Source organism: Dromiciops gliroides, chromosome 1 (genome assembly GCF_019393635.1).
Source record: "Dromiciops gliroides isolate mDroGli1 chromosome 1, mDroGli1.pri, whole genome shotgun sequence".
NCBI lineage: Eukaryota > Metazoa > Chordata > Mammalia > Microbiotheria > Microbiotheriidae > Dromiciops > Dromiciops gliroides.
Genome location: NC_057861.1, coordinates 176,189,776 through 176,333,954, shown reverse-complemented (window position 1 = coordinate 176,333,954; position 144,179 = coordinate 176,189,776). Strand labels below are relative to the sequence as shown.

The following is a 144,179-nucleotide window of genomic DNA, read 5'->3' as shown; positions in this document are numbered from 1 at the left end:
TCACTTAGTCAGAACATATGTTTATATATGTATATGTATGTGTATATATGCTTGTGTGTATATACATATATACATGTGCATGTACATGTGTGTGTATATGCATAGACATATACATACACAAATGAAAGATACTTCATATGTATAATGAGTTGAGCCCAGAAATAAATAGAGGGAAGAGATCTAGGACTGGACTATAATGGGCAAATTGCAGCCTTCCTGGCCTCAATTTCCTTATCTATTAAATTAGGAGGGATAGATGAGTGCTAAAGTTCTTTCTACATCTCTGGTCATCTATCTAGCACTCTTTCTACTACATCAGAAATAGATGATCAATAACATGAATTAAACTATTAATCCTTCGCCTAAAGCAAGGCATCCCAATGATTCCAGCATCCAAAGCCATAGTCAATAAACACCTTTTTTTTCTTGCAATCTATTTTAAATCAGTCTTTTGATGATGATTACTTAGCATATAATTTAAAGTTAGCATAATGGAAAGAGAAAACTATATTTTGAGTAAAAATGCATGAGTTCAAGTCCCACCTTGGTATTTACTAGCCATATATGGTCATATGCCATGGGCAAATCAATTATCCCTTTTGAGACATCAGTTCCTTATCTGCAAGACAACAGTAATCATATTTATACTCATGGAGTGAGTTGTGAGAAAAGCACTTTGTAAATCTTTCAAGTACTATATAAAAGAGAGATATCATTTGGTGGGGCAAGAGATCTCAACCTGTGATATCACTGGAGAGGGAAATTCCTGATGGGGCAGCTCCCTGTACTTGACTAGATCAGCCCCTCATCTATAATTTGTAGTCTTTTTTTTAATTCCCCCAATTTTTAAACATTTTTATTTAAAGTTTTGAGTTCCAAATTCTATCCCTCCTCTTCTCCCTTCCCCACTTCCTGAGGTGGTAAGCAATCAAATAAGTTATACATGTGAAATTATGTAAAACATTTCCATACTGGTCATTTTGTACAGGAAGACTTGAATAAGAGGAAAAAATATAAAAGAAGAATAGTGAAAATAGCATGCTTTGGTCTGTATTCAATCAATATCAGTTCTTTCTCTGGAGGTGGATGGTATGCTTCCTCATCAACCCTTTGAAACTGTCTTGGATCATTGTATTGCTGAAAATAGCTAAGTCATTTATAATTCTTCATCAAACAATAGTGCTGTCACTGTACACATTCTCTTGGTTCTGTTCACTTCACTCTGTATCAGTTCATGTAAGTCTTCCCATGTTTCTCCTGAAATCATCCTGTTTATCACTTCTTACAGCATAATAATATTCCGTCACAATCATATACCACAGTTTGTTTAGCCATTCCCCAATTGATGTGGATCCCTTTGATATCCAATTCTTAGCCACCACAGATAGAGCTTTGATAAATATTTGTGAATAAATAGATCCTTTTCCCTTTTTGGGATGTCTTTGGGATCTAGAACTAACAGTGGTATTGCTGGATCAAAGGAGATGCAGTTTTAAAGCCTTTTAGGCATATTTCCAAATTGCTCTCCAGAATGGTTATATCAGTTCTCGACTCCATCAACAATACATTAGGGTCCCAGTTTTCCCACATTCCCTCCAACATCCAACATATAATTTATAGTCTTAAGACACTAAGGGGTAGGGGCAGCTAGGTGTCACAGTGGATAAAGCACCGACCCTGGATTCAGGAAGACCTGAGTTCAAATCTGGCCTCAGACACATGACACTTACTAGCTGTGTGACCCTGGGCAAGTCATTTAACCCTCATTGCCCTGCAGAGAGAGAGAGAGAGAGAGAGAGAGAGAGAGAGAGCGAGAGAGAGAGAGAGAGAGAGAGAGAGAGAGAGAAGAGAAAGAAAGAAAGAAAGAAAGAAAGAAAGAAAGAAAGAAAGAAAGAAAGAAAGAAAGAAAGAAAGAAAGAAAGAAAGAAAGAAAGAAAGAAGAAAGAGAAGGAAGAAAGAAAAGACACTAAGGGGTTAAGTGACTTGCCCATGGTCATGTAGCCAGTATGTGTCAGAGGCAAGATTTGAACCCATCTTCCTGACTCCAAAGCTGGCTCTCTATCCACCATACTTCAATGCTTCTGCATGTGATTTATAATTACAACCATCGGAATAAACAATAAGTGCTTCAGGAATGGGAGCAATTTGTACTTAATTACTTGAAAAAATAGGTCCTAATTGATTGTGACAAGTACAAATCCCATTTTCATATTCATTCATTCAACAAGCATTTTATTAAACACCTGTTATATTCCTGGCACTGTTCAAGTCCTCAAGATAAAAAAATGAAAGACTTAGGATCCATAAAAATCTGCCTTAATACAGGCCCCAAAATTAGCCACTCCTTCCATGACCTCCCAGACCCATCAAGCAGAGTTCACTGTTCACCAGAAGGCATCACAACATCTGAACATTTCATCTCTTCTCCATGGCCACAGTGACCATTCTGTGAAAAGGATGACAACCCAGCTGGCCCTCAGTCTCAGAGGCTGCCGACCCATTAGAATGAAGGTGAGATCAGGGAGAAAGAAAGCCACAACTGCCGTTTGCAAACCCATTATCCAAAGTACAACAAGCCTTCTGTCAACTATCAGACTGCTGAATCCTTGGCAATTTTCCTTAACTGGTGTCATTATCTCGATGCATCAAACAGCACCATCAAAAAGAAAAAGAAAAATGGAGGGTACTTTTGGGGGTTGTATAATGGTCAATATAGAATCCAATCTTTGGAGGTCAAGGGAGGCCAAACTCATGACATGAGTGCTTCTGTGGCTTTCTATTGCCTGAAAACTCTGCCGTGGCCTCATTTTGTGTATTTATTGTATAGTAGAAAGTTCTTCCACTACACTCTAAATCCAATGAGTCATCCAGCTTAGAGGCACTTCAGAATTTTCTAAGGATTTGTAAACAAGGGACCTGTTTTCAAATCCTAGCTTTAATTGTATAACTGTGTAACCTTGAGGGAGTCGTTTAACTTCTCTGAAAAGTTTCTAACTTAACTTTATATCATCATTTTTTAAAAAACAACTGATTTTCCCCTTTGTTTACAGTTTCCTATATTCAAGACTTAGATATATAGGAATGCACAAGGATCTTTCTTTTCTGCAGGTTCTATAATTCAAAAAGCCTTTGCTAAGAGCTTATTATAAAATATGATAATAACTCACATTTATGTAGCAGTTTAAGGTTTGCAATGTGCTTTAAATATATATTACCTCATGTGATCTGCAAACCAGCCCTGTAAGGCTGGTACTATTATTATCCCTTTCTTACATATGAGGTAACTGAGGCTGAGTGAAGTTAAGTGATATACCCAAGGTTACTCAGCTAGCATTCCAATTAGCATACTGCAAAGTGCTATGGCAAAATAAAAAAATAAAAAGTTGAAAATAAGGTCTGCCCTCTTAGTTAGGAACCCGGAAACAACTAGAAAAATGTGCCATAATAGTATATTATTATATAATGTGTTGTTAGTATTAATATATAATATTATCACGTATGCAATGTGTAATATATAATATATGCAATATATAATCATGTATATTATATATAATATTAAAGGATCAGATTGCTTGCTGTCATAAGAAGGGAAGAAGGAAAAAAATCTGGAACTCTAAATCTCATTTAAAAATCTTACAATCTTATATTATAAAATATTATAAAAACTCAAAATCCAAAATTGAAAATTGTCTTTACATGTAATTGGGAAAAATAAAATACTATTTACCAAAAAAAATTAATAATGTAAGGAACAACAAGTGAATGCAAAATAAAGTCAAGATATCATGTGCTTTGTCACAGGAAATTCCTTGGAGATGAGTATATAACAGAACCTTGAAAGAACCGTAGCTAGGTGGTACAGTGGATAAAGCACTGGCCCTGGATTCAGGAGCACCTGAGTTCAAATCCGGCCTCAGACCCTTGACACTTACTAGCTGTGTGACCCTGGCAAGTCACTTAACCCCCATTGCCCCGCAAAGAAAGAAAGAAAGAAAAAGAAAGAAAGAAAGAAAGAAAGAAAGAAAGAAAGAAAGAAAGAAAGAAAGAAAGAAAGAAAGAAGGAAAGAAAGAAACGTAGGAATTGCCTCAGCAGAAAGGCATTGCAAACTGTGAGAATGGCTTGACCAAGAGAGAGTAGGCTAAAGTGAGCAGTACGCATCTATGCAGGGATTGTTAAGGAATCCAGCCAAAATGAAGTACATTGAAGGCTGTGCTGGCCAAATAGTGAAATGAGGAGATTGGTTGGGTCCAATGGGGTCAATCAGTTGGACTTTGAGTGTGTATTGGCCAAGGCTATCTGGTCATTTTATAGCACAATTGGCTTTTTGAGATGAGGTCTAATTGTGAAAAGAGAGTATGTTGTTATAAGGATATTGCAGAGAAAAGCTCTGGAGCTTTTAGGAAATAATATTTAAGTTTAAAGTAAAACCAGAGAATGTTGCTGTTAAAAGGGGTTATGGGGGGCAGCTAGGTGGCACAGTGGATAAAGCACCAGTCCTGGATTCAGGAGGACCTAAGTTCAAATTCAGCTTCAGACACTTGACACTTACTAGCTGTGTGACCCTGGGCAAGTCACTTAACCCTCATTGCCCTGCAAAAATAGATAGATAGATAGATAGATAGATAGATAGATAGATAGATGATAGATAGAGAGATAGAGAGAGATGATAGATAGAGAGATAGATAGATAGATAGATAGATAGATAGATAGATAGATAGATAGATAGATAGATAGATAGATAGATAGATGATAGATAGATTAAAGGGGTTATGGGGGTGGGGAGAGAAATGCTGAATTTGGAGTCAGAGGACATGGGTTGAAATTCTAGCTCAACTTCCCCCTGCTAACCTGTATGACCTTGGGTAAGTCCCTTCATTTCCCTAGACTCTGGGTTCCTCATTTACAAAATGAGAGGGTTGGACTATATGACCTTTGTGGTCTCTTCCAGTTTTAAATCTATGATATTAGCATAATGCCAACATACTCTAACCAAGGAGTAAAGGACCAGTAAGGGAAGGCTGGAACCCCAAATATGCCCAGACTTCCCCTTTGCCATAGGCTAGTCAGGTTGATCTTCATATGTGCCTGAACAAATACAACTGATATACTAGAAAGAATATCAAACCATGGGATCAAGAGAACCTCTGTCTCACTGGGCTATCCCAGGTAAGTCATTTCACTTCTCAGTTTCCCCATCCCTAAAATGAAAGAATTGGTCTAAGTTACCATCTAAGATCCTTTCCAGGCCTAACTGATTCCATGAAAAAGTAGCTGTCCATCCAGGTCCTTCTTATCACTTGTGGCTGTAGGCAGGTACAAGAGCAGGAAGAGTGGTTTGGGTCACATTTCGTGTACCGAACAATAAATATTATTCAAATTCCTACTGTGTGCACTCCAATCCACCCCCAACTCAGCTGCCAAAGAACTTTTTTTTTTTGGTGGGGCAATGGGGGGTTAAGTGGCTCACCCAGGGTCATACAGCTAGTAAGTGTCAAGTGTCTGAGATTGAATTTGAACTCAGGTCCTCCTGAATCCAGGGCCAGTGCTTTATCCACTGCACCACCTAGCTGCCCCCAAAAGTACTTTTTCTAAAGCATGAGTCTGACTGTCACCACCTTTACTCAATAAACTGTAGTGGCTCCCTTTTCCCTTCAGGATCAAATATGAAATGCTGTTTGACATTCAAAACCCTTCATAACCCAACCACATCCTACCTTTCTAGTGTTCTTACACCTTACTACCCAGCACATCCTCTTCTATCCAGTGATACTGACCTCCTGGCTATTCCTCCAACAAGATTCTCCATTTCCCAGCTCCAGAAATTCTCACTGGCTGGAATGTTCTCCCCTCTGTCCTCTACCTCCTGGCTTCCCTTTCTTCCTTTAAGTCCCAGCTTAAATACCACCTTTTACTGGAAATCCAGTGCCTTCCTTCTGTTAATTATTTCCCATTTATCTTGTATATAGAGCTTGCTTTGTACATATTTGTATGTGTTATCTCCCCCATTAGATTATAAGTCCCTTAAGGCAGGGACTGTCTTCTGCCTTTCTTTGTATCCCCAGTAACTTAGTACAATGCCCAGCACATAGTAGGTGCTTAATAAGTGCTTGCTGACTGACTGTTGTGTTGTCAGGTGAGGAAATTGTTTAAAAGTATGAGACAGAATCTTTACATGCATGAAGCTGACAATTGACTTAGAGAAGCAGGATAGTTTGTGTGTATGTATGTATATATGTATCCAGCTCTATGATTTCATCAGTATAGAAAACTCTAGCTGCCTCCTCCCACCCACCATCATCAATTTCTACCTCATCTCATTTTCAACTTAAAGGGTTGCTTAGGGCACTAAGAAGTAGCTAGTATCAGCATCATGTGAATCTGCTGTGTGTGCATGTTCATGCACACCTATCAATGCTTGTGAAAGAGAAAGAGATGAAAAGACAAAGACAGAAACAGAAACAGAGAAAAAGGGACATAAAGACAGAGATGGAAAGACAGACACAAACAGTGGCAGACAGAGAGAGACAGACAGGGACAAAAAGACAGCGACAATGACAAAGACAGAAACATAGACAGAGGCAGACAGAGAGAGACAGAGGGACAGAGACAAAAAAACAGATGGAAAGACAGAGAGTGACAGAGACAGAGACAAAGAGGAATACAGAGAAGGACAGAGAGACAGAGAAACAGGGACAAAAAGACAGAGATGGAAAGACAAGGACAGTGACAAAGAGACAGAGAGACAGAGATAAACGGACACAGAGAGTCAGACAGAGACAGACAGAGAAAGAGAGAAATTTGAATTGATCTACAGGGACTGTTCCACAGAGCATGCTCCCAGTCCCATCAATGCTGGAGTAAGAATAACTAAGGACCAAGGGTTCAAGTTCCCAAATGTCAGTGACCCTTAATAAGCTACTGACCCAGAGGACATCAGTGGATGTGCAAGAGATCCACCGCCACTAAGCTTCTTTGAGATTTCAAATCATGCAAGATTGATGTTCTCAGGTTGATTTGGAAGAGTTGGGTGGCTGGAGCCCTTCTAGGTCAATTCATCCTCATTACATATGTAATATGTAACAGGGCTGATTCATTAGCAGAGTGTATCAATATGATCCACTCATACTAATTCCCCACAAGCAAGAACTGAAGAGTCTACTTCTGGGATAATGGAAGTACCTTGGGCACACATAGACATTCTGTAATAAGTTCTGGTTGGCTAGCTACATGATTAGAAGAAGGCTTTTTTAATTGACTGCCTAGCCAGAATTAGGGGCATCTACAAAGAGGCTTGAGTCAGCATTGGTCTTGTCTCTTTTGGCTACATGCTTGATGGATATATTTTACTTCTCCAATGATGGTATCAGGAAAGAAAAATGCCATTAAGGGGAGAGGCCTTAGGTCTTTTCTACTAAGGGAGGTGGCTCTTAAATACAGTCCTGATTTTTATGTCTGCTTTGGTGTTTGTTCTTTAATTTTAGGTGAAAGGAAAATAGAGTCCTGGCTTCTCTGCATCTGGGTTTCTGCAGTCAGTGCAGCAATGATTTTCTGAGGAACAGGGAGCAAACCTTGGTTTGCTTCAGGACTCATCCAGCTGTAATGCCACATCTGGACATAGATTTGGTAGGACCAATGCTACATAGGAATATAAGTTTAAGTGTATACTGTCCTCAGAGACCAAGATGGTATAGGGAAGATTGTGCCTTTGAGGTATTGCAGGGAAATATTTGTACTTTGTTACTGCTATATCTTTGAATTAAATATTCCTTTGTAAAAGCTAATTGATGTTAAGCCAAATAGAAGTGGGGTGATAATCGTTGGTACCTAACAGTGGAAAGCAACATAACTGGTGGAGCTCTAGCCAATGGCATTGGAGACAAGCCCCCAACCCCTCGGGGTACCCTAGAACATTGAGGGGGATAATGGAACTTGCCTGGCTCTGGGAGAGAGAGCCAGAACATTATACACACACACACACACACACACACACACACACACACATACACACATATATACACAAATATATATTTGTGTGTGTGTGTGTAAGATTGACCGGGGTGGGGGATATTAGTCTGATGCATTTGATGAGTTCCCCAATCAGCCTCATAATCTTCTAGGGTAGGGATCTTTTTTGAAGAGCACATTCCATAGAGATGGATATGCAGCCCTAGGTCCTTCCAGAGAGCAATTAAAGATCTTTTCTAATAGGTCACTAGTAAGGGTGGTTATATACAAATTGATTTATAAGCATCAATTAGAGAGGAACTATCCTTTATGAACAGGCAGTTTTCAGATGAAGAAATCAAAGCTATCTATTGCCATATGAATACATGCTCTAAATTACTATTGATTGGAGAAATGCAAATTAAAACAACTCTGAGGTACCATCTTGCACCTATCAGATTGTCTAATATGACAAAAAATTGAAAATAATAAATGTTGGAGAAGCTGGAAAAAATTGTAACACATGCATTGTTGGTGGAGCTATGAATTGATCCAACCATTCTGGAAAGCAATTTGGAACTATGCCCAAAGGGCTATAAAACTGTGCATACCCTTTGACCCAGCAATACCACTATTAGGTCTTTATCCCCAAAAGATAATTAAAAAGGGAAAAGGATCCACATGTACAAAAATATTTATAGCTGCTCTTTTGTGGTGGGAAAGAATTAGAAATTGAAGGGATGCCCATCACTTGGGGAATAGCTAAACAAGTTGTGGCATATGAATGTAATGGAATACTATTGTGCTGTAAGAAACTATGAGCAAGGAGCAGCTAGGTGGTACAGTGGATAGAGCACCGGCCCTGGAGTCAGGAGGACCTGAGTTCAAATCCAGCCTCAGACACTTAACATTTACTAGCTGTGTGACCCTGGGCAAGTCACTTAACCCTAATTGCCCCACAAAAAAAAGAAAGAAAGAAACTATGAGCAGGTGGATTTCAGAAAAACCTGGAAAGACTTACATGAACTGATGCTGCATGAGATGAGCAGAACCAGGAGAACATTGTACACAGTATCAACAACACTGTGTGATGATCAATTGTGATAGACTTAACCCTTCTCAGCAATACAATGATCCAAAATAATATCAAAGGATTCATAATGGAAAATGGTCTCCACATCCAGAAAAAAGAACTGTGGAATCTAGATGCAGATTGAATCATACTGTTTCTACTTTTTTATTATTTTTTTTTCTTTTTTGAATTTGTTTCCTTTTGCTCTGATTCTTCTTTCACAGCATGACTAATGCAGAAATATGTTTAATGTGATTTTACATATATAACCTATATCAGATTGCTTGCTGTCTTAGGGAAGAAGGAGGGGAGGGAGGGAGAAAAATTTGGAACTAGAAATCTTATAAAAACAAATATTGAAAACCATCTACACATAACTAGAAAATAATGTAATACTTTTATGATAATAAAAAAGAACTATCCTTTCCTGTGATCTGTAAAAGGTTTTGGTCCTTATTTTCTTTTCCTAGATTTCTCTCTCTTTGACTTCTAAACAGCAAGGGGCCCAGGGAGAAGATTTCTCCCTTCCCTCTACATCCAAGAAACTGGCAAGAGAAGCTAATGGGGAGATACCCTTGCTTGCCCAGATGGCTCGGTCTTTCCTGGACCTCTGCTTTCTGGACACGTTCTTCTTCCTTTGTTTCTCTTTTCTAAGCACAAGTACTCAGCATGGGCTGGACTGGAGGGACATTATAGTGAGAGAGAAAAATAGTCAAAACATGAATTGACAGAATCTGGACAGGACCTATGGCAACCTAAGATGATAGCAAAGATGGGAATGAAATGGAAAAAGATAGAGATGCGAGTAGAAATGAAAAGGAAAATTGGTGGGAAATTATGATTGACATTGTTTTGTGGTTGGTTTTTTCCATTTTTTTCTTTCTTTTTTTTTTCAAACCAAAGATCTAAAATTTGGTGGTAGCCAGACAAGCTCTTTCCTGGTATTGGTATGTACTGTCTTAAAGACCTAGGAAGGGGAGGATGAGAGTCATTAGGTAGATATCCCCATTGTTAACAAACATTTATTAAGTACTTACTAGGCTGAGTGCATTGTGCATTTAAGTGACTATTTATTATTTTCCTTGCATTTTCTCTATTAACCTGAGATTTCAAGACAATCATAGCTGACAGAAACCTCAGGGGTCATATAATCCAACCGTTTGATTTTACAGATGGCAAAATTGAGGCCAAGGGCATTTAAGATCTCACATTAGGATGATGAGTGAGATGTGTTGATCTACTGTAATGGACTCTATTCTTCTCACCAATGCAATGGTACAGACGAGTTCCAGGGAACTCATGATGGAAGAGGATCTCCAAATCCAGGGGAAAAAAAAGAACTGTGGAGTATAGATGCTGAATGAACCATACTATTTCTTTTGTTTTTGGTGCTGTTGTTGTTTTTCTATTTTGAGGTTTTTCCTCATTGCTCTGATCTTTCTCTTATAACATGACTAATGCAGAAATATGTTTAATGTTATTATATATATGTATATATATATATAACCTATATCAGATTACCTGCTGTCTAAGGGAGGGGGGAAGGAGGGAGAAAAATCTGAAATTGGAAAGCTTGTATGAACAAAAGTTGAGAACTATCTTTACATGTAACGGGAAAAAAATAAATAGAATACTTTATTAAAAAAAATCTCACATTAGAATGTAAACCGCTTGAGAACAAGGATGGAGTTTTGTTTAGGTTTTGTTTTGTTTTGGGGTTTTTGCCTTTATCCCCCTAGCACAGCACAGTGCCCAACACATAGTAAGTTTTAATGATTGCTAGTTAATTGACTTGACTGAGGTCATAAAAGTAGGAAATGGCAGTGGTAGTATTTGAACCCAAGTGCTTTGATTCTACCAAGGATTCTTAACCACTTTTTGTCTCATGGACTTCTTTGGCAGTCTGGGGAAACCTACAGACCCCTTCTCAGAATAATGTTTTCAAATGGATAAGATAATAATAATAGCTAACATTTATATAGCACTTACCATGCCCCAGGCTTTACAACTCATCTCATTTGATCTTGACAACAACCCTGAAAGGTAGGTGCTATTATTATTCACATTTTACAAATGGGGAAACTGAGGCAGGCAGAGGTTAAATGATAAGGGTTACATAACTAGTAAGTGTCAGGGGCTGGATTTGAACTCAGGTCTTCCCAACTCCAATCTTCATTATATTATTTGGGGGGGGGGACGAGGCAATGAGGGTTAAGTGACTTGCCCAGGGTCACACAGCTAGTAAGTATCAAGTGTCTGAGGCTGGATTTGAACTCATGTCCTCCTGAATCCAGGGCTGGTGCTTTATCCACTTTGCCACCTAGCTGCTCCTGCCACCTAGCTGCCCCAGGTCTTCCCAACTCCAGATCCACCTCTTTATTCACTGCACCACCCAGCTAGCAAATGCCAAATATGTAGTATTACAAAGGGAACAAAGGCTAGTGAAACTAATGATGTAATTTTCCTTCTATCCAAGTTTATGGACCCCCTAAAATCTATGCAGAGATCCTTGAGGTTCATGGACCTCAGATTAAGAACTCCTGATTGCCAGCCATGCCCTTTCCATTGAGGCATATCAGGGGACGGATGCTCTCAGTGACTGCATTCTTCATGCATCCTTCTTAAGTAGTGCTGAATTCCATTCAGATAATTGGATTGCTATTCATCTGAATTTTCAGTTAGCACCTACTCTGTGCCAAGCATTGCCACACTGGACACTTCTCAGCTGAACCACAGCAGTCATCTTCAAAAAGGAAACATCTAGCTGGCCAGCGTACTGGCAAAGTGAGCTGCAATGCCAGTCATTCTCTACTTCTTAAGAAACTAAATGATCTAGGATTAAAATGTCCAGAATTTTCTTCAATCTCACTCCTCTACTAATCATTGCAAATCTTGATGTAACAAAAACAGGTTTTTTGAAAAACCTAAAAACTTAACTCAAAATTTCATTGCAGGGGGCAGCTAGGTGGCTCAGTGGATAAAGTACTGGCCCTGGATTCAGAAGGACCTGAGTTCAAATCCAGCCTCAGACACTTGGCACTTACTAGCTGTGTGACCCTGGGCAAGTCACTTAACCCTCATTGGCCCACGAAAAAAAATTCATTTCAAAGTAGGAAAAAAAAACCTAAAATAAAGCCAAATAAAAGTTGAGCATATTTTAAATAAATATAGGACATAAGCTTCTGCTCGTGACAAAGACACTTAAGATTGGTCCTCTTCTTTACACTCAAGAAAGGACAACTTACCCTTCTGGGATATGGGAGTAAGGAGGAAGAGGAGAGAAGTTACCCTTCACCTCTACCTGAGTCCATAATATGGCTAGACATATGGCAGACCTCCAAAAACCTGCACCTCCTCCATACATACAGCAGCTAATGGAAGAGGGACTGAGTACTGTAGCAGAACCTGGGAAGAAAACCCCATCCCTTCCTCCCTCTCAAGCTGTACATGAGGTTTCTCAGTGAGGGTTGGGGAGAGCTTTTCATCCTGGAAAATTGTAATTCATAAACCCCAAGTAACCTGAAACATACAGGCAGTCTGTTTGTTACCAGACAGAATTGCCTGTCTTACATTTTGTCACGGTTTCAATGTGCATTGTCTGGGATTTTGCAATACAGTCCTCTGCACTAATTGGTTAATGGAGTCATGTCAAATACCTGTGCAGCCAGCAGACTCCTTCTGTCTCAATTTTACCTGCATAATTGGAAATAAATGAAGCCTGATAGATGTTCAATTATTTCTGAATTTTATATAAGAACCATATTCAGTATGTGATTACAAAAGGGGTTTTGATAAATAACTTGGCCACAATGAACCCTTTAAAAGAAAAATACTGGCTCTAATATTCTGAGATCTGCAGATTATGGGATCATTAATCATTCCTGTGTGTTAGTGTCTCATCTCGACTGGAAGGAGTTTCTCTCTCACAATCATGGCATCTCCCTTAAGCTTTAATCTGAAAAAAAGATATTAAATTGTATATTACAATTTACATTTTTATATGATTTCTAAAATACCAGGAAATATTTTACATTTTCAAAACCTGTTTTTGTTAAAAACAACACAAATATTCATTGTCTCATCCATTTTTCCTCTTAAACAACATAGTACAGGTCTCAATTTTTCTGTTCTGCTTTTGTTGCTTTATTCTATGAAGAGATTTCCTGATTTCTTTGAATTCCTCATACTTGTTGGTCTTAACTACATTATGGTATTCTATTACATTAATTACAGTGTTATTATTGAGTTGTTTTTCAGTCAAGTCCAACTTTTTCTTACCCCATTTGAGGTTTTCTTGGCAAAGATAAAGGAGTGGTTTGTCATTTCCTTCTCCAGCTCATTTTACAGATGATGAAACTGAGGCAAACAAGGTCACACAACCAGTAAGTACATGAGGCCAGATTTGAACTCATGAAGATAAGGCTTGCTGATTCCAAATCCAGTGCTCTATCTGCTGTGCCAGTACCATGTTTATTTAACCATTCCCTTACTCATGGGCAGTTTAATTTCTTTTGATCTTTTGCAATCATGTCATAATGATGCTATGAAAATCTCTGAACAGGTAGCAGCTCTTTTTTGTTTGTTTTATAATATTTCCAGGGTATATTCCAGGGACTATTTTCCAATTGTGCCCTAAAATGGGAATTTTTATAGTAAATATCCTGGGAGGTGAAAAACCAACCTGACTTCTCTACATTTTTCATTCCCTAATGTGGTGAGTTGGCACTAATGATATATAGGCTAACTAACTCTTCAGTGAGAAAACAGCAGTCATTGCTGATCTCTGGGAGTATTTCAACCATAGATGTGCCAACTGGCAACACATCAATCATGGGCATAGGAACTAAGATGTTACCTCTTCTTGGAAGCCTCCTCTGACCCCCAGCTCTTACTTGCTCCTCAAATATCTCATAACATTTTGCCAAACCCTCCCCCTGCAATTATCACTATCTCCCTGTGTCATTTATGCTGCAAAGTGTAGTGGTTTTGAATAGGCCAGTAGAAGCCATCCTGGACAACATGCTTGGAGTTACCATTTCTGGTTCCAATCCAAGGTCTCCATAGGTCAGTTCAATGTAGGGGCAGCTAAGTAGTAAAATGGATAGAGTACTGGGTCAAGAAGGCGTGAGTTCAAATCCAGCCTCACAAACTTACCAGATCTGAGGCATTGAGCAAGTCACTTGCCCTCTATTTGCCTCAGTCTCCTTAACTGTAAATTGGGGATAATAATAGCATCTTCCTTTCTCAGGGTTGTAGTATTTTTAAGCACTTAGCACATAGTAGACTCTATATAAATGCTAGCTTTTATCATTATTATTAACCTCATTATACATGTAGTTAGTTCCCTGTAGCTCACAATGGACCATGTCTTCACTTATGCAGAGGTAAAGATAACACAAAATTCTATGATAGATGTGATCTCAGGGCTGAATGAATTTGCCAATATCAAATGAGGCATAAGTCAGGAAGATGTGTACATATAAAGGTGTCCCATAGGCAGGGAAAATGTCTATCTCAAAGATCAAATAGAAGGGAAACACTCTCCATAGAGAGATTGTTCACATGCTCCTATCTGGGGATTGCATTGCACTGGTTGCATCAAACACTAGATATTATAAAGATCTGTGACTATTCAAAAATCCCAGAAATCCTCTAAAGATATGCCAAATGGACAAAGAATACCTATTTCCCAGTCTGTGATATGCAGTCCATTGAGCCAGTTCATAAGTGCACCAGCTCAAGACAGGCACTAAAGATGGACAATGAGTTGGGGTCCTGAAGTCAAACAGAGAAAGACAACAGGCTGAACCTTATTCAGAAAATTTTGTAGAGCTTTCACCAATTCCAGCATGGGGAAGATAAATGGGTTGCTCTACTCAGTAAAAACACAATTCAGTGCTGAATTCTGGTCACCAAAATATGCTAATGCACCTAAATTCTATGTGAAATCCCAAAGTTCTCCTGAGTCCACATCCAGCAAACGTTCTATTATGTCTTATTTGTTGTTTTCTGGTGAGGCTCTTGACCTTGGGAATTTGCCTAGGGGCCAATTTTGTAAATCAGTGTCACCCTACAAAGCACTATTTTTGTTTTATTTTTTAATCTCATTTTACTTTCAATTACTACACTGTCTTTTATTTCTTAAATGCTGTGGGGTTTTTGTGGCAGCAAAAAAATCTCTTTCCAAAATGAATGTTCTCCCAATAAATGATTTACAGTTATAAATCTTTGAATATCACAGACAACAAAGAATTAAAATCGGAGGTGACCCAAAGGTTTAAAGTGGATATAAGTCAGCTACAACATATTAATAGCAGGGACCTGCCCACAATGCACAAGAGATAGTAATATCTAGGAAATATAGCCAGAAAAGAAAGTAGATGGCCTTGTCATGAGATGAAGACATAATAAATGTACTATCTGAATGCTAATACTGGTACACAGGGAATGTTAAAAACAAGAGAATGGACTCCAGTGCATTACATAGATACACTTTCCAGGATCTTTTTTGCTTTTTAAAAAAATTTAAAAACAATTTTATTGATATCTTTGTTTTTATATCATCTACATTCCCCAACATACCTTTCCTTCCTCCCCCAGAAATCCATTCCATAGAATAAATGATTAAAAAGTAGGGGGAAAATAGTTCAGCAAAACTAACCAGGGGGCAGCTAGGTGGCACAGTGGATAAAGTACCAGCCCTGGATTCAGGAGGACCTGAGTTCAAATTTGTCTTCAGACACTTGACACTTACTAGCTGTGTGACCCTGGGCAAGTCACTTAACCCTCACTGCCCTGAAAAAAAAAAAAAACTAACCAAGACATTAATCAAGTTCAGTCTTGTAGGAAATGCTCTGTACCTATAGTCCCCCCACCTCTACAAAAGAAGAAGGGCATGACAGTCTCATATCTTCTTTGGGGTCAAGTTTGCATAACTTTTCATTTATTCACTCATTTTCAATTCATCATAACATAAATGATTCTGTTGTTCTTTCTCCTACACATAATTTGAAATACTTCCTTGTAAGATTTAGGTTTGGGGTTTCCTTCTTTTTAAAGTTCACTTACTTGTGTCTTATGTTTGAAAATCAAATTTTCTATTCAGCTCTGGTCTTTTCATCAGGAATACTTGAAAATCCTCTTTTTCATTAAATGCCCATTTCCCCCCTGAAGGATTATACTCAGTTTTGCTATGTAGGTTGTTCTTGGTTATAATCCTAACTCCTTTGCCTTCTAAAATATCATATTCCAAGCCCTCCACCCTTTTAACATGGAAGTGCTAAATATTTTATGAGCCTAGCTGTGACTCCACAAAATTTGAATTGTTTCTTTCTGGCTGCTTGAAGGTTTTTTCTCATTGACCCAGGACCTCTGGAATTTGGCTGTAATATTCCTGAGAATTTTCATTTGGGATCTCTTTCATGAGGTGATCACTAGAGTCTTTCAAGTACTATTTTACCCTCTCAATGTAAGATATCAGAGCAGTTTTTCTTGATCATTTCTTGAAATGTGATGTCTAGGCTTTTTCTTCAATCATGGCTTTTAGGTAGTCCAATAATCTTAAATTATCTCCTTGATTTATTTTCCAGGTCAGTTGTTTTTCCAATAAGATAGTTCACATTTTCTTTTATTTTTTTCCTTCTTTGTTTTATTGTTTCTTAATGTCTTATGAAGTCATCAGCTTCTACTTTCCCAATTCTAATTTAAGGAATTTTCCTTCAGTGATATTTTGTGTCTATTTTTCTATTTGGCCAATTCTATTTTTAAAGAGTTATTTTTTCAGTGTTTTTTTGGCCAGGCAATGAGGGTTAAGTGTCTTGCCCAAGGCCACCCAGCTAGTAAATGTCAAGTGTCTGAGACCGGATTTGAACTCAGGTCCTCCTGAATCCAGGGCCAGTGCTTTAACCACTGTGCCACCTAGCTGCCCCTTTTTAGTATTTTATGCCTGTTTTCCAAGTTGTTAATTCTCTTTTCATTCTTTTCTTGCATCACTTTTATTTCTTTTCCCAATTTTTCCTCTACCACTCTTTATCTCTTTCTTTAACTCTTCCAGTAATTCTTATTGTGCTTGGGTACAATTAGCATTTTTCTTTGAGGCTTTGGTAGTAACTGCTTTCATATTGTTGTCTTCTTCTGAGTTTATTTATATCTTGGTCTTCCCTGCCACCACAGTAGCTTCTTATGATCAAGTTCTTTTTGTTCTTGTTATTTGCCCATTTTTTCCAGCATATTCCTTGATTTTGAACTTTATGTTAAAGTTGGGCTCAGGTTACCTGAGGTTGAGAAAACACTGTCCCAAGCCTCAGACTTTTTTCATGCTGCTATTTTCAGAGCTAGTTCTGGGGGTCTGCAAGTTTTTGGTGTTTCCAAAGTGGTATGATCCTCAGAGATTCATGGTCACCTGCTCTCTGATTTGGTCTTTATCTAGGAAGCTCCCATGGTCCTCATAGCCACAAGTACTAGCATTGTCTTTGCCCTGGAACTGCAACCTAAAACTGTATATGGGCAATAGAGTTACCATTCGGTGCCAGACAGACTTAGTGCCAGAAAAGGATCCCCTATAATCACTTTTTGACCAATTTTCCAACCCCCTTGCCCTGTGTGGGCTGGGAGCTCCTGAAGTTGCTGCTGCTACTATGGATGCTATTGCTGCCATCATGTTTGGGCTCCAGACAGGCTTGTACCATGGTATCCCAGACCTCTTCTGTAGAAATCCTAAATTTTATTAGGTCAAGAAAATGTCCTACCATGACCTTTTGTTGGTTCTACCACTCCAAAATATGATTTGAGGCATTATTTTAAAGTTGTTTGGAGGGGAATTTAGAGAGTTCCACTTGGTTGCCTCTAAATCTGCCATCTTGTCCTGTTCTTTCACCTTCCAGGATCTTTAAGAAATCATGCCCAAGAGTTGAACAGGAGGAGAAGTCACATATAGTTTGCAATTTTTATCACTGGGAAGCACCCGCATGAATGGGATACTGGAATTGGAGTCAGGAAGACCCTGGTTCAAATCCTGCCTTAGCTGCTTGCTAATTGTGTGGCCCTTGGCAAGTCACTTGGCATTTATATTCCACAATTACCTTATCTGTAAAATGAGGGAGTTGGATTTGATACTTTCTGTGGGCCTTTTTAACATTAAAGCTATAATCTCATGATCCTAGACATTTAAACTATACTCAGTTATATACACCTTAGAAAATAAGGCCAATATATTGGATATCTGTATCATCTGTGCCCAGCACAGTGACTTCCATAAAATAGGCATTTAATAAGTATTTGGGGAATTGAATTAAGGTGTCTTGCATCTTTAAATTATCATATGTATCACTTCCCTTTATTTTAAAATTTACCCAACTTTTCAAGAAAACTTAATGTGCATCAACTTGTCATCTAACAGTAACTTAGAGGAGATCCTTTGTTATTTTTTAAAAGAAAACATTTTTAGGGTTTAGAGAAAATTGTTTTGATCTGTACTACACAAGAAATTTTCCTCATGAGCTTAGCCATGTCACAATGATTATAAATCTGATGATACTCAGAGAAATGTCTAAAGGATAGATTTGGGGCAGCTAGGTGGTACAGTGGATAAAGCACCAGCCCTGGATTCAGGAGGACCTGAGTTCAAATCCAGCCTCAGATACTTGACCCTGGGCAAGTACTTAACCCTCATTACCAAGAAAAAAGAAAGAAAGAATTAGGTCCAATGCCATAAATTATGGTTTTAATATTTGTGTTTTGAAAAATCATTTTTCCAGAGCCCTACAGACCTACAGAAAAGTTTATAGGGATGAATCCTCTGAATCCATTATCTTCATCCTTTTTTGCCACGCAATAACATCCCATTATGTTAATAAACCACAATTTGTTCATCCATTCCCCAACTAGTGAGCATTCACTTTGCTTCCAATTTTTTGCTACCATCCTAAAGTGGTGATAAAAGCCAATTCAGTCATTAAAGCAACGTGAGACTGAAAAAAACCCACAAATATCAACAACGGAACACACATTATGGGGAATTCTGCAAAGACACTGATTCACAAATTACAATATGTGCAGCTTCCTTGTGTTAAGAGCATCAGCTTCACGAAAAAATGAGAACATGGGATAGTGAGAAGAATTCTGAACATGGAGTCAGGAGAGTCCTAAGTCCCCAAATAACTTAAATAGATTAGAATATTTTGATATAGTTGGTGACCATATATGCCTGCTCTGTTCTTGCTGCCCAGACAAACCCACTCACCCTCCTCATAATCATGGCAGCATATTAGAGAGGTGCCAGACTCAGCTTTGCTCAGCACTCCCAGATCTGTGCAAAAGCAGTCTGAGATGCATGAAGACTAAATTCAAAGTGAATCTTGGCAATACTTCCAGCAACAAAGTAAAAACAGTGAAATCTTAAAAAGAAAGTTACATAACCTACACTAATGAAATCATAGGCTTAGATGTAAAATAAAAGTAAATGATAACCTCATAATGTTCCATCTTCAAAGTGAAGATTTTTGGATCCAGGCAATAGCAAATTAAAACTGGCCTCTATACAGTTTTTTTTAACAGAGCAGAGTTTATGGAAAACCATCACCTGCTCTACTTGGGCACTTCAGAGGATATATGACTTCATTTGGGTGGGTGCTCTTCCCCTAAGCCAAACTGCAGCCTTTCCCTCTAAGGCTGTGGAGGCCAGCTTCAGGAGCCAATTCTGTGGTTATTCTCTGTCGTTTTCTGAGATGTATATGCTGCCATTGCCCCTGCTGCCACCACCTCCTCTTCTTCTTCCTCCTCCTCCTCATTTACTGCCTCTTTCCCAGGAGAAAAAGAATGCATTTGGGTGATGGTGGAAGTCTCCCTTGGTGAAGCTGTGCTCTTCATTTCCTTTTCCAGAGCCTCTTCCTGGGCAGCAGAAGAATTCATATCAAGTTCCTGCTGCTCCATCGCAGGATCCACCTCACCAGCTTCTTCTGTCACTCCACTAACCACCACCAGTGTCTGCCTTAACAGCCACAAAGGGGGATAAAACATCTCCAGAATGGGGAGACACAATCATGTTCTTTGGGGAAGGATTCTCAACTAGGAGTCCATCAGTGTCTTTTTTGCACAGCTCCATTATCTGAAGGAAAGCATCTCTTATTACTTGCAGATTAAAAATGGGCTCCATGGGGGCAGCTAGATGGCACAGTGGATAGAGCACCGGCCCTGGAGTCAGAAGTACCTGAGTTCAAATCCAGTCTCAGACACTTAACACTTACTAGCTGTGTGACCCTGGGCAAGTCACTTAACCCCAATTGCCTCACTTAAAAAAAAAAGTTAAAAAAATGGACTCCATTTGTTTTGCTGTGGTTTAGAAGTGTTTATCTTGAGGGCAGCTAGGTGGTTAAGCACCAGTCCTGGATTCTGGAGGACCGGAGTTCAAATCCAGCCTCAGACACTTGACACTTAACTAGCCGTGTGATCCTGGGCAAGTCACTTAACTCTCATTACCCCACAAAAAACAAAAATAAATCCAAAGCACTTTATCTTCACATCCCTTTGTAAGGGGCTAAAATTCTAGCTATTCTGTCTAAAATATCTAATGAGTGGTCACCAATAAATTATAAGCTTTAGCAAGAGTTAGACTTTTAAGCATTTATTAAAGAGAATAAGAATTTGGTGAAGAGAGAAAAATACCTAGATTCATTTATCTATCAAAGGGAGAGCACATTTTAGCTCTGCTCTCCATAAGAGTCCTCACAAAAGAGCACGAACCACACCTTCCTCAATCCCACAATCCTCCTGTGAAAACTGGAAATATCCTGTCCCCACACACACAGCTCCAAGCTAATTGGCTGATAGCTTTAATCGACAGTACTCACGAGCAAATGTCACTTCCTGACACCAAGGACCTGACTGCATGGCTTGCCCTCAGACACCTTCTCCTCATGGCAGAGCTTTCCTACAGTAGCTCTCCAGCAGGTGGCATCATTCCAATTGTTACACCTTCAAGGTAGGTTGTGCAAGTATCATCTTCATTTTATATGCCAGGATGAATATGGGGTGTTCAAGGAAGACTAGCACCTCTGGTGTGAGGGCTTGCTGAGCCCTTTTCAGGACTGCTCATTAATCTTTGGTATCCACCTTCACCCAGCTCTCACCTGTGGTTCTAAGAAGCACATGCAACAGCCATACCCCAGTATAACTGTCTCCACAAATCAGTTAACCAACAGGCATCAAACCCATCAGTGAGTTAGGGAATGTCTACCCCAAGCATGTGAAGACTTCCCCCAGTGAAATGAGTGAATGAGAACAATTTGTTCCAGCAGCCACAAAGGCAACTGAATCAAGTGATATGGAGTGTTTAGAGCTTGGTCAAAAATCGAAGATGCCAAGGTCATTCATTGCATCCCAGACCATCACCAGTGTGGGGACCAATTTTTAATTCGGGAGTGCTAACTAAGCAGCTCGCCACAATATTGGGGCAAGGAAGGAGACCGACAGCCTCCCTCAAAACAGAACAAGATTTATTTTAACAAGAACGAACTTAAAAACAAAACACAAACAGGATCAATAGGATCAAGGGAAAGGAAATAAAATGGGGAAAGGGAAATTATAATACCTGAAAAAAATACCACCGCCCAGGAATCAGCTGAAAATATGCAGCAGAATGCCTGTCACTTTCCAGCTTCCACCTAGAATGCCCAATTCTCCTCCCCCAAACCTAGAAACTCCCCATACAGCCCCAGCCAATGGGATGGCCACTCTGACAGTCACATGACTGCCCTCACTAGGCTTCCAATCATTATAATTTTGCCAGGCCCATGTAGGAGTTGGCGAATGGTGATGACGTGAGGTGCCAGAGCCCTGGCAATGGCTACAACCAGTGGGTGGAGCACCTTGCGGTCTGCAGAGCCCCAGGCCAGTGCACACTGAGGCATAAAAACCTCAAATAACAATTAATTCTTTACACCAGTCATCTTGACTTTTGTCTTGCCACTGGATTTTGATTGACTCCAGAGAGAGACTACAGCTGAGGACTTCACACAACTGCCTCATTTAAATCCAACTTGTGTTCAAGTCAAAACATCATCCATGATGTCACTGGTCCTTTTCAAAAATGAAGGACGAACAACAATACTCCAGGAAACCACAACTGAGTGTGGTAAAATGAGTTAGCCATGGTCATACAGTAAGTTTCAAAGCCCGAGTTTAAAACCAGATGTCCTACTGGCAAGTCCAGCTCTTCCTTGTACCTGAAGTTAATCTAGATGCAAACTTCCATTTGTTCACGACCCTGAAATGTGCTTCATTAAAGTTGGTGAGCCCATTTTTATGACTTGGATCAATGGCTTCTCTCCTGTTTGTATTCTATGAAATTTCTATATCAAACTCTTAGTTGTCTATGGCTTGGCAAGGCAGTCAATGTATGAATTGTGTATTTTGCATCCTTCTGCTTATATATTGGACATTTCACCCCTTATTTCTTGCACACAATGAGTGGCTGTTTGGAGAGCTGAGACTCAAGTCAGCCCATTTCCATTGCTTAAAGTGTCACAGAGATGAATTAGGGCAAGGCTATAGGGTTTTGCCCCACGGTACCTAATACCTGGGAAACTCTCTTAGACTCCTCAGGCCTCCAAAGGTCCTCTTCCATGACCCTTCACATCCTCAACACAACCGACTTACTTCTTCACCTACCTCCAGGCTATTACCAGTTTCTCAATGGTACTATATACTTATGTTCCTCTCACAGGGCCACTAGCTGGCCTACTATGCTTGTTCACTGTAAAGATATACTCATAGCATCCCATAGTTGAGCAGTTGACCACTGCCCCTGCTTCCCCCATCATCATAGACCTCACCAATAACTATTAGCATCTTCTCCCCCCCAAAAAAAAACACTTCCTCCTAGAACTTTTGGGGAATGGGGGAGGCTGCCCAGTCTCTAAGGACAGGCCTTCTCCCCACCCTCACCCAGTTTTATTATACCCCACACCCTGATCACAATGAAGGAGAAAATCCATTCTGAGGGCTAGCTAAGGTAGGAGCCTGGGGCCTTTCCATACCATAAGTGAACTTCTTCCTAGCTGACCCTACCCTGCCCCCTGTAGCTGGCTGAAAAATGACTGCTCAGAGATTAGCATTGACTTCAGGGTATCCTAGGAGTTCTGCTGACACCCCGTATACTTAAGGGCATATTCCAGGGTCTTTCCCTCCCAAGGTCTTCTGTCCTAAGGAGTTCTCTCCCCTAATCTTTATATCCTTGCCCCAGAAACCAGAAACTCTAGTGATGGTTTAATAAAGACAGTGGTTCAAACTACTGTCTAAAATTATATTTTTGTATCATCATTGAAATATTCATTATCTATGATAAATTTTTTAATTTATGGAATAAAACAAGAATTTCTATAACAGGTATATTTTTAAAAGATGGTTGCACACAGAATTTCAAATCTATTATGTACAACTTGCTATTCCTTTCAAATATACAAGAAAATTATCTTGTAAATTTCTTTTTTCCCCTTTTTCTTCCCTTCCTCTTTCCTCCACCCTAGGGATGGCTACCATTAGACACCAATAGGTAAATGTATGTAAAATTATTCTATATAGGCAATCCTCACCCACTACAAATTCATTTCACCAAACTACCACTCTACTCATTCCATACTGTCTAATTAAAACTCATCTCTCATTTCTCATCATCTTCATGCTATGAAAGACAAAGCCAACAATGGATATACATACAGTAAGATTCAGTCTAAAGCCAGTTTTAATAACTCAGCTCACTAAGAATTTATGCTAGGTACTGAGGACAAAGAGACAAAAATGAACATAGTAGCTGCCCTCAAGGACCTTACACATTCTAGTGCTGGAATAGGAGAGATCAACATTCACAGGGGTAAGTTAAAAATATATGCAAAGTAACTTTGGCCAAAAGAGATGGAAAAAGCCCCCATAGGAGGCTGTACTTGATCTGAGCCTTAACTACATCTTGGGATTCTTTGAGGCAAAGGTAAGGAGAAGGAACATTCCAGGCATGAGGAACAACCTTTGCAAAGACACAGAGGTGAGAATAGAATGATGCGGCTAGAGGAATCATTTGTTAGTGTTTTTAATTGTCTTTTTTAAAAGTCCATACTAATGAGGTAGTAGGGCACCGAGATGATGCAGTGGATAGAGTGCTGGGCCTGGGGTGGGGAAGACTCATCTTCCTGAGTTCAAATCTGACCTTGGACACTTACTAGCTGTGTGACCCTGAGTAAGTCACTTAACCCTGTTTTCCTCATCTGTAAAATGAGCTGGAGAAGGAAATAGCAAAGCACCCCAGTACCTTTGCCAAGAAAACTCCAAATGGGGGTCACAGAAAATCAGCCACAATTGAATAACAACAACAATTACTGGTAAGTGTTGTTTTGTTAAGCAGCTGAAAACACCTAGTAACATACAATGGGTCCTCCACAGGACAGTGCATTCTATTTCTGGGTGACTCTAATTATTAGGAATCTTACTTTTACATCCGTGTAAAACCTACTTCTCTGCAACTTCCAAACTCTGATCCTAGTTCTGCCCTCTGGGTGCAAGCCACCTAATCCCTCTTGTACTTCTTTTCAGATACATGAAAACAGGTTGCAAGGATAACCTCTAAAATCCCTTTCATCTCTGAACCCATATATGGTCCTAAGTCTATACTAAGTCTCTTTTTCAGAGCATACATCTTCCCGGATCCTTCCATCAAACCTCATAGCCTCCCATCCCTCCATTGTAGTCACCCTCTTCTGTACACTCTCCAGCCTAATACTCTACCTAAAATGTCCCCTCAGAGCAAAACACAACACTCCAGCATCTAACCAGAACAGAGAACAGAAGGAATCTCACCATCTGTTTCCTGGACCTTACTCTTCTCCTCATGCATCCTCAAATAACATTAGCTTCTTTAACTCTAAATATTGCATATCAAGCTTGAAGTTCATGAAAAACATCTATATCTTTTTCACGTGAACTTTTGTTTATACATGCTTCCCTGATTCTATAATTGTGAAGCTGGGTTTTTTTCCTAACCCAAGTGTAGGGCTTTACATTTATTCCTGATAACTTTCATCTTGTTAGATTCAATTGATAATGCCAATGTATCAAAATTTGGATCCTATCATCCAATATGTTAATTGTCTCTGCCATCTTTGTGTCATCTGAAAATTCATTAATAAAAAATGTTTAACACAGGGCCAAAGGAGAGATCCCTAAGGTACTCCAGTAGAGTTGTCCCTCCAAGCTGATATAGATATAGTATAACATTTATTGAATATATAGTACAATGAGTAAAACTCTCAGATCAATGGAATACCTTTTAATATTTCATCTTGTGAAGAAATATACCTGAGAGTAAAAGAAGGCATCTGTTCAAATACCTCTGAATAGTTATTTCAAACCTGGGCTAGCAATTATAAACCAGAAAGCAAAATCATTGCCAATGAAGTTTACTCCTAGCTTACTAGCTCTTCAGGTCAAATCTGTGATATGATAGATTTGTATTTTGAGTGTTAAACAACTTTAAAATATATCAGACTCCACCAAATAATCAATGTGTTAACTAAATTTATTTTTGTCATTTTATAAGACATAAAGCATCACTGTACTATTTTCCATTATTATTCACACATTTGTATGATTTATTTGACACCAAGTCCTTAATAAGTAATGCTACCTCCTATTATAACAATATTCCTAAGAAAAAATATGATAGACCTGATAGCAATCTCCTTTACAACATAATTTTCAAGAAAGCACTGTAGGGGGAAAGCAGAGCTGTCTAGATTCCTGCTTTCCATTACCACAAATGATTGAGTTGCTTGTATATGACTCATTACCAAGGTTTGGAAATTGCAGTGGTCAGGTCCCTACCAACACTATTCTTTGGGGTCAGCAATTACAGTGGAAGAATAGGGTGAGCACGGTGAAAGTATATTCTACCTCCTAGCATTCCAAGGACAGAGAAGAGTCCAGACAAAGGCAACAGTAGCCCCAGTTCAGGCGTTCATTTAAAAATGTTTTAAGTGTCTACTATGTACAGCACATTGTGCTATGTACTGCTGAGATGAAAAATTCTTACCTTGGAGTCTCTAGGGGAAGAGGAAATAAGTTCACAAATGACTATGATATTTTTTTTAAAACTGATGGTCAGATTTGCCATGGACTTCTGATTTATCAATAATTGTGTTAGGTGGATGGTAATTGTAATAGTGGAAAAATTTCTGAATTATCAGAATGGATCAGGAAAATTAGAATTGATCTGATTTTGTTGTCGAATGGAGCAAATAATGTAGAATCTTAATGAAATTTGTGTAAATGCATTTATATCCATGTTTTGCATCATTTGTACTTGTCATTCTGTGGGAAATTGTTAAAATGACCCAAGAAAAAACCCTTATTGAAGAGATAACAATCCATCATCAAAAATAGCCCATCCAGGTCAAGGCATCATTCTGTCCTGGGGCAGATAATCAAGAGGAGACTGGTGGAGTTAAGCCAAATAGTGGCACCAAGCTAAGAAGAAAGAGGTTTTAAAATAACACAAGCATACCGCATTGTATTGCACTTCACAGATACTGTTTTTGTTTTAATGAATCGAAGGTTTGTGGCAACCTACATCAAGCAAATCTATTGGTACTGTTTTTCCAACAGCATGCACTTGCATCATGTCTATGTCACATTTTGGTAATTCTCTCAATATCTCAAACTTTTTCATTATTATATATACTATGGTGATCTGTAATGTTAACTATTGTAATTGTTTTGGGGTGCTGCAAAACACCCAGAGAAGATGGCAAATTTAATAAATCTTTTTCGTTCTGACTGCTTCACTGACCAGCCATTCTGTCTTGCTGCCTCTCCATGGGCCTCCTTATTCCCTGATACACAATAATATTGAAATTAGGCCAATTAATAACCCTAAGCATTCAACTGAAAGGAAGAGTCAATCAATAAAGCAAACTTCATTGCTGTCTTATTTTAAGAAATTGCCATAGGCGCCACAACCTTCAGCAACCAACCTCCCTGATGGAGGCAAGAGCCTCCACCAGCAAAAAGATTATGACTCACTGAAGATGGTCAGCATTTTTTAGTAATAAAGTATCTTCAATTAAGATATGTACATTGTTTTCTTAGACATAATGTTATTGTGCACTTTATAGACTACAGTATAGTGTAAACATAATTTTTATACAGATGTGGAAACCAAAAATTTCATGGGACTTGCCTTACTATGATATTCACTTAATTCCATTGGTCTGGAACTGAACTCACAATATCTCCAAGGCATAGCTGCTCAAAGGGACTATGCAAATCACCTTTGAATTTCTGTAAAGAAGCAAAGAGATGAGGCATTGCACAAAAACTGCAATAACTCCTCTGCTTTGTGATGCCATTAGAAACTTGCCTTCCTGTACACGTCTTAGCTAACTATAGATAAATATGGATTGTGTGGGAATGTACAGAAACATGTAGAGGGGGAGAAAAGGAGGAGTGAACTGGAGACTAAGAGACAGTGTATGTGTGAGTTTTAGGAGAGATCAAATTTTATGATCAATAAATCTTTGAACAGCAGAACTCTATATTTGTTGTTTTGTCCTAAGTCTGCTCTCCACTGTTCTCACACTTCATACTTGGCAGCATTACATGAAAGCCTGTCTATCTTTCAAGACAGACAGAATTTAAATGGGGAAATGGTCACACCCCAATTCTATTCCCACATACTAAGAGCAGAGCCATTTCATGGATTCATAGGACATCATCTGGTCCCTTTAAAGTGGGTGACTAAGGTTGATTCCAGAAAATAACTTTAAAGTTTGTTGTTGCTTTTTTTTTACTCTTGCCTATACAAGCAAAAAAAAATCTATACTGACAAATCAATTTGACTGTAGAAGATCATAAAAAGCTGAAATAAATTTAAAATCATGCTAAATGAAAGTGATGCCAGAACATCAGATTATTAGACAGTTGATTTCTTTTTTAGGACATCATCTATAATTGCTTAGTGATGTGGTTTACTGTAAAAGTTAATATATTCCTGATGAAATTAGTGGCTGAAGCACTTATTTTATGAGAAGCCCGAAAGCTACCAAAAAAAGAAGAAGAACAAAAAGTATAACATTTTTCAGATGGTACTCTAACCAGAAATTACCAACTGACTGAGTAATGAAGGGGTTCTCTTACAAATATGTCTTTCATAAGAATGTGATGTTGGCTTTTGAGGGGAAAATTTTAGTAAACAGCATCAGAAAATTCAGAGAGAATGGAAAGAGAGGAATATTGTGTTATTTTGGCTAAGTCTTTAACAAAGCCAGCTGCTCAGCTATTGACTAATGATGTTGCTTGGCATTAACATGACATTTTCATTGACAAACAAGTTATTTTAATTCCTTTAATACCTCCTGAGAAGAAGATAAGATTTATTATCTCCAGTTTATGAGGCAGCGGACTAAACTAGGGAAACAGAAAGGTTAATTGACTTAGGCCAAATTGCTACAGTAGAATTTGTGAATAACAAACCAGATGCCAGAAATATCTACCCTGAGTCAAATGTTCAGGCCACTTTCTTTCATTCATTCATTCATTCATCCATCCATCAAACAAATATTAGGTGCCTTCTCAGTGCAGTTCACCATGTTGGAGGAAGGGAGTAAAATGTAAGGTTTAACTGAAACAAATTTCCTGCCTTATAGTAGGCAGGTAAAACATAAACATAAGATATCTATAAAATATACAATGTTATATGATAAACAATTTACAAAGAGACAAAATATTATGACATGTAAGGTACAAAGAAGGTCCTTATTGACGGAAGGTGGGGGTGGAGGCAGAGACTATATTTTAGTTAAGCTTTCCAGAAGTAAACATTCAAGAGGTAAAGAAAGATCTTTTCAATCACTGAGAAGAGCATGAGCCACAGTAGAGAGAGAGCTACAATGTTAGGATTATTTGGAGCACAGAGAGCAGTTGAATTTTGCTGAGCATAGAGTGCCTAGAAAGAATATGAGATAAGGCTACATGGGTCTGGTTGGCATCAGATCCTTAAGAACCTTGGATGCCAATAATGGAATTTGAACTTTACTCAATAGGAGAGAGAGAAAGCTGCTGAAGATTTCTTGATATAAAGACAGAACCAGAACCATTTTGGCACTGTTGCAAAGTATGAACTGAAAAGTGAAGAGATGTGAACACTTGTTATGAGGCAACTGCAGGCAATAATGAGAATGGTGGAAGTGGGAATAGGAAGAGGGGCCAGTGTTAAAATTCTACCTTCTACAGGAAGTCTTCCCCAACCTCTCTTAATTGCAGTGCTTTTCCTCTGTTAATTATTTCCTATTTAGCTTGTATTTAGCTTGCTTTGTATCTATTGGTTTGCATGTTGTCTCTCCCATTAGACTATAAGCTCATTGAGGGCAAGGACTTACTTTTGCCTCTTCTTGTACAGCACCTGGCATATAGTAGGCACTTTTAAAATGTTGGTAGATAGGGGCAGCTAAGTAGCACAGTGGATAAAGCACCGGTCCTAGATTCAGGAGGACCTAATTTCAAATCTGACCTCAGACACTTGACACTTACTAGCTGTGTGACCCTGGGCAAGTCACTTAACCCTCATTGCCCTGCAAAAAAAATTTTTTTTAATTTTGGTAGATTGATATGACAAATAAGGGGATAGAGAAGAGTCAAAAAGATCTTGAGTGTTGTAAACTGAGAGGGGACCCTCATGGGAAAAGTGAAGTCAGAAGAAGGACTAGATTTAGGGGTAAACATGATAACCTTTTCTTTAGAGACACTGAATTTTATGTGTTAGTGAGAGATCTAAGTAGGTTCCTAAAGGCAGCTTGGAAGCTTAAAAGAGAAGTCAGGAAGAGATAGAGAATTTGGTGTCATCTATGTCACTGACACTATGAGCATAACCAAGATTTCCAGATGAAAATGTAGAGAGCAGAGAAGACAAACATTGTGGTTGACAAACAACTACACTAACTGATTGACAAAAGAAGGAGGCAGAGAAGGGTTGATTAAAGAAGAGGAAAAAGAACCATGAGTATGATGTCTCTGAAGCCAAGAGGTTAGAGGGTATTGAGTAGGGGAAACACAGCACCCTACCCCAGACAGCCCTGCCTCCAGCCCCAACCCAGCAACCGTCATCTAGGGAAGCAAATCATACCTAGATGGGACCTGGCAACTGCCTCTTCAGCTCCTGTGAAGATATGGAAAACCCTTCTCACCACCAAAGTCCTTCAGATTATCAAATAGTTAAAACACCATAAAGAGATGTGGTTTTATTAATAAAATGACAAGATAAGCAAGAACCAGAAGAACATTATACACTGTATCATCAACATTATGTGTCAATCAACTGTGATAGACTAGATTCTTCTCACCAATCCAATGGTACAAGAAAGTTCCAAAGGACTCATGATGGAAAAGGCTCTCCAAATCCAGGAAAGAAAAGGAACTGTGGAATATGGATGCTGATTGGACCATACTATTTCTTTTGGTTTTGGTGCTGTTGTTTTTCTGTTTTAAGGTTTTTCCTTTTTTCTGATTCTTCTCTTATAACATGACTAATGCAGCAATATGTTTAATGTTATTATGTATATATAACCTATATCATTTTACCTGCTGTCTAGGGGAGGGGGGGAGGGAGGGGAAGGAGGAAGAAAAATTTGAAACTGGAAATCTTATATAAACAAATGTTGAAAACTATATCTACATGTAACTGGAAAAAAATAAAATACTTTTATTTTAAAAAATAAATAAAATGACAATAAAGAAGATGCACTACCACCCATCTGCCTCAGCCCTGTACCCTAAGGGCCCCAGGGCATTGCCATCTGACTAATGGCTGAAACCTCCTATACGTGTTGTCTCCCCATAACAATGTGAGCTCCTTCAGAACAGAAACTTCCCTTTCTATTTGCATTCACCAGCATACATAGTATATAATTTTTTAAAAATTTATTCATGTCATTGCAAGGAGAGAAGACAGTGAATAGTGAAGAAGTCAGGGCATCAAGTAAAGAAAGTTTTCAAGAAATCTAACCATGATGGAAATGAAAGAGATGGACCAGACAGTAGCAGAGTCAAGGAATGGAGGGAGGTGCTCAAAGAGGTAGAGAGTGAATTTCTGCAAAAGAGGAGATGTCTGCTGGAGCAAGGTAAGTCACCAGGTTCTGCATTCCCTGGGACAGTACATCCTCATCTTCACCCCACACTCTCCCCTTCTATCTCTTGCTGTGTAATGAAGTCAATACCATCATTGCCTCTGGATGGGACAGATCAACAAAATGCCATACAATTCTTTGCCATTTTCAGTGATTTCCCCAGACTATAACTCCACTCTCTGGCCACTACTCCCCTATAGGTAGGGTCTCCCCCATTGAAATGTAAGCTCTCTGAGGATAGGGGCCATCATGCTTTTCTAATTTGTATCCCCAGAACTTAGCACACTGCTTGGCACATGGTGCTTATTTTCATTCACTCATTCATTCACATAAAGAAATGGGACCAACAATACAGGAAGAGGAATTCGTTTTAGTGTGGGGCAGGAACATCTCTCCTGTGACCAGAGGGAAGGAAATAGTAGGCTTGATGCTTCTCTGAGTTTTATCTGCAAATATGATAAACATGTCATCCACAACCTAGTCTAAATCACTGATGATAATGTTGACCTGAGCAGAAACAGTACTAGTCAAGGTAGGTTGCCTCCTGGAATGAAATATTATGAGGGTATAGCAGGAATCCTTTTAACATTATGTTTTATAAACACATTTTAATCTAGAAACCTTTGTAGAAAATAAGTCATTGTTTTATAAATCCCATGGATTATGGAGAAAGTATTTGACCTTTCTCAGCCAGGTGGCAGAATGGTTAGTGTTGCATCTGGCACCAGGAAGAACTGAGTTCAAATCCAGCCTTAGATATTTACTAGCTGTGTGAGCCTAGGCAAGTGACTTAAGGTCTTTCTGTCCCACTTTCCTCATCTGCAAAATGGGGGATAGTAGCCGCTGCTTCATAGAGTTGTTGAGGATGAAATGAAGTATTTATAAAGCTCTTTGTGAGTCTCAAAATGCCAAAAATATGCTAGCTATTATTAGTAGTATTATCAAAAGGAGAAACAGAAGAAGCCCAATTCTCAAATCTAGTCTTAGGGTGCCTTACATAGCTCTGGATAGGATAGGACTTTCCTAGAGAATTCCCTCCATTTTGTCTGCAAGAGTATCATAAGAAACAGTGAGAAACATATGAGGCAAACCTACACTGTCCTGGAATGCTTAGTCATTCTTTTTCTAATGCTTATAAACCATTCCAGAATTCTGCATGTAGGGAGATTCGATTGTCTATAGTTTTTTAACGCCTCTGTTTGCCATGATTCCTCAAAGATTATCAATCATGCTTCACTGATCACATCTTCAGATTCCTTCAGCACCTCAGTTTAATTCATTTGGGCCTGAAGATGAAGCACTTAGAGCTATTTAATTCAACAGTATTTTCTAAGCACAGCTGTGTACTAGGCATTTTGCTAAGCACCAAGGACAAGAACTTAGCCTCCAGTAACCTTTATTTGAGTATTCTATAGGGGTTAGGAGGCAGCTAGGTGGCTCAGTTTGATAGAACACTGGGCTTGGATTGAGAAAGAACTGGCCTCAGTCACACTGGCTGCATGACTCTGGGCAAGTTTGCCTCAGGTCCTCATCTGTAAAAATGAGCTGGGGAAGGATATGGCAAACTACTCCAGTATCTCTGCCAAGAAAACCCCAAATGGGGTCACAAAGAGTTGGACAGAACTGAAAAACAAATCAGCAACATTAGGGTTAGGAATTTTCTTGAAATCTCCTTGACTCTCTTGAGGATCCATTGATTCTTAATCATGTTTTTTCTATTCTTATCAGACTGAAAATCACTTATTGAGAAAAACCTGAAGCAAAATGAGAGTCGAATGGTTTTATTGCCTCTGTTTTCATCTCTTGGCATTTCACTATCTTCTCCAAGCAATGAACCTTGTAATCCCTCCTTGGTGGTCTTTTATCTCTGAAAATTTGTGAGGGAGGAGGAGAAAAGAAGAGGGAGGGAGCAGGACGGGACAGGGGGAGAGGGGGGATGGGGGAGAGAGAGAGAGAGAGAGAGAGAGAGAGAGAGAGAGAGAGAGAGAGAGAGAGAGAGAGAGAGAGAGAGAGAGAGAGAGAGAGAAAGAGAGAGAGAGAGAGAGAGAGAGGGATTTTGTTGTTCTTAGCATTCTTCTCTAACCTTACTGAAAGGTAGCTGAAATTCAGACCTTTTCTCTCCCACAAGTTAACCCTGCTTCTTAGTCTTAAAATGGTGGTTTACTTGAGTAAGGGTTTCCATTAACGATTAAGGGTTTACTGTAATTTATCACCCCAGCACTTTAAAAACAATTAAAAGTAAAGCAATTAACTGATTCTTTGCTCCTTTTATGCCAAGAAATATGATATTACTGTCAACATTTGTAATCATTAGCTATTGATTAGCATATGTTCCTAGCCTAATTTACATAAAGGGTACACTAATTATATACTCCCTAGTTGTCTATTTTCTCTCTGTGTGCTCCTATTTTGCTGAATGAGAATTTTAGCTACTGACCTGCAGCCCCAACTGAGATGGATTCTGTGTTGTTCCACACCTCAGCAAAGTTAGGTAAATTAACTAAGCAACAAAAGAACCATTTCTTCTTCACCCTCTTCCTTTATTTCCTTCCACAAAAGAGAACCAGAACCTTCTAACAAATTATATACAACAAATTCTAATTTATAGGGGGACTTTATGTTCTGAAAATGCACATGCTTGAATCAATCCAACACTTTATACAGTTTCAAAATAAACACAGGATTTCAACCCTGAATCACAGAAGACAAACATCCAGTTTGGGAATAATAACGATTTAATGACAAAACAAAACTGTAGCACAGTGATCATAATATTGAAGTATTGTCCTTTCTGTTTCATTTAACAACATGGAAAAGTTATTATTGTTATCCATTTAATAAGTTTTGAAGGTATTGGTACGATTTACTTCTGAACCAAAGTTAATTCATTGGTAACTTTAAAAAAAACACCATTTTGCATAAAAATACATAAATTGAGCACTGCAGACACATTATTTACACAAAGAAGCTAAACAGAGTTCAAATTTCCCCAACTTCCTAGTATCTCATCAATGTATTACTCCACCTAACTACTGGATGTTACACTTCAGACCAAATAAACAGTTTTTTAAAACCCTTATAACTATGCGAACCCCAACGTAACATTTTCTACAACATGACATTTACTTCAGGAACAAATAGTTTTCTGGGTGTTGCACTCACATTGAACGCTATCTAAACTAGATTTTATGGATTCATAAATTTATTTAGCTATATATATGCATATATATTTCATGATAAATTCACTAGGCCAGATTCCACATGTTCTTTCTGGCCAAATTGACCTTGGCATAAATATTCTGAAAGTTAACAATTATATAATTAAATGATACAGCTATTCTGGAAAGAACCATTCATTTTAGTTGACTAAAGAAATTGGAATATGGCTCACAGTAGCTACCACCTCACAACAAATATTTCATCACAAACTAGAATAAGTAGTATGTTAGTAATACTCCTTCAAAAAAAATGCAAACATGGTAATGCTAATCATCATCGGGGTGGGGGAGGTGGGGGTTTCAAAAGGTTCCCTTTTTCCACTGGGTACACCAGTTCCAAATGACATAGTGTACTTTAAAACCTAAAATCTGCTAAACAATTCTTCTCAGAAGTATATAGTCAACTTCCTCTACCTCAAGGAAAATGGTCCCTTCACTTGGGTCACATTAACCTTTGTCTTTCTTTGAACTAATTTTTATAAGAACTTGATCCCACTTTATAAATTAGACTGTCCTGAATTTAGAACATCAGGGATAGCAACCAATGCAGTCACAGATGCCAGTTATGACCATTGCTTGAAACCCTTTGGGTAGCATCCCAAGCAAAGCCTTCAGCTCTGCATATTGCTTGCTCCTTCCCCCATGCCTACCCACAGATGAAACACAGCAGTTGATTATGTGAACCTAAAACCTTCATACCTTATTGCTATTCAGTACAGCAAAACAGAACATGCATGTTCTCAACTCTTCACAAACCATGAGTTGGAGCATTTCACTCTCCATCTCCAAAAGCCAAAAATTAAATAAGTCAAGTGTCTTTTGAAATGAGAGTGTCAGGACATGGAGGGGAGGAAGGCAAGTGGATCCAAACTGTGTTAGATAAATCACCCTTTCTCTTCACTTTATAAGAATTAATGGAAAAGAAGACCTATTTTCTCTTGATAGGGAGTGGAGGCTGAAGGAGTAATGGGGTCAAAGATCAAGTATACTGAGGCAAAAGAAAACAAAAGGTCTCCAGTACTTCTCACAGAAAGGTGTAGGTTAGAAAAATCTGGGTACAAACAGTATCTTCAGGACAAATGGCCAAATTCTCCTGTGGTTCAAATTTCTCATTTTTTTCAAAGAGAACTCTGCAGTGGAAGAGAGCATAAGTCTGGGGGCTTCAGGATGGGGAAGAGTGTGCAGAGGAGGCATATGTCTTGAATTACAGAGTAAATAGCAGAGAGTGATATTAAGACAAAAGAAATACAAGGGGATGAATGGAGGGTAGGTAGCAACAGCAATGTCCAGGGTGAATGCACACTTCAAAAGTGTTTGACTTGTAGTAACTTGTGCCCTCCTTCCATAAACATAAGAGTGATGACTACACAAAGAAGAGCCAGTTCATCATTAACTTATGGCAAAAATCTCTGCTGCAACACTACATGGGCATACTATATTCCCATTAGGGTATCTGTTTAACAACATTGCCAGAAATGCTCTGTTCTTTCTCTGGGTAGACACTGTTCCCTTTGAGCTCCAAGAAGGTTTAACTTGGGCACATCTGCTTCTTTCCTAAAACCTAACCTCCAAGCTGAAGTATCAAATTTTACTATCAGTGTTAAGAAAAAAATAATAAATAAACCAAAGGCTACAGATTGATGTGGAAAACAGACCATTAAATGTAATTAACGTGTCTGTTAAATGTTAGACACAAATCATAAGAACACCAAAAAAAAAATTTTTAAGGAACTAAGTTACAAACATGGCAAAGTTTTTTCAATTTCTCATTTTTGTAGCATCTTTTATGAAGGTGATGACATACAGTCTAAAAATTCATGGCATACACACTGGCAAAAACCATACACCATAAGAATAACAAGGCTCGAAGGGACAAGGCTGACAAAGACAACCCCGAGGGTGACTTTCTTAGAGACCAGTAAGTAGATCCCTAGGGGCAAAGAACTGAAATATAGCAACCCTAGCAACCAAACTAACACCCGGATTGATGTCTGAAAGAGCAGAGAGGTACAGTTCCACACTGTCCAGTTGTGGGACACGGTAGCGACAGAGTCAAAGCTGGTGGGCCTGTAAAACTCCACCACGGGTGTTGAGTTCAGAGACTGAGGGCTCTCTCTCTGGACCTCCATGATGGTGATGACCAGGCAATTGGAGGACGTGTGAGAAGGACTGACCAGAGAGGCCAGTCTTTTGGGCGTCAGCAGCAGCTCCGCGGGGTTGTCTGGCAGGCATTTCTTCCCCTTCCCTCCACAAGTCAAGTTCACGAGGATGTTGTGATCATCTGGGAGGCTGTTCACCTCATCGTCAGGCAGGCAGGTCTCAAACCTACAGAAAGGACACACGATGACGCCCTGAGGGGAGTCCCCAAAGTCGATGATCTTGTAAAGGCATTTGGCACAAACGCGGTGACAACACTCCAGTACTTTGGGTTTCCTCTGCCTCAGGTTGTAACGGTTGTAGCAGATCTTACACTCAAGCTCGTCAGAGATGGGGGACTCGGCAGTGTCCTCTGGAGTCTGGCTGGTCATCTCCGGGCTATCTTCTGTGGCCTCTTCTACCAGTGGGGTTTTTCTAAGGGACGTCTAGGCGATCCCCAAGAACATCATACCATTCAAATCAAGCAGGACTCACACGTTCATTCTCAGTTTCTGCACATGACTTTGCTGCCCAGACTCATGTGGAAAAAGGCAACGTGAAGATTCTGTGAAGGAAAGAAATAGTCTGACAGTGAACAAAATATTAACAAAGAAGTTTAGTTTTTTTCAAGTCTACACACAAAATAGGTGCATTAATTTATTAAATTTATTTACTTAAAGGGCACTTAAATGGCATAGTGGATAGAGTGCTGGGCCTGGAGTTAGTTAGAAAGACATCTTCCTGCGTTCAAATCTGGCCTCAGACACTAACTAGCTGCGTGACCCTGGGGAAGTCACTTCACCCTGTTTGCCTCAATTTCCTCCTCTGGCAAACCACTCCAGTATCTCTGCCCAAAAAACTCCAAAGGAGGTCATGAAGAGTTGAACATGACTGAAAAATGACTAAACAACAAGGTGCTTAAAAGGATACTTTCTAGACTTTAATATACAGGATCAATTTTCTTCAAATACCAAACCTTTTCTGTGTGCAACACATCCTTGGCTCCAGGACAGCAAAGATACCATATTTGAAAAGCTGTTCTAAGAGAGGTCAAATAACCTTCCAATCTGTAATGACATGCTAGTGGACAAAAAAAGAAGAGAGGTACAAAATAGGAAACTGTCCCAGAAAGTTAAAAAAACAAACAACCTTCTGGCTTCTTTAAAAAATGTCAAGGGTTTGAGACTTAATTTACTTAGTATGATGTCAATAACTCAAGAGCCAGAGGTACACATACTAGGATCTTAAATTAAATGTTTAGTTACTTATGGATTGATTGATTGACTGTAGTCCAAACAGTCTCTTACAAGGCTTCGTAACCCACAAAAGAAAAAGGCTCCTTCATGTAAATGCTTAGGCAAAGGGTGCTAGAATGGAAAGGAGGGGCAATTAGGTAATGTGGTGGATAGAGCACTGGGACTAGAGTCAGGAAGACCTGAGTTCAAATACAACCTTAGACACTTACTAGCTGTGTGACCCTGGGTAATTCACTTAATCCTGTTTGCCTCAGTTTCCTCATCTGTAAAATGAATTGGAGAGGGAAATGGCAAACCATTCTACCAAGAAAAGCCCAAATGGGGTCACAAAGAATTGGACACAACTAAAAATGACTTAACAACAACAACAAGAGGATGGAATACTATTCAGGGCCAGAAAATTGTACAGAGCAGACTGTTCTTTCTATATCAATACAAAGTAATCAGGTGTTCAGTTTAGGATCTTTTTTCTTTTTGCTCTGACACTTGATAGAACAGTCTTAAGTACCTAACTAGCTATATATGTAGGGAATAATAAATAAACATTTATTTGTAATAAATATTTATTTCTAGTAATGAAAAATAGGAAAATCAAATTTCCCCATCCCAATGAAATCAAAGGTCTATTCTCATCCTCTCCTAAGTAGTCCTAGCTTAGCCAGGCACAGATGATAGGCAGCATGTCATAAGGGAAAGAACACTGCTATTTACTAGCTGTGGGACACTAGTAAAATTATTGAGCCTTTCTGGTCCTTAGTTTCATATTCTGTTAAGAAGAGGGGGCTGAACTAGATAACACCTAATGGTTCTTTCCAGTTTTAAAACCTGAAATCTTCTCCTCATTAGGTAGCCTTGTATTATATATATTTTTTTAAAGTGAATAAAATTGGACCTCCATTATCTTTTCTGACCTTGGATCTATGGTGATGTGCACAAGTTCAAATAAAGAGTCAACTCCCAATTATCTTTAATAATAGAAGAGTAGAAATATGTAAGCGAGGCGGGGGGCGGGGGGGGGGCAGAATCCAAGCAATTTGCATCTGGCCTTGGAATATTTGATTTATTTTGGCAGCAGATATAGCCTTTTAACTATGTGCTGCTTAGGCAAATATAACAGTTCGCTTGTATTTCTGAGCATACACCAAGTGATAATGGTGAAGGGCTGCCAGAATCCTGCTGGGTAGCAGTGGGCACTCAGTATGGAAGTAAATGCTTTCCATAGATCTTGGCGGAGTCAGAGAAGTACAATGGGAAGAGGCTCTGGAGTACGAAGGGCTCTGGAGTCAGTGGTCCTGGCTTCAAACCCTTCCTCCAACACCTATGTGACCCTGAACAAGTCATTCAACCCCTCTGGGCTTTAGTTTCCTTGTCTGTAAAATGAGGGGATTGGACAAGCTGGCCCTTTGAGCTCTAAGCCAACAATCCCCATGATGTGCATTAATGGAAAGGAGTAAATCCAAAACAACCACATAATCTAAAAGTCACACACATTTGGTTCAGTCATACATGGCATGACTTTTACAGAACCTTCTTGTTTGCTTTTGTCTTGGGCTGATATTAAAACAGAGATCGTATTCGCTAAGCATCTAACAGAGGGCTGGCAGAGGATGTGCTTAGAAGAAAAAACACTCTGAAATTTTTCAATATTCTGCTCATTAACTGTAAACAAAGAAAACTGAGATAGTGTGTGCATGTATGTATGTGTGTATGTATGTATGTGTGTATGTATGTTTAAATGTGTATATGATTTACTACCATGCAGATAATAACCATCTGTGGATTAGATTAACCACCAAACCTCCCTTCAGCCACCAAAGTGATTTTTCTAAAGTGCGGGTCTGGTGGGCAGCTAGGTGGCACAATGGATAAAGCACCAGCCCTGGATTCAGGAGGACCTGAATTCAAATCCGGACACTCGACACTTACTAGCTGTGTGACCTTGGTCAAGTCACTTAACCCTCATTGCCCCACCAAAAAAAAAAAAAAAACCTTAAATTAAATAAATAAATAAAATAAAACAAAGTGCGGGTCTGAACAGGTCACTCCCTCTTTCAATAAACCACAGTGGCTCTCTACAGCCTTCAGGATCAAATACAAAATCCTCCATTTCATGTTCAAAGCCCTCTATATCACAGTCCCCTCTAGCTACCTTTCCAGTCTTCTTATATCCTATTCCTTGTCATATGCCCATTAATCCAATGTCACTGGTCCCCTAGTTTTTCCACAACAAGATACTCCATCTCTGTCAGATTCCAGCACTTTCTCTGGCTATCCAACAAGCCTGGAATGCACTCTCTCATCTCCGCTCCCTGGCTTCCCCAGCTTCCTTTAAGTCCCAAAAGAAATCTCAGTTCCTACAAGAAAACTTTCCCAACCCCTGTTAATTCTGGCGCCTTCTCTCTGTTAATGATTTCCTATTTATCCTGTACATAGCCTGTTTGTACATATATAACTGTTCACTTGTTGTCTCCCTTATTAGATTGTGAGCTCACTGGAGACAGGAACTGTCTTTTGCCTTTTTGTATCCCCAATGCTTAGCACAGTACCTGACACATAGTAGCTGCTTAATAAATGGTTACTAACTGACTGACTGGTGATTACACTTCTCCAAAGAGCTTCACTGATCCTCATCCACCACAAGATCTTACCACTTCTGACCCAAATTCTCCTCTCCAAAAGTTTAAATCCCCTCCCAAATCAGACCCCAGGTAGCAGAAAAGACTGAGTGAGTCAGAAGAAAGGTAGGACTTTGTGGGAGAAAGAATGACAAAATGTGTGGACATGTGGGTATAAAAAGGCACAAGAGAGAATGTGCCTCAATGGGTATTCAATAGATTGCATGTGTGTGTGTGCGAGGGGGGGGGGGGGGAAGAGAGAGGGGGAGAGAAAGAGAGAGAGAGAGAAAGAGAGAGAGAGCAGTATGTATGACAGAGACATCACAGAGGCAAAGGCAGAGTTAGAATATACAAGTATATACATGTCAGGTGTACCTAAAAGTCTTAGTGCAATTACAAGATGTAATAATGAATACCTTTAAGACTTTGGAGGACACTCTGTACATGTATGCATACATGCATACATACATATATATGCGTACATACATCCTACATATTTGTATGTGACATATGTGGGTCCTAGCATAGTCACAATTGTCTTAATGTTATACAGGTAACTATTCTATAGTGCTCTGAGGTTTGCTAAGTGCTTTACAGTATTATATCATTGTCTCCTCAAAATAACCCTGAGAAGTCGGTGCTATTTTTCTGCCCATTTTACAGGTGAAGAAACTGAGACAGAAAAAAAGTTAAATAACTTGTCCAGGGTCACACGACTAGTAAGTGTCTGATGCTGGATTTGAACTGAGCTTTTCCTTACCTCTAGATACAAAGCTCTACCCACTCTGTCACCACCTAGATCCTGCTAGTGACATTGCTACTTTTTTGTTCAACTCCCTACCATCAAAAAGGTTTGAGTTTAGCTTACTGGCACTGGTAATAGATTAGATTATCTGTGTCTTCTTTTTTTTTTTTTTTTTTTTTGGTGAGGCAATTGGGGTTAAGTGACTTGCCCAGGGTCACACAGCTAGTAAGTGTTAAGTGTCTGAGGCCGGATTTGAACTCAGGTACTCCTGACTCCAGGGCCGGTACTCTATCCACTGTGCCACTTAGCTGCCCCTGTGTCTTCTTACCTAAAGAGCTGTTACCATTAGTGACTAGCTTTATTTTGAGTAAGCCTATCAATTTTTATTTTACCTAAATATTCTTTTTTTTTTTTTTGGTGAGGCAATTGGGGTTAAGTGACTTGCCCAGGGTCACACAGCTAGTAAGTGTTAAGTGTCTGAGGCCGGATTTGAACTCAGGTACCCCTGAATCCAGGGCCGGTGCTTTATCCACTGCCCCATCTAGCTGCCCCTTACCTAAATATTCTTAACTACCAAATTGTTATGCTATAGGCGGGGCTGTATTTGTTATGATTTTATGTATCCAAAACATTCCAGAGAGGGGACTTTTAATAAGATGGGAAGATGTGTAATAATATTCAGATATATAGCATGATATTATCTCCTTTAGTTAACAGATCAGTATCCAGCATACTCACTTTGTTATTTTGAAACACTCCATGGAGAAGGGTCTCTGAGAGTGCTACTCCCAGCAGTGAATGACCAAGGGCCTTGTTTGGCCAGGGCTCCAATGACATACCCGAAAATTTAGCCTTTTACAAACAACACCTCCTGGAACAAGAGAAAAAAACCTAGAATCAGAAAATCTCTGAGTTGGAAGAAACCTAAGAGAACAACGAGGCTAACACATGACGAATTTAGAATCCCCTTTCCTTGACATCCTTTAGTGAGGGGGAGGCAAGGCATTACTCCTGTACCACTTTTAAAAAGCTTTACTTGTTATAAGATTCTTCCTTCAATCAAGCAAAACCTGCCTTTTTACAACTGCTAAGAGCTGAGAGACAACAAGGAAGGTATGGGGTGATATCCTTCCTCTGAGACTTTCTGTGTGGCCATTGACGAGTCACTTAACTTATCTGTGCCTCAGTTTCTTCATTTATAAGATGAGGATAGTAGCACCTACCACCCAGGGTTGTTGTGAGGCCCACAGGAGATAATAATTACAGAGAGTTCTATAAATGTCAGTTAGTCCAACTATTACAACTGCTCTGAATTTTGCCTTCTGAGTGTAACGATTGGAATGACGCCACCTGCTGGAGACTTACTGTAGCAAAACTCCGCCATGAGGAGAAGGCGTCTGAAGGCAAGACATGGAACTCTTTGGCGTCAGGAAATAACGTTTGCTTGTGGGAGGAAGAGAGAGGCGGACTCTCTCGCTCTCTTTCGGGTGGACTCTGGAGGAGAGCGGAGCTAAAAACGGGCTCTCCCTTTGATAGATGAATCTAGGCCTTTCTCTCTCTCTACCAAATTCTTATTCTCCTTAATAAATGCTTAAAAGTCTAACTCTTGCTAAAGTCTATAATTTATTGGCGACCATTCATTAGATATTTTAGACAGACTAGCTAGAATTTTAGCCCCTTACATGAGGTTAAATGGAACCTCCTTGCACATAAAAGCCCTCCAAATACTGGACAGCTATCATTTCCCTAAGTCTCCACTCCTCCAATCTAAACATCCCCAGTTTATTCAACTGATTCTCATTCGATGATCTCAATATTCTTCACAAACCTGATTGTCTTCCTCCTTAACATTTGGCAACCACAACAGAACAAAATATACCAGATGTGGTCTAACCAACCACACAGGGAAATGAGATATTTCCTTCATGAAGGTTAGCCAAACAGATGGATTCCTTCAAAAATAGATTGTTCCAAAGAATTAGAAAGGGGGTGCCCAAAATTGAGAAATGGTTGAAGGAATTATAATATGTAAATATAATAGACTACTGTTGTGCTGTAAGAAATGACGAAAGCTAGAAAGACTTGTAAAAACTGATAGAGTTAAGTGAGCAAAAGCAAAATTAATACAATAACATCAGCACTGTAAAGACAAACAGCTCTGAAAGATTTAAGAACTCTCATCCATTAAATGACCTACTACAATTCTAGAAGAATGAATATTAAGCATGATACCTCCTGACGGAGAAGTAATGGACTCAAGATTCAAAGTGTTTTGTTTTACTTAATTAACTATGCATATCTGTCAAAGTGGTTTTTGTGAGAGTTAAAAAGAGAGTTACATGATAACTTTATTATATGTTTAAAAGGAATAGCAAGTTGTACATAATAGATTTGCAGTTTCACCTACAATAATCTTTTTTCTATTCTACTGTTATGTAGATGTTTGTTTTATTAAGTTCGGAATAAAATAATTACCATTTTAAAAAAGAAAAAAGTGGTTTGTGGGTTTCCCCCTTTTCTTAATTGAGAAGAGAAAGAAAAAGTAAAATTTTGTTACTTTAAAAATAATAAAATTAATTTTTCATGTCCCCACAATTATTTCACTGGTGACAGGTATAGACAGAATGTTCATTTATGCCTATAATATATTAATTTTAGACTTCCAGGGGTAGAACCAAACTGATGGAGTAGAAGAGGTGGCTGAGGTCTCCCAACATTTCCCTCCAAACAATCTTTTTTCACACAGCTATTAGTGTTAAGTGTCTGAGGCCAGATTTGAACTCAGGTCTTCCTGAATCCAGGGCCAGTGCTTTATCCACTGTACCACCTAGCTGCTCCCTCCAAACAATTTAAAAATAACTCTTCAAATTGAATTCTGTTGTGGCAGAGCCAACAAAAGGCCAAGATGAGACATTCTTCTAGACTAAGACAGCTTAGGAGGTTGGAAAGAGAAATATGTAACACAAGGAGTGGAGGCTGGCCCAGTGCCCACATGGATGAAGCACCAGTGGTGGGTGGTAGCAACAGCTTCAGGAGCCCTCAAGCCATAGATAGTAAGGGGACCTGAAAACTGATCAGAATGAGATTACAAGGGACCCTTCTGCTAACAGTGGACCCAGGTCCAGATGCTGTTTGACAAATCCATTCCCTATACTCACATCTGGAAAACTTGACCATAAAAAGCTACTGTGGTGACAAGGGATACCAAGACACACATTCAGAAGAAGATAGTAAAGTCAAAACAGTTAGGCCTCAAAGAAAAATATACATTAGACATAAACTGAAAAAAAAAAACTCCTTGAAAAACTAAAAAAAAAAAGCCTTATTTTCAAAATCAAAGTGGTAGAAAAATTACATAAAGAAGTGAAAGCAAAGAAATAAAATTAATGAAAAAAAAATTAACTGCTTGGTAAGAGAGGCACAAAAAATACTGACAATATAATACCCTAAAAACCAGAATTGGCAAAATAGAAAAAGAGGGGAAACTAGGTGGCACAGTGAATAAAGCACCGGCCCTGGATTCAGGAGGACCTGAGTTCAAATCCAGCCTCAGACACTTGACACTTACTAGCTCTGTGACCCTGGGCAAGTCACTTAACCCTCACTGCCCTGGGGAAAAAAAAAAGAGGTACAAAAGCTCACTGAAGAAAATAATTCCTTAAAAATTAGAACTGCTTATTCCTGGAGCAGCAGAACCTACAAAAGGACAGGGTGAAATACTTTTCCAAAGACAACTTAGAAGGCCAGCAGGAAAGGTTTGTTGCAGCAGACCAGCACAGGCTGCGCCAGTGCCAACCCAGCCCCAGCAAACCAGGAGTAGGCCTTGGGAGCCTCTGAATCAGCAGCAGAAGCAACTGCTTCTGGAAGTCTTAATCCATAGACAGTAAGGGGATTGAACAGTTGGCCAGAAGGAGACTACAGGGGTCTCTGCTAGCACAGAGGCAGGATTCTGTTGTTTCGTACATAATCCTATTCAGGCCATAGTCTTGGGTGGTGGTCCCAGGCAGGAGAGGAGCACAAGCACACCAGAGCTTGCAGCCATAGTGGAGCGGGACTTTGTTCATAGTTCCAGGGCAGAAAAGTAGCAGGCCTCTGAATGCTTGCAGACCAAAGCACAGGCCAGGAAAGTAGTACACATACCTCTCCTTAAATCATACTACCTTGGAAGAACTAAAAATTAAAATTGCTCAAATGGAAACTACTGATCCCATAAGGCATCAAGAAACAATGAAACAAACTTAAAAGAATGAAAAAATAGAAGAAAAATGTGAAATATCCCATTGGAAAAACTGACTTAAAAATACATCAAGGGAAAGATAATTTAAGAATTATTGGGCTATGATCAAAGTCATGATCAAAGAAAGAGTCTAGATATCATATTTTAAGACGTTATGAAAGCAAACTACCCCTATGTCCTTGAACCAGAGAATAAAATAGAAATTGAAAAAAAATCCACCAATCACCTCCTGAAATAGATCACAAAATGAAAACTTCCAGGAATATTATAACCAAATTCCAGAGCTTCCAGGTAAAAGAGAAAATACTTCAAGTAGCCAGAAAGAAACAACTTAAATATTGTAAATCACAGTCAGGATAGATTTAGCAGCTTCCACCTTGAAGTAGTGAAGGACTTGGAATATGATATTCCAGAAGGCAAATGAGCTAGGATAACAACCAAGAATAACCCACCCATCACAACTAAATGTAATCCTTCAAGGGAAAATGCATATTTAATGAAATAGAGGACTTCCATGCATTCTTGACAAAAACACCAGAGCTGAATAGAAAATCTGACTTTCAAATACATAACTTAAGAAAAGCATGAAAAAGATAAACAGGAAAGATCAATCATAAGGGTCCCCAATAAGTTTAAACTGTTTACATTTCTATATAGAAAGATGATACATTATCTCTAAGAACTTTATCACTATTAGGGCAGTTAGAAGAAATTCTACATAGACAGGGTGTGGGAGTGAGTTGATTATGTTGGGATAATGTAAAACAAATGAACTGGTGAGAAAGAGGAAAGGAAGAGGAAGAATGAGGGAAATTATCTCACATAAAGGAGTAAGAGCTTTTATAATAGAGGAGAAAATAGGGAGCGATGTTTGAATCTCACTCATCAAAATTGGTTCAAAGAGATAATATATATAATATATAAATATATTATATATATATATTCAACTGAGCATAGAAATCTATCTTACTCAGCAGGGAATAAGAAAGGCAGAAAGGCAAGGGAATAAGAAAAGGAAGGATAAAAGAGAAAGAGTGTAAAGGAAGGCAATGGTCAGAAGCAAAATAACTTTTAGAGGTGGGAGAAGATAAAAAGAGAGAAAGAGAAACAGAACTAAATAGGATGGAGGGAAATGTATAGTAATCATAACTGTGAATGTGAATAGCATGAACTCACCCATAAAAAAGAAATGGATAGAAGAATGGATTAGAAACTAGATTCCAACAATAAGTTGTTTACAAGAAACATACATGAAACAGAAAGACACATGCACAATTAAAATAAGGGTCTGTAACAGAATCCATTATGCTTCAACTGAAATTTTTTAAAAGGCAGGAGTAGCGATCATGATCTCAAACAAAGCAAAAACATAAAAAAATAGACCTAACCAAAAGATCTAAGCAGGGAAATTACATCTTGCTAAAAATCACCATAGACAATGAAGTAATATCCATATTAAACATAAATGCACCAAATAGCATGGCATCCAAATTCTTACAGGAAAAGTTAAGGAGGAAATAGACAGTAAAACTATACTAGTAGGGGAGTACCTGAACTGTCCTTCTCAGAGCTAGATAAATCTAACCATAAAATAAATAAGACAAATCAAAGAAATGAATAGAATCTTACAAAAGTTAAATATGATAGACCTCTGGAAAAAATGAATGGAAATAAAAAGGAATATACCTTTTTTTCTCAGCTATACATGGCACCTTCTCAAAAACCGACCATGTATTAGGACATAAAAACCTCGCAATCAAATGCAGAAAAACAGAAATATTAAATGTACCCTTTTCAGATAATAATAGAATAAAAATTAAATTCAATAAAGAGCCATGGAAGCATAAATTAAATATTCATTGGAAACTAGAAAATCTAATTCTAAATGGGTCAAAGAACAAATCATAGAAACAATAACTTCATTAAAGAGAATGACAACAATAAGACAATATGCTAAAATTTGTGGGATACTGCCAAAGTAGTAGTTAGGGAGGAGAATTATATCTCCAAACACATATATTAATAAAACAGAGAAAGAGCAGGTCAATGAATTGGGCATAAAACTGGAAAAATAAACAGAAAAATGTCAAATTAAACACAAAAATGGAAATCCTGAAAATCAAAGAAAAAGTTAATAAAACTGAAAGTAAAAAACCCATTGAACTAAAAATAAAACTAGGAGCTGGCTTTATGGGGGGGAAACACAATAAAATAGATAAATTATTGGTTAATTTGATTTTTAAATATAGAAGAAAGCCAAATTGCCAGGATCAAAAATGAAAAGGTAAATGGACCATCAATGAAGATCAAATTAAAGCAATTGTTAGGAATTATTTTGCTGAATTATGTCAGTAAAACTTGATAATCTAAGAGAAACAGATGAACATTTACAAAAATATAAATGACACATATTAACAGATTAGGAAATAGAATGATTAAATAACCCTACATTAGAAAAAGACATTGAACAAACCATCAATGAGCTCCCTGGGAAAAAATACCCAGAACCAGATGGATTTATAATATAAATGAATTCTACCAAGAATTTAAGGAACAATTAAGCCCAATAGTATATAAACTATTTGAAGAAATAGGTAAAGGATCCCTACAAGATTTGATACCAAAACCAAGGAGAGCAAAAACAGATAAAGACAACTATAGACCAATTTCTTTAATGAACATTGATGCAAAAAATTTTTAATAAAATACTAGCAAGGAGATAACAGCAATATATCACAAAAATCATAAACTAAAATCAGGTAGGATTTATACCTATAATGCAGAGATGGCTCCACATTTGGAAAATTATAAGCATAGTTGATCATATTAATAACAAAATCAACAATCATTGGTTACATCAATAAGTGTAGGAAAGGTTTTTGACAAAATACAGTACCCATTCTTATTAAAAATCACTGGAAAGCATAAAAATCAGTAGAGCCTTTCTTACAATCAGTAGTGTCTATCTGAAACCCAAGAACTAGCATTATCTGTAATGGGAATCAACTTGACACCTGCCCAATAAGATCTAGGGTGAAGCAAGGCTGTCCATTATCACCGCTATTATTCAATATTGTATCAGAAATGTTAGCTCCATAGAAGAACATTGTACATAGTAACAACAATATCATACAGTGATCGACTATGAATAGCTTAGCAATCCTCAGTAATACAAAGAGCCAAGACAATTCTGAAGGACATATAATGAAAAATGCTTTCTTGTGAAAGAAATATGGAGTCTGAATGCAGATCAAAGCATACAATTTTACTAGGGTTCTTTTCATGGTTTTTTAGGGTCTGTGTTTTCTTTCACAACATGACTAACATGGAAACATATTTTGCATGACTATACATATATAACTTACATCCAACTGCTTGTCATTTCAGGGAAGAGGGAAGGAAAAGGAAGGAGGGAATTTGGAACTCAAGGGTTTTTTTAATGTTAAAAATGTTTTACATTAAATTGGAAAGAATTTTTTAAAAATTAAAAAGAAAGAAATGCTAGCTATAACTGTTGGTAGATTTGTGAACTAGTCCAACCAATCTGAAGAACAATTTGGAACTATGCCCAAAGGATTATAAAATCATGCATACCCTTTGACCCAGCAATACCATTTCCAGGTCTGTATCCCAAACAGATAAAAAAAGGGGGGAGAGGAGAGGGAGGACCCATATGTACACAAATATTTATAGTGGCTCTTTTTGTGGTAGCAAAAAAATTGGAAATTTCAGGGATAGCCATTAATTAGGGAATGACTGAACAAGTTGTGGTATATGATTATGATGGAATACTATTGTGCTATAATAAATGATGCTTCAGAAAAACCTAGGAAGATATTTGAACTGATGCAAAATGAAGTGAGCAGAACCAGAGGTACACTGTATACAACAACAGCAACATTGTAATGATCAACTGTAAAAGACTTAGCTACTGTGATCAAGGCAAAGATCCAAGACAATCCCAAAGGACCTATACTGAATAATGCTTTCTCCAGAGGGTGATCTGATGAACTCTGAATGCAGATTGAAGTTTATTTTTCTTGTTTTGTGCGTGTGTATATTTCTTCTACAACATGGTTAAATATTGAAATGTTTTACTAGACTTCACATGCATAATTAATATCATATTGTTTGCCTTCTCAATGGGTGAAGTGGGATAGGAAGGAGGGAAAGAATTTGGAAGGCAATTTTTTAAAATAAATGTGGAAAAAAACTTACATGTAATTAGGAAATATTTAACAAAATAAAAATACATATTTATACAGCTATATACACATGTATGTGTATGTATTTCCTTCTCCCTGTCTGGACAAATACTATAATCAAATATCTCTACTATTTCCCTAAACCTCCCCCAGATCATCAGTAAACATTCTGAAGAAATTTCATAATTTTATTTTCTCTCTAACCTAATTAATTTGTTTTTCAAGATTCAAATATAGCTCCTTTGTCCACTACTCTTTAACCTTCAATATTGCTCATCAATAATCCTGGTATTACTACAAATCAATATTTAAGTTGGATGGAATACCTGCAAATCTCTTATCAGATAACTTGGTTGATGAATACAAGGAATACTAAAAATGTTCCAATGCCTAGAATAACATAGGAATAATTCACTATTTTTAAAAACACCAAGCAAGATTAAAGTTATCCCACAATTACACACAAAAAGTTGACCATCTTAAAATATTTCACTTTCAAAGCATAGAGAAGCATCTAAGTTACTACTAATCACTTGCCAAAAGTTATTCTCCCGGACAATTGCGAAACTTGTCTTTACCTTTTCTCTGAATTGTTTTGATATTCATTTTTTTTATCGCAAATTTAGCAGCTAATTTACTTTTTAAATTTTAATAAACATTTTTATTTAAAGTTTTCTGCTCCAAATTCTATCCCTCTTCTCCTCCTTCCCCTCCATCCCCTCCCTGAGGCAGTAAGCAATCAGGTATAGGTTACACATGTGCAATTATTTAAAACATTACCATACAGGCATTTTTTACAAGAAAAATTGAATAAAAGAAAAAATGAAAGAAAGTGAAAATAGCATGCTTCAGTCTGTGTTCTATCAGTATCAGTTCTTTCTTTGGAGGTGGATAGTATGATTCATCATTAGTCTTTGGGGTTCTCTTGGATCATACTGCTGAGAATAGTTAAGTAATTCACAGTTCTTCATCAAACAATATTGCTGTCACTGTGAACAACATTTTCCTGGTTCTGCTCACTTCACTCTACATCAGTTCATATAAGTCTTTCCAGCTTTTTCTTAAATCATCCTGCTTGTCATTTCTTATAGCACAATCACATACCACAGGGGGCAGCTAGGTGGTGCAGTGGATAAAGCACTGACCCTGGGTTCAGGACAACCTGAGCTCAAATCTGGCCTCAGACACTTGACACTTAACTAGCTGTGTGACCCTGGGCAAGTCACTTAACCCTCATTGCCCCGCAAAAATAAATGAATGAAGAAATAAATAAATACATACATTCATAAATATATAAATGAATGAATGAATGAACAAATAAATAAATGAATAATAATAATAATAATAATAATAATAAACAATCATATATCACAGCTTGTTTAGCCATTCCCCAATTAATGGGCATTCCTTTGATTTCCAATTCTTAGCTACCACAAAAAGAGCTAGCAGCTCATTTTAAAATGTCATTTTAAATATTTTAACTAGTTTAACTCAAATCTACTTTAACTACTGTCTTCCATTAGTTAATACCTTTGTTCTACGCCCCACACATAATTCCCATATGATCAAAATTACTGTGTTGCATTTATTAACAACCATGGTTCTTTATTTCTATGGTGACATCATATCCAATTATAAAAGTGTAAACAGTAATTCTCTAAGTTTCTTAAAGTTTATTCAGAAGAAAATGGTAAAAATTTGTAATAACTTTAAAATGTGGAAGGTGGTGGAGTGGGGGCAATTAATGGTACCAATTATGTTCAGTTGCTATTTATGTAAACAAATCATACATCAATTGGATACACAGCTAAATTCACTGTGTTTCTTAAAAAAATTCAGCCCAGTTGACTTTTTTCCTTTTTCTTCTATTTGCTTCTGCAGCAAAAAAAAAAAAAAAATGTGAGGATAAAATAAGATAATAATTGTTAAACACTAAGCACAGTGCTTGACACATAACAGGTGTTTAATAAATATTTATACCCTTCCCCCTCAAGCTGGAAATCAATATATACATTTCAAATACAAGGACACACTCTTTTTCACTGTTTTTTCTCCCCAAATAGTTAAAAATCTTCCTATTCTTCAACTGGAAGAATAACTTCCAGATCAACAATCAGCCAGTCAATATATATCAGTTATTTGGACTATGTCATCAGGTAAGAATTATCCAATAACTTCCTTGATGAGTAACAAAGAGTGCTTTAAGAAGAACTACGAGACCTAGGCTAACAAAAGAATGCACCATGTAAACATTCTTTACCCATTCCTTTATCTTTATCTCAAAGAATCAATCTATGGAATAATTTTTATCATCGTTCAGTGGATTGGGGTAGGGGACAGAGGGTGCTCCTGTTCTCAATCATTTCTGTTTCTAAAAGGAACATTATGAGAGCAGTGTGCAACTGCATCCTTCTTTATGAATATCAAGGTAGAATAATCTTGCTCATAATATTCTGGATAAAGCCAGTCTCTACCCAAAGACTCTTTCCCTTATTTTTCACAGGCAAATCATTCCTATTCAGGAAGCTTTCATAGATATTTCCAAGTTTTCTGTACATGTGGTTCTTGAGAGACATGTAATAATATACCTATTCAATATGGAGCTGACAGTAACATTCAACTTAACCTCCAGCTTCTAAAATGTGAATGTTTTGTTTTCCGTATAAATTTCACCACTTTCTGTATTACTGTCCTGCTGCTTAGAGTCTCTCAATATAACTCAAAGTACCTTCGAGGGCATTCATAATTTCCACCAGTGTGAGGTGAAGGCAATCATGTTCCTCCAGTTCACCGATGAAAAAAACTGACAAGGAAAAATAAAGTGACCCACTGGCGATTATACAGGGAGCCGGTGAGAGATGGGTCAAGGACACTGGCAGCCTTGTAAACCTCCCATTGTCACCAAGGCCCCTGGATAGCTAGTCTAGTGCTCCATTCTCCAGATTAGATCACTCGTTCCTTTATGACGTCAGACTGAAATGTCTTTTGAGGATTTTACTTTCCTGAGGAACTCTTCAAAGCAGCTAATGTGCAGACTTCAATGAGTCCACGTCACAGTTATATAGTCCATCTGCTGTTTTAATTTTATTAATATGAGAGGTGATATTTCTTACTCATGTATCCCAATGGGACTGTCAAGCTCAAACTTATCCTTTTATTTCAAAGATTCCTCATCCGATTTCACTCTGAAAAATGTCCATTTTGTCGCTGTCCCCTAGTACATTTGTCGATGGTACCTGTTTTCAGCTAATTCTCTCTCTCTCTCTCTCTCTCTCTCTCTCTCTCTCTCTCTCTCTCTCTCTCTCTCTCTCTCTCTCTCTCTCACTATTTTTTGTGCAAACTCAGAGCTCCAACCTTCAAACATTTTCATTTCTTGATCATCAGTTCTTGTGACATTCTAAATTCCTTGACTAATAAGTCTGTCTCCAAAAGGAAATTTATGAGAGTAGTTGCCATTTGTAACCCCATCCTTCTTGGTGAACATCAAGACAGAACAATTTCTCCTATCCAACCATCCACCCTTGCGACCCATAAATTAACAACCACTTGCCATCTCTCAGATACCCTACCAGTTCCTTCATGGACTTTGTGCTGCTCATGTGCTTGCATTTTTAAAAATGATTTATTGAACTCGGGTCTTAAACAAAAGTACAATGAAAGATGTGGCATTTTCCTCCAGGGGAGGTCCTATTTTCCCAATAAGAGATTCATAAATGGGAGGTAAAAGTATAAAGGGAGCTTGCTAGACCACGAATCATCAATAATATGCTGATCATCATGCAGATCACATAATCAGATGCAAAACTGTTGGGAATCATTAGCAATAATTGAACTTCAGCATATTATGATATGCTGTCCCAGGACCTAGATTTCTGCTGTGACTCCTCATTAAAGCAGATGCTTAGTGTTAGAGCAGCAGGTCCCAGCTTAGTAACCAAGATGAGAATAAGCTCAATAGGATGCCAAACATTTGTCCTTAAGAGATCAACAGCAGACTCTAAAGGAATTCATCCTGCATTGCCAATCAAATCGACTGGTTGCCTGGCAGCAGAAGAACCAATTCCAAGACAGCTTCCCTCAGAGAGAGAGATACTCTTATAAATACCCCTTCACTTGGCCAATCAATCCAATTTGGTGGAAAATCATCTATTCATTAGGCTATAGCCAAGGAAATGCCCTAGAGGTTTATTTTGTTAGATTCTAGATTGAAAGCCAGGAATGATTATTGTTGGATTGTTTGTTTGCTGAAAGACTTGCACTGATTAGCTTAATTTTTGGAGCTACAACTCAAGAGTAGAGAAATACTAAGGTGGTCAGCTAGATCTGGTACTAGAATTGGTTGCTGGGATTATACAACCTACATATCAATACCCTTTACATACTCTTCTTTCAGACACAGAACATGTCATAGTTTAGGATCAGGGCAGCCATAGATGTTAAGAATATCTTAACATCCTAAGCCACTGATGTATAAGTAACTACAGATACAAGGAAATTTTGAGCTACATTTGACTAGACTGAAGCATATAGTAAGTTGTGGTCTTTTATCAAGTAAGACAGAATCTAAAAATGCTGCTTTATTCTTGTTACTAAGAACTAATTTCTGAAATGTTGAAGGGGAAATTGTAGCTTTTCTCTAATTCAACAGTTAGTAACCTTTGTCCTGGACCCCTTTGGGAGTCTGGGAAACCTATGAAGAATGGGACTATGGGAAGCCTATCTCAGAAGACTGTTTCTAAATGCATAAAATAAAATACATAAAACTAAAAAGAAAATCAATGAAATTGAAACACAGTTACAAAGTCTTTTTTAGACAAAAAAAATTTGCACACCCCAGGTTAGGCATCCTAATTTTAACTCATCCCATTTAGATAATAATGGAAAAAAATCCTATGGGGCAGCTAGATGGTGCAGTGGTAAAGCACCGGCCCTGGATTCAGGAGTACCTGAGTTCAAATCCTGCCTCAGACACTTGATACTTACTAGCTGTGTGACCCTGGGCAAGTCACTTAACCCTCATTGCCCTGCAAAAAAAAAAAATAATAATAATAATAATAATAATAATGCACATCATGCAAGAGGTTCTTGGGTTGTTTGTTCAATAACTTTCTTTGTTTCTACCATGAAAACAATGTCCAAAATGTGATGTGATTTGTGAAAGGGTAATAAATTTGGACATAAGTGGAAAATAGACAGTGATGTCTTCATTTCTTAATCTTTTTTTTTCAGGGCAATGAGGGTTAATGAGGCAATGAGGATCACACAGCCAGTAAGTGTCAAGTGTCTGAGGCTGTATTTGATTGAACTCAGGTCCTCCTGAACTCAAGGCCAGTGCTTTATCCACTGCACCACCTAGCTGCCCCAATGTCTTCATTTCTTAAAACTGATCCATTTGTTTTGACTCATCATACAAAACTCCAGCATACAATTGCATCAGAAATCTGGGGTTATTAAAAGCATTATCAAAATATTAAGATAATTTACAATTTCTAGGTGGAACAGTGGACAGAGTCCTGGGTCTGGAGTCAGGAGGACCTGAGTTCAAATGCAGCCTAAGACACTTACTACTTACTGTTAGCCTAGGCAAATTACTTAGCCTTGTTTGCCTCCGTTTCTCATCTTAAAATGAGCTGGAGAAGGAAATGGCAAACCACTCCAGTCAGTTGGACACGGCTGAAACAACAGAACAGCAACAACTACAATTTTCCCTGTCAAAATGACAGTCTGATCCACTTTCCTCTTCCTGTTCAATTCTAAGCCCAGATCATTGTCCATATGCATTTTCTGCCTAAGATACAACTATGTCTATAGATAGAAATGTCTAAGTGTATATATTTATTTGCACAATACATGTATGCATGCACATATACACATATATATACATATAGATAGACCAGTTCTAAGCGCTTTTTTGCCAGCTGACTATCATAGGTCAGATAAGATGTATTCTTTGTACAGTTGGTTTTCCCACTTTGGGCAATTAAGTCAAATGATTATGGACCTTAGTTAAGAAGCTCTGCAATGTTCCAGGGTTTGCTGCAAGAGATCTCATGAGTTGCTCTGAAAGTAGAAACCCATCATGAATGTGAACTATCTGCTCAACAATCCTTCAAAATTGCCTTTACCTGCCAGGAGAGGATAACAGATGCTATAAGTTATTTTTAATGTATCATGCATTCATTAATGCATACTTATGAGTCTTTGTGTTTTGCATTTCTTTTGTGGGAAAAGAAATAAATAGCTGTTCTATACCTGATATTTACTTTGTACATTGAGTGCCTTTTCCCAAAATTAGACCCTATTAATCACTTTTAGAAGAAACCCTAAACATGAAACACACCAAAGCTTTATTTTATTGTTTTACATGTTCTGCCCTAAACTCTGGGATATGATCAATGAGCTAAAGTGTGAAAAAAGTCCCTTTTTAGGATTAAATTCCCCCAAGATTGAGTACACTTGTTCCCAGAGCTGGAGCCCCTAGTAGAAAGAAGGCCCCCTCACCCATGGGTAACCCATGTGCATATTTATTTTTTTACATACTTAAACATGGATTTTCTCCCTTGCAGAAATCAAGTTTCTTGAGGGCCAAAATTACTTCATTTTTGTCCTAGTATCCCCAACACCTACCACTAATATTTAATAAATGCTTATGGGTTGATGAAATCAATACAATGTCATCTACAAATAGAATCATCTAAAAGGAACTCCTCTTCCATTTGGACTCAGTCCCAGTCATGGTGCATGGTTCATGATAGTGACAAACATCTCCCTATTTTATGCCTTGTTTGATGTTAATAATCAGAAGGTGATTAAACAAAGTTACCTCTGCCTTAGTATATCTTTCATGGAATCCCAGATGTTTCTGATATGGATAAGAGATACACTGTTGAAGAAGAGAGCCTATAGGGCAATTTTTTGATCTACTAAATCAAATACTTGTATAGTCAATAAACGGTTAAGTACAACAGGATCTTGTATTCTTTACCTCATTAAATTTTCTGTTACTAAGATGTAATAGAAAATGTCTGCTATAGAATATAATTTGAGAACACCTATCTGTTCCTTTTTCACATTTTCATTAAAGAAATCCTCAATGGTTTATAGACAAATCTCAAAATAATTCTGTAGGACTGGAAAAGTATGAGTGGAAAGCCATGCCTGATCAAGACAATTTCCTAGTGAGTTTAGGTCCCAAAACGGAATGAAATAAGATACTTACAGGTCATTCAACAATTAACAAAAGAAAATTTACTTCAGTAAAGCATAGAAAAAATATTAACAAGGATACACAACTCAGGCAGATGTGGTCCCCCTCAGCTTCCTGTAGAAATGTGTGTGCTAACCAGGATAGAGTACAGTGACTCAGAAGGCCCCAGAACATCCACCAAGTCTAAAGGGCCCCAATTCTAAGTGGGAGCGGCTTTTATGTCCTAAGATGAACAGGAAGCCAAATCAAACTAGTCTGGGAGATAAATTAAGGGAAAGGTTAAAGAGGGGAGATTAATGCTCTAGTATCCAATTGTAAATCTCACAGGCTGTATGTACCAGGATAGCATGGTGCCTTGAGTCTTAGCTTCCCTGGCTTTTAGAAAAAGAATTATCTTAACCTACATGGAAGGGGCAGGGGATCCTAGCCTACCATAGTAGCTGAAGAGGTTGATAGTTTTTGATGTTTTCTTGGCAACCTTTTTTTTTTACAATAAGATCTATATTTTATTACTAATGTATGTAGTTGTAACAATTGTGTATAATGTGTGTTGTAATTCTTTTTTCACACTGCATTGCCTCATGCAAATCTTCTGATATTTAAAACAATTCTTCCTAGCCACCATTCATTATGGCATATCTTCATACACCACAATTTGTTCAGCCTTTCATCTAGCGATAGGGACATAGTTCTATTCCAACTTTTCTTCTATTAAAAAGAACTATGGGGGCAGGTAGGTGGTACAGTGGATAGAGCACCAGCCCTGGAGTCAGGAGGACCTGAGTTCAAATCCGGCCTCAGACCCTTGACACTTACTAGCTGTGTGACCCTGGGCAAGTCACTTAACCCCAATTGCCTCACCAAAAAAAAAAAAAAAGAGCTATGAATATTTATATAAATAGTTTTTCTTTTCTTTTTGTCAACAGGGTTTACTGGATCAAAAGGCATGAACAATTTTGTAACTTTTCTCACATAATTCCAAACTGTTTTCCAAAATGGTTGGACTGCTTCACATCTCTACTGGCAGAGGTTCAGTGTGTCTGTTTTCTTGTATCTCTAACATTGAATTTCTTTCTTTTTTCCTTGACAATTTTATAGGATTCGAAAATTTTTTAAATTTATATTTCTTTGATTATGAGCAATTTTGAGAACTTTTATGATGGTTGTTCATTTCATTTTTCTAAAAAAAAAAGTTTTTCATACCCTTTAATCATTCCTTATAGGAGGATAGTTCTTAATATTATAGACTTATGTCCCTTCCTTGTATATATTTTATGTCAGTCTTTTTATCAGAGGCATTTCATGTCAATTGTTTTCTTGGTCTGTATCTTTTTCTTCTTATTCTTGCTACATTTAGTTTATTTGGGAAAAACCTTTATTTTTATAATACTGAAATATGACATTCTATATTTTATGATTGGTTAAAAATTAATACCTTATACACAGTTATGAGAGACATTAATTTTTCTATAACTTTTATAGCAAAACCTTTTCTATTTAGTTCATTTACTGAGGCATATGATATAAACACTAATCTAAACCTATTTCCCATTAAATTGATATTTAAATCCTTAGTGTTATTTTTGTACTCTGAATTACATAAAAATTTTAATGACTTAAAATTATTTAACTTTCTTCTCTTCAGATGTTAATAGCAGCTCATTTTTAGCTCTTATTTTATCTACTATACCTTTAGGGATGAAACGATCCCTTATCATCACCTTGTATTTCCCTCCTATAAAAGAGGATTGTGCAAACTGGAGTGCAATATATCATTGAGAAAAAGCAGAATGGATTCCTTACTTATAATCTCTAAAAGTCAATTCTATTTTATTTAATGCTATAGTACAGTTGCATAATTAAAACATTCATAAAATTAAATCATACTTGTGTTCATTCACAGTTTACCTGATTTAAAAATCAATACCGTTTTCATTATAATATTCTTTGAGACAATTGCATTCCAGATTTTTTCAGTGTTTCTTGACATCTTGTGTTTTTGGGAAAACAGAAAAATATTACTCACTGAACTATACTTGGTGTCAAACTTACCATAATAATAAAATCAAGTAGCAATAAACTGCAACCCTATGTTATCCAATTCATTTCATTGACTCCTAGAAGCAGTTTGTATCATACTGACTGAATAGGTAAGTTAGTCTTCATGCTATAATTTCAGAATTTTTGATAATTTTTCAGAGCTACCAGAGAAATCTCAGGTCAATACCACTGTAATACATCAACCTGGATGCCATTATTTTCTTTTTTGTTGTGTTCCATTCATGACAAAATCATGGGTTGGGATCCTGACTATTAAGGATACTATTGTTGTTATTGCTACTGCTGTTACTACTAGAGGATCAGTGGTCTAAGTGACATAATGTACAGTTTATCACTACATTTTCCAAATTATTTTATAAAAGTACAGTCTCTGCAGACTGCATGTCTTCTAGAGATTTCCCTGAAGTCTTCAATCAGGCCTGTGCTCTCTATATTATTCAATTAAAGAAAAAAAAAACACCCACTCCCTGATAAAGCAAACTAAAGAAAAAATGAAATTATTTTTCTCATAAAGCTGTTTTGGTTACATTTTTAAAAGGTATTACATTTATTTAAGTTATCCTCATCATCATAATCAATATCAGTTTATAGTTAATTACTTACCAGAATGTTTCATGTCCCTTTATGACGTAAAATATAGTTTGTGCCATCAATCCCTTTGACACATTGGACAAGCCTATGAGCCCCTTTTCAAATTGTTTTTACATTCATAAGATATATAGGCTTACAAATGATACCAATTTTATTAGAATAAAGATGTATATTTTCTCATCCAAGTCCACATCTGCCCTGAAAGACACCTTAGGGTTTTGTGGACCCTCCTTTGAGAAGTTTTGCTTAGACTGAATATTATTCTCTTTATTGGATTTTATTTAAAAAACATATTTTAACATAGGAAATATTTTTTAATTGTGTAAATGATGATGAAAGTAAAAATCAGTAGACAATATTTACAATTTAAAAAAAAATTCCTTCAATGATGGGCAGTCACAAAAATCCATGTTCTTTTCCTTACATGGTATTCTGATATAGATGAATAAGGAAAAATAAAGAGATCCACAATTCTTCAATTACTGTTGTACCAAGAACAAACTGGCTCTACATAACTTGTTATATAGAAAAGAGAAGATTTCTGGACTGTGTGAGAATCACAGTAGATGCTGAGTATATTTGGACCAACTTCAGAGGACTTTTACTGATATAGTATTTTTCCCAAAGTATTACAAACATGTTTTCATTTTTCTTTTGAAGATTTTTCCATATATATTATGGAAAAGACAACTTTTTATGATAGAGATTTTTTAGAAAGTGATGACTATGAGAAATTATCTAAATCAGGTACATATTTAAACTTATTTCCCCCTCTTTTCATATTGCAGAAAATAAAAGTAGATTATTATTTCACTTTGTTATTCCTATTTTTAAATAAAACTCTATTTAAAGATGAGAAACCTCTGATAGATGAGAAAAAGAATCCAGTTTATCATCCCAAGACTGTTTATTGTCTAATTATTAGGAGCAGAATCATTTATTTTTTTTTTATAGCCCATGGTGGAACTATAGTAGAATAAGGCACAGAATGAGGCAGCTATGAATTTTAGCTAATACAACCTCTGTGCAGAAGCACAAGCAGCTGGAGGTAAGAAAAGCAGCACTGAAGGCCTGGAAGAGATGATGATTGATCTCATTGGAGAGAGAGATGAGATCAGACTGACAGTTTCTGTCACAAATTGAATTTCCTACTGCTCAGGCAACTTAATTTCATTTATGTTCACTTATGCCGGAAAAATATATCCTCTACTTATAGTAGTCTACAGTTTTCTTCTTCTACTTTATCCCTACCTGATTTCTGAATCAGGATCATACCTGTCTCGAAGAAAGAGCTCCAAAGTTGAAGTTGTTGCAGTCTTGTTCTTTTTTTTCCTAGAGATTTCTTCTTGCTTTTTTTCTTAATCATATGGTGTTAATTTATCAAATTTGAGCCTCCCTTTTGCTTATTCATTTCTTCAGAAGTTTTTGCTGAACAGAGTTTTTTGTCTGGTGCTTTGTGTTTGAGTTTACTGAAGAACAGACTGTCGTGCATATTTCATTCGACATCTATTCTACTACACTGATGAACTTTTTATAAATCTGGTCTCCATTTGGGTTTTTTTTGGGGGGGGTTGTTTATTTGTTTTTCAGGCAACTGGGATTAAGTGACTTGCCCAAGGTCACACAGCTATTTAAGTGTCAAGTGTCTGAGATCAGATTTGAACTCAGGTCCTCCTGAATCCAGGGCCAGTGCTCTATCCACTGTGCCACCTAGCTGCCCCCTCCATTTGTTTTGATAATTACTGCTTTACAAGTCAATAAGCATTTATGAAGCACTTAACTATATGTCAGGTACTGTGTTAAGCACTGAGAACACAAATATAAGCAGAAAGGACAGTCCCTGCTCTCAAGGAACTTACATTCTAAGAGTAGAAAACAACACATAATAGTTCAGAACTATGGAGAGGCAGAAGCTAAAGAGGAAAATATAATATAACTTGGCAAAGCCATGTACTTCATTCCTATTTTTTTTCTCATTTTTCCCTTAGGTATATTTTACCTTTTCGTTCCTCCATATGAATTTTAATAGGGAAAGGAGGAGAGCACTGGTATAATTCTTTAAACTACATCTTTGGCAATTGTCTAGAATAGCACCAAATCTATGAATTCATTTAGGTAAGATTATCCTTTTCACTATATTGACATGGCCGATCCATAAACAATACACACCTCTCTACTTATTTATGTCCTTTAAAGTTATGAAAATTGTTTTGTTATTGTATTTATAATTTAATTTATAATAAATTTATTCATCATTTAAGTCCTGTGTGGAACTTGGCAGGTCAACTCCTAGATATTTAGTGTTCTTTTAAATGATCTTTCTCTGTCTCTTCTTCCTGAGTTTTGCTATTAAAACATATAGGCATGCTGATGATTACCATTACGTTTATTTTATAGTTTGCTATCTTGCTGAAGTAATTAATAGACTCATTTTTTTCTCACTCAAGTGTTCTGTGTAAGCCATTTCCATTAAAACTCAATTGGATCTGTCACCTCATCAATGAAGGTACTTTTCCCAGTGATGTCAATTATATCCTATCCATGTATGCCTTTCCATCTTATATAGCACTTGGTTATGTCCAACTATAAATTCACCCTAAGGACTATCTTTCTCACCTTCTTTTGAAATAGTTAGCATACTAATAGAACACATGGACTACATAAAGGATTATACTTATCTCTTAGCACATGCCTAAGCTACCTTCTTTTTTATTCATGCTTTTAAAAAGTGTCCTTTACACCTATTCTATGTAATTCTTTTTTTTTTTTTTTGGTGAGGCAATTGGGGTTAAGTGATTTGCCCAGGGTCACACAGCTAGTAAGAGTCACATGTCTGAGGCTGGATTTGAACTCAGGTCCTCCTGAATCCAGGGTCAGTGCTCTACCCACTGTACCATCTAGCTGCCCCTGTAATTCTTTATTTACAACATTAGAACCTACTCACACCCACAATTCACCTCTCCACTGCCCTTTGAATGACTCAATTTGAATTCTTCTGAGACTGTAGTATTCCATATTTCACAGTCATACAACACTGGAAGAATACAGATATTAAAAAGATGGACTTTTCTTTCATAGAAAAGTTTGAGGTCACTTTAAAAATATCAATTCACAATTCACTTCCTCCTGTTTAATTATGGATCCAACTCACTGTCCATTTGAGGTGCCTTTCTAAGACATATATACTGCTAGACAAGCTCTGGAGGTCATCTATCCAACTGTAAATGCAAAGTATATCTTTTCAGCTTTATTATACACTATATTCCTTTACATATTCTACAATCCAGGCAGTCAACCAGTCAATAAGTATTTATTAAGAACCTACTATGTGCCAGGCATTGTGGTATACTCTGGGGATACAAAGAAAAACAAAAGAACTTTACTGCTCTCAATGATCTCAGACTATTGAGGGAGGCAATATAAAAATAACTATATATAGACAAGATATATAAAGGATAAATTGGAGATAATCAACAGAGAGAAGGAATTAACATTAAAAAAGATTAGGAGGGGGGCAGCTAGGTGGCGCAGTGGATAAAGCACTGGTCTTGAATTCAGGAGGACCTGAGTTCAAATCCAGCCTCAGACACTTGACACTTACTAGCTGTGTGACCCTGGGCAAGTCACTTAAATTTCATTGACCTGCCAAAACAAACAAACAATCAACAAAGATTAGGAAAGATTTCTCCTCATAGAAGGTAGGATTTTATTTGGAAACTGAAGGAAGCCAGGAGGTAGAGGTGAACAGGGAAAGCATTCCAGGTATGTGAGGCAGCCAGGGAAAGTGCTCACAGTTGGTAGATAGAATGTCTTGTCCTAGAAACATTAAGGAAGCTAGTATCACTGGTTTACAGAGTACAAGGTGTGGGGGTGGGGAGAGATAAGGTACAATAAGACCAGAAAGGGGGCCAGGTTGTGAATGACTTTAAATGTTCAGATAATTTTATATTTGATCCTGGAGGTAATAGGAATAATAAATAATGGAGTAATAACACTGGAATTTATAGGGAAATTACATGGCCAGATGAGCACTTTAGGAAGATTAATTTGACAGTTGAGTGAAGGATGGACTGAAGTTAGAAGAGATTTGAGACAAGGATACCAATCAGCAGACAACTACAATAGTCCAGGCTTGAAGTAATAGAAGAACCGGCACCAGGGCAATGGCAGTTGTCAGAGGAAAGGAGACAAATGTAAGAGATATTAAGAGTATAAAACAAACAGGGCTTGGCAACAGATTGTATATGGGGCATGAGAAAGAGTAAGGAGTCAAGAATCACGCTTAGGTAGTGACTAAGAAGATGGCAGTGCCCTTGACAGTAAAAGAAAAGTCTGGAAGGGAAGAGGGTTTGGGGAAGAGAATGAGTTCAGTTTTGGACATGATTATTGTCTTCGGACACCCAGTTTCAGATAGCCAAAGGCATTTGAAGATACAAGTCTAGATGCTAGAATAGATGTTTGAGCTAGATCTGTAGATCTGAGAATCAACAGCATAGAGATGGTAATTAAATTCATGGGTGCTGGTAAGATCATCAAGTAGTGTAGACAGAAAAGAGAAGAGAAGCCAGGACATAAGTGTGGGAACACCCACAGTAAGTGTGCATGACCCAGATAAAGATCTAGGAAAGAAGACAGAGAAGGTACAGTCAGATAGGGAGGAGGAGAACCAGGAAAAAGTGATGTCCTAGAGAAGAGAGTATTGAGGAGAATGGGGTGATGAACAGTGTCAAAGGCTGCTGAAAGGTCAAGAAGAATGAGAGGATAGAGCACCAGCCCTGGAGTCAAATCCTGAGTTCAAATCCGGCCTCAGACACTTAACACTTACTAGCTGTGTGACCCTGGGCAAGTCACTTAACCCCAATTGCCTCACTTAAAAAACAAAACAAAACCAAAAAAAAGCAAGAAGAATGAGGATAGAGAAGAAGCCATTGGATTTCCATTCTCAGTGTTCCTTTCACAGGTTGTCTCACATAGCCTGGAATACAATCTCCTCTATCTCTGCCTCCTGGAGGCCCTAGTTTCCGTCAGGGCTCAGTTCAGACACCATTTTTTTGATGCACACTTCCTCCTCTAAGATGTTAATACTGTTTCCTAAAAATTACCTTATATTTATTTTGAATATTTTGTATATGCTCATCTATGTGCATATTTTCTATCTGATAAGATTTTTGCCTTTGTATCTTTAACACCTACATAGTACCTGACCTGCAGTTTGGTGGTGTAGTGAACAGAGCACCAGGCCTGAAGTCAGGAAAACCCAAGTTCAAATCCTGCCTCAGTCACTAACTGTGTGACCCTGAGCAAGTCTAACTCAGTTTCTGTCTAACTCAGTTTTGTCATCTATAAAACTGGGATAATAATAATAATAATAATAATAATAATAATAATAATAATAATAATAATACCACCTACTAAGGTGGTTGTGAGAATCAGGTCAGATAATAATTACAAAGTGTTCAGTATAGTGCCTGCCATATAGAAGCACTATATAAATGTTAACCCATCATCATCATTATTATACAAGAGGTGTTGGAGAAATGCTTATTGATTAAGTTATCTTGCCTCATTTTGATATATGTACTAGAGACACCTTACTGGAAGAAAGCCTTTTAAGTAACATTTTTCTACTGAATCAGATGCTTTAACAAACAATCACCATAGTGGGACCTTGTATTCTCTATGTCTTTCAGGCAACTGTGTGATAGTAATGTCTATTGTGAACCACCATATTCTCAAATAATTATCATTTTATCTTGCTTTGTCAATGTTTATTCATTTATTTTTCTTGTCTTATTGCTATAGCTACTATTTTTTGTATTGTGCCAAATGGTAATGGTAACAATGAGCATCTTTATTTCATTCCTAATCTTATTATGAAAACTTTCAGCATTTCTTAATTATGAATAACTCTAGGTCATGGTTTTATATAAAGTCATTTGATCACACTAATGGTCCTTCCATTACAACATCCTTTAATGATTTTAAGATAAGTAAGTAATGCATTTTAGCAAAAGCTTTTTTCTATCTATTGACATAACTCTGTGGCCTTTCATGTTTTTCTTTTATGCATAATCAATTATCCTAATTGTTTCTTAATGTTGAACCACTTTCTGATACAAATCCAACTTTGTCAAAATGAATAATTTTACAATATACTGCTATAATCCCTTTGCCAGTATTTTATGTTATTGTTAATATTATTATTATTAATGTTCATTAAGTGATAGTAGTCTACAGTTTTCTTCTTCTACTTTATCCCTACCTGATTTCTGAATCAGGATCATACCTGTCTCGAAGAAAGAGCTCCAAAGTTGAAGTTGTTGCAGTCTTGTTCTTTTTTTTCCTAGAGATTTCTTCTTGCTTTTTTTCTTAATCATATGGTGTTAATTTATCAAATTTGAGCCTCCCTTTTGCTTATTCATTTCTTCAGTCTTTCTAATAATTTTCTTGCAAGGCATTACTATGACAGTTTCTTTCCTTTGCCCTTTGTTTTTATTTTTCTTTAGCTTATTTGACACTGTTCTGAGGTGTGTAGTCACAATCCCTCATTCAATTATCTGACCAAAACTTCAGTAATTTCACTAGTGAAAATGACTATCTCACATTAACTTAATTTTTTTCTATAACAACTATATTTCTTTCTATATTGTTCTCTTGGATTTCTGTTTAACAAAATTCTCTAACTATATAAAGAAAGTTTCCAAGGAAACTAACAATACAATCTCTGAGAATGATTTCTAAATATTAGATGTAAGCATGAAGATGATTAACTCACTTACACCTATTACAATGAATAAGAAACAGTGTTTTCCTCAAAACAATATGAGACTCTACTTTGGCAGATAGAGGCTACCTTCTGGTCACAAATGAACACTGTTACATTCCAAAACCCATGACTAGAAGTAACACACTACCTTCTATCACAATTTTAGTGACTGATATACCACCATGTACAACCCAAATAATTTAAAATTATAACAACAGTCGTTTTGCTTCTTATGGTAATAATAAGTCAGTTTTTATTTATCACTTTTACCAGGAAGAATTCAGGAAGAGGTTGGACAACTACCTTTCTAGGATTTTGTAGAAGGGGTTTTCATACAGCACTGTATATTAGGAGCACACAATAATATAAGGAAATGCCAAGGATTAGATAAAGGAAATATGGTAAAGGTCATATGAGTGAGGATCAGTGTGCGAAGCACTGGAGAATACATATACAAGGAGCTGATGTTGTAATGGTGGAAGGCAGCCCATAAAAGCTAAAAAGGGGGATGAGTATAAGTCTGCTGAGGCAGAATAATCTTCTAGAGTAAGAAGGCTAAAGGATCATGATGGAGAATGAAATTCAGGATCAGGGGTGGATCCCAGAGAGGAATAAAGTGAATATGACTGTCCTGGACACTCTCCTCAAAATGGAGTTTCTAGGAAGAACTGACCAATCTGAAGAAGAACTTCACTGGAAGAGTGCTGGATCAGAGTGGAGAAAAAAGTCTAGAGAGTTAGAATGTGAGCTCAGAGAATAATGAAGGAGTATAATCATATAAGAGGAATTTATGGGACCCTTGGAGGAAAAGAGCCCCTCCATCTTAGACTCTGTAACAGAGAAGAAAAGGAAAGTAGGGCATAGTCTAATATGCCCTCTAGATTTTGGAAGAGCATATTTCAGGGGGTGAAAAAAGGAATTGGTATGGTCTTAAATTCTATAGGGGGTTTCTACCCAAAAAGAATAGAGATCTCTTAAGAATGAAATTCTGAAGATACAAATATTTCCAATAAGGAAGAAGAGGGAGAATGGTTCAGAGACCATTGCAGATGCATAGAAAATTCATCAACTAACTTAAATTTTTAAGCCACAAACAGGAAATAGAAGCAAATAAAGGTGTCTGAGGATGAACACAACAGAGAGGCATAGATCCATATGAATGGTATTTATTAGTAGCATTAACATTCAGAACAAACTGAAGCTGGTAATGAATGCTAAAAGTCACAAAAAGGGCTTTTAAAGCTACATTAGGAAGAAGAGGAAGAAGAAGATCATAGAAGCAACTAAACTATTGCTCAGGATAGATGGGTTGGTAATAATCAATGATGGTGAGAAAAGAAAACAAATGAATTCTTATTTTGCTTGCTTTCTCTACCAAGAAGAATGGTCTTTCAACAAGGACACATAGAATTAAAAAGCATTAATGTAAAGTGTTACAAACCAAGATAAGTGAGTAGAAGGCAAGAAAGCACCTAGCTATCCTTCAAGAGTCCAGGTTATTAAACACAGCCAAACAACATCCCAGGAAACTGACAGAACTACTGGGTGTAAGCAATAAACCATCATGAGTAACCTTCGAAAAGTAGTGGAGAGGTGAAGAGTTTCAGTAGAATTGGGCAAATGTGCTTATTTTCAAATAAGAAAAGAAAAGTGGAGTCTGCAAACAAGCAGGTGGGGTAGTGGAGCAAGGCTTGGAATTGGGAGTCAAGAATAACTGGATCCAACACTTTCCTCTGATACCTGTGAGCCATGTGACCCTAGACAAGTTATTTAATCTCTCAGGCTCAGTTTCTTCATCTATAAATGAAAATATTATACTAGACAGCCTCTAAGAGCCCTTTCAGCTATAAATTTATGCTCCAATCCTCAATAATCCTATGAATGTGACCTGGACTCTTGGCAAAAGTACAGAATAGTTCTGAGGTCACTTCTAATTTTGTGATTCCTGAAATAAAATTAAAGGGATTTGTGAGCACTTAAAAAGGAAATAGGTGATTATTAAAAGCAAGCATGGATTCATCAAGAGCAAGTAATAGAAGAGAAAATGAGGAAAAATCTGTCAAATAAGAAAATATTTACCAAAAAAAATCAACAATAAAAGCCTGAGATCCGAGATATATACAAAATCAACACAAATATATAACACTAAGAGCGCATTTCCCAGTAAGTCATAAAAGAATATCAAGTTTTCAAAAGAATTGCAAGTTATAAATGACCATTTGAAAATGGGCTTCAAATCACATATAATAAGAAAATGAAAATTAAAGCAATGCTGAAGTTTCACCTCAGACAGCAAATTAGCAAAGATGACAACAAACAGGAACAGTTGATGAAGGTGGGGTTGTGCAAAGAAAGGCACTAAGATATACTCTTGGAAGAGCCATGAACTAGTCCAACCATTCTAGACATTACTTCGGAATTATACAAAAAAACTGACTAAACTTTCCACATCCACTGTCACAGTGCAATGAACCCTTCACAGTCTGGCTTTCAACCTCATCACTCAGTTGGAACTGGTAGACATATACCCTTAGGAAGTCAGAAAGAAATAAAGGCCCAATATATACCAAAACAGCCATAACTGTACTCTTTGTGCTAATAAGGACCCAGAAATGTTACCTCTTCCTCCTTAAATCCAATGACCTAGTCCTTCATTCCTGTTCACTGTGATGCTCACACAATGGATCTCACCCTTGTCCACAAGTGTTCCACTTCCCTAATTAGAAACTGGCATTCTCCTATCTAATTATAACCTCTCCCTATGCTTCACCCCTTCTACACCTGTTCCTTACCCTCTCATTTGACCTCCATTCCTTCTACCCCACAATACTTTCTCAATCTTTGGCCCCTGCTCAGACTTCCTTTTCCTCCCCTTCCAACCTCAGCCCAATAATGAGCCATTTCAACTGGTGAAATAGTGGGCAGAATGCTGAGTCTGGAGTCAGGAACACCTAAGTTCAAATCTAGCTTCAAATACTTGGCAGCTGTGTGACTCTGGACAAGTCACTTGACCTCTGCCTCAGATTCTTCAATGATAAAATAGGGATCATAATTGCACCCACCTCAGAGGTTGCTGTGGGGATGAGATGATTGATGATGATGATGATAATCGGTAAAAGTGCTTAGCACAGTGTTTGATACCTAGTAGGTGATATGTAAATGCTAACTCCCTTCCCCTTCCTTTTCCACCCCTTCCATTTTCCCTTCAATTCTACACTGTCCTCTACTCTTGAATCACTTGGTTCCCTATCATATTTGCCACTATTTTCTTGCCAAAGATTAGCCACCATTCATATCCTCTACTCTGATTCATGAGTCTGGAAGAAATCCCACAACTTTGCTGACTAGGTATATTACAAATTCATGTTATACAATCTCAACTGAGTTCTCATTGCAGCAAGGTGGTCCTTTGATTTGTCAATAATTGATACCCATTTCATTCCCCAGATGAGGTATTCCAAACTTTGTCTCCCATCCTCAAGCCCCCCACATCTCCTCTCCCCTATTCTCAGCTGATGATTGTGCCTCTCACATTACAAAGCATATTGAGGCCCTTTGACATGAGCTTCCTCTCCTTCCATTTTCTTAATCTTTTTTTGCAGGCCAAAGAGGGTTAAGTGACTTGCCCAGGGTCACACAGCTAGTAAGTATCAAGTGTCTGAGGCTGGATTTGAACTCTGGTCCTCCTGAATCCAGGACTAGTGCTTTATCCACTGCACCACCCAACTGCCCAATTTTCTTCATCTTAAAACCCCCTTGACATCATCTCTCATGCTCTCCTCCTTAACCTCCAACTCTGACAAAGAGGTGGCCTTTCTTTTTGTCAAAGCTGACACCTCCACATGTGTCCTTGATCTCATGCCCTCTCATCTTCTCTAGCAGACTGTATCTTCAATCATCCCCTCCTTCTCTCTCAAATTTTCAATGTTTCCTTATTGGTTCCTTCCTATCTTCAAATTTGGCCATCTCCCTTACCCCTGTCTCATTCTTTGTATCCTCAGCACCTATCACAGTGCTTGGCATATATTAGGCATTTAATAAATACCTGTTGATTGACTGATTGAATAAAGTGGGTAAAATGAATAAAGCCTATTAGAAAATGGCTAAGAAAGCTGTAGTATATGAATGTGTAATGGGAGCTGTTGAGCAGACATCAGCATTCTAGGCTAATGTAAGCCCCCATGTGGAGAGACATGGTGATGTAGAATGGAAGTGTCTTGCTCCCTGAGTTGGATTAGACATTCTGTAACTGATTCTGGTCTGCTAACCAATGAAGAAGACATGGACAGCTGAATGGTTCTTGGACAGAACTGGAGAGCATTCCACAAGTGTTCATCAGCTAGGGCCAGTCACTTGGTCTGATGCCTTCCTACCTAGCTGCATTATGGTGAAAGGCAATACCATAAGAGGAGAAATCTTGGGCCTCAGTTCTTTACCTCTTTTTTTGTGTTTTAGGTGAAGGAGAATAGAGATAGCTGTGGCCTGATAAGCTTTGAAAGATCAAGACAGAAAGCCATCAAGAGATGAAGTAGCAGAGAGGCTGCTGGGTTTAGAGGCCAGCCAGTCCTGCACCAAGACCCTAAGAAAAGACCATCAGGATGCAGCAGTAGTTAATACACAGATTTATTCTGCTACTATGAAGCATTTGAACATGAGCTTGGTAGGACAGATGTTATGTAGACACTGCACTAAGCCTGAGCCCTCTCTCCCCAGAAACCCAAGGTAATATCTGTAAGAGTGTGCCCAAAGGCAATGAAAGGAAATGTTTGTACATCTGTTCTTTCAAAGTGGTAAATACCCTTTTGTAAAAACTAATTGATACAAATTACCTAACTGGAACTGGGAAATTTAAAAAGCAGCAGTTAACAGAGAATGTGGGGGACATACCAGAATGGGTGTTCAAGCCAATAAACTCTGAGACACACTCAAATCCTCAAGGGTGTCCATGAAACTCTGAGGTAGAGATCTAGTCAACCTTTGTCATTGAGAGTGAGTCCAAAACCATTCTCTGTAAATGAAATGAGGTATTTTTTCCCAATAAGCAATGAAGAATTCAGAGAAACACTGAAAGGTTTGTATGAACTGATGCAGAATGAAATAAGAGTAAACAAAAGCATTTTATATACAATGACTACAATAATATAAATGAAAAGATCATTTTTAAAAATTGAAAACCAATTATGATAAAAGAAACTAGAACAAAATTTCTTAAACTGTGGCAGCCCCACATAGGATCATGAAAAATTTGGCAACAGTAAAAGGTTATGTATACCTATTTTAGGGTCACAAATGGAAAAAAAGTTTAAGAAACCCTGAACTAGACAGTGAAACACATTTACCCTCTCACAGCTGAGAGAGATGGGACTAATGGATTAGAATGTAATATAATATGTTGTCATATATGGTTACTCTAGGAGGTGTTTTTTTAATTCATTGCTTTTCTCTGTTATAAGGAAGAGTTCAGTTTGAAGGTGGGTAAAGGGGAGGAACGAGGGTTTCTTTTTCCTCATTGAAATGATTAATATATTGATAAAAACATAAATAAAACATTTTTTTAAAATAACAGGTCATATAAAACTAACTTTATTTCCTTTTCTGGCAGGATTACCAGACTATCAGATAAGGAGAAAGTTGCAGGCATAGTTTACTTAGGTTTCAGAACAACTAAATTTAAAATAGTCTCTTATGATATTCCTGTGGACAAGCTGGAGAGATGTGGGCTACATTATAATATACTTAGGTAGATTTAGAACTGAATTTGGAGTCTAACTCAAGGAGTAATAACTGATATAACAGTAATCTTACGTTGGCCCAATTATGCTTAACATATTTGGCAATGAATTAAATGAAGGCATAAATGACAGACTTATTAAAACTGTGAATGTCACAAAATTAGGGAGGTTTCCTAATCAACCCAATGGGCATGGACCCAATCCATATCCAAAAAAATGCTGTAAAGCTAGAACAATGGACTGAATTAACAAAAGTGAAACTTAATAACAACAAAGTCCTTCATTTTGGTTTAAAAAGCCTAAGACTAGAATGGGGACCAATGGTTGGACAAGAATTCATATAGAAAATATATTAACTATATGACTAGAAGCCAAAAGACCTAACATGTTCTTAAGTTAAATTAAGAAAGAAGATACCTATAATGACAGAGTTCCTTCATACTCTCCCCTAGTCATATCCTATCTGGAGCATTTTGTTCAACACTGGGTAGCACATTTTAAAAGAGCATTGACAAAGTAGAACACAATCATTGCAGGGTGAACAGGCCAGTGAGAAGACTGAAAAACATACTGGATAAGCCCTGGTTAAAGAACTAGGGAATGGATAGTCCGCATAAAAGTATCCTTAGCCCTAGATATGATAGTTGTCTCTTCAAGTTTCTGAAGAGCAGTTATAAAGAAAAGGAATTCATTTTTTCTGCTCCACCCCATAAAGCAGAACAAGAAACATCTGGTATAAACTGCAATGAAGAAGACTGTAGGGGAAAATTTGCCTCAGTTTCCTCATCTGTAAAATTTCTATCAAAAAATGCCTGAAATATCATCATTGGACATCTTCGAATGGGGACTGGATGGCTACTTGTTATGGATGTTGAAGAGAATATTCCCTGTTGAGCTGTGGTTACTATGGAGTCACTGAAGTGCCCTCCAACTTAAGAGATTCTGTGAAGACTAGATTAAGTGATCTATAAAAACACTTCCAACTCGAAGACTCAGATCCCATTTTTTTCTCTGTGCACTCCATAGTCTTTCACATGTAATGAAAACCATGTCTTGATTTTCTTGAATGTCAGTTTCATAAATCTGTATTTTAAAATCACAATCCATACCATCTAACACAATGATGTATGCAGGTGCACTTTGCAAGATTCTGTAGTAAAGAAAAGACACATCAATAAAGCCACAAATTACATTCATTGTCCTTACCATTTAGTGTTCCTAACTCTAATGCATACTTGTCTACAATGAGTAACAGATGCTTACTTAATTCTTAATACTTAATTCTGCCTAAAACACAGAATTCTCAGAAAAAATCACTTATAATTCAGTCTCTCTTTTAAAATTTTTACATTTTAATCTGAAATGGCATACTTTGTCCTTAGAACTTTTACAATTTCTCTAGTATCCCTTAAGTATTATGTAAAGTGGCTATCAACATAGTCTCTCAGAGCTTCCACTAACTCTTTGAAAAAAATGACAAACAACTCTTTTTAGAGAAGAGAGAAAAACAAATCATTCATCAAGGTAGTTGCACTGAAACAAAGGCAAAAACAAATCAAATATTCTTATTTCAAACACTTAGTAAAATGTTTTATTAAATTCTCACTTTCTTAAAATAATATACATATAACTATATGTATATGTATGTATATATATGTGTGTGTGTGTGTGTGTCTGTACACATGCATACATCTATACATAAAATCATTGGTATTCATCAAAGTTACTCCCAAACCATGGTAGATTTATACTCACCAAAATCCAACTATGCTCTGATTTGTCAAGTAATGAGCAATCCTGCTAGTGAATTGTTCCAACTAATAATATATAGATCTGGGGAAGGAGGGAAAACAGAATAAGATATAAATTTGTTGTGCTAAATCTTTCAAATGTATATACAAATGTCCAAACTTCAGGGAAAAGAGATACTTCTCTACTGTATTTATTGGCTCTGGGAAGCTTTTCTTAATGGGCATACTGATGTCAATTTTTAATCCGTTTTTCACTTTGTAACAAAACTACATGATGTGATATATTGACTGGCATATATTCAACTGTGTGGGCTAGAACTGAAGTAAAAACTCTCAGTATATTCTTAAAGTGATAAAAATGATACTTGTTAGGAAGGAGGTCTGTTAAATCTAGGGAGGAGAAATGCAAGTTATTCTTCAAGGCTTTCTGTGGTTATCTAACAAGCACTGCATACAAAAGAAACTTAACGATTATATACTGCTTCTAATATGTAAGGGCTACTTTTTCCTTTTTAATTCTAAGGTAAAATCTATATACACATACACACATGCACATATATATGTATATATGTGTCTGTGTGGAGAGAGAGAGAGAGAGAGAGAGAGAGAGAGAGAGAGAGAGAGAGAGAGAGAAACATTTTTAAAAATCACTGATTAAGAGTCAGCTGGGGGCAACTAGGTGTCGCAGTGGATAAATCACTGGCCTTGGATTCAGGAGGACATGAGTTCAAATCCTGCCTCAGACACTTGACACTTCACTAGCTGTGTGACCCTGGGCAAGTCACTTAACCCTCATTGCCCTGCAAAAAAACAAAACAAAACAAAAAAAGAGTCGGACCACCTAGGTTCCAGGTCTATAAAGTAAAAAGTTCTTACTGCCTAAAGCACTAGAAGCATAGTAAGAAACGAGAGCAGATAAATACTTGGGAATCAGTTGGTAGGAGGGTGGTAAGGTTCACTTCACTCTGTTTTCAACAAGTTTTGTTTGAGTATACAATAGTATCTCCAGGAAAAAGTTTTCTTAGAGGTCTTGAGAAATAAGGGACTGAAGACGTCAGAGATGTGGCTCTAGAAGTCTTCTGCACACAGTCAATAATTAAAGCCATAAAAATTAAACTAAGAAAGTCTGAGCTTCTCAAGACAAGAACATAGAGAAATACCAGGTGCCTAGAACTAAAACTTAGGGGTGGGACACAGAGAATAAAAGAAATATCCGCCTGAGAAGCAATTTAAGGGATGCAAAGGAGGAAGGGAATAAAAGAAGTCAGCAAGAGAAGAGTAATCTGAGAAATAAGAAGAGAATAAGGAGAATAAATTGAATATCTTTGAAACTAAGATCTGAAAAAATATCAAAGGAAAAGGAGATGGTTAACAATTTCCGAAGCAGCAGTCAACTCAAAAAGGATACAAATGATGAAGAGTTTCTAGATTTGGCCCAAAGGAACTCCTCTGGTAAACATAATAGAAGCTATCACAAGGATATAAATCAGATTGTAAAACATCAAGTTGGGAACCAGCGGAAAAGAAATGGTGGCAATGAATACAAAGAGGTCGATGGTTTGAGTTTAGAAGGAAGAAAAAAGAAACACTATGAGGAGCTAGAATGGTCAGTGAGGTCAAGGGACCAGGATGATAAATACGGAGGGAGCTTTCAGATCTGAATGCTCACTTTTAATTTCAGGCTCTATAGATTGTACTGATTGTTTCTTTTAAGCAAACGGGACTGGGACTGAACCTGTGATTTCGTTTAGTATTGGGAACTCCAAGAAGAGAGAATGCCTTCTACCAGTGCAGGTCAGCAGCACCTTCTCTGCAGGTTTAGAGAACTGCCTATGAAGCACATCATAAAGCTACTCTGTGTAATCAAGATCTTCAATATATTTTCCTGTCTCTGAAGCTAGCTCCCCATCTACTCTGTCTCCCATTTTAGTAACGACACCCTCCCCCAATTAAATAGTATGAGAATGTGGTAATTCAATCTGTCAATTTTGCCTAACAGAATCAATCTGTACCAAAGACACTAAGCTAAAAGAAATGTTTGTTTAAGCAATAAAAATCCATAAAGACTTGCAAGAGAGAGAAAAAAATTCCAGGTTTGGTGATTCAGATTTTTCTTTTCAGAAATATAACACAACTAGAACTTGTTGAAACCATATAATCAGACATTCTTTTGGACAATGAAACAAAACTGTTATATGACTAATGGGTTCATGGTAGAGGAAACAAACCACAGAACTTCTCTAGTATATATTTTTTTAATTTTATTTTTTTTATCTAGTATATTTTTTAATAAATAAACAAACATTGACTGTGGATACCCTCCCCGTCTATCAACAGATCTTGAGTCAGTGCCAAGAGATCCCCTTTCGTCTTCTCCCCACCATGAATGTGGGGGAAGAGAAGCACCAAACTGCCATGTAATTCTTGTTGAAACTGCTAAAACAATATTGAAAAGTGGGCAACAGAGGTCATCCTTAGATGACCCCTACAAAATAAGAGCACTAGACTGAAAGTTAGAAAACGATTTTTAGTTCATCTTTGCCTTGCTACAAACAAGCTCTGTGATCTTCAGCAAGTTGTTTTCTTTGATTCAAATTCTTACTACCTAGCTACTATATGTAAGATCAATCAGTAAATTAGTCATTGTTCTTAACTAGCTTATAGTCTAGGTGGTGAAGTGGATAGAATCTGAAGCCAGGTATCAGGAGGAGCCAAGTTCAAATGTGGCCTCAGACACTTAGCAGCTGTGTGACCCTGGACAAATCACTTAACCCTGTTTGCCTCAGTTTCCTCATCTGTAAAATGAACTGGAGAAAGAAACAACAAACCACTCCAATATCTTTGCCAAGAAAACCCCAAATGAGGTCACAAAGAGTCAGACATGACTGAAACAACTGAAGAATAACAAAAACCTGTATAGTCTAAGAGGAGAGATGATTCATGTACAGGAATGCCTAAAGAAAAGGCTGAATGTGACAAATAACAGGATCAATAATGGAATCAAAGAATCTAGAAGTGGAAAGGACATTAGAGGCCATCTGAACAAGAATCTTCCTTACAACAAACAAGTCTGACAAGTGGTCAGATCATCCAGTCTTTGCTTACAGGGTGAGAATCCACCACATACCACTCTTCTTTTGTATTGTTCTCTTTGCTACACAGTTTTCCCTTAAAGCAAATCTAGATTTGCAACTCTTTGCAGTTTCTACCCATTGCTCCTCTGTAGTAAACTGAACGTCTTATCTCTTTTCCACATGAGACTTCTTCAGTCAGCTATCATATCCCTTTTATAAGTCTTCTGTAGGGTAAATGTCTGTCTGATCCTTATATAGCAAAGACTCAGGGTCCAGCACCAATCTGGACTGCCCTCCTCTGGACACTCAAGATTATCAGTGTTTTTCCTAAAATGTGGTGGCCAGGATTATTTTTAGCCCAAGTGTATGACATTTGTTTATCCCTTTTGAAGTTCATCTTATTAGATTAGGCTCAATACTGTACCCTGTTGAGCTTTTTGTTTTGGTCAATACATATATATATACATTTATTTATATATATAAAAGTAATGAACATTTTTATTTATAGTTTTGAATTCCAATTTTTATCCCTCCTTCCCTCCCTCCCCTCCTCCCTCCCTGAGGCAGTAAGCAATCAAATATGGGTTACACATGTGCAATTATGTAAAACATTACATATTAGGCATTTTGAGCAAGACTTAAATAAAAGAAAAAATGAAAGAAAATGAGAAAATAGCATGCTTCAGTCTGTGATCCATCAATATCAGATCTTTCTTTGGAGGCAGATAGTATGTTTCATCAATAGTCCTTTAGGATTGTCTTGGATCATTATATTGTTGAGAATAGTTGTTATTAACAATTTGGGGGGGCAGGGCAATGAGGGTTAAGTGACTTGCCCAGAATCACACAGCTAGTAAGTATCGAATGTCTGAGTCCGGATTTGAACTCAGGTGCTCCTGAATCCAGGGCCAGTGCTTTATCCACTGTGCCACCTAGCTGCCCCCGTCATTCACAATTTAATCTTGATTCTGGCATACAGTGGTTTAACTGTTCTCTCCCAATTTTGTGTCAATTTCAGATTTGATAAGGATGCTACCTCTGCCTTTATATAAGTTATCCATAAAAAATATTAAGCTGCACAGAACCAAGCACAGAGCTCTGGGGCACTCCTCTGGAGACTTCTTCCAAACAGAAATAAACCATTAGGGAATACCTTTTCAGTATAGTCATTCAATCAGACTTGAATCCACCTAATCGTGGTATTTGGGAACAATATCTCTCCATCTTATCCAGAAAATAGCATGAGACTTTGGCAAATACTTTGCTAAAATCTAGGTAAGTTATACCTAGAACATTTTCCTTATCTACCCTGTCTAAAAGGAAAAAAAAGATTAATCCAGTATGAACAGTTCTTGATGAAGCCGTGTCCATTCTTTGTCATCAGAATTTCCTCTTTAATAATATGCTCTATAATATTTTTTGCTATATTGCTCTAGAAATAGCCCAGTCAACTGGTTGTGAGGGTTTGAGCTAGAGTAATGTCTATGGGGTAGACAGAAGGGCAGAGATGCAAGAGAGGTGGCGGCTACTGAATAACAGCGACAAAGAGGAGAATTTAAAAGTTGCTGGAGAGCAAGAAGAAAGCAAACTCTGCTTCCTGGCCCTATGGGACCAGTCTGGGGGTACAAGAGAAGGCACGGTCAGCCTTGGAATCAGAGAGTATGGACACAGAACTGGTAACACTTGATAGTTGACTGTGTACAAGAGATTAGTGAGAACTGAAAGATGACTCCAATTGACTTGTGAATCTAAGTGACTAGGACGACAAGGCTACCCTTGACAGAAACAGTGAAGTATGAAAGTTGTATTTGTGGGGAAAGATGTTGGGTTCTGCTTTTTAGATGTATTGAGTCTGAAATGCCTAATACTAAATGTTTAATTTGAAATGTCCAGTAGGCAGCTGATGAAGGACCGGAGCTCAGAAGAGAGACTAGGGCTGCATATATAGATGAGGAATTATCTGCCTAGAAATAATCAAACCTGATGAGATCAATGTTTAGATAAGAGGGAAAATACTGCAGAGAGGTCAAGAAGTTTGTGGAATAAGTAAAAGCCATGAGTCAACAATTAAGAAACATGCTAAATCTGGAGAGAATTGTCATCAGTTATCACTGTCCCGTCCACTCTGAATAGCAGTCCTATCCCTTTTTTATCCTCCCCCTTTCCCCAATATAGCTGAAACAAAACAAAACAAAAATGAACAAACTGGTTTTTTTCCCCCTGGCCAGCCTCAGCTGATTCTGATACTTAGCACTTCTGATACTATTCTTATGGGACTATCTGTCACATTTTTTATTCATTCTGCATTGTTAGCCAGCCTTTAGCACAAGCCTTTGATGTACAAACACACACACACACACACACACACACACACACACAATGTTTACATAAAAGGCTATCAAATATTTGGTGAATAAAATCTTGAGAGGGAGAAGCAAAATCAAAGAATAATTAATGAAGAGTTAATATTTGAGCTAGATCTTAATGGAAAGACAACTGGATAGAGTGCGGGGCTCACAGAGAGGAAGACCTGAGTTCAAATCTCACCTCGGGTACTTAGCAGCTGTGTGACCCTGGGCAAGTCACTAAACCCTGTTTGCCTCAGTTTCCTCTATAAAATGAGCTGGAGAAGGAAATGTCAAACCACTCTTGTATCTCTGCTAAGAAAACACCAAATAGGGTCATGAAGAGTCAGAGTTGGAGAGAAAAGGTGCATTCCAGATAGAAGGAATAACATTCTCATTTAGCATAGACATAAAAGGGGAACACATTTGAGAAATAATAAGTCATTTCTTGTCTGAAATATAGTATACACATTGAGAGACTACAGGAGATAAGTTCCTTATCTTGATACTCAAGTTCCTCCAAGTTCTGGCCCCAACCTACCATTCCATCCAGTATTACTTCAGTAGGCAATGCGTGAAGATTCATATTTGTTATAAGAATTTTATTTTTCTTATTTTTTTAATGGGAGCAGGCATGTGGGAGAGATCATTAAAATAAACAATTTTAAATTTTAAATTTATAAATTAATAAAAATAAATCAGAAGTCAATGGAGAGCCATTGAAGGTTTTATCACAAAGTACATCTGAAACCATAAACAGAGTCATGATTTAGAAAATTAGTCTGATAGTATTCTGTAGGAGAGACTAGAGAAAAAAAGAGACTAGGAGCACAAATGGGGGTAAGAGGCTATTACAATAGCTCTGAGAAGAGGTGATAGCATTCTAACTAGTCTTTTGTTATTGTTGTTTTTATTCTAGAAGCACAAGGTATAGGAAAGTGTGAGCTGCGTGTGAATGAAATAGGCCTCGCCCTTAAAGAATTTGTGTTCTACCAGGAGCATATGACATGTACACCTTGGGAACACTCTATGCATGCCTATGCCTGGAGTATTTTGTACTCTTTTCCAAGCATTAGAAGCATAGTAGTTACTATACCTCTTTTAAAATCCAGTAGACAAAAATTCCAATACATAAAACATTAAATCAGGGAACATTATTTTATTTTATAACTGAATTTAAATAGCAGGCTTTTCTACTGTGTTTAAAATATGACTTAGCTAGCAATTTGCTTATTCACAACCTTTTTAAGAGATGCTCTTGAGACTGGCACAGAGAGAGACACACTTGTGTTCTGATCAAGTAAAAGATATGGTTTTGTCTCCTGCCTTTTCATCTTACTCATTTTCTCACAAGAGATTTTATGTGACTGTAGTGCAGAATCAGTGTTTGGTCTTAGCTACATCAGAAGCGAAGGAAAGACCAGAAGAGAAGAGGGCATAAAAAATGCAGATATCATAAACTAAAGAAAACTAAGGAACACAAGAACATCTGTTGAAATAAGGAGATTGGGTTATGTGAAGGTTTACATCCCCCAAGTAAGAAAACATGTTCCATTATTTATTGATCATTACATAGCAAAGGAGATACTGACTACAAGAAAGAACCAAGAAAAGCAGATAACATCAGCCACAGCAGAATTCTGGTGTGAAGTCAATGACTACATCTGTCTGTGGTTCAATGATTGGATTGTTCTCACATCAAAATAGCAAGCTAGCAACTTCATTACTTATCAGCTTAATTCACATCAAGTACAATGCCAATAGGTTTGCAAAGAGGGAACCACATATCAAAAAAATTTACAGCTAGACAGAACCTTAGCAGAGAGTCTTAATGGGGATTACCAGGACCCAGTACAATTGAGTTGACTTACATGAGAAAAATTCTAAGGTATGACCAATCCAGGGAGTAGCTAAGGAAAAATGGAGATAATAGTCATAGGAATTGGGGAGGTGGGGAAAATTGGAGACCATGGTGTTCAAAAGAGACAAGAGAGGAAGCTTGTGAGCCAGGTAGTGAAGTTACTGGCAAAAATGGAAAGTAACCTGTTGGACCACAAATGACAATAAGATCTGAACAGAATGGAGAAATTTAAAAGAGGAGAGGTGTTTACTGAGTGACAGTGGCAGAAGGAGGGTTTGAGAATGGCTACAGGGACCCAACCAAATGCTTCTCCTGAACCCTTTCTGTTAAGGGCTAGAATAGAAGGAGCAGTCAGCTCTGAAGAGGATGTCAAGAAATATGGCGTCTTTAGAATGAAGCCAGGATAAAGTCAGCACCATAAGATAAAAGGAAAAGATTAAGGAAGAAGGAAATTTAATCACTGTGGAAAGGGAAAGTAGAGTAGTACTGGGGAACTCTAGGCCTGAGTTTACTACAAGGGGTAGGGTATGGCAGCTGGAGGGAACAATATTGGCCAGTGTGCGATGCCATCATTATTGATATTTCCTAGGGATCCAGCATGGTTGGCATCTCCAGGCTAGATGGCACTATTGGGCACTCTCCTGGTGGGTAGGCATAACCCAAGTGAGGGATGCGAAACCCTGGGTGATTACAACCTGGAAGGTATAGGTGAGTGACCATGTTGACTAGGTCATCAGCATTTATCCAGAGGAAAAGAAACACCCCTACGATATCATCTCCTGGGACAGAAGTGTGGCCATTTTATTCTAGTTCCACTCTGCCTTGACAGTTCACCTAATCTAATACTTTCACTTCAGAAATGAGGAAATGACCCAGAGAGGTTATTGCCTGCCCATGACCACACAGTTAATAATGCCAACACTCCAACTGAAAGATCATGACTCCTAGTACAGTGTTCCCTGGTTCTTTGTTAAGGAAGGTCTCCTCCGTTAGCAGTCAGTTATATGTAGTGAAAGCTGTCCTCCACATATACCATGGGGGTGTCATTGTGTGGCTCAAAGAGAGGCATAAAAGACATCTTTTCCTCCCACCCTTCTCCAAGGGACACTTCATTTCCTGCCAAGAAGAGAAGGAGGAGGTTGGAGCCAGAAGTTTAACAATTCTATTTTCCTCAGAAAAAGAGGAGAGACTGGACTAGAATTTTATCTATTTGCTCCCTTAAATATTATTATTCTAGGGGATGTGGTTTTTATGTTTGAGCTAATCTTCTGATTTCTGGCCAGTAATGGGAAAAGCTCTTTATCCAAGGTTTGATTCCCATTCTACCAAATACCAGTTCCACAATGAACACACATAGAAAGTATTGAAGAAATCCATTTATCGAAGTCAACAGCAAAACAGAAATCAGAAGAAGTACACACAGGAGAAAATATATCAGAAAATACAGGATGACAAAGCTCTCTCATTGGGAACAAGGCAATTCGATCAACTGAAAGAGAAGGTACCAGATCTCACCTAAGGGAAAATTCCCTGAAAGGGGGAGGAGAAGAAAAAAGGGAATGGGTAAGGAAAGAGAAGGGAAGAATGTGGCAAGGTGAAGATAGGGACATGATGGAGGCTGCTAGCTCTTCTCATGTCAGCTTCTTTCCAGAGTCTTATTCTCCCTTCAACAACCTGAAATGGAGTTGGCATTCATTCACTCATTCATTCATTTTCTCTCTGTTTTTCTCTGTCTGTCTCTGTCTCTGTCTCTGTCTCTCTGTCTCTCTGTCTCTCTCTGTCTCTCTCTGTCTCTCTCTGTCTCTCTCTCTCTGTCTCTCTCTCTCTCTCTCTCTCTGTCTCAAATCTGGAAGCCAGAAGTTCCTGAAGAAACTGGAGAATACAAAAGGACTCAAGAGCCTATAGAGATGGAAGAGGCCAAAGCTCTCCTCTCTCTTACTCTCGCCAACTCTACCCTGCCCCTCATCAAGGCACAGGACATTGATCACCACTAGTGGGGATTGAGTCCCATATGAACGGGATCCAAGACTCCAGGTTATTTGCAAGAGTGAGCAATCATAGCAAAAAAAAAAAATTGGTACACAGTTGGGTACATAATGACTAGGCATTTTGTTAAATGCTTTATTAGATTGAATCATCTGCTCTGCAAGGGAATTAAATACACATTTGTGTGTGTGTGTGTGTGTGTGTGTGTGTGTGTGTGTGTGTGTGTGTGTGCACAGAGCATGCCACTGGGAAAACTTTTGTTATCTCAAATCAAAACTTTACACTTTTAATTTGTCATTTTTGGCTGGAAATTACATAGTGCTAACAAGCTTCATTTCCATTGATGTTACTTTAATGTAGTTTTCAGACACAATAAAACAGAATATCTGGATCCCAGAAATATATCTGGCAACTATAAACTGCCTGTCTCTTGACTTAACTCAAAATAATTCCTTGCTTTAGTAAGATTCCCAAGCTCTTGAGAAGAAAAGAACCCTACACAGAAAAGAACTATCCAAATATAGAGAAGTAAAAGACCTGGACTTTGTTTTCTTCTGTTAGTGTTAGTCATTCAAAAAGTATGGGTCTGATGGAAAAGTGATTGATGAAAATAAGATTATTATCTCCATTTCACAGTTGAGGAAATTGAAGCAAATAGAGGTTAAGAGACTTGCCCAGGATCAGGCAGCTAATAAATGTCTGAGACAGGATTTGAACTCGGGTCTTCTTGACTCCATGCCCAGTAGAGTCAAGAATATGAGATAATTTGGGATAAGGACACTAGCAGTTGAGGAGATCAGGAAAGTCTTCAAATAAAAGATGGTACTTGAGCTGCAACTTTCAGTAAATTAGCAGTGTTATAGGACTTTCTCCAGCCATGTTCAGCACCTAATGAGTAGAAACAGAGGAATTGAGTGGTGGAAATAATCCAGGATTAGGTATAGTAAGAGATGAGTTGTAATGCAACATTGGGGCAATAGAGTCAAGAGCAGAGGAAAACAGAGTTGCAGCAGCTAATTATTGTATTAATGTTTGAGAGAGAAGAAAGTGAAGTCAGAGAAGAAGTAATCACTTGTAGCTAGTACTAAGGGTGTGGAGGGATTAGAAATATTGATGAGGGCACAAATTAGGTTTAGGAAGGGTTATAGGCAGCTAGGTGAAAGTCAGTTTCTAATCAAGGAACATTCAAGGAAAATGGTGAGATCCAATGGGTAACCATCCCTATGTGTAGATGAGGTAGAATGAAGGAGCAGGTCATGGATGAGAAATTGGGAGATTAGGGAGTTTCAGGGAATATCTATGTTAATATTAAAGCCCCCTAAAATAAGGACAGGAGTTAGGGAGAAAAGGAAGATAGCGAACCAAATGTTGAACTTTTTGAAAAAGAAGGAAAAATGGCTTGGGGGTGACTATAGTCAACATTTTTTGGATTGAATGGAAAATCATAATTGGGTGTACTTCAAAGGAGGAGAGGATGCTGAGTAATAAAGAGAAAGTCTGGAAGTAACAGTAGATAGCAAGAACCACTGTGGCAGGATTATGAGAGAAGGTAAATACCTCCCATTGACTGCATCCCTTTTACCTGCCAACTTTATACCTCAGTAGTCCCCTCAGCTCTAACATAGCTGTTATTTTTTTTTACAGTTCCCATCATTCCAGCCTCCATGCTTATGATAAGAGGCACTGTATTACAGTTGAAAGGGCACAGAGCCAAAAGACATGAATTCAAATCCTGGCTCTATTCTTTACTATTTGTACAACCTTGAGCAAATCTCAACCTCTCTGGATCCTAGTTTTCTCATCTATAAAATGAGAGAGCTAGGTTAGATCCCTCTAAGATCCCTCCCAGATCCAAATCTTTGATTCTTACCTGACATGTCCTCATCAATGCACCTGGATAGCTTTCTTCAAAACCTAACTGAAGACTCTCCCAGCCTTCCTGGGCTGACCTCACATCCCACTGTTATATTACCTCATATAATCAGCACCTATTTTTTGTACTTGTATTATTTAGTTGTAGGGTGTGAGTATATCTACCCAACTAAATTGTAAATTTCCCAAGAGTAGGGACCATTTCTTCAACTTGCTTTTATAATCATTTACTCAATGTTGTGCTTTTGCTGAGGAGTCAGTGTTTGACTGAGAGAGACAACTTTTCTACAACAAAGGTTATTCAAAGGCATGGAAATGGCCTGATTTAAATAAAGATTTCTCTATAGACAACAACGATTTCCTATGCATTTATGACTACCAGCAATGGGAGAAAGGGACCAACTTTAGGCACAGGGCCACACACATTTAGACAGGGCCTTAAATATGCTTTTTGATAGTAATCATGATTATCTTAGGTGTACCCAGAGAGTACAATGAATGTGAATTGCCACTGGTCTTCCCCTCCAGGGAAGTGGCTACTCTGTGATGATTACATTCCTTGTTTCTCTATGTGAATTTAATACTTCAGGTTTGCATTGTTTTCTCATTGTTGTTCAGCCATGTCCAACAATTCATGACCCCATTTGGGGTTTTCTTGGCAAAGATACTGGAGTGCTTTTGCCATTTTCTTCTCCAACTCATTTTACAGATGAAGAAACTGAGACAAACAGGGTTAAATGACTTGTCCAAGGTCACACAGCTAGTAAGTGTCTGAGGCCAGATTTGACCTCAGAAAGATGTCTTCTTGACTCTAGACCCTGGTGTCACTGTGCCACATAGCTGCCCTTGCCTTGTTTTACACATGTAGAACTTTATAAATGGCATGACCCTGAAACACAGAGATTACTATTAGCTTTATTGTTATTATCTGAAAGTTCTCATCTTTTAAATAGAATTCTGATAAAACAAAACATATTGGAATGAATCACTAACCTACCCTTTTTCTTTTAAGCTTAATGTTAAGGGGGCAGCTAGGTGGCACAGTGGATAGAGCACCAGCCCTGGAGTCAGAGTACCTGAGTTCAAATCCGGCCCCAGACACTTAACACTTACTAGCTGTGTGACCCTGGGCAAGTCACTTAACCCCAATTGCCTCACTAAAAAAAGAAAAAAGAAAAAAAAGAAACAATGTTATGTCGCTTACTGTACAGATGGATAAAATAACTGGGTTTTTTTTGTTGGATAATATGGAAATATGCTTTACATGGTTGTACATGTACAACCCTAATATCAGATTGCTTGGTATCTTGAGAGGGGGGAGGAAGAAATATTTGGAACTCAGAATCTTTCAAAAAATAAATGTGGAAAATTGTTTTTTTAAAAAAAAAAGCACTAAGATCTTAGTTCATCTTCTGTTGGCTCATTGAAATCCTCCATACCACTGTAGCAGCAGACAGGATAATAGCAATAATCTGTACCTCAGCCTGTTGTCTCATGATTTTGATTTCCTCTTTCAGGTCTCTTTATTTTCAAAGTTTTGCATCATGTAACTTGGAAATTAGGAGTATTTGATAAGGAGACATCTATTTTAAAATATTGTTCTTAATTTTTTTATGTATCAGTGTTAAATCTGGGCAACCGTGAGCAAAAGTTTGAAAGTCTGTGAGATAATTTTTTTATTATTATTTGAGTTCTCAAGGATATTTTGAGGTCTGTATAATTAGTGCAGATACTGATGATGATAAGTAGTATTTATGATAATAAAGTTTGAAGGTGAGTCTCAAAATAAGCCCACAATTTTTTTTGCTAAACTATAAATGTTTTTCTGTATTTATTATCATAACAATAATTCCCTCGAAGACTGCTAAAAAGACTCCCATCTCTACTAGAATCTTGCTCCATCAGTCATTCGTCTTCTCTCTCTCTCTCTCTCTCTCTCTCTCTCTCTCTCTCTCTCTTTCCCTCTCTCTCTCTCTCTCTCTCTCTCTCTCTCTCTCTCTCTCTCTCTCTCTCTCTCTGAACTCTTTTGCTCATTTTACAAATTCCTATCCACCTTTCACCTCCCCTCATGAACTCAAGTTCTATACCATGAATTTCCTGCAAGATATCTTCATCTAAATATCTAAAAGGAATCTCAATTTCAGCATGTCCACAACAGAACTTGCAAACCCAACCCTCTTTTTGCAGGGCAATGAGGGTCAAGTGGCTTGCCCAGGGTCACACAGCTAGTAAATATCAAGTGTCTGAGGTAGGATTTGAACTCAGGTCCTCCTGAATCCAGGGCCAGTGCTTTATCCACTATGCCACCTAGCTGCCCTGCCCCAACCCTCTTTCTAATTTCCCAGTTGCTGTTGAGGGAATGACCGCCGCCATTTCAGCCACCCGGGTTCACAACTCCCATATCATCCTAAAACCTTCCCTCTCCCTGAACCTTCAAATCCAATAAATTACCAAGTCTTATTGTTTCTACCTGCACATCTCTCACACCTGTCCACTTCTCTCCACACTCTACTTCAGGCCCTCATAATCTCTTTTGTTCTGTTTTTGTTTTGTTTTTGCGGGGCCCTCATAATATCTTGCCAGTCTCTCCCCTCTCTAATGCATTCTCCAAATAGCTGTGAAACTAATATTCCTAAAGCAAAGGTCTAACTATTTCATTTCCCTCTTTAAGAAACTTCAGGGGCTCCCTACTGCTTCTAGAACTGAATACCAATTCCTCTGCATGACATTTAAACCCTTCACAATCTGGCTCCAAGATTTCTTTCTGTACTAATTTTACATAAACTCACATTAACATTCTAATCAAACCAGTCTAACTGTCTTACTCTGTACTCAATCCTCTGTCTTCCATACCCATGCCTGGAAAGTTCTCCCTGCTCATCTTCACCTTTTAGACTCACTAGCTTCCTTCAAGGTGCAATTCAAACCCCACTTCCTATACAAGGTCTTTCCTAATCTCTCCCAGTCTTTTTGTTTTTGTGTATTTTGTACTTATTTATCTCTATAAATGTTTTCTCCCACCCTCCACCCCTAAAAGTTAACTCCGCAAGAGCAGAAATGGTTTTATTTTTATCATTGCATCTACAGTGCCTGACACATAATCTGCCTCACCAGAGATGCTTAATAAAAGCTTTTTGATGAACTGATTTACTAAATTGATGACAGTTTGAATCTGCAGAGATAGAAGAATTTCCCACAGGTAGAAGTTCCCCAGGCAGAGGAAATTACATTGTATTCAACTGATTAATCAGTTAGTAGTTGATAGTAAGAGAGAGAGCTAGAATTTAGATTCAGGCTCAGCCTTGAATTCAGTGCTCTTTCCGTAAAATCTGCTAGGATACACGGAAGTGCTCACATAATTAATACCCTGCAGTCTCATGCTGTTCATTACGTACCTCTCCATGGGCCTGCAGAGAACCCAAGATTTAGTTCTTTGGAAACTATGGCAAGACATGCTTCATAATCATACAGCATCACTAGGAGAATGCTAATGGGTTTTTTTAATGCATATTTGTTGGGGGGAAAGGTTTGGGGTTCTTAAAAAGCACTGGGCTATATCCCACAGGCATCTGAGTCTGTCGATGTGCCACTCAATAGCAGGCCCTGGTCGTTGTCAATCTATCATCTGTCTAAAATGTATGTACTCATGAAATGGTTTTCTGGTTTGTGTATCCAACTTCATCTTGTGGTCTAGACAATAGGTATTCTTTTGTTTTGTTTTGTTTTTGTTTTTGCAGGGCAGAGAGGGTTAAGTAACTTGCCCAAGGTCACACAGCTAGTTAAGTGTCAAGTCTCTGGGGCTGGATTTGAACTCAGGTCCTCCTGAATCCAAGGCCAGTGCTTTATCCACTGCACCACCTAGCTGCCCCTGAAAACAGGTATTCTTCATCAGACCTTGGCAACCATAGGGAATCCAGTTACCATCTGGATTCTGCACTGAACATCCTCTATGACAATGGTGAGTCCATTTGGCAAGCAAGTATTTCTCTTTTCTTATTACTTAATATCAATAATTGGAGGATCGCTGAACAAAATTATTTCTGGTGTTTCATCTTTCAGAGGATCTTGTGTGATTTCAACATTACTTACGGGAGACACTTTGGAGAGGAGAGTCTTTAGGGTGGATTTTGTTCAGCCAAATCAAATGTGATTTGTTTTGTTTTGCTTTGTTTTTAAGACTGGGTCTTCCTATCTTGCCCAGGTTGGAAGAGCAGCGGCTACTCCCAAGCCCATAAACTTTCACCTGCTCTATTTTGAACCTGAGCCTGAGCCAGGTCACCACAACTTAAGCATCCCCAGTTCCTGAGGACTCCCCATATTGCTGCCAAATAGTAGAAGGTCAGCTTTAACCCTACTGCAGTTCAGAATTCTTAAACTCAAATGATACAGCAGTCAGCACCCCAAGAACAGGATTAGAGGCATGCACCACCATGACCTAAATCAAATGAATTTTTATACTCAACAAATATAGTAGGATCTTGTATTTCTGCATCTTTCAATCAACTGTGGTAAAGAGGCAGACTGCTACAGAATATAACTGATGAAATCTTGCCTGTTTCCTTATCATATGGGTATCAATGATGCTCTCAACATGCATAGGTTATTGTCATAAAGATTCTAATGATTTTTTACAAATTATCTGTTAGGATACACCATATTTTCAAGAATAAACAAGAATACTGGAACATATTACCTATCAGACTTATGGATTGGAGAACAATTGATGAATAAAAAAGGCACAGAGAGGATCATGAGGTGTAAAATGGATCATTTCAATTACATTAAACTAAAAGGATTTTGTACAGTGACAATTAAAAGATTAATCATTCCATGCTACCTTAATATAAGTGTAAGAAAATGCCTTGATATTTACTAATCTTTTCATTTTAAAGTGTTGTTTCCTTTATAAAAGACATTAATAGTCACAGCATGTAAAATATTCTAAGAATAAGCAATAAAGGAATAGACCAAAAATGCTATGGAAATAACTTTTATCTCTTGTAAAAGACTTCTAATAAAAGAAAAGAACAGTAAATGTATAGTGGGAAGAGTAAAAAGATCAATATTACTTTTGTGTAACTTTCCTATATGGTAATAACTGCAATGAAAACTTGAAGAAAAATTATTCCTATAATCACATAGACAATCTACACACCAAGAAAAAAAAAAAACAATTACAAACCTTACAGCAATATCCAAATATCTGCTACATTCATAATAATGAGCTATGTACACAAAGGTTAAGTACTCAGCTATCTTGAAGTTAGTTCTAGTCAATGGTACTTTTAAAGATATTTTCGGGCTGAAAAATATTTCAGCCAGGATAATCCTAAGAGTTCACAATGAAGTCACTCTGCTGGTAGCACAAAGTATTCTCATACAAATTTAGATGAATTTTAAAAAATTAATCACACAGACCGATCATCTTTTTAATCATGTGTATATAGTTATCCTAATTACAAAGCACTCCTGGTCTGTATCAAGAAGAGAGCTCATTTTAGAATAGAATAATTTTATGCCACCTATAAGGCTTTTTAAAAATTTATCACAGTTAGGCAAGATAAAGTTACAGACACTAGAGAACACTACAGTTAACAAAATTTATGATTCAAAATTTATGCCATAAATTTCACATGATAAATATTACTGAGCAATCAGGTAAAGAGATTGTTTACCTTTGGAAATGGTATGGTATTAAGTCAGCAGAACCTTTAAATATCATTACTTTAAAGAATTTCTCCTCCACACACAAAATACTTTTATATTAACTCATTCTCTCTCTCCTTCTCTCTCTCTCTCTCTCTCTCTCTCTCTCTCTCTCTCTCAGCACACAACTGTTAACTTCTAAAGATCACATTCTGTGACTGAAAGAGCTCTCAAAAAATCATGATCTGGAGTTAATAATTAAGTAATTTTAATTAATTTTAGCCCCGAAAGTGACAAAAGTGTAGGGAGAAAGCTATCTCTGTTAATAGTCTAGCTGTTACCAAGCAGACCTTCTGGAGACAGACAACCATTTCTTCTCAATCCCCAACCCCCACTGACACCACTCAGAGGGAGTATTTAAATGCTGTCCCGGGTATAATCCATGTGATAGAAGTAGTGAGACCTAATGTCCAAAGTCCAAGGGATAGATAATAATTCTTCCGGAGTTAAATTCTCTCAAAAGGTGTATAAGGCAGACACTTAACACTTACTAGCTGTATGACCGTAGGCAAGTCACTTAACCCCAGTTGCCTCACAAAAAAAAAAAAGGTGTAGAAGGGATACTGAGTTGGTGACTTGATGGTAGAAAAAATAGGCAGAAGGATGCAGGAAAGAATTCAATCATAGAAATGGAATTGAAAATAGTTATCTCCATTACTGATCAGCAGAGAGACCTGGGTCTTACCAGGGTGTACAGAGAACAATTCCAGCAATGACTTCATTTTACTTTGTTTAACTCCAACCCCAACCTTTGACAATAATCTAGGCAGACTATGTTTTTTCCCTCTTAAAAAAAAAAAAAACTTTTCTTGTGCATGCATTTTTTTCTGAAATGTTTTAATCTTTTTCAAATTACACGTTTCATCTCTGAAAGCAAAAAGTAGTGAAGGTTTCAAACCTTCCTTTGATCTATAAATGGGGTCAAGATTAGGAAGAAAAAAATACTGTTTATGATTTTTTCAGACCTTTTTCAAAAGATATTATAAACATATGGCACAGTCATTTTCTTAAAGACTCATTTTAATAAATGAAGCATATCTTAAATGGGTTACAAAATCTCTACTATTTCAAAAACTTAAATCTTAAACCATATTTTGTGCATAATAAACAGTTATGCTGAGTAACCTTTCTACCCACATCACCATCATCATTAACAGACTAAAAAACTTGCAGGAGTTTCACTGATATCATATGGCTACAAGGCCCTCACATCTAATGTGCTACCCCCTGTTAGAACAGCATGGGGATACCTAAATGTTCCAACAAGTCTTTGTGAAAACATCTTCTATTTATGAATTGTGACTTGTAATAGTTCCGCTGGCAGCGCATCAAGTGCAAAAGGACTTCCAAATCAAATGCCAAGTATGTGAATGGAGGCTTTGATTCCCAAGCTTTGAAAATTTCCTACTGATAACTAGAACAGCTTCTTTGGACATGAAACAATGTCAAATAAAGTACAAATCAACTGGATGACTCCTAGAAATCCCATTGCCCTGGAAAGGCTAAGAGGAATCAGGAATCTAATGCAAAGTCAACAACAAATCCCTAGCAACATTTCATTTTCATAAATTCATAGGGTTGGACCCTATGACAACACCAATAAAGATAAGAATCTATTCCAATCTTAAAGATTCTTGAGGACCTTCTATAACCATTTTTTTTAAATCCAGCTAAACATATATTACGAGAAAATTCAGTTTTTCCTTCCTGACATCTAGCTTAAATACCACTTTTCATCTTGTTTGATTTTCCACAGTAATAAAGACCACTATTTTCTGTGTTATCTCCTTCACACTGAAAAAAACTTGCTAGGCAAAAATTCAGATCTGCAAAAGACATAATTTAGTGAGTGACTATTTGCATTGCAAAATAATGAACCTCAGGGATCTTTCTTTTAGCTAGTGAACATCCCTCGAGATTTTGAAATATGATTCAATCTATGAAATTTAATTGACATGTGACTTTTCAGGAAAGCATCTATTCCATAAAGTGAAGTAGACCTCTCCCCAAAACCTATTGTCATTCCTTACCCCTTTTTGCCTCTGGCCAAATAATCCCAGTCTTTTAACCTTTCTTCATGGTTCCTATTTCTAATGAATAAGTGAGAAGAATATTCAGAGGGAAATTATAAAGTTCTCTGTCACTTTAGTTGTGGAGGTCAAATTTAGACACTAACTACCCAGGTATAATAAGAAGAAGACATCATGGTTCTTATATATGAGGCACGACCAAATTTCACCACAGGAATTCCGATGGAGACAAAAGTTTGGCTGCTTAAAATAAGAAGCAGTCTACTACCAAAAGCGCAGTACCCCCACTGAAGTGAGCAAAGCAGAGTACAGGATGACGGTATCAGAGGAACAAAGTTCAGGTAAGGGTTACAAGATGAGATAAACAGGAATGGGGCCAGGGATGTAGCAGATAGGTATTGATACAGGAGAAGATAAAGCACAGTACCCTGCCTGCTAAATATTACCCCAAATTCAAATTCAATATTCAAGTATAATGCCAATGTTTCTCATATATGTTGATTTAATGGGCCTCTCTCTCAAAGGGTTGCTGTCTAGGCTTAGCTGTGCTTTCTAGCAATATTTCCCGATGTCACAATCGGGACAAGAAGCAAGTCTTCTGATGCCCTGTTTAGTGATGTCACTGCACCCAGCTGCCTCCCTGGATCTCTGCAATGCTTCCTTCCTCCGATCTTCCAAAGTACAAGTCAATGACTAGCTGGAATCGATATTCCTGCTGGTATTATAAGCACATGGTAGATGTGCCAAACCATGGCTCCACTTGGGTTTCTTCTCTTGTCTCAGGGTCAGAGCCACAGCATTTCAGAGTTGGACCATCCTTGGCACATTAAATAGAGTCCAATTAAAATATTCTGGCTACAGATCTCCTTAGGGATAGGGAGGCATCATTATAGACTTCATAATTCCCATTAGGCTAAAAACCTCCTTAAATAAGTTGTTTTCAAAATCTCAACCCTGATAAGAATGAATACTAAAAGGGAAGCTATTTGCTGAGAAATATTTTGCCTATAACACCATGGTCACCAAGGAAGCTGTGAATAGGCCTACCCATTTCAGGTCATGAGTTGTCAGTCACCAGTCAGCTTTTGCCCAGAGTCTTCCGAATCCGCTCCAAGTGTTCAAAAATGAAAGGCTATGCACACCAGGGTTTGCTGCTGCTTGTGTTTGTTTTGTGTGTGTGCTTTTTTTTTTTAATTTGGGGGGTTTTTTGGCGGGGCAATGAGGGTTAAAGTGACTTGCCTAGGGTTATACAGCTAGTAAGTTATCAAGTGTCTGAGGCTGGATTTGAACTCAGGTCCTCCTGAATTCGGGGCCAGTGCTTTATCCACTGCACCACCTAGCTAGCCCCTTGTGTTTATTCTTTAAATAAGCAATTCACGCTGGCAGTGCTTTCCTTTACATGCTTGTCTCACACTTCTTCATACACTGGCTGCCATTCCAGGTCAGTCAAATCTGTTGCATATGAGATCCATAATTTTCTCTTGACTCAAGCATCCAAAATAATCATAGAAGGCTTTCATGGGTAAGATTTGGTTGGCTATGGGTGCCTCACATGGGGTCTTTCACTATACAATATAATGTTCAATTCAACGACTCTCCCAACAATAGTGTGGCTTGAGATGAGCTAGGCCTATTTGGTGATCACATGCCTTTTTCTTGGTCAGCATCACAACTCATATGCCTTCATCCTTCATCGAAGCTCAATGCCAGACATCCCTGTTCAATAGACTGGCTAAGGGCTGTGCATTTTGCCTCCACTGATGACACTCTCTGAAAGAAGACCCAAACACCCTGTAGTGTACTTTCCTGTGACCCCATTTGGGTTACAGATACTCTTCTTTTCTCCATCCCCTGATCTCCCAACCTTGACACAGAAATCACCCCAGTCTCTGCTGGACAATACTTTCATGGGAGTTCTTCCCAACCTATAGTATACACTAAACAAATACTTAAGCACCTTCCAATTTCTGGCTAATTTCATACTGAATGGCACCTTTCAGAAGTTCAACAAAGTATTGTCCATCCATCCTTGAACTATGTATATGAGTCTCATACACACAACCTCTGAACTTTTCAATGTCAGTCCCTTTCAAAGATGAGAGCTCCAACTTGTGAGTTCAATAATGGCTCTCACAATCAGTCAGCTGTCAAATTCAATGTACTTCTAGGAGCCACAATCTCTCCTGATACAAGACTACCCCCTGAGCCATCTAGGCTGGCCTCAACATGTGACGAAAAAGTTTACTTGGATTCACAAAGGCCAACATTAGTACAGATACGAGGAAGCTCATCAAGACGTCACAGAATAGGTCACTTTATCATCCTAATATCTCCAAAGGGACCAAGGGATGAAGTCCAGGATATTCCTTCTTTCTGTTTTACTATCTCTGAATTTCCTTTTTGCCCTTTGATTTATAATTCTTCCCAAATGACCTATCCATAGGTGAGATAATTGTGAGGCTTTGAAATGAGAGCATGTTTTTTCAACAAAACTCTAATCATAATCACCTAATCCCAGAAAGATCTTCATTTTATAATTTGTATAGATGAATGTTCTTTCTGTCTCCTATGTGTAAGTATACATAGACACACACACACACACACACACACACACACACACACACACACACCCCTCCCCTAAAATAACCGTGTGACCAAAATGTTTGACAAATACTCACCAAAACTAACCCAAATTAAAGAACTTCAGCTGTGGGCCAATGGTCTCCAACTGATATTACACCTTCCATGGCTTCTCCTCAGATTCTTTCAGAGACTTTCCAAATGCAATGTGATCATTCAGATAGACCAGCATCTCCAACTAGTTCATTACCACCCACCACTTCCAGGACCCATTGCAAAATGTGAGGTGCATGGGAATCCCTTGAGGAATGTGCTCAATCTGATAAAAGGAGGAAGGCTTCTTTATATGACCCTCTGCTATGGAGATCTGTTAGTATGCACCAAACTGCCCAGCAGACCATCCAGGGAATCCTGATCTGATATCAAGGGTTTTTAACCTGGGGTCCAATAACTATTTTTTCTAATATTTTTATCATTGTATTTTCAATATAATTGGTAGCTAATTAATATAATTGGTCATAATCCTATCTATTTTATTGAAAAAATTATTCTGGGGCAGCTAGGTGGCATAGTGGATAGAGCACCGGCCCTGGAGTCAGGAGGACCTGAGTTCAAATGAGACCTCAGACACTTTACACTTACTAGCTGTGTGACTCTGGGCAATTCACTTAACCCCAACTGCCTCACCCCCAAAAGAATTTATTTTGAGAAGAGGTCCATATCAAAAGGGTCCATGACACAAAAAGGTTGAGTCTTTGTTTTATACCTTAGGATTGAAGCTCTTTAAGGTCAGGGACTGTCTCCCTTTTTATGTTTGCATCCTTAGCACTCAGCAGGATGTCTGGCAAATAGTAAATACTTAATAATTGCTTTTTCATTCATTACTTCATTCATTCATCCTGAAACAATGGCTTTCTATGCTGATCTACCTTAGTTCATTATTCAGGGTTCAAGGGTCCACACATATTTTAATCTTAACCGTCTTTTTTCATACCACTGCTATGGATGATGGATATTTCCATCATGGCACCCAATAAAACCAATAAAAACACCATGGACAAAAAAGCTCTTTTTGGTGGTTCCTGGGGTTCTCCATCTCTGGTAGAATGATTTTTTCCAGAAGAACTCTTAGGAGGATGAGGAATAATGGATTTAAAAACATCCCAGCCCTAGTGCTGAGTTTCTTTCTCAGATGATCCTTCCACTCCTCAGAAATCAGGTGATCTCTAACCTCCAAACCTCTCAGAGACACATGTGAAGAGGAGTATTTAAGAAGAAATCTGGGTAGGGGGCAGCTAGGTGGCACAATGGATAGAGCACGGGACCTGGATTCAGAAGGACCTGAGTTCAAATCCGGCCTCAGACACTTGACACTTACTTACTAGCTGTGTGACCCTGGGCAAGTCACTTAACCCCCACTGCCCCACAAAAACAGAAAAAAAGAAAAAAAGAGAGAGAGAAGAAGCAATCTGGGTGGCAAAGAATTGGAAATTGAGAAGATGCCCATCAATTGGAAATGGCTAAACACTGTGTGTGTATATATGTATATATGTGTGTATATGCATACATATATATATGTATGTTGTGGCATATGGATATGTATATATGTTGTGGTATATGAATGTAATGGGATATTATTGTGCTATAACAAATGATAAGCAGGCAGATTTCAGAAAAACCTGAAAAAAACATATATGAACTGATGCTGAGTAAAGTGAGCAGAACCAGTAGAACATTATATGCAGTAACAGTAACATTGTGTAATGATCAAGCTCTTCTCAGCAATACAGTGATCCAAGACTCATGATGGAAAATGCTATGCACATTCAAAGGAAGAACTATGGAGTCTGAATGCTGATCGAAGCATACTATTTTCACTTTTTTGCTTTTCTGCTTTTCTTTCTTGTGGTTTTTCCCTTTTGTTCTGATTCTTCTTTCACAACATGACTAATGTGGAAATGTTTAGCACGACTGTATATATATATAACCTATATCAGATTGGTTGTTCTCTTAGGAAGGCGAGAGGGAAGGGAGGGAGAGAGAAAAATTCAGAACTCAAAATCTTACAAAAAGGAATGTGGAAAACCATCTTTACATGTAATTGGGGGAGAAATACTATTAAGAAAAAAAAGAGAAGCAATCTAGGAGAACTGGGATGAAGCAAACCTCTTTGCTCCCCTGCCAGCACTATCTTCTAATCCTCCTGTGAGCTTTAGGACAGGAGGTGGTCATGGTTTTCAATTTTTAGTCTGCTGTTTATAACCCACAGGACTTGGTGAGTACTTTAATTACACTGGAGTTGTTCCTAATCAAAGCAAAGACTCAAGAAACGGAAGAATTGGTTTAATGACTAAACCTAACAAGCCATTAATGGTTCAAAATCAGCCTAAAAAGAGATCTACAGCAGCCTGTTCCAGTAATCTGTGCTCAGTCCTGTGCTGTTTAATGTTTCTGACAGTGATCTGGATAAAGACATAAATGTATACACACATATACATATACATACATATGTGTATATGTGTGTGTGTGTGTGTATATATATATATATTGAGAGAGTCTGTATATGACACAAAGCTAAGAGTGATGACTAAAATACTAGATGACAGAATTAGGACTCAAAAAGAGTTTTGGGGGCAGCTAGGTGGCACAGTGGATAGAGCACCGGCCCTGGAGTCAGGAGTACCTGGGTTCAAATCTGGCCTCAGACACTTAACACTTACTAGCTGTGTGACCCTGGGCAAGTCACTTAATCCCAATTGCCTCACTAAAAAAAAAAAAAAGAGAGAGAGTTTTGACAGGCTAGATCAGTGGGTCAAATCAAAAGAGATGAGATATAGAAGGGGAAATGGAAAGTCTGAAGCTAAGTACAAGAAAGCAACTTTAGAGGTATAAGATGGGAGTAATGAGGCTAGAAAAAAAATCTAGGGATTTTGGGAGACTACAATAGGAGTCAACAGTATGAAATGGTAGCCAAGAAAGAGGGTGGGCTCTTAAGGTCTTAAAGTTGAAAGGAATAGCTTCCAGAAATAAAGAGTTGATAATTCCAATGTTCTCTGCCCTGTTCAAATCACAGAGCAATTCCAAGCTTTTCAGTTTTGGCACCATATTTTAGGAAACACAGATGAGCTAGAAAATTTCCACAGGAAGACAAATGGGATGTTGAAGAATAACAAGTCCATATCCTATGAGCATGAAATAAAGGAATTGGGCATATTTTGTCTGGAAAAGGGAAGATTCATTGTTACAAAGGAGGACTATATTGGGGTAAAGGTGGGGTGGAGAGTCATTAGGAAGTCATAGTATTTTTAAAGTGCAAGAATAAAACATTAACAAAATTAATGGAAGAAAAAGATGAAACAGGATGGGTAGCATTATAACTATTTTCAGGTATCTAGATTGATCAGTTTTGATTATTTTTTCTCTTTTTCCTCTTAATTTTTTGCTTTAAAAAAATTTTGTTATAATGAATAGCTCTTTGGGAGGAAAAAAGAAGGGGGGAATTTAGACAATGATTCAAAAAAGTAATTTGTAACTATGCCCAAAAAGTACTAAAATGCACAAATCTTTTAACCTAATGATACCACTATTAAGCCTATATACCATAAAAGAAAGAAAAAGCCAGATTTGAACTCATGAAAAGGAGTCTTCCTGACTCCAGGCCCAGCACTATATCCATTGTGGAACCTAGCTATCCAATGTAAAGGAATACTATTATTCTATAAGAAATGATAGAAAGAAAGGTTTCAGAAAAACCTGGAAAGACATTGTAAATTAATGCAGAGTGAAGTGAACAGAAGTACAACAATTTATACTAAAACAAACATCATCATAAAAATTAATAATTTTTAAAGATTTACTTTAATTGAAACAATGATCAATCAAAATTCCAGAGATCCCATGATAAAACATGCCACCTACCTCCTAACAAAGAGGTGATGGACTAAATATGCATAATGAGACAAAAATTTGTGAACATGACTAATGTGGAAATGTGTTTTGCTTGACTATTCATATTTGTCTCAAGGCTTTTTTTCTTTTTTCATGGGGGGGGTTGGAGAGAAAGTGAGGGGAAGGGAGAAAAAACAAAACTTTGTTCATTTTTTTTAATGTCATTTGAAAAAAGGGTAAAGTTTAAAAAAGATAGCAAAAAAAAATTTTTTTTTCAAAAGAATACCTAGAAGAAAGAATACACAGAGACAAGGTAAGGTCATAGGTCCTACAGAAAAACATGAGAAGTCAAAAAACATAAAACAATGGGGCAGCTAGTTGGTGCAGTAGATAGAGCACTGGCCCTGGATTCAGGAGGACCTGAATTCAAATTCGACCTCAGACACTTAACACTTACTAGCTGTGTGACCCTGGGCAAGTCACTTAACCCCAATTGCCTCACCAAAAAATAAAATAAAATAAAACAACAAAAGGCAATAAAAATACCAAAAAAAACAGCCCAAACAAATTCTGCAAGTGGCTGGAAGAAATTCCTTTCATTATAAAGGAGAGAAAATTCAAATAACCTAAGATTATTCCACACTCAGTAGTAAATGCAGAAAGAAATGGAATAGTATATCTAAAGAGCAAAGATGGTCAAGCTAAAATCCAAAATGACTAATCCTATAAACCTGAATTTAATGGGAGAGGTGGGAGAAGTTGGCCTGGGGTGCAGGTAGGCATGGGGGATAATTGGTGTAGGAGATCATCTTCTCTTACAAAGTGTTATGCTTCTGTGGAAAACATTCTGTCCCAAAAGGAGAGATAGGCAAGCTCCTAAGGCCAGCTGGCATCCAGATAGGTGGGGGAGACATGGATGAGATGACAGCCAATGGGATGGAGAATAGTCAAAGATAGAGCAATGTATAGAATTGGACCGTGTGCTTTAAGATGCGGGGTAATTTCTGCAATGGAGCACTATTTCTAACCACATTACTTTCCTCATGAATTGATACTTTTAAGAAACAAGAGAACAGAAAAGACAGACAGTGGAGCAAAATTTGCATAGGGAATAACCCAGGAATCGATTAAAAGAGAGTCTTCAAATATAGTACTTCAAAAGCTTTAACCCCATGAGGAACAAAAAGAGGTTAAAGAAGGAATAAATAAGAATATAAAATATGAGTAGAGAAATAAGCTTTCAGAAAAAAAAAAAACAAGGAAAGGAAATTAATGAAGAGAACAAAGCCAACATAATCTTCTTATAAAAAGGCATGGAAAAAAAGAAAATTAACAAACATAAAAAGTTGGAAAATGAGGGTGAATCTAAACTAACAGAAGTAAGAGAAGAGAAAGAAGTAGGAAATAGAGGGGGAAATAGATAACTAAACAAGTGAAAGAAAAAATAATTTAAGTAAAACCACAAAACTGGGGGGAAAGATGACAAATAAGAGTAGAGAGTGAAGGAGAAAAGAAAGCCTATGAAGCTTAAGTAGAATCAGAGTAATGTAAGCAAAATTAATTATAGGGGCTGACTTAAAAGAGAAAAAAGTTTTAATTTATATACTAGAAACACAAATAGAGGAAAGCACAAACCTCGCTCATAATTTTGTGTGATTGGGCTAAATAATCCAATAAAATTAAAAAGTAACAGAAGCACCAAGAAAACAAAACTCCACAATTTATTGCTTATAAGAAACATAACTAAAAACCAAAAACATACATAAACTCTAAATGAGAGGCTGGCACAAAATTTACTATGCATTAGGAAAATCATAAAAGAAACAAGTTTAATTCATTTTATCAGACAAATCAAAAATTTTAAAATTGCATTATACTTAAAGGAACTATCAACAATTAAACCAATATCAATATTAAAAGTATATGCACCATGTAGCATAGCATCTACTTTCATTGAAAAAAAAAACCTGAATTACAAAAAGACATACAAAGTAACACATAAGAATAGGAGACTTATAATGTTCCTGCCGTTGGGCTAGATAAATCTAACAGTTTGTTTTTTAAAAGGGAAAATATACAACTGACAAACTTAAACTTAGAGCTAAAAAATTTATGGTATCTTTTTTGAATGGGACCATTAAGGAAGACAGAGACAGAGACAGAGACAGAAACAGAGACAGAGACAGAGAGAGATGGTTGCTGACCAAAATAAATGTCAAGTTACAGTGTGTCCACCTGTGGCTGATCAGACCAGGACAAGTTCCGAATGCTCTACCACAGGTCGGGAACAAATAATCCATGTGAACCTTTGAGTTGAATTCTTGAAATTTGCACATCTCACATTTCTTTTGAACTACTTCAATTCTACTTTGTTTATAGAGCACAGTACCTTCTTTGATGAGAGCATGCGATGCTGGGTTGTCTGTGTCAGTGTCTCTAATGTCATGCAATAAATCCCAAAATTCTTAAGAGAAACCTTGAGAGCATCCTTCTATCGAGTTTTCTGACCACCATGTGAGTGCTTGCCTTCTGTGAGTTCTCCATAAAATAAGTCTTTTAGGCAAGAGTACATTTGGCATTCAAACAGCATGACCAGCCCATCAGCAATGTGCTCTCTGCAGTAGAGTTTGAATGCTTGGCAGTTTAGCTCAAGAGAGGACCTCAGTGTCTGGTATCTTATGCTGCCAAGTGATCTTCAGAATCTTCCTAAGACAATTCAAAAGGAAGCTGGTAGATTGTCTGTTTCACAAGCATACAATCATGAGGTCAGCACAATGGCTATGTAGACCTTCAGTCTGGTAGTCAGTCTTCTTTCCCACACTTTCCTTCAGAGCCTCCCAAATGCTGAGCTAGCTCTGGCAACAGGTGCATCAACCTCAATATCAATGTGTACATCCCTGGAAAGTATACTGCCAAGGTAAATGAACTTATCCACAGTATTCAAAACTTCTCTATTTGCTGTATCTGATGGTTCTACATATGGATGGTATGGTGTTGGCTGATGGAGCATCTGTGTTTTCTTGGTATTGTTAGGCCAAAATTATGACAAGCAGCAGAGAATTGGTCCTTGCTTTGCTGCATCTCAGCTTCAGAGGCTGCACTGAGTGCAGAATCATCTGCAAACAAAAAATCATGCACAAACACTCCCTTCACTTTAGTCTTGGCTTGTGGCCTTTTCAAGTTGAAAATTTTACCATCGATGCAGTAGCTGACCTTGATGCTGTGTTTGTCTTCATTGAAGGCATTTGACAACATGGCTGAAAACATCATGCCAAAAAGCATAGGAGTAGGGGCAGCCAGGTGGTGCAGTAGATAAAGCACCGGCCCTGGATTCAGGAGGACCTGAGTTCAAATCCAGACTCAGACACTTGACACTTACTAGCTGTGTCACCCTGGGCAAATCACTTAAGTCCTGTTGCCCCACCCAAAAAAAAAAAAAAAAAGCATAGGAGCAAGCACACAGGCCTGTTTCACTGCATTGGTGACTGGTGAATTATAAAATAAGCATTATTAAGGCACAAAGAAACAGCATCAAAATGGAAAAAAAGCGGGGACAGTTAGGTGGCACAGTGGATAAAGCACCAGCCCTGGATTCAGGAGGACCTGAATTCAAATCTGGCCTCAGACACTTGACACTTACTAGCTGTGTGACCCTGGGCAAGTCACTTAACCCCAATTGCCTCACTAAAAAAATATGGAAAAAAGCAGAAATACATCTTTTATGAACCACAATGCAATAAAAATAATCATCAATACAGGAAGCATAATCAAAAGAGGCAGACTTAAATGGATACATAATAATGAAATCCTAAACAATAAGTATGTCAAAGAACAAAACACAGGTGCAACTTGATTGTGTTAATATGAATATATGTATCACCTGGATTTGATGGAGCTGCCTTATTATCCAAAAGTTTTGGGTTTTGTTTTTTTTTTTTTAGTGAGGCAGTTGGGATGAAGTGACTTGCCCAGGGTCACACAGCTAGTAAGTGTTAAGTGTATGAGTCCGGATTTGAACTCAGGTCCTCCTGACTCCAGGGCCAGTGCTCTATCCACTGCGCCACCTAGCTGCCCCCAAAAGTATTTTTTATGAAACCCTTGAGTAATAGGAGCAAAATGCCCTTCAACTGAGCTCCAAGCTGAACTCAGATAGCTAACAGTTAAGTCCCAATTTACTAACTTCTTTCCCCAAGAGAGTAAACAAATGAAAATGCCTCTTTGAAGTCCCCATTCACTTTCTTCTTTCCCAGGGAGTATCTAGGCATCCTAGTCTTTGATAAAAAACCCTTCCAGTTTCCAAGTGATGTAATCATATCATCTGCTTTAAGTTGGGATATTAAACTGATTTGTATTGTTTAACTGATTTACATTTATAGCATTTGCTTTGGGTTGATTTGTATCTTGCTAATGAAGTTACCCTGTAACCAGTGAGCAAAGAAACCTTAAATACCCTTAGAAAGAGGGAGTCTTTGAGCTCCCTTTTTAGGAAGAAGGGGTCTCTCTACATGATTCATGCTGTTTCTTCTTGAAACAAAATAAATTGGTATGTTTCTTCCTGTTTGTCTCTGATCTGTTTTGTTCATAGAAGGACAGGTATGGAAACAAATTGTAGGAGATATTATAAAATTGATTTCTCTGATCTATTATTTTTTGTAGGAGACAGGCAAATAAAAACTATATTTAGGGGGTGGCTAGGTGGCACAGTGGATAAAGCACCGGCCCTGGATTCAGGAGGACCTGAGTTCAAATTCAGCCTCAGACACTTGACACTTACTAGCCGTGTGACCCTGGGCAAGTCACTTAGCCCCCATTGCCAGAAAAGAAAAGAAAAGAAAAGAAAGAAAAGAAAAAACTATATTTAATTTTTGACAATTGGTTGGTTGGTAGCTGTTCTTCATTCTCGAAAAGGAATAAAATGACATCATTATGTCAGAGTCAAGTTACATTGAGTTCAACTGTGGCTAATCAGACCTATAAGAGCTCAGAATGCTCTACCACAGGTCCGGCATAAATAATCCATGTGAACCATAGATTCCATGAACCATGTGAATCCACGAATCCATTTGAAAGACAAATGATGGCACAACATGTCAAAATGTCTGGAATGAAGCTAAATCGGTCCTCAAAGAAAAAGTATGCCCCTAAAAACATTAACAAGATTTAAAGCTAGAATTTAAAGCTAGAATAGACCTAGTCCAAGTCTCTCATTTTATACACCAGAAAAATTAAACCCAGAGAGTTTAAGCAACTAGTCTGAGGTCACACAGGGGCAGAAATAGTCTTTAAATGCAGCCCTTCTAACTCAAAATCTAGCACCCTTTCCACTGTACTAAAGCAGACACATAAGAGTATCCTCTGCTGATAAACAAATTAACCACAGCCAACTTGAAAATATTGCTTTCAGCTTCTTAGACAAGACCTTAATTATTTGATTTATTAGCACCTGTCTCTTTCCTATGTATTCCTATTTTTCCATGCAGCTTGCTTGAGGGAAGCCATGAAAAAAAAAAAAGTTCAAATCCTAATCACTCTGCTCCAAAAAAATTAAATGTGAAGGGAAAAAAAATCACATTCTAAAGAAAAATATAAATTGTTGTGGTTTTTTTGGATCATCCAGTTGGGAAAACTAAGAGCAGCATTATTGTATCTCACAGAATTAGTGTGAATATTGGCCAATCACCAATTAGTCCAAAATCACAGAAAACAGATTAACATTTAAGCTTTTGAGTGTTATATTTGGAGGGGCAGGAGCCTTTGGGGGTTGGGGGCTATTTGCATAGGAAAGGGTCAGAAGATAGCTGATTAGCAGAGACAATGCATTTGCCCCTGGGTGTGGATAACCTTGGTGACAGTTAAAGGGGGTAGGGAATGTTGGGAGAGGGCAGTGAGAGTGGTATAACCAGGAACCAACCCTGAGGCTGTTCGAAGAGTAAGAACTTGGCACCTGATGAAGCAAGCCCCAGAGCTAAGGTACTGAGAGAACAGATGTGGAGACTTCCCATTCATCCTCTGGCAAGGGCTCCGTTGCTGTCCAAAAGAGACTAGCAGTGTCTTAGCAGAGGATTTTAGTTTAGTCAGCTGGAAGCTGCAGACACCATAACCAACCAGCTGAACAATATGCCCTTCAGAAAGCAGACTCGGTAAGCAAAGCAAAAAGCAAAACACACACACACACACACACACACACACACACACACACACCACACACCCCTACCCAAGATGCCTCACCCACTGAGAAGCAGGGCAAAGAAATTACAAAAGGATGTCTCTGGCCTTGCAATGTGGCAGGTGTGAGTTCTCCATCTCCACTGCCTCCTGCTTCTCTCTGCACTCGGTTACTTTCTCCATTGACAGTAGGTGTGTGTGAGGGAGAGCATATCCTAAATTTATGGGTAGAAACATTCTTTTCTCAATCTACTGACTGAGTGTCTTTGTTTTGAGCTAATTGTGTTCGGCTAACAACTGAAAGGTAAATTCATTGATGGGAACGCAAAGGAAATTCTCCCCAAAGGAGCCCACCAATGAATTGGGAAGAGGAAAGGATAGTGCAAAGAGGTGCTGCATACTTAAAACAACCATACAAGTAGGAGTGTTTTTTACTCTCTTGGCACAAAGCCCCCCACCCAAATATCTGATAATGTGTGTATGTTTGTATGTATGTATACATATAATTTTTATTTTTACTTAATCTGTGATTTTATTGATATAAGGAATCCCCAGTGAGGAAATCCCCTTGACCAATACAAATCAACATCTCTTTTGCTACTTAAGTCTTAGAAGGTTAAAGTCTTAGAGCATTGGGCCTGAAGTCACACCTGTTGTAGTCATCATCTTCATCCTCATAGTTGCCTGGGGTGCCTAGAAGATAAGTGATCTTCCCAGGACCATACAGCCAGTATGGTTCAGAGGTGGGTCTTAAACTTAGGTCATCCTGGACTCAAAGATGAGTGTCTATCCACCATAATACAGTGTCTCTCACATTCGTCCACACCACAGCAAATACTTCTCTCTCTCTCCTCAGGGCAATGTTTCCAACTTTGGATAAGGTTTAGGAGTGTGTGTGTGTGTGTGTGTGTGTGTGTGTGTGTGTGTGTGTGAGAGAGAGAGAGAGAGAGAGACAGAGAGAGACAGAGACAGAGACAGAGACAGGAAGGAGAGAATAAAGAGAAAAAATTTAAATCTAATTTTTTAAAATTTTATTATTACTACTACTACTTATGTGTAAGCTTTTTTCATGTAATGAAATGTATTTGAACCAGTCTGCCTATTCCTTTAATCTATTATTTTAGATGCTTCCATTTTTTCACTTTTATTATCTTTTGTTTTTATATCACCATTTTAAAATAGATTCCTCTTCCCTCCCTTAATTAAAGGGTTACCCCTTGTAATAAAGAATTAAAATAAAAGAGGACAAAAAAAGTATTTCAGCAAGACTAATCTATACATCAACCAAATTTGATAATATATACAATGCTCCACACCCAAAGTATCACCTTAAAAAACAGAGTGGGAAATCAGATGTGTCAGTTTTCAAAAGCCAATCCAAGCTTTGTCATCCTAGATAACTCCAATCATTTGTTCCCGTGAATCCTCCACGAGAGGTCCACCCAACATACAGGGGGCTTCCTATAGATTTCCTGCCAAATATACATCAGTCTTTTTCTGGTTCTACATTTCTCTGGTATCTTTTACACCACTTTCCCTGAAGAATATTTCATTGGTAATATATTCCAGCCTGTTCACACTCATCCATGAATCTCTTTCTCCATTGCCCTTTGAGTGACTTGAATTTTTCAAAAACTAGTGTTCCATTTTTCACAGCCATACAGCGTCACCAGAATAATATTGATATTTAAAGAACAGACCTTTGTTTCAGGAGGAAGTTTGGAATCATTAAAAGTACTGCATGGGGCAACTAGGTGGCACAATGGATAAAGCACTGGCCCTGGATTCAGGAGGACCTGAGTTCAAATGTGACCTCAGATACTTGACACTTACTAGCTGTGTGACACTGGGCAAGTCACTTAACCCTCACTGCCCTGCAAAAAAAAAAAAAAAAAAAGTACTGCATAATTTCCCAAATGCAAACCAGTCAGGTCTCCTCTTCCTATCAAATTCTGGGCTATATTCATTGTCCCTATATAGTTAACTAGCCAAGACATAAATACTAATAGACTTGTTTTACATGATCTAAACTGCATGTCATAGTGTAGACAATATGATGATGACTATGATAAAAGGTAATAGATATAAATGTAAAGTACATAATTTGCATTCAAAGAATTAATGCTATAAATCCAGAAGGGAGGAAGTGTGAATAGACAATAGTTATTATAAAATCTAAGAATCTTAGTCTACTACAAGTTCAATTTAAGGCCACAATGTATGATATAGCAGACATAAAAGTTAATGTGGTCTTATTGTATTGAGAAATCTTATAAAGAAGCAACATATCTAGAATAAGGGAGATTATTATTCTGCCCTGATCAAATCAAATCAGGAGTGTTGCATTCCATTCTGCTTACCACATTTCAGGAAAGATTGATGAACTGGAGAATATCTAGCAGGTAACCAAGATATTAAGCAAGACTAGAAAATATGAGGCACCTAGGTAGTACAATGGATGGAGTGCCAGCCCTGGAGTCAGAAATATTTATCTTGCTGAGTTCAAATCTGGTCTTAGACTTACTAGCTGTGTGATCCTGGACAAGTCACTTAACCCTGCTTGCCTCCATTTCCCCATCTGTAAAATGAGCTAGAGAAGGAAATGGCAAACCACTCCAGTATCTTTGCAAGAAAATCCTAAAAGGGTCACAAAAAGTGAGACAAGATTAAACAATAATAAAAAATATGACATTAAAGAATTATATAATGAAGTTAGATGACATTAAAAAAACAGGATTACACATTAATTGTCCTCAAGTATTTGAATAGTTGTAGAAGGGGGAATCAGGCTTGTTCTACTTGACCCTAGAGAGTAGAACTAGACACAATGGGTGAGCTTTTCTGAAAGGCAGATATAGACTTAATATTAGGAGACATTAAACAATATCATCAAATGTAGAATACTACTTTGGGCAGTAAGAGTTCCCCCCACCCCATTTCAGGTCTTCAAGCATGAGCTAGATCAATTAATTTATCAAGATGCTTTTATTAAGTGCTTATTTACCATGTGCCAAGTACCACACCAAGCAATGGATGAGGATACAAAGAAAAGCAAATAATAATAGTAGTAATAATAATACCAGCCCTCAAGGAAGTTACATTATAAGGGAGAGAATATATGACCACTTGTGGGGGATATTGTAGATTGGATTCTTGTTCAAGTCCAGTGTCAATTAATTAATCACTCAACAAGTATTTATTAAGGATCCAGTATGTGCCTTTCCTAAATGCTGGGGATAAGGCCAGGTCTCAAAGATCCCTTCAAACTCTGAGATTCTACAATTCTGACAGATTCTATAACTTTAAAACAAGTCAAACAGAAACAAATACATTAGAAAGAGTGACATTACAAATAAGAAAAGGGGGTTTGGGGCGGGGAAGGAAGTCTTAATGACTAAAAACTTTAAAATCTAGGTCATGGAAAGAAAATATACAACAGGAGAAAGCAGATGACACCAACACAGAGTAATGTCTTTTATTTTAAATTTACAATTTAAAAATTTGAAAAGACATTTATAATTCAACATACTTGTACCCAATTATACACACCACATTAGTGATTAAATTGTGTGAAATGATGTTTCCTTTGAAAAATTATGGCTATATTGCTGGGAAGAAGCACAAAGAATTGAATACAATTCCATATTAAATATTCATTTCAAATATGTCTGACAACTAAGTATTTGATTTTAAACCCCATTACTGATTAGTTTATTTAGCATTTCTTTTAAACTATTTTAGAATACATTATATAACCATGCCAAGTGGGAAAAACTTCAAAGATGAAACCACTGATGGACTGTATGCCAGTCCTCTAAGAACCAGACTAAATCCAGAAGCATTCATCATGTGGTAGACTGCCATGTGATAAAACTTTTCACCCACAGAAATTTAAAGACTAGCTACTAAAGGATAGAGGAGATTGTGGTCTACATTGGTGGATGGAATACCCACAACCAATGGAATCACAGATAAGTACTGAAGTTAAGCATATACTCATTAAGGAAATCCTCTAATTCAAGCTGATTTGTGAGTTCAAATATTAGTTGTGCATGATACAGTCATTGTGATTCCAAATGGCTAAAATACTCTTTTCTAAGTGGAGGGGAAATTGTGTAGTCTGTACCAGCCTCTGAAAGGGCCAACCTATATAAGGTGGCAAGATACCTTTCTTGGTTAATTGTTTCAAAGATCTGAGCTCTACATGGTGTTTAAAAGTGAGATTAACCTTACTGGAGCCCTTTTCCCTAAAATAATTAAAGAAAGTATGTCTATGATAACCTTATGGTTCATTACAGTCTCTGCTTCCTGTTCTCTGGTCCCTTGGATTTGCCTTATGCCAGTCATGAGAGAAAGAAATGATCCAAGAGATTTTAAGGAAAACCTTCATTTCAATAAGAAGATAATCCCCATATACACCAAAATATTTATAACAGCAAACAAAGTAAATGCCCATTGGATGAGGAATGGCTAAAGATAATTGTGATACATAAACATAATGGAATATTTACTATGCTATAAAAAATTGATGTGTGTGATAAAGACAGAGAAGCACAGAAAGTTCTATATGAACTGATGCAGATTAAAGTAAGCAGAGCTAAAAAAAACAATATACCCAATAACTACAATAAATATAAATGGAAAGAACTACAAAAAATCAAAACAGAATACAACAAAATTAAAAACATCAAGCAGGACTTGAATGAAATTAATGAGAGGACACTCCCAACAAGGAGGTGGGAAGCCCACAAGGTTTATGCATTGTATATGTATTAAAACTTTATTTAATTTATCAATCCGTTGTGCTGATTTTTAAATTTTTTTTCAAAAATATTATTTCTAATAATACTATTTGTTATGTAGGATGACTCTTGGAAGAAAGAGGAGGAAGGATACTCAGGATCATTATGCTGATATAAGAAGCAGAAGACATCAACAAACAAAAACTTATTTTTTAAAAAATTACATTAGGGAGTTGTAATTAGGGTTATTCTCAAATTGGCATATTCACAAGATCCCTTGGAATGATAGATTTGCCCTATTTCTTGAACTCTTTTGACCAATAGCATGGCTTAACCCATTGTTCTTGCTACCATTTTCTACATTTTGAAAAAAAAACTGAATGCTAATATGAGCCATCTATGTATGGCATAATATGATTCTAGACATTTATTCTAAATTGACCAAATTATATATAAAGAAGATCAAGAATTTTTTTTAAATCATTTAAGTTCAATAACATTGGTCATCTATTCCCTATATAACAACTGGGCTCTTGAAGTCTCTGATGACTGGAGTTCTGGACCTTGCCATGTTTCCAGGTTCAGTGTAGCTGTTTTCAGTACAGCTAGGTCCCTATTAGTGTGAATAATGAATTCCCAAAGGCAGTTTGCATTATTCGAATAAACACTGCATATTTCCATTGGGCTACAACCAATTACTGTATTTTACATAATTATAACTTCAAATAGGACAAATTCTAATACATTCAATCACTTTGGGGGATTGTTTGCATGGTATGAACTTTAGCCCAAGCACCTCCTAATATACTATATTTATTACCTGACCATGCAAGAGACAGATAAATCATATAGTAAAAGCATATTTAACTAAGAAATTAAACACACACACACAATGTGAAAAATAAGTCATAAAATCATTCTCTGTCCAATATATAAGTGAGTTTAACCTCCCAGCTTCGAAGGAACAAGATAGAAAGCTCTGGTGAAAAACTCAACAACAGAATATGGAAACTGCTCATCACATAAGCAAAGTGAGAAAACTGTAAATCAGGCTCCCATCTTCTTTCAACAAGTTTCTCAACACAACTGGAGATCTGCAATGTGTTTCAGCTGGGCTAATAATTATGAGGATTCTACCATTAACTTCCAGGTTCAGAGGACACAAGAGTAGCCATGATCTTCGTATTCCTTTCTGTCCCCTACTCTAATCACAGCTGCAGTTTGCCTCTCCAATACCTATCTGTCCATAAGGCTCTTCCCTCTCATCTTCTTTTCCCTTACTCATGCTACCTGACACCACTTTTCATACTTGCATCAACCATCCAGGATTATGGAATCCTAGATTTCCTCCAATGAAAAGCAGTACCCTTGTCCCATAACTGTAGGTCTGAAACTGCACTGGACACCTTCCATTAAGGGCAGCCTGCTCCTATTATACTGGGAAAATAACTGGCTGAATAGTGGTGAGTAAGAAGCATATTTAGGTTTCATATATAGTAGACTATATGTAAAATACTAGATATAGTAATCTCTTGAGAATACTGAAAATTTATCCCAGAGATTCACATACACCACTGTTGGAAAACTGGCTTATTCTCAACCCACAGTAGTAGCACAGAGGCTTTCTATGAGAAAAGATGTATCTCCCAGAGCACTTAACACAATGTTGGGCACATGATAAGAACTTGATTCTTGTGGACTTAATATGGCCACCCTACTTCATTTAACTCTTGTTCAAAAGAAATGTAATTTTTTTGTTATGTTTTGTTTCTGCAGGGTAATGAGGGTTAAGTGACTTGCCCAGGGTCACACAGCTAGTAAGTGTCAAGTGTTTGAGGCTGTATTTGAACTCAGGTCCTCCTGAATCCAGGGCTGGTGCTTTATACACTCCACCACCTAGCTGCCCTGAAATGTAATCATTTTAATGGAAATATTTAATACTGGCTAAATAAACTAGTTTATATTTTCCCAAAGAATGCAATGTGAAAACATAAATATATATACATATATATCCACACATATATATTTATATATAGATACACACACAGAGCACAAAAAATGTCTTTAAGTCACTATAGTAGATAACCATATCACCAAGCACCTCTTGCCTGTCACAACAGCCTATGTGTCTCATGGGCCTTTTTCCAGGCAGGGTAGTTATCAACACCCACCATGCACAGCAGGTCAGTTAACAATACCTTATATTTAGAGCATTTTCCCTCAAGGAATCAAAGCACTTTGTGTCACTGATACATTATGTTTCCAGACCACAGACTGGTATTAACCCAAACCAATCTGGTAATAAAGAATTTATTTAAAAACTATCATGATTTTAACCAGTGCTTTTATAAATATTACAGCATATACCGTGCGACAGGCTATATTATCAAGCACAAAGCCATCATTTTACTACTGTGCATTTAGAAACTACAAGAAAACAATGACCCAGAAACAGCTGATCAAGGCTTTGGTGGCCTCCTGCAGCCCAAGCTTACCCATATGGTTACAAACAACTGACAATGAACCACAGGATTGTATTATAAATCATGACATAAATAAGAAGCCTTTATGGACAGTTTTGTGTCTTTTGATGTCCAGTTAACAATAAATTAAATGATAAAATTGCCTGCTGAAAACATCATGGGCCATAATGATCAGAACATCATAGTGTCTGTATAGCTGATATCATAAAGATTATGAAGAGAGGAGTTTTACTCCACAATGGGCAGTCTTATGTATTATGATAGCTAGGGAAGGATTAAACTCCTAGGAAGCAAAGCCAATGACAACTGGTATTTCACACCTGAGATTGTGCAATGCTGTTGGCTACCATTGTTCATCTTAATCATGAGCCAGGGTGCTCATTTCTATTTGCATATTCTAGGGGATACTATAAATATAAAAGTAATTTTTCTTCACTCTTTGGACATTCACATATCCTGTCTTTGAGCCCTACGTACACAAACAAATTTATACAGATTGTTTTTCATTTCACGGCCACAAGCTACATTTCATGCTTCAGTAGATGTATAAATAAAACATTAAAACAAAGACTTAAAATAAGCAGTGTATAGCTCGCTATATACCGACTGTTGATTTCTAATGTTTATTGACACAGTTTTTCCTCCAGTATGAAGGGAGACAGCACTGATGCTCCCCCTAAAACTAGATAAGATCTTATCTATGACCTAGAGGTCAAAGCAAAAATATGAGATCTCATTGTGCCAAGTTACTATCATATCTCTCTATTCCAAAGGTATAAACCAATGGCCCCAGTCATACTGTTTTAAGGCAATAGATCTCATCATCAGCATTAATGGGGCTTTGAGCTGCCTTAAAACTTTAATATCAGGTGCAGACAATATACACTTGGATTTTATGTAACACTAAGAAAGGTTTCAACAGGGAAATGTTCTCAGATCCCTTGAGAAATAAAATGCAAATACTTTTACATACAAAATATTACTGTATTCTGTATTTGCAAACTATTTCTTTTTAATAATAATAAAAATTTTTGTTGAGTTTTGAGTTCCAAATTTTATCCCGCCTTCCTTCTCTCCCCACCCCCCCAAGGCATTAAGCAATCAGATATAGGTTATACATGTGCAATTATGCAAAATATTACCATATTAGTCATTTTGTACCAGAAAACTCAAATAAAAGAAAAAATGAAAGAAATAAAGTGTAAAATAGCATGCTTCAGTCTGCTCAATCAATATCAGTTCTTTCTTTGGAGGGGGATAGTATACTTTCATTAGTCCTTTGGGTTTGTTTTGGATCTTTGTTTTGCTGAGAATAGTTAAGTCATTCACAGTTCTTCAGTGAACAATATTCCTGCAAAATATTTCACTAAAATTTTAGCCTCGGTATTCAAATGACATTGCCTTTCAAGCTTAAATGAGAAAATATTTATTTTTCATTCTGCATTGCCTTCCTGAAATGCACCTCCCTAATTTTAATCAACATAGTATTTCACTGCCATCACTGAAAGGAATCTATCAGAATACCTGTGGGCAGGCATATTACTGTACTAGCTACAATTCAAGTTGGTTTTTCTTAAGTCTAACTATAATTCTGAACTAATTTAACCTGTTTTGTGACTTAATTTCTTTATTTTCCACTACTCTCTTCTGAAGAAGTGACGTTCCTTAAATTGCTGAACAATATGAGTCATCTCATAGGTTCATAAACCCAATAACCAGTAGGCAACAGGTATTGAAATCCCAGAAGAGAGAAAAGGAATATCAGATAATTGCTTCATACCTGAAATTCTCTACAGTTGTAATACCTATAATTCTGATAAATTTAACTGTCATTCTAAATTATTATGACACAAGCTTCTTTTCATGAGAGTATCACTGTGGAAAAAATACAACTTCTCATATTTCTATTTAATTCTGCTTTAGGCAGCCCTGCTCTGACTTTCAAATTGTTTTCTTAGGCTATAGTTATGTGCCTGATTTTGCTAGTCACATATCCTATCCCAGTATAGCTCCTCTTAATCAAATGAAATTTATATTAATTTTCCTATCATGTCTTTGTGACTGGAAAGATTCCTGAAACCAGATACTATTTTTCTTTCTCATACATTACATGATATATATTATTAGTTCCAAATGACTATTAATACAAAACTTTGACAATAGCTTAAAACCAATTCCAAATGCAATATTCCTGTTATTAAAGCAAAAAAAGTCATCACATTCTACTTTAGCTTCAATTTTATGAAAATCAATAATCTCCAGTATTGAACGATGCAAAAGGAGGGGCACCTGACCTAATCAAATCCATTAAGGCATTATTTAGTTGCAAAGAGAAAAGGTACTTTATTTATGAAATACAGATGATGATTACAGTAATAATTACCAAGTTTTACAACTGTCTTACCACACTTGCCTATATATCACCTCTTTCTGGCAATGAAAAGTGATAAAGGCAATTTTCTCACTGCCTAGAAAAATCCTAGCTATCTCTCTAGCATGCAGGTGTGCCAAGTCTTGTTGATAATTCTATTTAATTGAAGTACTTCTAAAATTGAGAGAATTCAAAATTCATACTGATTTCATAAGCAATGTCAACATAACTAAGATTGAGAATTACAGGTTGGTTGTTTATCCATACAATTTTATAAATTTTTTCCTATATTCCCCTCAGTGATTTTAGCTCCCTGGATCTGTTGCCTCAACTGTAAAATGAAGAAATATTGGATTGGATGGTCTCTAAGGCCCTTTCCAGCTTTTGATACTATCATCCTCCCTTATTCCTTCCTCCTTCCCTTCCTCTTCCCCTCATCCACCAAGAGAATAAAGTACAAAACTAAATTCATCCATGCTAGTGTTCTAATAACAAAGCTGAATGTCACAATGAAATACAATATTCACCATCTCACTGGAAAGAAAAACAAAATACCCCTAGCAATGACTGATCGGGAAGGTGTAACTGAGTCTAATTTGCCTTACAACAATCTCATCTAAGCTGATGCCAGAATAGTGAGCAACCTGTCAGACTGGAGAAGCAACCGTCGGCGCCCGGAAGCAGCTGGAGATGCCCAGTCTGAGAGAGAATTAATCCCATTCAATAGACGGAATCTAAACCCTGCAGTCCCTTGCTCACAAACCTGAGAGATTCAGCCATACAAACTTTCCGTGCCCCTTTTACAGTACACATGGAAGTACACTCAATAGCTTTGACTTTCACCAAAACTAGCTTACTCACTGTTTCTGTCTCGGTTTCCCTGTCTCTCCTCTCCTTGTCTTTCTCCCTTTCCCTCACTCTCCCCCTCTTCTCTTTCTCCCTCCCTCCTCCACTGCCCTCTTTCTTTCCCTCTTTTCTTTCTCTCCTCTACCTCTTCTCCTCCTTCCTCCTCCCTTCGCCCCCCCCTCCCCCGTGTCTCTTTGTCCGTCGCTGTCTCCCCTGTCTCTCTCGGCCGGTCTCTGTCTCTCTCCCACGCACACCCGTTTTCCCTTTCACTCTTCCTTTCTTTCTTCCTTTCTTTCGGGGAATACCACGGGATACATGGAAAGAAAGCTGAGCATGCCTCCCAGCCACCCGAACTCAGCCCCTCATCCCGTTGAAGGAGTGTGAGTGTGAGTGTGTGTGCGTGCGTGCGTGTGTAACTTGGGTGTGATTTGGGTGTCTGGATCTGAGGGGCAGGCTGCTGAAGGAGCTTGTTTGTTTGTTGGTTGCTGGAGCCAAGAAAGGAGGAGAAAGAAGAAAGAGAAGGAGGAGGCAGCAGCCGGCGCCCCAGTGTTTCCAGCCGGAGATGCTCCTTTTGGGGTACACTTTGGTGCAGTCATAAAGCCTAAGAAGCCGTCAGCGGCGGCAATGGATGCACACATACACACGCGTACCCACGCGCGCGCGTGAGTGCCCAGACACAAACACACACACACACACACTCCCCCCGTGGCCCCACAACACACCCTCCCCTTGTCCCGATGCGCAGCCAGGGAGCCGGGCGCGCGTCGCCTTACCTTGCTCGGGTGGCCGTGGCCCTGGCCGTGGCCGTGGGGACGCCGCGGCTGCAGCCCGAGGAGCCCTGTGCCTGCTCCCGCCGCGGCAGTCGCGGGCTGGGGGATGGCGGTGGAGGCAGGAGGCGGAGCCCTGGAGAGGAGGAGAAGCAGGCGGCTTTGTTACTCCAGCGAGCAGCCGCCGATCCGGCCGTCACCATGACAACCGGCGGCTGGCTGAAGCTGCCGCGGGGACTTGGAGGGCCCGGGACGCGGCGGCCGGCGGTGCGCCCGTCCCCAGCGCCCAGCCTACGCTCGGTCCGTCCCCGCCACCACACACACACCCACAGCACGCTTCCGTTCTCCCGCCGGCGTGCACCCGTGTCCTCGGGGGACTGGCTCCCACGGTCGCCTTACACTTCTTCTGCCTCCGGACTCTGCAGCAAAGTCAGGATCGTGGAGACCCCCACCCACCCACCCAGAACCCAGGAATCACTTCTTCCACTCCAAAATTAAGGACTGGGAATTAGATCGAATGCACTCATTAAGCGTCTGCAGTGTACAAGACCACCACAATAGGCGGCAAGGCGAGCAAGAAGTGCCTTCCCTTAAAGCGCTGGACTTTCTCTGTATCCCTGGAAATCCATCCCTTCCTATCCCAAACTAAACATCCTAGACAGAGCCCCACGACCAACCGCCCTTCTCCTGGGCCAGTGGGCCCCGCCCTCCACCCAGCTGCAACAAATGGCAATCCACTTGATTTCTGCGGAGACTGGCGAATCCTTTGGGGGTGAGAGGGAAACGCTGAGAAGCTGGCTTAGCGCTCCTATTTCCACGACCACAAGTCGGGATGCTGCCAGAGAGCAAGCGCCTCCTCCCCTCTTTGCCTCCACTTTCTCAAGGGCTGCTGGTTCCTCCTTGACTATGTTCTCACTCTCATCCAAGTCTTAGCTTTGCTAACAAATGACCTTTCTCCCGACTGAAGAGGAAGAAAAGGTGACTTTATTTTATTTTTGATTTTGAACAGGGAACAGATGTCGCTGCATTCACTGTTTTGGGGGAGGGGGGTTTTAGTGAGGCAATTGGGGTTAAGTGACTTGCCCAGGGTCACACAGCTAGTAAGTGTTAAGTGTCTGAGGCCGGATTTGAACTCAGGTCCTCCTGACTCCAGGGCCGGTGCTCTATCCACTGCGCCACCTAGCTGCCCCGCCGCATTCACTGTGATACAACTTTGAGTCTATACTGTGCATCTCAGCTGATACCTCAGCTATGCTACTGGCTGTGACTACTAAGTATCAACCTCGAGCACCGGCCCGGTCTCTTGCCAAGAACTGACTGTGTACTGCAACAAGCTACAGTCCTCAGAGGAGACGAGAAGGACAAGGCTGGCGTCTCCGCACTTGCCAGACACCGTCCCTCAAAAAAAAAAAAAAACTCTTTAGTGAATGAAAACAACTATCAGACCCTCTATAAAACAATCCTAAAAGGGCAGCTCTTGAGGAGAGCAGCCCTAGAGTGAGTGAGTCATCCTCTATGCTAACTATATTTTCTTGAAAGAGATCAGTTCTTGAATCCAAATCTACAATGTGTCATCAATTCATTCCGATTTAGACCCTGGGTGGCATGGAATTTCTTTTCTAACATCAATGAATCACCCTAAGATAGCAGAAAGGAATATTAATAACATGCAAAAAGACCTCAGAGGAGCTGGTTTTGGGGGTTTTTTTGTATTGTTTTTTTTTTTTTTGAGAATTTGCTGCTCCTCTGAGAATCTGTGAAAGCATAGCATCTTCTTAAGAGTTTGCCTTGCTACTAAAGCCATTCAGGTTTGAATATATTAGTACGCTAAGTCACATCTGTTGTGATAACTTACACATATATCTTTACCATTTATTTTTTAAAAACACTTTCATCACAATAGATATGTAGTACAAGTTTTCTTATCCCTGATTGTCAGATGGAAAAACTCAGAGTGCTAGAGGTTCCTTTGCTCACTCAGGGTTGCTCAATTGAAGTCTAGCTCCAAATGCAGATCTTTTGATGCTAAGACCAATCTTTTCCCACTACAATGCAGTTTTGTTTGTTTGTTTTTGGGAGAATGGGGGTTAAGTGACTTGCCCAGGGTCACACAGCTAGTAAGTGTCAAGTATCTGAGGCCGGATTTGAACTCAGGTACTACTGAATCCAAGGCCAGTGCTCTATCCACTTTGCCACCTAGCTGCCCCCACTACAATGCAGTTTTAAAGATGTATGGGGGGGGGAGATATGTTTGGCATCTTTATCCTTTACCCTGGACTTTAGCTTAAAACCTGAAATGTGCAAGATTGAATAATAGTAAATATATAGGTGTCAAAAGCAAGCCCTGATTGGTTTGGTAAGCCCCACTATGAAAGAAGAGGGAGCAGGTAGGTCACAGTGGATAGAGCATGGGGCTTGGAATCAAGAAGACACATCTGTGAGTTCAAGTCTGGCCTCAGACACTTACCAGCTGCATGACCCTAAGTTAGTCACTTAACCTGTTTGCCTTCGTTTCCTCATCTGTAAAATGAGCTGAAGAAGGAAATGGCAAACCACTCCAGTATCTTTGCCAAGAAATCCCCAAATGGGGTCACGAACAGTCAGACATTACTGAACAACATCAAAGAAACATTGTAGTAAATACTGTAGATACAAAGACATATGGAAAAACAGTTCTTACCCTCATACAGATTCCATTCTACTGGGGAGATTTACACAGATGAATAAGAGTATTTGAAGAGGGAGAGATTGCTCACCGTATGAATTAGAGTGAATTAGAAAATGGGAAGATATAGGAATGATTCATATTGTAACCTTACAATTTGGCATTTTAATAATCTCCACTTAATAAATATCAAACTTCACTCTGTCAAATTTTCTGCTTTCAAATAAAAAAATTAATTTTTGTTTAATCAATTGCTTATATACAGATCCAAATAAAGAAAGTTAACAATTTATGTAAAGATGGGTCAGATTTTGATTAATGGCTTAAGTTACTATATTTTAATAATCCCTCTCTCTTTTCCCTCCCCCTAACCTCCCCACATATACTTACTGTGATATTTTCATTTTGAAACAGGTCAGGGTGGAGAGAAAAATATGTAATCTTCTACATCTTTATCAGAAGCCATTCTCATCCAACCTTTCATTGATCTTTGATATTCTTACCCCCATTTACTAAAAAAAAAAACCATTGAATAACAAGAATAGCTAACATTTATATAATACTTACTATGTGCCAGGTATCATGCTAATTGCTTTGTAATTATTATCTCATTTGATCTACACAATAACCCTTGAAGGTAGGGGCTATAATTATGCCTATTTTACAGACAAAGAAACTGAGGCAGACAGAGAATAAGTGATTTGTCCGGGGTCACATAGCTAGTATGTGTCTGGGGTGGATTTTAACTCAGAGCTTCCTAACTATAGGCCTAGCAATCTGTCTACTGTGCACAGTAAAATGAACTGGAGAAGGAAATGGCAAACCACTCTATTATCTTTGCCAAGAAAACCCCAAATGAGGTCACAAAGGGTGAGACACTACTGAACAACAACAAAGCAATTATTTAAATCTAAATCTAACATTTCTCCATTCTTTTGTCCCAGAGGAATAGAGATGAAAAAGCCTCTAGCAAGTAATTAAAATCAAAACTTGAAGCAAAAGAATGTCCAAAAGTGAAATGGGCTCCCTCAGGAAGCATTTTCCCATATCTGGAGGTCATTGCTTGCAAACTGGAAGGCTACTTATTGAGAATGTCAGTAGATTCTTGCTCAGGAACTGGTTGGACCACATGGCTTCTAAGGTCCCTTCCAACTTTGGGATTCTATGATTCTGTGATCTTTAATCCTCACAACAACCTCCGAGGTTTACATACAATTATCATAGTTGATCCTCACAACAACTCTGTAGAGATGAGGTAGAATAGGAAGTTTCCTATTCTACCAATAATCCTTTAAGAAGTTACATGATTTATAGCTTGTAAGACTGAGGAATATAAACTGAGCTTTACTGATTTCAAATTCAATACTATTTCTACAGAACCATTCCACCTCTCTAGTATGTCAATTGAAGTGATGACTTCTAGCTGATAAAAATATAAGAAATTTCATAGAGTGCAATTGAGGGTTGATAAGGGTAGACCCTCATTAATCTGAGGAGTCCCTCCCATCAATTTGATGAGATTACTTCGACCTTTGTCATCTCCCAAAGAGGTGGACAGGTGTCCCAGCCCCTTGCTGAGCAAGCACTGCTCTGATTGGTCTCCTGGGTCTGGAGCTGCCTGGAGTGATGTGCTGGATGACTGAAATTCAGGAGAAGGGACTCCAGTGAGAGGACCTATCACCCTGTATGGTCTGTAGCAATGAACTATAAAACTGTCCACTCCTTTTCACCTTTTCTTTTACATATTTTATTTCACTTGGACTTCCAGACTGAGCTACAGCAGGGAGGGGGAGAGCATTTAGGAGAGCATTTGTGGTAAAGCAGCATAAAGTCAAATTTAGAAATATTTTTATTGTGACAGAAAAGAATATACCTATCTCATTTGGTGTTTTATCAATCAACATTGGATACAACAAGTTTTCAGCTTCTCATATAAATATATACATAGTTACTCCATATTTCATAAAGTTTCTAGACATTGTGCCAGGTTAGTTTCAGTTGCAATCTAAGGCATTAAGTATTATCATATTTGTTGTTTATTGAGTTCATCCATAATCCTGTGTGGGTAGTCTCTATGCAATAAGTCAGCTAGGTGGTGAAATGGATAGAGCACCAGGCCTGGAATCAGGAAGACTTGAGTTCAAATATAGCCTGCTGTGTGATCCTGGGCAAGTCATTTAACCTCTGTTTGCCTCATTTTCTTCATCTGTAAAATGGAGACAATAATAGCACCTAACTCCCAAAGTTTTGTGAGCATCAAATGAGATAATAATTATAAAGCACTTATTAAAGAAATGGGGACTGGACTTGTGATTTCATTGCTACATAATGACTTTGGTTTTAATCTTCAAGACTGATTTCATCATAAATCCAGATCTTAAAGGTACCCTCAGAGGTATCTTAAAGGTATCCTCAGAGTAGTCCAATCCCCTCATTTTAGGTATGAGAAACTGAGGCTCAAGGAGGACTTAACCAAAGTTATGCAGTTAAGGAAATATCAGAGAGAGATTGGATTTGAACCCAGGATCTTTGATTCTAGAGTTAATGCTCTTTCTATTGTCCCAAACTACCTTCTTCAGTCAAAATTTATGACTATTCAGCTGAATATTAAATTATTGTCAAATTTAAAGAAAAATTCCATTTTATCCAATGAAGAAATAAAAATTCATGTGGCATAATTAAAGTCTGCAAAGCACTTTGCATACATTATCTGCTTTGAACTCTACAACAACCCTGTGAGAGGTACTACAGATGTTATTATCCCCATTTTAGAGATGAGTAAATTGTTGCTCAATGGGGTTAATTGGCTTACCTATAGTTAACATAGCTACCAAATATCATAAGCAGATTTTAAACCAAGATCTTCCTCCCACCCAAGTCCAGCAGGCTATCCACCATACCATGCAGCTGCTCAAAAAGTCAAAAGACTCCTGTGGTTATTGTCTTAAATACCAGAACATTTTGATAAAATGTTTTCCCGTTGTATTTTCAGTCAGTTCACATTCCCTTCTTTTTGATAAAGTGATGTACACCCAGGGGTATGCTAATAAATGCTTAATAATCTGCTTGGGTGGGGGAGGGTATGCACAACACACTTTTAAATTTAATCTGTATTATCAAGTCTAGACAATCAACAAAACAGAATCAAACTGCATCTGTAGCCTTTACGGATTAGAAGTATAAATGCTCACAGACAAAAATTTAACAACGGCTCTAGAAAGCCAGTTGGATCTGGCTTCATCAGCACATCCTTATCTGATGGTCTCCGACGGAGAAGGTCCGGTTTTTAGAAGGTAGAAGTTGCCTACCTCAAGAACAAGCTGAAGACATTAATAAAGGTTCTTCTGTCGTCTGTGCTAACTCCAAAAAGAGAATGGGGCAGCCACTCAACCAATAAAAATGAAAAAGGAGCAGTCCCCAGAAATCTATTGAAAACTATTTGAAAACATCAGCTCCTCAAGTGTGCTTTATAGTATTAAGCAACGTGTGCTGGATTAGACGGGGAAATGCAGTTTGCAACATTCTTTCATTATAACCTCATTAAACCACAATTCTATCGACCCCTGCCTCTTAGCCAGGTTCTAACACTGCTTAATGAGGGGATAACAAGAAACCCAAAACAAATTAGAAGATACTTCTGTTGTCTGTTTCTTTAAACATTTTTGCACTGGATTTTTAAAGATGGTTACAAAGCCCAGCTGAGATAGAACAACTGCCCTAGAACAGCCAAACCAATTACCCAAATGAATTTATGCAAACTGGGGATCCATGAGGCACAGATTCTATTTCCTATTCTACCAATAATCCACTGAGGGATACTAGGAAAGTAAGTTGTAAGAAAGGAAGCCAGGGGTACATCCACAAATACACCAAGGATCAGTGAGTCAACCTGGGAAAATAGTAACACAGATCCCAATTCATCTGATTTTTGGTAGTTAGGTCCTAGGGAGATGCGGTGACTTGCCTGGGATTTAACAAATAGTGTCAGATGCAGGATTTGTATGTATATCTTCCAGACTCCAAAGCCTGAACACTGTTACACTGTGCCACCTCTATTTATTTTACGAATATGTACTAAATATTCCATTCTCTTCAATCAGCATTGTTGGTAGAAAGAACAAACACTTTTAGACTATTTCCAAGATAGTTGCTAGGATGCCTACCTACAGCTAATGGGCTTATTTACATTCCTATATGAGGCAGGTGAGTGGCTTTGGCCTTTTTTACTTGTTAGGAGAGAATTCTAAATCTTGTTCTTGTCATTCTCCAGGAGGTCCTTTCTTGCTCACCCTAGTTTCCATGTCAAGGCATACCGTTTGTTAATATTTATTGATGTAGAGCAGAGGATTCAACCTTCAGTATTATCAACAATAATAACAACATTAGCTAATTTTCAACTCAACTATAAACCATTTGGTTAGTTGTGAGCACCTAGCAAAAGAAATAGTGATCAATACAAGGCAGGATGGTGCATTGTGGGAAGCATAATGACCAGAATCATGATCATAAGATCTTGTGATTCCAAGGTCAACAAGTTTTTTCCTATGCCACACAGATATGAAGGCACTGAGGTGTTTAGCAGGGGAAAAGGGCAGATTTAAGGGGAATGTGAAAGCTATCTTCAAGTATTTGAAATGACTGTTATGAGGAAACCAGATTCGATTTGTTTTGCCTGACCTCAAAGGTAGGAGTAGGAGCAATGAATAGAAATAGCAGAGAGGCAGATTTCACTTTGTTATTTAAAAAAGCAACTTCCTAACCATTAGAGCTACTCAAAAAGAAATCTGAACAAGTCACAACTTGTCAGAGTCTCAGTTTCCATATCTGAGATAATACCTGCCTTCACAGGCAGGTGTTATTTATGAGAATCAGGTGAGATAATCTATGGAGAGTGCTTTGTTCCAAATTCTATTGATAAATGTCAGCTATTACCAAGAACAAGTTATGCCAGACTAACTTCATTTCCTTCTGGGACAGGATTATTGGACTATTAACACAGGTTGCTGTTCGGTCAGGGCTGACTCTTTGTGACCCCATTTGGGGTTCTCTTGGCAAAGATACTGGAGCGATTTGGCATTTCCTTCTTCAGCTCATTTTACAGATGAGGAAACTGAGGCAGACATGGTTAAGTGACTTGCCCAGAGTCACAGGTCCTGGGTTAGTATCTGAGGAAAATTTGAACTCAAGTCTTCCTGATTCCAGTTCAGGCACTCTATCCTCAGTTCCACCTAACTGCCCTACTTTACCACCTAGCAGCCCTACTGCCATAAATACCATTTATCAAACTCTTCATAAAACATTTGACATTTCCTATGATTTCCTAGTGAGCAAAGTGGAAACATGTTGATCAGATTGGATAGTCTGTTGGCTTCTGAATTAGACCAATTAGGCCAATGTCAACTGTAACACTGAAGTGTCCTCAGAGTGTTCTGATTTTGTTCATCATTTTTATCAGTGATTTGGATGATGGGAAATAGATAAGGACTCATGTTTAAATAGTGCTTTCCTCACAGCAACCTTATGAGATCACAACAATAACAGCTGAAATTTATGCAAGCACTTACCTTGTGCCAGACACCATGCTAAGTGCTTTACAATCCTCACAACCACTTTTCAAGGTAGGCACTATTATTGTCCCCATTTTACATATGAGGAAACTGAGGCAAACTGTGGTTAAGTGATTTGCTCAGGTGTCTAAGGCTGGATTGGAATTCAGGTCTTCCTGACTCCAGGCCCAGTACCCCCCTTACCACACCACCTAGCTGCCTCAGATAGGTATTGCAGATGTTATCCCTACTTAGCCAAAATGAGGAACCTGAGATTCAAAGAGGATTCCTGACTTGTCTAGAACATTGTAGGTGCTTAATGACTGTTCATTTATTGACTGCCCAAAGATAGCAAATATCAAATTTGTAGATGATATAAAGCTGATAGAGACAACCAACAAAATAGGGACCCAAATCTATCTCAACACACTGCAATGGTGAGATGATGCTAATAAGATGAACTTGATACAGATGAATGTAAAGTCCTAATTTTGAGTTTCAGAAACCAACAGCACTAGTACAGGATTGTGGAACAATTGGTTATAAAGTGATTCATGTAAAAATGATTTGGGGGATTTAAGAAACTCTAAGTTTACTATGAGTTAGTAGTTTGTCAAAGTAGCCAGCCCCCCCAAAAAAAAATGTTAAAGTGACCTCTGGCTGCACTAATGGAATTAAGGTGTCCAACACATGGGAAATGATAGCCCCATTCAACTCTGCTCCAGTCAGACCACATCTGGAATAATGTGTTCAGGAAAGACCTTGACAGGCTGGATTGCATCAAAAAGAAGGCCATGAGGATGGTAAGAAGCCAGGAAACCAAGTTATGGGGCTAGAGCCACAGATAAAGGCCATCCAGCCACTTGAGGTGGGCCTTGTTCTCAATAATGGCTAAGTACAAATTAAATTTTTATAAATAGAATTTTGTCATAAATACCATAGGGGAGGTCAATAGTAAATGAACCATGTGGTGAAGCTTTTAAAGGGTAAATAATGACCTCTCAATACATCTGGTATATAAGCCCAAATTATCATGTAACCGATTTACTTCCAGTGAGGCATGCTTCCACACATGGCCTAAAGTGTTCAGATGATCATTAATTTGTAGCTAAAGAGGCCTTAGAGGTCATTAAATCCAACCCTCTCATTTTAAAGATGAGTAAACCAAGTTACAGAGCCATTCAATGATTTACACAAGGTCACACAGGTAGTAAGAAGAAAATGGGTCCTGAGACTTAAAAATCCAGCCATCTTTTCACTCACTAGTGTTTCATCTACGCACTCTTTCTATGACCTAAATTGACCGGAAGCCTAGTTTAAGGCTACAAGTCTTACTACTTTGAGTATATCTGATAATCTCTAGTAAAGATGATAATAGGTAGGTTTTTTAAATAAAATTGAGAACAGAAATGTCAGGAAAAGCATGAGAGAGAGAGAGAGAGAGAGAGAGAGAGAGAGAGAGAGAGAGAGAGAGAGAGAGAGAGAGAGAGAGGAGAGAGGAAGAGAGAAAACATAGGTAGAGTGAGGTGAGTGAGTGAGTGAGTGAGTGAACATTTACAAGGGGAAACTAGGTAGCACAGTGGATAGAGCACTGGCCCTGAAGTTGGGAGGACCAGAGTTCAGATCTCACCTCAGATACTAGCTTACCCTGAGCAAGTCACTTAACCCCAATTGCCTTAAATGTCCTGAGCCATCTCCAGTCATCCTGATACATTTCTTGCCACTGGACCCACATGGCTCTGGAGGAGAATGAGGTTGGTGACTTTGCACAGCCCTCCCTCACTTAAATCCAATTCACTGAAAGTCATAACATCACACCCCCCTCCCCATGTCATGGTCCTCTTCAAGAACTAAGGACAAACAACAACTGAACATTTACAAAGTGCTAGGCACTGTACTTATAAATTTCCTGTTTATTAATGGATATAAGTTGGTTCAAGGGCTTTAGCCATGATAGCCATTCAGGTAAAATTAAAAGAAAAAGAGAATTTGAAGACAAACTTTTGGAGAAATTTTCTCTTATTTTTATGTATATTTTACATGGAGCTCCACTCCAATAAAGTGAGGAAGATCACAGATAATTCTAGAGTTAGTGAGTTTCACATACTTCATTCATTTCAGAGTGGAATTAGATGTTTTTCTTTGGCTATTAGAGCCAGAAGGGATCTTAGAATCATCTGGCCCAAATACCTCACTTTACAGGGGAGAAAATTAAGGTCCAGTGAGGTTAATTGACTTGCCCAAAGTCCTATCATTGGTGGCTAATGGCAGAACCAAACCCCAAGCCCGGATCTTTGGATATCAAGCATAGTGTTATTTTCTCTACAGCATGCCATCTCCTGACAACATCCAGATTGAAATTCAATGGAAAGGGGGCAGCTAGATGGCACAGTGGATAGAGCACCGGCCCTGGAGTCAGGAGTACCTGAGTTCAAATCCGGCCTCAGACACTTAACACTTACTAGCTGTGTGACCCTGGGCAAGTCACTTAACCCCAATTGCCTCACTAAAAAAAGAAAAAAAAAAAGAAAAAAAAAAAGAAATTCAATGGAAAGAAGTAGAGTTGGACTAAATACCCTGAAGTCTTTACTGCTCTAATTTTCCAGGATAATCAAGAGTTCCTTTACAAAAGTCCTATCCTGGTGACTCATCATAATCCATTCTCCATAGAGCTGCCAAATTGATTTCCCTTCAGAGGTCTACCCATATCACTTCACTACCCAATAAAGCCCCACCTTCCTATTGCCTTTATGATAAAACATAACTCTTCTGTTTGGTTTTAAAGCCCTTCTTCACAACCTGGCCCTAACCTGTCTTTCCAGCCTCATTATCTACTGCTTCCCTTCCCAACCAACCAACCAAACTGGCTTTCTCTCTGCTCATCAGATATGGCTCTCCTCCCTTTTCAATGGTCATCTCCCATGCTTGGAATGTACTCCCTCATCACTCTACTCACAAAATTCCTCTCTTTAAAAAAAAAAGAAGAAGCTCTACCCTTTGACCCAGTAATACCACTATTATCCCAAAGAGATCATAAAAAAAGGGGAAAGGACCCACATGTACAAAAATATTTATAGCTGCTCTTTTTGTGGTGGCAAAGAATTGGAAATTGAGGGGATGCCAATGAATTGGGGAATGGCTAAACAAGTTGTGGTGTGTGAATGTAATGGTATACTATTGTGCTACAAGAAATGATGAGCAGGCAGATTTCAGGAAAACCTGGAAAGACTTACATGAACTGATGCTGAGTGAAATGAGCAGAACCAGGAGACCATTGTACATAGTATCAACAACACTGTGTGATGATCAACTGTGATAGACCTAACTCTTCTCAGCAATACAATGATCCAAGATAATTCCAAAGGACTCATGATGGAAAATGCTCTCCACATCCAGAAAAAAAAATATGAAATCTGGATGCAGATTGAACCATGCTATCATAATACATAAGACTGTCCATTGTGGAGTAAAACTCCTCTCTTCATAATCTTTATGGTATCAGGCTGGTTCTACTTTTTTGTTGTTTTTGTTTTTTCTTTTTGAGGTTTCTCCCTTTTGTTCTGATTCTCCTTTCAAAACATGACTAATGCAGAAATATGTTTAATGTGATTGTACATACATAACCAAAATCAGATTGCTTTCTGTCTTGGGGAGGGGAGAGGGAAAGGAGGGGGTAGAAAATTTAGAACTCAAAAACCTGTAAAAAACAAATGTTGAAAACTATCTTTACCTGTAACTGGACAATAATAAAATACTTTTATGATTTTTAAAATGCAGCTCAAACACCATCTTCTACATAAAGCCTTCCTGATTTTCACAACTGCCAATGCTCTCCTTCCAAAATTATCTTTTATTTAGCTACCTTATGTTTATTTTACATTTATTCTGTATGTATATATTCTGTACATACTTATATATTTAACACGTTGTGACCCTGAATAGAATATAGGTTTCTTGAGGGCAGGACCCATTTCATTCTTTATATTTGTTTCTTCAGTGCCTAGCACAGTGCTGGACACATAGAACATACTCAATAAATGCTTATTGAATGATTAACTTGATTAAAACATAAAGGTGGCCCTGGGTTCTGAAAGGCTATATCAATGAAACTTAAGTTCTAATATGTCCTCTCATGATGGGAAGGCTTCAGGCATAAACCAGGCAAGAGATTGTCAGCTGAGGATTCCCTAGCTAAATTCAGAGGCTCATCCTTTGAGGGTTGACCATCAGGAAATGAATTGTTTTTGGCGACAACAATCCACAAAACGGCCTACTGAGAAATGGGGAGGAGCTACAGTAATCTGCATCAGTGGGTAAAAAAAAAATGCCCACCTTGATATCAAGGCTATTTGGAAGTATAGCAGTAACCAATAGCTCTCTGGAAAACCATAGCTCAGTTCTAACCTTAGTCTCCTCCCTGTGGTCAGAGAGACCCAGAGAAGGAACCTGGACCATATATCAGTCTCTTCCTTTTCTGCATCCCTGCCTCTTTCCCCTCCTCCACATTCTTTCTCAGATACTCTTTCATATTACTTATTAGACTGACTTAGAGGGAACTTGGCAAAGCTAGATGCAATTAAGAATTAAGTGTATTGAAATGTTAAAAGAATTGCTGGGGGCAGCTAGATGGCGCAGTGGTTAAAGCACCGGCCCTGGATTCAGGAGTACCTGAGTTCAAATCCGGCCTCAGACACTTGACACTTACTAGCTGTGTGACCCTGGGCAAGTCACTTAACCCCCATTGCCTGCAAAAAAAAGAATTGCTGGTTACGGTCCAAGTTCCCATGGATAAGCATCCAGTAGCACCAAAGCAGCACCATTCATTGTCAACACTGTCGGGGCAGCTGCATGAAAAAGGGAGAGAACCAGTCATTACGCATCAGATGTTGCCTGTTCTGGAGAATGGCAGAAGCCTTGAACTCAAGGATTCGCTGGTATTTCTTCTACAGACACATCATTAAACAGTTTAACTTTAATGCAGCAAACCATCTAATAACAATAACAGCTGACACATATCTTAGGTGCAATTTGAAGGAAGGTCTTCCCAATTCTAAAACCAGCACTATACTATCTTAATGCATAGCCCTACCTCTCCTCCTCTTCCTCATATTAGAAATGAAACCAAACTGCACTCAGAACTCCAGAGCAAAGACTCTTGGACAAGCATCCTTTCAATGACTGGGTACCAGGTGCTTAACAAAGACTTTTTTTCTTTTGGCAAGGGCTGCCTGGAGGGGAGGAAGGAATATTCTTTGCCCTTTTGGTTGCTGAGCCAGGAACTTGAGCTGTCGCCAGAGCTCAAGAGCATCCCTTCATTGGTGGGAAAGCAATGTGCTGAACTTGGCATTGCAGGTTTTCTTTGCAGGATTCTTGATTATTTTGTATATATGCTTCTTTTGCTGTAGTTTCATGTCAGTTTGTTTTCTTGGCCCACTGCCCTGCTTTGCAGTCCTAAACATATTATTGCTAGAGGCACATTTGTTTAGTCAGCCTTTTACCTAAATGGTGCTGGGAGAGTTTGGCTGCCTAAGAGACCTTTTCATTTGATTTTGGTTTCTCCCCAGATGCTTCATTTAGACAACATGTGTTTGGAATCATTTGATGGGTAAATAGGACAAACTCAACTAGAGATTGTTATATACCATACTGCACTACCTACACATGAATATAGGTTGCTTCCAAGACTTGAATGATAAAATATTCAATTTAAAATATCTTTTAACCTTTCTGTGACAGCTAGGTGGTATTGTGGATAGAGTCATCTTCCTGAGTTCAAATCTGACCTCAGACACTTACTAGCTATGTGACCTTAGACAAGTGATTCAACCCTGTTTGTCTCAGTTTCCTTATCTGTAAAATGAACTGGAGAAGGAAATGGCAAACCATTCCAGTATCTTTGCCAAGAAAACCCCAAATGGGGTCACAAAGAGTTGGACACAGCTGAAAAACAACTGAACTGAATATCCTTTTTAGTACACAACTAGCTAGAGCACTTACAGGCATTCAATTAGTATTAGTTAAATAAATGAAAAAAGGAGGGTGCATGTCCCATGCCCTTTGCCCCAAGCTCATCCAAATAAAGCACTATGTGGAAAGCAGGAGTAACGTTCTAAGATAATGGTGGTGGACTCAAGTTGAGAATATGAAAGCTTCTATCTATCTAAATTAAATATTGGCTTGAATCATTGAATCAGCCTTATATAATAGAAAAAACACTGGGTTTGGCATCAAGAGAGACCTGGGTTCAAATACTATTCCAGAAACTTATTTAAATGTGGGACCCTAGACAAGATATTCAACCTCTCCAAAACTCTCTATAAACTGGGTCCAATGATACTTGTACCAATTTTGCAATATTGTTGTGAAGATCAAATGGCAGCTAAGTGGCACAGCAAATAGAATGCCAAGCCTGGAGTCTAGAAGACCTGAGTTCAAAACCAGCCTCTGATACTTACTAACTACCAAAATATAATCTTTAAGTGGTAAGTAGTCTGACCACATCACTACCCTAATCAAAACCCATCAGTACCCCCCCCATCGCCCATAGGATAAAATATGAATTTAGGCTGGTGCTTGAGGACCTCCAAAATCTGATTTTCACTTAACTTTTTCAGCCTTATTTCATACTCCTCTCCTTCTGAAACTACATTCCATCCAAACTAGACTACTAGCCATTCCCCAAATTTGATATTCCATCTTGTCTTCAAATATTTACTATTTCCCATCTCTGGAATGTACCCTGTCCTCATTTCTATATCCAAAATCTTTGTCTTCCTTCAAGGCTCAGCTCAGGTACTTATGCCTTCCTGAAGTTTCTAGTATTTTCTACTCAATTTTCCATGTATTGTGCTTTTTTTCAAGATTCCCTGAAATTTATAACACTGGTAGTCTTATTTAATGACCCTCTAATGATAAATATCAAGTGAGGCTTAAAACAAGCAAGCATATGTTTGCAAAGGAAAAGATCTAACCAAAAAAAGTTCAAGCTGAAAAGAATGTTCTTGTAGATGGTGATATCCTCTAGAATTTATAGATGTTTGTGGATGACATAGTGCTGATTTCAAGTCCCAGCATATTGCAGAAAAGATATGTAACTACTCAAAAGCTGGTGGCTAACCATCTACACAGGAACAACCAAGTGGGTCAAGAATATCCATTGACCAGATTATAACATACAGTTAAAGGAATAGCATGTAGAGTTTATTCATCAGGATATTTTGGACAATCATTGCAAATGGGCAGTAAATGGAACCCAGAATTAGATTGCTTGTAGGAAATTGCAAAACTGTTTAAAAACTTAAAACTTTCCTCAGAAGTGAAGGCCCATTTTTAATATCTCTTCAGTTGGAAAAAAACAGCACAGATTCCAAATTGTTCCCTACTGATGATGAGATCCTCCCAATGCTCCTGTTTAAAGAAAATATTGTACTGGTTATATATAAAGTCCTAAAAGATTATCTGGCCTCCTGAAAGAGGAGGAAGAGGAGGAAAAATGATAGAAGAGAGGCAGGACAAGTGGAAAAGGTGAAAAGATCTGGTTTGGGTGTCTTAGAAAGCAACATCTAATGATAGATCACCTCATCCCAGGGCAAAAAGTTGTCCACCATTGAAAAATCTATTTTAGATAACCACTCAAGAGCTTGACCTCCCCATGTACAAAAAAAAAAGGTCTGTTGCTCAAATTATGACAATAATGGATGACCAAAATAGCTTGTCCATCAGTATGTAATTCTGGGATAAAAAGAACAAATAGACAAGTAGGGCCCAGAATTAAACAGGAAGAGAAGAACAGGCTGTATTGCCTTCAGAAAATGGTAACACTCCTTTAATGATCTCAAGCTTCTCTACAAAGCAGTGTCCAATGCTTTTAATTCTAACATTCTACCAGTGTCATTGAATAACTGTGAAATATGGAACAAAACAGTGTCTGAAAATGAAAAGTACACAGAGAGGCATGTTGGGTATAAACAGCTCTAATGTATAACTAATGAGGAATGACAAAGGAGAATAGGAGTAAAAGAAGTCATTAGGGAAATGGTTGATAGAAAAACACAGGCTGGCCATATAGAGAGTGAGGGATGACAGGTGCCTAGCCACAGTGCTCCATTAGTGTCCTCTCAATATTGAGAGAAATTGAGGAATTTCTCCAGCATCTTGACTGGGTCTTCTTTATCAAACTAATAGAGGACATGGACAACAGTGCCGTAGGATGATTGGCCATCGTTGGAAGATGAATCCCAATCAATAAGATCCCAGATACATTCAAATATGCGAACATTCCACCACTGTTGTACAGCTCTCTGAGTCATGGAAGACTATTATTGCCAATAAATTTTAAATTATTTTAAATAAGAGCAGTGGAGTGGTGCATGGTGAGTGTGTGCAGCATATAAGCAACTATGAAGAAGAACTGGGGGAAAAAAGATCTCAGCAAAGGCATATATGACCAGAAAAGAAGATGAGCTAATAGCATAGACAGAGGGAGGGGAAACCAGTGGGCAGACAATATGCTCCACCAGTATCCTTGTCATAGGAGGAGAAGGTAAGGAAGGCCACAATAGGTGGACCCCTGTGACAAAATCATGGACAGACATGAACATGGGAAGGGCAGGCACCAATGAGCAGCTTTCTGTATTGCTGAAGGCATCAGCCATACTGACAATATTATAGATCCATTTCGGTATACCTATTGGTGTATATAGACATCTATATACACCAATAAGTGTGTGTATGTGTGTATATATGTATATATTTGTATACATACATATATATACACATATGTATTGATTGATGGGGGCATATGTATATAAGTATACTGAATATACTGAATATACAAATACTTATATATATACATATATATTTATATACATATATATATACACATGTTAACAAGTATATTTATTGCTTCATTATGCCAGTAAAATATAAATAAGGTCTTTGATTTTTTTTTTTTTGCGGGGCAATGAGGGTTAAGTGACATACCCAGGGTCACACAGCTAGTAAGTGTCAAGTGTCTGAGGCCGCATTTGAACTCAGGTCCTCCTGAAACCAGGGCCAGTGCTTTATCCACTATGCCAACTAACTGCCCCATAAATAAGGTCTTTGAAGACAAAACCTTATTTCACTTTCGTCTTTGTATATGCAAATACCTAATACAGTGCTTTGAACATGGTGGCTTTGTTCAATTATTTCAATCATGTCCAACTCTTCTTGACCCCCATTTGGAGTGTTCTTAACAAAGATACTAGAATGGTTTGCCATTTCCTTCTCCAATTCATTTTACAGATGAGGAAATTGAGGCAAATAGGTTAAAATAACTTCCAAGGGGTGGAGGTGGGGAGGATCATACAGCTAATAAGTGTATGAGGCTGGTTTTTAAATCAGGCCTAATTCTAGGCCCAGGGCTCTACCCACTGAACCGCCTAGCTGCCCTTTGAACATGAGAGACACTAATTAAATTATTGTTGAATTGAATTTTATTTGTGTAAATTGCTGCTGGTAGACTTTACAGAGACTAATTCTGACTGTCCATGCTTTATATATCACTTGCTGGAATTCAAGCCTATCTTTGTGATAACCAGAGAAAGGAAGCATTTCTTCTTTTTCACGAAAATACTTCTCAATGCATTTGTCACCATGAGCTTGGGTTTGTTTTTTTTTATTTAAACCAGATCACTCAGATATTGTCATTCACTGCTCTCTTAGCCTATATTGAGTCTATATTAGCCTATATATTTGTTTTGGGGTTTTTTTGCTTCAAACTATGCTTCCTCTGAAATAGCTAGCTGCCTCAGTGAATAGAACGCTGAACCTGGTGTCAGGAAGACTCGAGTTCAAATCTAGAATGAACAAGTTTAACCTATATCTGATTACTTACCACTTCAGGGAGCAGGGGGAGAAGGAGGGAAGAAAGGATAGAATTTGGAACTCAAAACTTCAAATAAAAATGTTTATTTTTAAATAAAGAAAAGAGTAAAAATAAATAAAATCTAGCATGAAACTCACTGTGACACTGAGCAGGTCACTTAACCTCTGCCTAATCCACTGGAGAATGAGATGGTCAATCACTCCAGCATCTTTGCCAAGAAAACCCTAAATGGGGTCACAAATAGTTGGATATGACTGAACAACAATGTGCCTCCTTATCCACTTTTCTTTTCCTCTTTTACCTTTCTGGACTTCATCTCCACTATTTTGCACAGGACCGATTTCCATTCCAGCACCTTGCATCCACGGCCCTTTACTGCCAAAGCTCTCTGTAGCATGCTGCAACATATCATGGCACATGAAGATAGAAATCCTCCCTAGAGAAATCTTCTGGGTGACAAATCAAATGTGAGACTGCAAGCGTCAGAGAGTTCTTGGATGTCTGTGCTCCATTTGGAGTCTGTCAGGAGAAAGCAGGAGGAATCATCAGAGCAATTGAGTAATTTCAGGTGTGATGGCTAAAATGCTGGGTAGCAGAAAGATGGCGCCGGCCCTACAGAAAAACAGCAGGAGATCCAGATGAAAGCTGGTTATTGGCTAATTCGCCCTGTTTCTAAAGAAAAAATAAAGCTCAGATATGTGGAACAAACAGAATGGCTACATTGTAAAGATGCTAGAGGAGTTAGGAAAGCTATTGGATTTCTGATTTAAAAGAAAGATTTAAGGAAGAGAATGTTGGGCAAAGAAGATGAAGGGGAATGATGGGAAATTTAACCATCCAGCTATATAAAAAGACTTTTAGGATAATAGTCGGAGCAACATGGGGTGGGTATTTTGTCTTACTTGGTCAATTTCAAATTGCCCCTAATTTTCCAAGCCCATCTTCAAACTATATTCAAGGATGGGAAAGAAGAAAGAGGGGAGAATATGTATGGAGAGAGAGAGCAGCTTTATTGGATCTTCCTCTAAGAATGTTCCCTCAGGTAGAAGACAGTATTTTCCAGGTATCTGAGGAAGAAAGAAAATTAAATTTATACTCATCATTTCTGAAGTTGGATTTGGTGACAGGGACTCCTGAAGTTGGAGTAGTTAAGTTTCTGTGAGGACAAAGAGTAGCAAAAGGGCCTTTATGGGGGGAAAAAAGCTCCTAGTCAGGTGTTTTTTTGCAGGAAGAACTGGGCTTCTTGCAAGATGGAAAACTCTGGAAATCAAGAGATTTAACTTTCCTGGTATACCTATGAGAGAGCCGCACCTCAGGGCAAGATGGAGTCCCATGGTAGGCCCCTACTGTAAGACAGCATCAAGTAGGGAAAACAAAGAACTTTCCAGAAAAAAAAAAAAGCAATACCTAATGACTGAAAGTTTAATTAAGCAATGCCAGATACCAAAGAGCAGCTCATCTCTTCTGGACTATAAATGACTGAAATTTTACATAGATGTTTGGGAGGAAAGTCATATTCTTTGGAAGATTGTGATTTGTTTCCAAGGATTGCTTCTGGAGTTCTGTTTTGTTTTCTCCTCCCCTCTTTCAATATAATTCTACTTTCTTAATCTATGAATTTCATTTTTAATTTTATGAACTTTCAAATGGTAAGTCAATCTTATCATACTGGTGGTGGTATTTGTCCATCATTTCTTTTTTTTTATAATCTTTTTTTTCTTTTTGTGAGGCAATTGGGGTTAAGTAACTTGCCCAGGGCCACACAGCCAGTGAGTGTTAAGTGTCTGAGGTCAGATTTGAACTCAGGTCCTCCTGAATCCAGGGCCGGTGCTCTATACACCAAGCCATCTAGCTACCCCTGTCCTTCATTTCTGAAGAGGATCAATGATATCATAGGTGATGACTTAATTGGATTTAAGCAAGGCAGAGTTGCACAAAGTCATCAGCCTCACTCATCCAGAGTCATCAAAGTCCAGTGGCAAGACAAAAATCAGGGTAACTGACAATGATCCAGTATGTAGCGAATTGGCCTTGGTGTCTTCAACATCTAGCCAAGATCTAAGGATACCACATTGCCTGCTTCAAACACCTTCATGGCCCTTGGAATAAATTGCTCTCATCTGCCCCTTTCAGCAAGGGAAGTCTTCACATGCTTTAGTAGACACACCCTTAATTTGCCAAAGAATATGATTTATGAATACTTACATACATATAAACATATGTGTGTTTTGTGTGTATATATATATACACACACATAAACATATATCTATATATGATGGATATTCAACTAAAACTTCACATAAATGACTACTTGTTTTTCTTCTCTTCCTAGCCCAGTTAGTATAGCGTAGGCAAGATGACGTGGTTGGAAAGACTGCTATGTTGGTAGATAGGCATCTACTTTTCTACCCAGAGCTGTAAGAAGGATGGAATGACTAAGACTTTCCCCAGGGCATAGAAATTTAGAAGGCACTAATATAGCACATGTACTCTGTTATCATAGAAATAACTGAATTTAACACCTTGATATAAAAAATAATTAGTTAAAATTGGAAGCTACCAAATGTTCATAATAGATTTAGAGTTTGAATAAACCTTAGAGGCCATGAAGTCCAACACCTTCAATCTATATAAAAGGAAACTGAGGCACAGAAAGGGGGCTTGTTCAAAGTCATAAGTATGTATCACCCACTCTGACATATAACCAGTGAAATCCTCCCTCTCCAGCCTTCGATATCATATTCTCCCCTCCTTGGATTCACCTTCAACGTGTTCCCAGGTCTTGGTGTCTCCTGCCCCTCCCAGGCAGTGTCCTGGGACCTCTCCTTAAACCTTTAAGCAACTCAACTACCTTGGATACTAAACTTGGTACTTATGGTTCTTCTTTTGCTTGTGTCAGTGGCTGATTGTGTGAAGTGGACAAAGCTCTTCATCATCTCTCTCCATCTCAGTTTCCCCAAGTGTAAAATGAAAAGTTTGGACAAGGTAGCTTCCATAGTCTCTTCCAATTATAATGTTCCATTATGCTACAAAACTAATTCTGATCAAGTATTTATTGGCGTTGATGCTTCAGCATTTCCACTGCTACTATAGGTACCATTAAAAGAGATATACAGGGGCAGCTAGGTGGTGCAGTGGATAGAGCACTGGCACTGGATTCAGGAGTACCTGAGTTCAAATCCGGCCTCAGACACTTAACACTCAATAGCTGCGTGACCCTGAGCAAGTGACTTAACCCCAATTGCCTCACTAAAAAAAGAGAGAGAGAGAGAGAGATACAGAGTAAAGGGAAATATAAGAAAACAAAGGAAAGTACATAGCAGTGAACAAAAGAAAACCTAGAAGGAAACACAACAAACCTGGGTTGCTTTGAAAACAATGTGTAGGATTTATTACATAGGTTTTTGTAAAATGGAGATTTATTGTTTTATGTTGAATCCTCTCTCACGTTCTGCTGTGTATATGAAAATGTTTTTCCCTCATTTTGTATTTAAGTTTAAAATTAATAAAAAGGTTTCTTTTGTTTTTTTAAATGATTTTTTTTTTGGTGAGGCAATTGGGGTTAAGTGACTTGCCCAGGGTCACAAGTATCTGAGGCAGAATAAAAAAGTTTTTTAAAAAAATAAAAGAGAACCTAGGAAGACCATTGTTTGGGATCTTAGGTTATGAGAGGATCCAACTCACCCCTATCTGCAGGTAGATAGACCCTAGCCATGTTCTTAATAACCAAGGTAAAATGGAAAACGAGGAGATTGTGTCTCAAGCTTAACAGGGGTTCCAATTAATCATGCTTTGTTCTCTTCATTTTTACCCAAGATTTTTCCTCTCATTTTTAAATATAGTTTAGTGTTCCTACATTCTGGTGGCCATTCAATCCTTTCATTCCATGCCCTCAGCCTGTATGTCCAGATACCATTATTTGTGTTTCATTTAAGTTCCTGTTGTATTCTTAAATCTTTTTTTTTATATAGTAGACCTTATTTCCTTCATTGTATTGTCATTTCCTCAAGATAAAGAACTTTTAAATCTCCTCCTAGATAGTTAGTTGGCACAGCTGAGCCTGGAGTCAGGAAGACCTGAGTTCAAATCCAGCCTCAGACACTTATTTGTGTTGCCTTGGGCAAGTCATTTAACCTCTCTTTGCCTCAGTTTCCTCAACTATAAAATGGGAATAATAACAGCACCTCACAAGGCTATTGTGAGAATCAAATGGGATAACATTTGTAAAGCAATTAGCACAGTGCATGGCACATAGTAGATGCTAAAATGCTTGTTCCCTTCCCCCTAATGCCTCCTAAGACACAATTATCTGTGCCTAGTAGGTGTTCGATAAAGGTGGCTTACTTACTAAGAAAGTAAAAATTCTCACAATGCTAAACTCTACCTTTCTTTCCAAAGATGAATCCCTCATTAATCAGCTCTTTGGTATGTGAGCCTGGGCATATAATTTCTTTTTTTCTGGGCATATAATTTCATCTGGCTCAGCCTCAGTAGCTTCATCTGTCAAATGGGGATAATAACAGCACCTACCTCACAAGCTTATTGTGAGGATCAAATAAGATAATATATATATAGTGCTTTGAAAACTTTAAAATACTACGTAAGTGCCAGCATCTATTACTAAACTTACAGAAAGTCAAATTAGCTAAAAAAAAAAAAAAACAGTCAATGCACATTAAGGTTCTTCAACTAAAGGTTTTGTTTAGCTTTGAATCAGAAATAATGAACAAGTAGGACCTGAAAGGGGGGTGGGGGTGGGGAGGGGACAGACTAATGATATTGCTCATGGGGAGAACAGGGCATGCATTCAGACAGTCATAGGGTTGTGGAATTAGATGGGATCAAAAATATCACAAAGTCCAATTCTTTCATTTTACAAATGAAGAAACAGGTCAAAGGTTTCCCCAAAGTCACACAAATAGCAAGTGCCAGAGCCAGGCTCATAGATTTTTTTTGAAGTAATAAACATTTTTATTTATAGTTTGGGGTTCCAATTTTTATCCCTCTTTCCCTCCCTCCCCTCCCCCCTCCTTGAGGTGGTAAGCAGATATAGGTTATACATGTCCAATTATATAAAACATTACCATATTTGTTATTTTGTACAAGAAAACTTGAATAAAAGAAAAAATGAAAGAAAATTTAAAAAGCATGCTTCAGTCTGTATTCCATCAATATCAGTTCTTTCTTTGGAGGTGGATAGTATGTTTTATTAATAGTCCTTTGGGATTGTCTTGGATCATTGTATTGTTGAGAATAAGTCATTCACAGTTCTTCATCAAACAATATTGCTGTCTCTGTGCACAATGTTCTCTTGGTTCTGCTCACCTCACTATACATCGGTTCATACAAGACTTTCCAGGCCTTTCTGAAATCATCCTGCTTGTCATTTCTTATAATACAATAATATTCCATCACAATCATATACCACAGCTTGTTTAGCCATTCCCCAATTGACAGGCATTCCTTTGATTTCCAATTCTTAGCTATCACAAAAAGAGCTGCTATAAATATTTTTGTACAAATAGGTCTTTTTCTCTTTTGGGAGATATCTTTGGGATATAAACTTAGCAGTGATATTATTGCTGGATCAAAGGGTATACACAGTTCTATAGCTCTTTGGGCATAGTTCCAGATTGGTCTACAGAATGGTTGGATCTTTTCACAACTCCACCAACAGTGTATTAGCATCCCAGCTTTCCCACATCCCCTCCAACATCCAATATTTTCCATTTTTGTTATATTTTCCACTCTGATTGGTTTGAGGTGATACCTGAGTTGTTTTAATTTGCATTTCTCTGATCAATAGTGAATCTAGAGCATTTTTTCATATGATTATAGATAGTTTTGATTTCTTTGTTTGAAAACTGCCTGTTCATATCCTTTAACCATTTATCCATTGGGTAATGACTTGTATTTTTCTAAATTTGACTCGATTCTCTACATATTTGAAAAATGAGGCCTTTAGCAGGGATATTTGTTTCAAAAATTCTTTCCCAGTTTTCTGCTTCCCTTGTAATCTTGGTTATATTAATTTTGTGCCAAAACTTTTAATTTTTACATAATCAAAATGATCTATTTTGCATTTTGTTTTAGTCTATCTTCTTTGGTCCTAAATTCTTCCTTTGCCCATAAATGTTACAACAGATAAATAATTCCATATTCTCTTACTTTGGGGGGCAGATTTTTCTTGGGAGGGGGGGTCTATACTCTCTTAATTTGCTATTATCCTTTGTGTGTAAATCATTCCAGGATCATAGATTAAGAGCAAGAAAGGAAATGTGAGGTTATCTGGTTTAATTCCCAGAGGTGACTTATCCAAAATCATACAGATGGTAAATGGTAAAGTCAGAATTTGAACCCAGGTTCTCTGATTCCAAATCTAGCCCTTTATCTTTCTATGGTATCATGATGTCTCTAGTTTGTGATCCCAGGTATTCTAACTTCAAATCCAATGTGTTTTTGCAGGTAAAAAAGAGGGTCCAAGATTTCAGGGGACCCAAATAGTAAAATTTGAAATACTAGGATGATTCCCAGTGCAAAGAACAGAAAGGCTGGGGCTCTTGACAAAAGCCTAGAACCTGGGTTTTGGGTGCCTTGCCCTATACCTCTTCTGCCACTTCACCTGGGCTGCCTGAGTTAAATTCCACTTTCCACAAGAAGCCTTTCACAACCCCTCTTAATTCCAGTGCCTTCTATCATTTTTCCCCATGTACCTTGCATATTGCTCTGCACATATTTGTATGTAAACCCCTCATTAGATTGTAAGGTCCTTGAGGGCAGGAACTACCTTTTGCTTCTTTTTGTAGTCCCAGTGCTTAGCACAGTGCCTAGCACATAGTAGGCACTTCATAAATGTTTACTGATTGACTTCATAGTAGTGCAATCAAAGCAGGAATGAATTTCTCCATAGGATCTACCCCAAGCCTTCTGGGATCCCTTACATGTACATAATGCCAATCCCCCGACAGCTGACTAAAGTTTTCTCCAATTACTATGATCTATGGTTTCCAATAGTCTTCATTCAAGCATGCATTTTAAAAACAGATAAGCTTGATAAGGGTTTGCAGTGGGAATTGGTTTGCAACGTTGGCTATGGAGCATAGTTATCAGCTGCTGCCATCTATTGGTGGAACACTGAATTACAAAGGAAAAAATTTAGTATGGGATCACAGGATCATGGATTTCTCCAAAGTAAGCACAATATAACACAACACATACACCTTATTATTAATAGTATTTTAAAATTTCAGGGGAAAGAGTGAGGACTTGAGGGATGATTATTTACAATTAAAGTAGTTCAAAAAACTGTAAATCTGGAATTGGAAGGGACCTCAGAGACCAGCTAATCCAAGAGTTTTGTAATTTGTAATCTAGGGATTGATTTCACAGGACCCATGAATTTGGAGAGGAAAATATAGCTTGTCTCTGGGGCCTCATCCAAAAGATCCCCTTTTGGGGACTGGGCAGCTAGGTGTCACAATGGATAGAGTGCCAAGCCTGGAGTCAGGAAGACTGATCGTCCTAAATTCAAATCTGACCTCAGACACTTACTAGCTGTGGGACTCTGAGCAAGTCACTTTACCCTGTTTGCCTCAGTTGCCTCATCTGCAAAATGAGCTAGAGAAGGAAATAGCAAACCACTGCAGTGTCTCTGCCAGGAAAACCCCAAATGAGGTCACGAAAAGTTAAACACAACTGAAAAACAACTTAACTAAACTGATGTCTATAACTATTTCTATGAAGAAGGCTATAATAATGGCTGACATTTATATTATACCTAGTAGCTTACAAAGGATTATTCACCTTACTATCCCACATGAGCCTCCTAACAATCCTATGAGTAGGTATAATTACCCTCTTTTACAAATAAGTGTGAGGGCCAAAATTAGTTATACTGAGCATTTTTTGGGTGACTCACCTTAATATTGGGGTCCTGGAAATATGAGGGACCTTTTTAGGCTTAATCTCCCCTCTGAACTATTCTTTTTAGATATTTCTCCCAGGCCAATAAGAAAGGAGCCTCTAAGCTTTAGTTCACAAAAGGATCAGATTTTATTACTCGGGAATTGATTAAACAACAAAGGTGAAACTAATAAAAATCAAAGATAAGGAAATGGGAAAATAGAAATACAGATAGATGCTCTTAACTCTAAATTTAGCCTAAGCTGGTTCAAAGGAATTTAGGGTTTTCAGTAGGTAACTCTACAGTTGCTCACGAGTCACCACGACCTCAGTCAACCCCCAGAGAGTGAGATCTGAGTTCTGGAAGTGCCTCAAGAGCTTAGCCTACTGGAAGTGCCTCACCTCCCTTCAGGTTGAGTTCAATCTCTCCTCCCCCAAAAGGGGAGGTACTTCAAAAGCTGCTCATGGAGAGTTCTCCTTTTGACCTCAGTAGCATATGACATCTCAGGGTGGGCCAGGTTTGGCTCCTCCCAAATGATTCAGCTAAAACTTGCGATATTAATCTTTACCACAAATAATTTTTACCACATAAGGAAACTAATATTAGTCAAAACTAAACTTTCATGCAGCAGAATATTTTTTTCCCATTGTGGGGGAAAAAGTCACATAAGATTAAACTTTTCCTGATTGCCATCTTTTTTTTTAAATAATCTTTCTTTTTTGTGAGGCGATTGGAGTTAAGTGACTTGCCCAGGGTCACACAGCTAGTAAGTGTCAAGTGTCTGAGGTTGGATTTGAACTCAGGTCCTCCTGACTCCAGGGCCGGTGCTCTATCCACTGCACCACCTAGCTGCCCCAAAAATAATCTTTTTTAAGAGATAGGTTCTGGGGCAGCTGGGTGGTGCAGTGGATAGAGCACCGGCCCTGGAGTCAGGAGGACCTGAGTTCAAATCCGGCCTCAGACACTTGACACTTACTAGCTGTGTGACCCTGGGCAAGTCACTTAACCCCCATTGCCTCACTAAAATATATATATAATAGATAAGTTCTTTTGAGTACAAGAAATGTAACAGGTATGTGGCATATTGATACTTAATAACAAACAATATCAGCCTTGAAAAAAAATATAAGAAAAAGAAAACAGAGGCAGCTAGGTGGCACAGTGGATAAAACACCAGCCCTGGATTCAGGAGGACCTGGGTTCAAATATGACCTCAGGCACTTGACACTCACTAGCTGTGTGACCCTGGGCAAGTCACTTGACCCCCATTGCCCTGCAAAAAAAAAAAAAGAAAGGAAAGGAAAGGAAAGGAAAGGAAAGGAAAGGAAAGGAAAGGAAAGGAAAGGAAAGGAAAGGAAAGGAAAGGAAAGGAAAGGAAAGGAAAGGAAAGGAAAGGAAAGGAAAGGAAAGGAAAGGAAAGGAAAGGAAAGGAAAGGAAAGGAAAGGAAAGGAAAGGAAAGGAAAGGAAAGGAAAGGGAAAAAAGATGTTCCATTGTTCTATCAAAATGAGATGAATTTGTGGGGTGACTTTTAAGGGAGGATGAATAGAAATAATTAATCATAGTCATTTCCATGAGACAGGAGGAATACTTGTTACAGGAAAGCTTTGGGCAAGGATGAGTTCTATCAGTCAAGAAGAATGGTTTCTGATCAGACAAGTGAATTCAGGGAAGGATGGTTGGAATTAGACAGTGACTTGGATTCATGCTTAGGTTCAGTACGAGTATCCAAGATGAAGAGAAAGTCAGATGAGTTAAGGGGGTCTGCCTGACACAAGTTTCTCT

At 38.1% G+C, this 144,179-nt stretch overlaps 1 protein-coding gene across 3 annotated transcripts; it reads right to left on the bottom strand.

The window, feature by feature from the left end:
* Positions 1-33,722: 33,722 nt before the first annotated feature.
* On the bottom strand, positions 33,723-116,539 carry RNF182 (ring finger protein 182). 3 transcript variants are annotated; one of them, XM_043975632.1, is made up of 5 exons: positions 116,420-116,536; positions 73,702-73,779; positions 41,886-42,018; positions 37,508-37,611; positions 33,723-37,096 (listed from the first exon to the last, which is right to left on the bottom strand). In XM_043975632.1, the coding sequence occupies exon 5, from the start codon at positions 36,921-36,923 to the stop codon at positions 36,180-36,182; it is 744 nt and encodes a 247-aa protein (XP_043831567.1). In that variant the 5' UTR covers positions 36,924-37,096; positions 37,508-37,611; positions 41,886-42,018; positions 73,702-73,779; positions 116,420-116,536; the 3' UTR covers positions 33,723-36,179. The 3 variants fall into 3 exon arrangements, with proteins under 3 accessions (XP_043831567.1, XP_043831585.1, XP_043831576.1); XM_043975650.1 differs by lacking the exon at positions 73,702-73,779 and having other exon boundaries at positions 116,420-116,539; XM_043975641.1 differs by lacking the exon at positions 37,508-37,611.
* Between the last annotated feature and the right edge of the window lie 27,640 nt (positions 116,540-144,179).

What these genes read in the sequence shown, in the direction of transcription:
- RNF182 (XM_043975650.1), bottom strand. Translation starts at nt 36,923, where the DNA reads ATGACCAGCCAGACTCCAGAGGACACTGCCGAGTCCCCCATCTCTGAC.